This window comes from Corvus moneduloides, chromosome 23 (genome assembly GCF_009650955.1).
Source record: "Corvus moneduloides isolate bCorMon1 chromosome 23, bCorMon1.pri, whole genome shotgun sequence".
In the NCBI taxonomy this organism is placed as follows: domain Eukaryota; kingdom Metazoa; phylum Chordata; class Aves; order Passeriformes; family Corvidae; genus Corvus; species Corvus moneduloides.
In genome coordinates, this window is record NC_045498.1 from 2,658,183 (window position 1) to 2,780,358 (window position 122,176).

Genomic DNA, 122,176 nt, shown 5'->3' on the forward strand with positions numbered 1-122,176 from the left:
CACTAAGTCAGTAGGAGAGCAATGCTGATAGAGAATTCCTCTCTCCTGTGGAAGAAAATTAATGTCTATGTATAACAATTTTTTTTTTTTTAATGTGTAAATAAGACCTCGTGGAGTTCAGTGAGCACACACAACTTCTTGGGAGCTGGCTGCCTTTCTCAGCCATATTGTGCATAAATAATCGTGCATAATCATGCATAATCAGATGGTTAAAACAGACTCAAGGAACTCTGGGGAAAGCAACTGCCAAGCACTTTGAGGCTCTGCTACAAGTTACCTCAGCAGTTATAACAGAGGTTTTGTATTTTGATTATGTACCAATTTCTGAGCATTTTTGTATTTGATAGAGAGAAAGTAAAGAGAGGAGCCTCGAAAGAAGGAAGAATTGACTAGGCTTTTGGTCCTGATCCTTTGCAAGACTGAGAATAAAGCTTTAAAGCCAAAACACACCTTCTGTAGGGAAGCAGTGCCTGAAGAATTCTCCATATGTCAGTGTCTAAGTGTGAGGTTTGGAATGTGACAAAAACGTGGAATTCAGAGGAAAATGACTCATGTGGGGAAAAAAGTACTGTGAGTTTCCTTCTTTTTTGGAATGTCTGGTCTTTAATTAAGTTTTTGATGATAAAGTAAAAGTAAGGTGACATCAAATATCAAAAAGCAAAGAGAAATCCTGAACCAAAAGAAGGGACCTCACATGATGCATCTGTGTTCCTCAGCCAAAGTAAATTTCTGTGACAAGAAGCCAGTACATTTTGTTGCCTCAAAAAAGAGCTGGTTGGTTAATCATGAGGGTAAACTTCAGGGAAGGTCCTGCTGGATAAATAGAAATAGATATAAATTGGCAGCGGGCAAAATTAGACTGAAAACTAGGAAGGTCTTTTGTATTAGTGTTCTCACCACAGTTTAACAGTGAGCAAAAGCAGTTTTGAGGTATTCACTATAGTACTCAGGATGACATCAGCCTCCTCTTCCCTTCTCCAGTCTGGGCTTGGCAAGATCTACAAAGAGAAAAAGCAGTATCTCTGTTCATGTAAGCAATAGATCTGACTGTGGTGCATTCACAGGGAGCGATGCTGCTGATGAGGAAGGAGCTATTTTTACTTGAACATCATCAAGGTGCAGCCATTTTAATGTCATTTCCCATCTTCTGAGGAGGATTTATTCAGGTGATGGTTTTCATGCTGAATTCACTGGAATTGCTCAGTCCACTGTCCCTCCCATATGCTGGACAGTGAGACTGGGATACTTTCCAGCTCTTGGAAAAGCTACAACCAGGGCAGCAAAATAATTCTAGTCTCAGAGGTTTTGTCTCTACTTGTGCGGGTGGTGCTGGTTTTCAGTGTAACACAGCAGTCTTTTACCAGAACCAATTAGTTTGTGCCTATGCACAGTCCTACAGAAGCCTTCATTACTGACTGTCACCTCTCCTGCCAGCTCAAACAAGTAAAAACACTCCTCCAGCATTTCTGGAAAAGTTAATCATCATCCTACTTCCCTGGGGAGTCACAGTAGGGGAAGCAACATCACCCCAATGTATTTGATATTGAACTAGATCAGACCAGAGGAGGGCTCAGACCACAGATTGTGGGCTCACTTTGGGACAACTGGGATAGCAAATACCCTTAAGAAGGCAAGCATCAATTCTGTCTTTGATGGCCTTCCAGCTACACCAAGGAAGGAAACTGTTTCCCACACTGTGAAAATAATAAGTTTTCAGCCTTTCTTCTGCAGCAAGGGAATAAAAACCTGAGCCCTGTGAAATCAGACACCCAGGAGATGCACTTCACCACCTTAGAGCAATCAACAGTCTGGTCGATATGGCAAGGCATTCACTCAGGATTCTGAGGAATGAGGTTTGTACGTGCCTGTAACCCTTACTCCACCACTCCCCAGCCTGGGGACCCAAGGCTCAGCTGCATCGTAACTTTGGCTCAGGCTGCTGGGGAAATGTTTAAGCTGTGAGCAACAGCAGTGAGAAATTCTGAGAGTCAAACATGATAGGAAACAAAATTAGAGGTAGGACTGCTGAGATGGGCTCAATTGAAAAAGGAAAAATGAAATCAGCCTTGTGAAAGTTAAATAAGTGGATTAAAGGAAGAAATCTACTAAAAGCTGTGTATGAAATCCAGACCTTCACCCAGGACCCTGCCTCAGAGAGCACCAAGTGGATGCAAATGTGCCTGAGCTCCACTGATGTACAGCTTCAACATCTCCAATACAGGGATCTATAGACTGAACATCACCAACATACTGCGTAACTGTGCCAACCATGCCAATGCATCTATGGGGTTTTTTTCCCCTGGAGTTAGGCCAAAGAGTAGACTTGTTTCAAAGACTCCTTTATCTGTAGATCTGCCTGTCTTACTGGTGCACATCTGTACCAGCTCTGGGCCTGTGCACGAATTCTGTCTGTGCACCGGCCCCATCAAAAATGAAGATACTGTATCTCGAAAAAGAGTAGTTGCATTATTTTTCTAAGCAGGACATCCAACACAGGATATTAACTACAATACTGATTTTGACCTTATAAAGCATGAGAGAAATGAGCTATAGCTCTTATTAGAGAGTATCTGGAGGATCAAAGTCAGAGGGAGAAGAATTTTTTTTTTTTTTTTTAATATCTGAAGACCAGTCTGCACCCCAAATTTTTCTCTGATTTTCCCAGTCAGCCTAGGGAAAGCCACCAGACACTTCCTTTTTCTGCATGGAATGACTGTTTCTGAAAAAAAAAGACATCTGTGAAGCCCTGGCATGGGAGAACAACAACATTACAGCAACTTTACTAATTTTTTTCTGTTCTAGGAAGAATCTATTCCCTGCCTGTGGCACGCAAACTCCCTTCCCCTGACGAGGGACTGCAGGGTAGCAGCAGCTGTCTTGGGGTGGCCACAGACCCTAGACCAGCCTGCACTCTATTGCAAAGCTCTGCAAGGTTCCATGGAGTATCTCTACCCCAAGGGTAGAAATTTATTCCTCAGTTGGAGATATGAAAGAGCCAACGTCTTTCCTTTCACATTGTATCATATCAAATACATTCTCACCCACGAAACAACACCCACATTGTTTGGAGAGGCATCTTCAGACTTTCAGAGAAAACCTGTTGTAGCCACCCTTGTCTCAGTGGGAAATTCTGGAGGCTCAAAAGATTTACCATGTGTCCTCTCCCAGCCTGGAAGCGAAGTGATGCTGCAAGGAATTATTATTTCTTGTATAAGATTCACACCATGTGGCTGCAGTTTAAAAAGCTCCTATTTTCCTCTCAGTCTCAAGTGAGGCTTTAGCTTTGTGATTTACACCATACTCAACCTCTTCGGGTTCAAAACCGTGTTCTAAATCCTACATTGCAGTGGAGAATAGATAAAATGCTGCTGTTCTGGAAGCAGCCAACTATTTGAGTTGTTGAAGTTGGGACAAAACCCTCTAAGATATTTGGAAAGAACATGCCTTTTTTGAGACTGAGTTGAGGGCAGCTACAGCAGACTTGAGCTCAGGGTCAAAAACCATTTACTGAGACACTGGTGGAGAGGGCAGAGCCTGGCTATCAACAGTATTAAGTGTGCAAAAATAATGAGATTATCTGTATTTTGAAACTAATCTAATATGTACATTAGCTGCCAGAGGAAAATGGAGACAGCTGGCAACGGCTAATTTACAATCTATTTAAGGCCAAATTATGCTGCAAAGGGGCTGTGGCTTAAGCATTGCTGTTTCAAGACCTTGGAATCTGAATTACTTTTATGTTAAAGTTTTGTCTAGTGTGAACATAGTTACTGCTTCTCCGAAAAAAAGAAAAAAAGAACATTAATTTCTCATTAGTGACTAAAACTGTTAAAACCCACTACCTGCATAGCTTAAAAATGCTGGAATTAACACTGGGTCTTTTAGGTTTGGATGCAGGAGGCTGTGCTGCGAGGGGGTGCAAGCCCCAGGTCGGAGCAAAGCTGAAGCAGCAGTTGAGTCAAGCCCATCCAGGGGAGCTCTGAACCGTCCTCTATCCTTGGCCATCGGCGGGGCCTCTACCGCCACTCTGGTCATCACCGTTATCCTGAGAGTTGTTGATCCTCCAATCAAGTGGAACCACCCGAGGGTCTCCGACCCCGCAGTCTGCCATAGCCACGTTCCACGGCACCGGGGACAAGGCCGAGGCTGGCGCAGTGGGGTCCCGTGCAGGGAACTCCCCGGAGGGGGGTGCCACCCCTCCCCCCCACACATCGGGCAGCGCTGGCCCAGCGCCCACCCCCGAGCCGGGACTGTCCGCGCAGGCGGCCGCGGGGGGCTGCGGTCGGCGGCGCTGGCGGCGCGGGGACCCTTGTTGCCCTGACCCACGGGCGGGCAGAGCACCGAGCACCCCAACACCGAGCGAGCCGCTGCCGCTACACTGACGAACGGCTGGGCCCCCGCGACGCGGAGGAGCGGTGGAACGGAGCAGAGGAGCAGAGGAGCAGAGGAGCAGAGGAGCAGAGGAGCGGAGGGGAGGGGAGGGGAGGGGAGGGGAGGGGAGGGGAGCGGAGGAGCGGGACGCGGAGGAGCAGGACGCGCAGCGCGGGCGCGACGACCCCGGCCAGGGCCGCCGGTATTTAGGGCGGACGCTGCCGTAGCCGGGCGAGAGTGGGACGGCGGGGATAGCGGGTGAGTGCTGGCGGCCGGGGCGATGCCGGGGCGATGCCGACGGGGCGGGCTCCCGCTGGCGCTTGGCCGGGCCGGGCGTGGGGCGCCCGCGGGGTCCCCGGCTGAAGTTGGTTCTCGGGGACAGAGTGCTGGGGGCTTCGCCACGGCGGCCCCGGAGGAAGCCCAGGGACCCACCGGCGGAGGAGGGGGAACGGGAGGCGGGGGTTGGGAGCTGGAGGCCGGGGCCTGCGGGGGCATCGCCCCGGCATCACCCGGCATCGCCCCGGCTCTGCGGGCGCCGGTGGATGGGGCGGACAGAGCTCCCTCGGCGGCATCGCCCTGCGGAGCCGCGGAGAGCGGGGACCCCCGCAGCGCCGGACACGGGCGACACAGGATTACTGAATGGTTTGGGTGGGAAGGGACCTTTAGAGGTCACCTAGTCCATTCCCCCAGCCACGAGATGCATCTTCAACCAAATCAGGTTGGTCAGAGCCCCGTCCAACCTGACCTTGAATGTTTCGAGCCACAACCTCTCTGGGCAGTCTGTAATGACCCTTTATGCCGTGTATCTGGGAGGGAAGATCACAGGCGATTTAGAGCTTTAAATGCTTATTGCATGTCTCTTACCCCAGGTACAGGGTACTATCATGTAAATGAAGTGACCACTTTAGAAGTGTAATTTTATGTGGATTGCCCTGGCGAAAGCTTTTAGTTACTTTTAGTGTTGTCCCATTATTATCCCCCACTTTCCTGGTTTGTATTCCACGAGTGACACAGCTGCCTGGTTTTTTCTTCACTCCTGCTTCAGGTATGATGGTGGCCAAAGGTGACCTCCAATTAGGTGCTAGCGCAAAGACAGGAGTTGCCACTGTAATATTGTACCCTTGGAATCCTCACCTGTCCATGCGTATGTACCTGCTTGGATGCAAACCAGGCTTTTCAGGACAAAATGCCCTATTTTCTCACGTGGAGCCAGTGGACCACCTGTCACCTGTTGCATCAACGATGAATGTGAGCCACTTTTGGGATGAGCTTTGGTCCTGCAGCAAAGAGCAGGACCCAGCCAAGAACAAGGACTGCTAGCATTGCAGTCAGGTATTTCCAGTATACTGCAGGCAGCAAGGCATGAAACTTGAACATGGACTTCAAGGAGAATAATGCTTCCCCAGAGGGACGGTCCCTTTCCCAGTTGAGAGCCTGATGTAAACCCCAGAAAAAGAAACTTCCTTTGCAAAATTGAGTGGACAACTGACTTTAGAGAGGTGGGATTACTCTGCCAGTAATTGTAACTTCCTCCTTGCAGGGACTGCTGCCAATAGAGTGTTAAACAGATTATTCCAGAAAGCAATGGCTGGGATCTGTGAGGTTTCTCAAGGCAAATTTGCTTTTGCTTTTCATATTGTCTTTAAAGTTAAGGCAGCATCATAACAAAGGATTTAGGATATACATCATACATACTTCTCAAGTATTAAAATTAGCAAATATCAAACAATTTATTGTTTTCCATGTGCCTTGTAACATTTTCTGGTTTTCACATTTACCCCCAGATCTGGATGATCTCAGAGTAGCATTCTCACCAGTCATCACTCATTCATTTTCTTCTGATGTATCACACTTCTGATGGGCTGGGAATCAAGCACATGCAGTGCAAGCATGTGTAAGTAAATGGCAGAGAATAAGGAAATTTTTAAAAAAATCAAACTCGTGGTGTGAACACTGCTGGTTTGCAGCTTACTTAGAAATCTGGGAAATGTATTTCTTGAGTTGAGACATGTCAAAATGCAGGAAGATGTGAAGGGCCTGGCTACTTTTGGTGTCTTAACACAGAGTAAGCATGATGGTAGTGTCCTGTCCTCACCTAAATGCAGAACAAAACTTAGTGACAAGTAACACTCCCTTCTGGCATGTACACAGCAGGGCAGTGCAGTTGCAGCCATTTGCCTGGATAGAACTGTCCTACATAGAGCTCTGAAGAAAACCATCCAGATATCAAAAGTCAGCATGAAAATTGACTGGTTTTTCCTCTGTCTTTTGAGTAAAGATTCCTTTCTGTCTCATGGTGATGCACTCAGAGATACATGTAAAGGAAGACATCCCTTGGTGTGCACACAAGCCATAATCCACCCTCTGTGATCCCCAGAGGAGCAGTGCCGAACTCAGCCAAGATGTTCCTTCCTGCCTGCTCCCAGCCTGCCCATTACTGACCCTATATGAGCACAGAGGCATTGTGCAGAAGGAATTTAGGTATTTTACTGCCTCTGAGCTCCATGAAATTGGGATGGCTAGGGGAGTTTATTCTAAAACACAGAAAAAAATAACCAGCATCATGGCTGTAGAGACTGTGGTCAGAGCAACAACTGTTCAGCTTCTTTGCCGAGGCTGCTAGAGCTGAAGAGTCATATAGGGGAGTGCTACTTCATAGTGCCTTACAAACGTTCAGGGACTAAAGGAACAAGCATTGTATGTCAGGGAACCCTGTGTCTGCATCCTAGAAGGTGAAGCTGAAGGCAGAGGAGTATACCAAAGATCAGAGTGTAACAAGAGAGGAGGGTAGAGAACTGTTAGGGAGCAATGCTTACAAAGCCAGAGGCATGTGGAAAATGCTTGTGGGACTGATGCCCTAGTCTGTCAAGAGAACATTCTGGTGCAGTGATCTTACCTGCCACAGTCATGGCGAGTTCATTCCTTGTGTTCATGCTCTGACATGGTGGAGGCTGGGGCCTCTGGTGTCCCAATGACATCCACTGACAGTTGTTGTAAGCAACCGTGTCATTCCTCACCACTCTCTTCTTGAAAGCAGTAAAAATTCTCAGTGTTCCTCATCCCATGTGGAACACCACAGCATCACAATGCTGAGTCTTGAGCTAGTTTGAGACCTGAACTGTGATGTTCTGCAAAACTTTCACTGTCTTGGTTTTTTGTTCATTTTGAATTGGCTATATTTACACCATATTGCAGTCAAAAAGTTCTGGTTTTCACCATTTTACATGGGGTAGGCTTCTCTCATTCCCTTTACTTTCCTGGTGCTTCACTGGTTATAGGAAATCACACTCCAAAAAGATCATTTGACCTGTCCTTGTGACTTTCTGAGATGGAAATGTCACAGTGTCCCTAAGCAATACTTTTTTTCACTATTCTTACTATCTCCAAAATTTTCCTAATGGCTCAGTCTTTCTTGCTGTAGTTAAGTCCCTCTCCTTTCAGTGATATTAGTCACAGCCACAGGGAACAGACTATTCCTTCCTGTTCTGCAGGCTTTCATGCATAGAAAGACTGTTGAACATCTCCCTCAGCTGTGTTCTTTCAGCCCAGACATCCCTATTCCCATGCAGTTTATTCCCATACATTTTCTTTCCTGATGATTCGTGCTGCTTGCTTCTGATTTCTTTCTATGTGGTCTGTATCTTCTTGGGAACAGTGCCCAAAGCTGAATGCAAGGCTGCCATTTGGCTTTGTCCAAAATGAATAGAACAAGATCTATTCAAGGCCTTATTCCTAGTTACACACTTGCCAAGGTGTTTGCTATTTTGCCCTGGTACAATGTCACTGGTTCTGCTGACAGTGCACAGTGGTCTTACACTGTGCAGAGCTGTTGCTGAGGTGGTTACTCTCCATCACACAACAGGGGAACTGCTCATTTCTACCTGAAATACATACCTTGCACTTGTTCTTAAACTCAACTTTAACCTTAATCCTCTTCCCTAGTGTTCTGGGCTGGAACCCCAGCAGTGTCATTCCACTGGATGGAACACACCACCTACTTCATCACCCAAACCATTACTGAAAGTACCAACTACTGGGCCTCCTCGTTCCTATCACAGTAAAATTGCTAGTAGAATTGTAGAATTGCATGGTAGAATATGTTTCATCCTGCTTGTGTCTAGGTAAAATTCCTGTATGTTCCTTCACACACCACCTGCAGCTGGAAGCCATTCAGGCAGAAGTTGTTCCCAATTTTTTCCTGAATTGTCTTCAGGACAGAGGATAAGAGGATGCAGGATGCTTCTTCCAAGAAGTGTAAATCATGTTTCTGCAAAAGTTCATTTATTTACTGGGTGAGGAAGTGCTGCAGGAGAAGCCTTCTGAAGCTCTCTCATCCTCACTGCTGGCAATTTGGTACACTCTTAATTTAGTGTCTGTAGTTAGGCAGACCAATTATGATCTATGATCACAGCTTGTATTTTTAAGGCATACCTGTTTATGTAAGTGCAAGCATTAGCACGTCAACTAATGCCTTTCAAATCCCTCTGCATGCAACCCTGTAAGATCCTTTCTGGAAAAAATGTAATTCTTGACTTTGGGACTGGACAAAAAGGTCAGGCAAGGAATAATGGCCGAAGCATAAAAGTGAAACTTGGTGCATATGGATAGCCCTGAACAAACCTTAGTGGGCCACTGTGCTCATGGATAAAATCTCATGGGAGTGGCTGTGCATACTGAAACTGAATTCAGTAAAGCATCAATAGAAGAGCCACAGAGCACAGTGAAGTGTGGAACCAAGCAAGGATGATTTGGATGAGACTTTGCAAGAACTTTTTCTTCTTTGCAGGTATTTCTAGCATTTATCATTATAGATTCCAGCTGATTTTAAAAATTCCAAGGTTTTAGCACTAAGGACTCTGAATGCACTGTCCTTTTCCAGAGCACTCAGTATGAGCCTTATTCCCATTGCTCCATTGGATGAATGCTAACTTAAGAATAAAGGTATTAAAACATCATTAAACACTTGGAAAAGTCTCCAAGCCTGAAAACAGTCTAGGGGTTCTCTGTGGGAGTTTGTAACAGAGATTCTCCATTCTTTCTAGTACTTCAGGGCAGGTACTTGGGAGACCCCAGCTGATCTCCTGTCCCTGCTCAAGCTCTCCTGCTGTCCACCACTGCTTTCAGACTTCAGGCAAGGCTGATAGGCTCAAGTTAGGCTTTTACATGCTCGGGTCACTCCAGATGTCCTTTTCAGAAACTGGAAAGAAATGGGCACCACTAAACAGCTTCTAGAACAGAGGGGAAATGGAGTCTGAGATGAACAGCCACTCAGATGTGCCCGATCAAAGTTTCTATATCACTTAGCTCAGCCAGATCAGAGTCAGTGTCATTCTGCTTGTTCCCAGATCCCATCTTGCAGGCTCTTGGACACAGTTGGCGCTGCAATCTCGCACCCCACTGTATTTCTTTGGCCCTTAAAATTCCACTGAATAATAATGGGAGACAAAACATGAGAAGGAAAAAGTTAATTGGAGATTTTGCATGGTGGACGTCTGTCATCAGAGACTTTATGGCTGAGAGCTAAGTGCTCCAGCCCCTGCTCCCTCCAACGAACTTACTGGTAACATACTGTAGAGTCTGTTTTTGCAATGTAATATTTGCCAGAATCACTGCCCATTAAATCCCAGACTTTCTTTTTGATAAGTAATATTTAGTTATAAGGTGTAACAGCAATTGTAACCTGGTCATTAACAATGGGTTGGATCGTTAATACATGTTGGCAGTGTATAAATAAAGGTAAGAGAGGAAAAGTACCAATAATTTCTTAAAAGCTGAGCAAAAATAGAAGGTGGGGAGAAGAGAGCAAAGGCATTAAACATTGCTAATATTTGCTTGCCAATTACTACAATTGCTTATTTAAAATGAGAAATGTTTTGCATACAGTTTCTCATATACAATGTTGTTCTCTATATCAAATGAACAAAATAGGCATGCCTGATTTACTTGGAAATAGTCACAATGATCCTAGCAGACTAGACATCTAGCCATGCTGCATGAGCCGTGCTGAACACTTGCAGTGTCAGGTATACTTTTCCAGAAATATGAACTCTACCAGCTCCCCTCACTGGCAGTGAAGAGAGATGCTCAGCCCTAAAGGGCCCAGCTGCTGCCAGGCTTGACCAGAAATTCTGGTGCAAACAGAATTTACATAGACTATACCTTTGATTTTTCAGTGCAATACGCTATAGTGTTGCCTGGTTTTCTCCCAGGAGCTGCATTCTGTTTTGGTTATGATCTCTGGATGGGCAGATTCCTAGAGCTAATTCTAAATGTATTTCATGTGGTTTGAACAGGGCTTTTGTCTTCAAGTTGGACTCCATACCTACTCTATGATGCATGCTTGAGTCAATTGTCCTAAATATGCAAGAACTTATTCAAAACTTGCTCCCTCTTTTGAGTTCTGCTCTAAAATGGGCCTTCAGAGGGGTTCCTCTTGGCCAGAGTGCCACCTCCTGTCCTGCGGGGGGCCTTCTGGCCACCTGCTGTTGGATCTCACTGGAAGCAGCTTCAGCATGACAGAATAGACTTGGTCTATTCTGTGGATTCTACATTTAAATGAAAAGTGAGAATCAGGTACAAAATGAATTTTCAGTAGTTTGCTGAACTTTAGCTCTGTTCTCAGCCATCCCTTCACAATTCTCCAGCTTCAAGAGAAGAAAATTAATTCCCAAATTCCTCTAACTTCAGTGTGAACTTAAAGGAAATGTGCAACTTATTAAAGGACATTTTAAGTAATTTTCCATTTTATTTTCTGTTCTATTTAGTGAAAGAGTAAATTCTGTATTTTTATTTCAACATACCTATTTTTGTACATATTATTTATCCCGCTCCAGCCCAGCTCTGCAGGGGTGCATCGAAGCCTTCTCCTTGCAGTCCAGCATCCTTAGAAAGTGTGTCAGCTGCACCATGAAATTATGGTCTGCAGGAATTGCCCCACTCTCCAGTAATTGCTGTGCTCCAGAAGGGACAGAAATGTGTTGGGACTTTGTTTGCCCTTGGGACTGAGCACCTCTGGTAATCTGGGCAATCTCTGCAGCTCTGTGCCCAGAGCCCATATGATGACTTGATCCTAAGGAGCTCCTGGTGCCACCCAGCCTTCTCCTGCCTGTCAACGTACCTGCCTTGGCACACCTGGTGCTCAGTTTTTTCTCATAGAGACCCTCCCCTGCCACCTTGTCCTTGCTCACTAACTGCAGAGCTGGAACACAAAGCACTTTTTCCTAAGAAGTACCTGGTTTTAAGTGAGGACCCTGAACTGTGAAGCAGTGCCAGTGCTATCACCAACAGCTAAAGTGTGTTCTCTTCTCACATTGCACATGACTTTGCTTCACATTCCAGACCCTGAGCTAAGCTTTCTGCTAAGTTAAATAGCACTGCAATGTCTGGAATTGTCTCTCCATTGAAATGCTCTTTCCTGTGATGAAGTGCTGCTTGCTGTGGTTGTATCATCACTGTCACATATCTTCAGCCTAGGGTCACTCTATGCCTTGGTTTCTCATCCTCACTGCATGGATCTATATCTGCCCCATCTTCCCTTGACTGAGCAACTGGCACACGATTTGGTGCAGCAGTGTAGTAGGACAATCCACAGGGACAGTAGTCTGGATAAACTATTGGGGACAGTAGCATGGATAAACCAAGGACAGGTGTGCCCTCCTTTGCTCTGTGCTGTTCCTGACTGCTCTTTATCAAGTCTTGCCTGCAAGCGCCCAACACAACACTGTGGCTTGCTCCGGCTTGGCATTGTATGTCACTCCTGCTGTGCTGTGAAAACCTCCCTCTGGTTGGCTGTGACATCACCTTCAATTTATTTCAGGCACTTTGAAGTGAAAAAATACCCACAGTCCATGGCCAAGAGCACCCGGTGAAGCCCAAGGAAAGATGGACCAAGCACAGTGCTGATGCAGCCAAGGCACCTGAGAGGATTGCAGTCCTGTGAAGTGTGGGTGACAAACCTGCCATGCCCCGCCTGGCGGGGCCGGAGGGCTGTCGTGGGCCGATGCCTCCGAAGCTGCGCACACAGCTGCCTGCAGGCGGCACTGCTGCCACGTGCAGTGACCCAGCCGCGCGTGGCACACGCAGGAGGCAATTATGCTATTTTATCTCGAGGTGATAACATCACCGGTATTAAGGAAGCTTCCCTATCTGACCATCCAGGAGCCACTCTGGCAGTCACTCTTGCACCACTGGGTGCTTCGCAGCTACACCCCCACACTCACACAGTCAGACCTGATTTCCTCACCAGCTCAACACCAGGTTTCCCATGGCAGAGTCTCAAATGTCTTGAAGGAGCTATCATCTACAAGAGCTCATCCTGCAGCTGGCACTGCAGCTGAGCCCTGAGCTACTGGCATTAAGTGTATTCCTCAACAACCAGGTTCTGCCCAGTGCTCCTCATTCTCCAGAGACCATGTGCATCCTGCCCAGGCAACATGTCCCTTTGCTTTCAGAAAACATGCTGGATGGCCACTTCCTAGTCCTGGGCTCTGGTGCTTCAGGATATATCATGTCTGTGCATTTGTGTTCTGCTTTTCTTAATAGGCAGTTATGTGTATGACCTCGTACTTGACTTAATTTAATGACTGCTTGTCATTTAATGTTATTTTTCTTCAGTATCTGTAGTTTACACAAACTTAATTTCTTTTTCTTTTTAACAGGAAAACAATTTACCTCTATTCATCATTCTTTTGTTGAGTAAAAGGCAACTTCATTGAAATACTAAATGATTTGGAATATGTTAATTTTGTCCAGATGGTAACTCTTCCTGAGTACATGATAAATACCTGACTTGGAACATTTGTGTAAAACACTGGTTCTTTTCCTTTGGTGATCACATTAGAGGAAAATATCATTTATTTATAAAAATTAATTCAGTAACTCAATATATGTTTGGTTTCAGTACAACTTTCTCCCATTGTTGGGTTGCTTGTTTGCTGATATTTTGAAGATTTATAATTTATTTGAACTCCAGACTGCAAATACCATGTTTCACATCAGTTTATTTTTTCCCTACAGTGACTGCAAGCTGGTGGAAGCAATAGAACTACTAATAGGCTTGTTCATGTACAGGTGGGTGGGTGAGGTGCAGTTCATTTTAGTTCACATTGCTAGAATCGTTGTAACAGAGAGAAAAAGCTCATACAATATATGGGAAAGGCTTGATATCCCTTTTTTCAGTAACTGAAATCAAGGTTGGATCTGGCTTTGGTTTTTAGGTAATCCAGTCATTGTCTTTAATAGTGCTAATAAGTCTGTCTGGTGGTTTTGGTTTAGATTTTCTCCTGTGTGGGATGTGTGATCAGCCCAGCATTCAGGTAAGAGATTTCTTAGACTCTAAAAGTGAGAGCTCTGAAATGAGCTGTTACTGTGTCAGAGAGTTAAAGGGATGGTAAAGGTATGGAAAGAAAAAGATAAAGGAAATTCCTTACAGAGAAACGAGATTAACTTCAGCATCCCTATTCACTAAAGGGAAATTGGGGGATATTTACAAGTGGAACCTTTATTTCTGACCAAAGGGAACAACAAAAAAATTTTACTATCAGACAGTGCTCAGCTAGAGAGTTCGATGCAACTTGAAGCGCAATGGTAGCAGCAGCTGGGGTCAGCCTCTACTTCAACCCCCTTTGTACCTGCCAACTGCAAGACAACCACTACATTGCTACTTCCCAAAGAGATCTGGGCAATTGCTGAGCCATAACCTGACATCTGTACCTATAGCCAGTTGGCAGAAATTACAACTATGTATTACTGTACACATAGTAAATATGGTGATTTGGGTAACAGTCAAAGTTCAGACTTCAGTAAAGTAAGTTATGCTTCACCAATCTGTTAAGTTAATTAAGAAAAGCTGATGAGTATATGGAGTGAGTGAAGTCCAACTTATACAATTACTTAGACTCTCAAGAGACTTTGAGTGATTTGGACAGCCCACAAATAGTGTGGTGATGACATCTGATGATGAAACAAAGCTCTTTGGAGTATTAAAGACAAGGACTGACTGTGCAGAGTTGCAAAGAGCCTTAGTTAAAAAGTGGTAGAAGGAATACAATACTCACAACTGAGCAGACAGGGGAAAAAAGCTGATATTACCACTCCAGGTATTTGGAATTACATTAATTGGAACTCCTTTGTGGAAATGTAAGATCAGTGCTGTGCAATGATTCAAAAAGCAAAGTACTTCTCAGAAATCATTAGGAAATAAACTGGGAACAGAAAACACCATTATGCTGGAGTATAAATCTATGGTGTATCCATATCAACAACTGTTTGGGGTTCTGGTCTCTCTCTCCAAAAAAAGGTATCGGTGTTGGGAAAGCATCAGAAAAAGGCAAAAGGGTTGAGCTGAATGTATGGACCATTGCCAGAGAGTGGTGACTGGATTTGATGGACTTTGGTCACTATAAACAGTTTTATGTTAAAAAATTCTTATAAATTGAACCTTTGCTCAGTATCACAAAATGGCCATTAGGAAAGGATTTTCCCTTCCTGGAGAAAAAAAAAAAATCAAGAAACTAATAGTCTAGTGTGAAATACAGGACTTTTCTATGTCCCCTTATTGGAAAAGTACACCTCAAAAGACAAAGCATGTCTGAAAATGTGACTCACAGAAGGTGATTGTGTGTAAAAAAATCAAACACACCAAACTGAAAAGTGTTGATTTAGGAGCTTAAGAGAGGCTGTTTGACTTCAGAGTGCTAATGTTTCATGTAGAATATATGCTCCTCTTGCTCCACAGATTCCTAACCAAGTTACTCTCCATTCTGTGTTGGATGGCATGAGTTGGTACCAGCGATGACTGAGAGAGGCACTTCTCTTCAATGGTTGGGAGGAGGCTGGCCTGGTGATTATCTTCTTGGAGAAGTTCAGTGTTTCTCCTTGTAGCCCTCATAGCACACTTCAAAGCCATTCATGACCCACATTCAGGATCTCTTTCAAGAAGGGTTGGGCTGGCATAATGTAAGTGAGATTCTGGTACTCATGGGTGAAAGTGAGTGAACGGCCTGAAGGAAATCTGTCTTAGGATGTTTCCTTCAGGTTTGTGAAGACTTCAGGAAATCCAGTCCTGGTGAACCCAAGGAAAAACACGGAAAGCCTGTAGATTGCATACTGTGCTATAATGTGCACTAGTGCATTGGGGTCTGGTACCCAACACCTGACTTAAGCATTTGAAGACTAATTGTTGAAGGGAAAACCTGCATAGTCTGGAGAAATAAATGAAAATGGAGATCTGTACTTGAAGAAGTCTTTATTTGCAAATCTGGCAGAAATTATGTTTACAGAAGGAATCCAGAAGTACTGTTTTGTGTCTTAGGTACTCTACTAATAAAGTGTCCCTTGTAAATACCAAGAACATGACAGTCAGCAATTAGGGAGAAAAGGAAAATACTCTTGAGGGTAGCTTTATCCCAAGCAAAGGGGCATCAACTGCATGCCGAGATGTTTCTTTTCCATCTGTTATTCCAATTCCTTCAGTATTGATTTATTCAGCTTTGCAGAAGATTAGGTCAGGAAGGAGGTGTGAAAAAAAGATAATGAAGAGCGATTTAGTTTTCTTCAAGATGAAAAGCACCTAAATTCCCATCACTGTTTTCTGTTTTCATTGTACTGTTGTACTGTTTTCATTGCTGTACACCAGACTCATGTCTGGATGACATTTTGCTTTAACAATGATGTAATTGATGTGATGTGATGTGATGTGATGTGATGTGATGTGATGGAAAATCCTGCTTAGGAGACTACCTCATCTACTGTGTCAGCTGAAGTTTTCAACAAGTTCATATTTCTTCAGTGCTGGACCGAAGTATGAAAAATTCTATTTTATGAAGAAAAGTGAGCACCTTTCTTCATTGTTCCAGAAAGATTACACTGGAAAGTGAAATCAGAGCAGAGGATGACTCAGTACAACCATTCAGCACAGTTCTCTCTCCAGAGCTCAGCAAATAAATCATTGAATTTCACTGAAACACCTCTGTCTTGGGATGAAAGGACACTCTCAGGGCTGAAGATTTCACTGTCAATCCTTCTGTCTGTTATAACTTTGGCAACAATCCTTGCAAATGTTTTTGTTGTTATTACAATTTTTCTGACTAGAAAGCTCCACACACCTGCGAATTACCTCATTGGCTCTTTGGCAGTGACTGATCTTTTAGTGTCTGTCCTCGTAATGCCTGTCAGCATTGCTTACACAGTCACCCATACGTGGGCCTTTGGCCAATTGCTGTGTGATATCTGGTTGTCATCAGACATCACGTGCTGCACAGCCTCCATCCTACACCTCTGTGTTATTGCACTGGACAGATACTGGGCTATCACAGACGCTTTGGAATACACCAAACGCCGGACTGCTGGCCGAGCAGCCCTCATGATTGCCGTGGTCTGGATGATATCTATTAGTATCTCTGTGCCACCGTTTTTCTGGAGGCAGGTGAAAGCTCATGAAGAAATTGCGAAGTGTACTGTAAACACCGATCAAATTTCCTACACAATTTATTCTACTTGTGGAGCTTTCTACATCCCAACCGTGCTCCTCCTGATATTGTATGGTAGAATTTATGTAGCAGCTCGATCCAGGATTCTGAAGCCACCCTCATTATATGGGAAACGTTTTACTACTGCACACCTGATTACTGGTTCTGCAGGGTCTTCCCTCTGCTCCTTAATGCTAGCCTCCTGAAGGGCATTCCCATTCAGGTGGATCCCCAATATTTATCAGTCATTTTAAATAAAACTTGCAGATAGTGTTGCTGGAAAGGAAAGAATTCTTCTGCTGCAAGAGAAAGGAAAGCTACCAAAACTTTAGGCATTAGTCTGGGAGCTTTCATTTTCTGCTGGCTGCCTTTTTTTTGTTACATCCCTAGTCCTACCAATCTGCCAAGATGCCTGTTGGTTTTCATCCCATCTACTGGACTTTTTTACCTGGTTGGGTTACCTAAATTCCGTTAATCAATCCAGTCATTTTATACAGCTTTTAATGAAGAATTAAACAGGCTTTCCAAAAACTAATACTTTTCAAAAGTGTTTCATCTTGAGACTCTCCTCTTATGTAACTGACCCTTGTGCACTACTCACAGCCTACCTGAAACTTTCATGCTTTTATTCCTAAGGAAAGGAGTGGTAATTGTCATCTCTGCTGCTACCCTGTTCTGTGCATGTAACTGGGAATTTCTTGCCAATTTGATACTTTCTGTTTGGGACTGTACATGCCATAGCAGAACTTGTCCATGGTCTCTGCAGTGATCATGTCTGTATATAAGATCAACAACCCATGAAATAAGCTTTGCAGCAAGGGAAGGTGTGTGAACCAGGGAGCTGGTCTTGTGTGATGAGGTGACACATCATCCAGTTCTACCATGCTTTGTAGCCTAATGGGAGGAAATTGTGTGTGTATTTACAAGACCTTAGTATTTCTGCTGTATATTAACCATTTATGTAGGCTGAGAAAGTTTCTGGAGAGCAGGATCTGATACTTATATTTTCTATGGCATGTATCTTACCCATGTGAAGCTGATAAAACCTGTAACTTTTTCAGAAGATGTGTGACACAGCCTGACTATAATCAGCAGCACGGCAGAGAGGCATAGCACAGATACAAGTTATGTGGATATTTCACAAATGTTGCATTTGAAGCTATGCTTTTGGTGAACTGTAGAAAGAAGACAATTTATTTGAATTATTACACATTTTATCATGAATAGAAAAGCCAGTGCAGAAATACCACAAAATAAATAGTATGAAAATTATTGATCTTGTATTTCTGTCATTTAATTTTTTTGCATGCATAAACTGAAACAGGAGAATATAGTTAGTACCAGTGTGGAATGACTAGGACCTCATAAAATAGCCAGAAGGTTCACTCCTTGGTGACAAGATAGGGAAGTTAAAGAGGGGAGAATGAAGTGACACACCAAGGAAAACTTTCTTAGTAATTAAGGTTGTTGGGGTGGATGTGGCATCACTATCTCTGGAATTCTTTCAGTACCGGTCAAGCAAACTGCAGTCAAGGAATCATACTGTCAGGACCATCTGCTGGGGCTGCAGAGCAGGTCCGTTCTAACATGTGCTTCTCTGCTTCTGGGGTTATTTCCCTGATTTGGCAGGAGGTCTTGGATGAAGTCTCAGACTTGGTGTGCTGAAGACAGCACACCAAGTGGTGCAGCCCAAATTTCATACAACATTTTAGTCTCTGGGCATTTTATGTCAGAACTGTGATGTCTACTGAATATGAGCCATGCATTGCTTTGAAAGTTACCCCATCATCCTTCTGACCGCCCTTCCATCTCTCAGCCTGCTCCAGTTCATCTCCACCATCCACTGCTGTGGCCATCCCAACACACTCCACCACAGCGCATGTCCACCCCAGCTTTCAGCCTCTCCTTTGCATTTGTAGCACAGCTTTGCAGCTTCTCCCAGTTGCTGGTGCCTCTGCTGAGGATGGACCATAAGTGATGCCCCAGGACGTGCTGCAGAGTCAGACAGAGCAGTTGTGTGGTTATAGAACTGCAGTTCTCTCTCTCACTGAGGGCATTTAAGGCTGCCCTGTTTGGGACATGGCTCCTCTACCCTCCCAAAACTGCACTGATATAGCTCTGTCAAACTTAAGAGATTTTGATGGTACCACTGCATGGCCATGTCCACACAGTCTGCTTCCAAAGTATGTGCAGACTGCCCACTGGCAGTGGAGGTTCTAGCCCGTGCTCACTCCTGAGCTGTGCTGGTGCATTGCCTGGGGACACGTGAGCTGACACAGGCCACAGCCCACAGGGGAAAGCCTGAACCATTAACCAGTGTAGACAACTGAATTCTTACACCCAAGACCAGTCCCTGGTACTGTTCAGTTTGCTGTTATAGCAGTATACAGCTTGGAGCTCCAGACTCCATTCTGGGCTGCCTGCATTCAGGCCACTCACAGTTGCTAGCACTGTGGACAGGACAGTATTGCACTACTTTACTGTCCAGTCTTTCTCTGGAGGTAGCTGAAGTATGGTGGCATCACAAAAGGTTAGTATAACCACCTCTACTAGAAAATGGATATACGGGTCCCATATTGGGCCTGCAGCAGAGGATCTGTGTGACTACATGAATTTAGAGATACAACGCCAGGATCCTGCAGGATCTTGTCACTCGAAGAACCATTTGTGGAGATTGGAGAAAACTCTTCCAGAGTAACATAGGACATTGCATAATCTACAACACTGTTATCTTCTAAATGAGACAGACGAACAGCCAATTCTTCCTCAGAAGTCATAGTGTGTTATTTTAGAATAATCTTTTCTATCATGGTTGTTGGTGATACAGGTCTCCCTGGATAGTAGTGACCCATACCAGGTTTTGGTCAGCCATTGAGCTATGGCTTAAAGAGCAAATGTTTAAAGTTAGGCCTTATGCTCCTTGGTCCACATCACTTTGCATTGTCTACCAGCTGGTAGAATTTGGAGGAGCCTTTCTGTTTGACATTTACACAGCAAGACAAGACTGCTTTTAAAAGGATCCAGCAGTCTGCCAGCAGTGGCTGAACCCAAGAACAAAGAGCACCCTAGAAGGTTTCCTGGAGCTATATGTCATTAGATTTTGTATGAGAGTGCCCATATGACATGCCCTCACTCCCTCAGGAATCCTTTCCTGTCCTCCAGCAATTAAAGCTGGGAGACAGTCACCAGTCTGAAGAGTGCATAGTTTCAGAAGTCATGGGATTATCTCTTCAGACCTTTTTCTTTTGTTTTCTTTTGTTTTCTTCTTTTTTTTTTCACTAAAGGCAAAGGTTTGGATATCTCTGAAGTTTTCACTCCTTTCCCCTGATACCTTTTTAATGCTGTCCATCTTGCCTGCACCCTGTGCTTTCTGGACGCCTTTGTCTATGGTGCTCTTCTGGCCTGAGGGGCTCAGGGTACAGGGAGAGTGTCACACAGCTCTAACTGCACAAACATATCTGTTTCAAGGCTTGAAAACAAAAGAAAAAGACCAAATTAAGGCGAAAGGATGAAGGACAAACCAAGTAAATTACAGAAAAGATCACAGAACACAGAATGAAGGTCTTGGTTCCTCAGGGACTTGAATAAGAGAATTAAACATGGTTTCTCTGCCTCCCTTCCAGCAGCACCAGCATAGGGCTGGTGATTTCTGCTTTGTACCAGCTTCTGCTGCAAGCTACAATCTAGCCTTCCCACCATATGGCTTCATGCTGCCTGTGGCAGGGCTTGCCTTCAGCCAGGTCCCTTTTGAAGCACTGATTCTCTTCCTACCTCCTGTTTCACAACATCATGCTAGTAGTGAGCCCTTGGGTCACAGTGCTCCTGCAAAAACTTGGCAGCAAGGAACTGTCACTCGGTTGTCTAAATGATGCTGAATTTTGGCCCGCATTTCACTTAGGGAGCTTGTCCACAGTGTCGTTCAAGTGGCCTTATGCCTAGTTCTAACCTTGAAATCAGAGCTTGGAGCAGCTGATGCCACATCTCATTAGAAATACTGACACAGGCACTGAGAGCAAGTGTGTCAGTCCTTCCTCAGACTGGGGAACATGCAATACATAGAATCAGACTAATTCAGGTTGGAAGGGACCTTTCGACATCACTCATCCAAAATTCTACTCAAAGCAGGGCCATCAGAGATTTTCTCAGCCTTCCAAGAATAAGGTCGCAAAACCTTTCTGGGCAACCAGATCTAGTGCTTGACTGTCCTCATGGTGAAAAAGATTTTTCTTATATCTAGTCTGAGCAACTCTTTTTTTCAACTTATGTCTCCAACCAATAATTTCCTCCAGGCAAAACAGTCCCAACTTTCTCAGCCTGTCTTTGTAGGGGAAAGTGTTCCACTCATCAACTTTGTGGCCTGCTCTGGACTTGCTCCAACAGTTCCATTCCTTTTTATGTTAGGGATTCCAGAACTGTATGCAGCACTCTGGGTGGGGTCTCACAAGAGCAGAGTAGAAGGGGAGAGCTCCCTCCTTTGACCTGCTGGCCATGCCCCTTCTGATGCAGCCCATTGGTTTCTGGGCTGGGAGCACTCAGTGCCAGCTCATGGTGAGTTTTTCATCAACCACCACCTCCAAGTTTTTCTCTGTAGGGCTGCTCAATCACTTCTCCACCCAATCTGTAGGTGTGAGTGAGATTGCTGCAACCCAGGTGCAGGACCTTGTACTTTGCTTTGTTGAACTTCATGAGGTTTGCATTGACCCTACCTCTCCAGCCTGTCCAGGTCCCTCTGGATGGCATCCCTTCCCTCCGGTGTGTTGACTGCACAACACAGCTCTGTGTCATCAGCAGATTCACTGAGGGTGCCATTTGATCCAACTGTCCATGTTGCCAACAAAAATACTGAACAGTATCATCCCAGACCTCTGAGGGACCTCACTCGTCACTGGTCTCCACATGGACAATGGGCCAGGGACCAAAAGTCTTTACCTGTGGCCATCCAGCCAGTTCTTTATCCATGGTGGTCTACCCATCAAATCCATGTCTCTCCAGTTTGGAGACAAGAATGTCATGCAAGACAGTGCCAAATGCTTTGCCTAAGTCCAGTTAGATCATGTCAGTTGCTCTGCCCAGTGCTGTAGCCCCATGATAGAAGGTCACAATATTTGTCAGGCATGATTTCCCCTTTTTTAAGGCGTGTTGGCTGCGACCAATAACATCTTTGTTTTCCACGTGCTTTAGCATAGTTTCTAGCAGAATCTGCTCCATGATCTTGCCTGGCACAGATGTGAGACTGACACAGATGTGAGACTGACTGTTCTGTAGTTCCTGGAGTCTTTTGCTTTCCCCTTTTTAACAATGGGGTTTGTATTTCCCCTTTTCCAATCATCAGGGACTTCATTGGACTGCCATGAAACCTGAAACCTTTTCACCCACCATCCTTCTTGTAACTCCTAGATCATAAGCTGACTTTCCCCAGCTCTATGATGGTTCCTAGCTTGAAATTGTTCCCCTATTTTTTGTTGTAGTTTAGGAATGGTATTCTCCAGTTTAGTACTTCCGCTGAAACCACATGCCACTTCCCCTCCTTGCTTCCATTTGGAGGCACAAAAGGCAAAGATCACAGGTTGAAATAAGAACAATTTACTGCAAACAACAAAGAGATAAGAAAATGAACAAAAGCTTCTGACAATAAATAATACCAGACCATTCCATTCACTATGTTTACTCAACCAGAAGGAACCCCTTCTGCCTGGAAGAGAATCCCTTTCCCCCCACCCCCAGCAATGATGTGAGGTGGTGGTGAATAACATCTGGGCCCTAACCACACCCCTCCCAGCTACTGCAGAAAATGAATCCTGTCCTGGCCAAAACCAGGACATTATGCCCCCCTTGTTCTGTACTATCTACATCATGCTCAGATCTGACACCTTCTAACAATAGATAGATAGATAGATAGATAGATAGATACAAAACCACAGGTATCATTTCCATAGTCAATAGCATCCCTCCAAGGTGTCTGTTGAGTTCATTTAGTCTATGGCTGTGGGTTCTATCAGTCCTAGATGTCTTCCAGGGCAGGAGAGCTGGTGTGCTGTTAGCTGGTTGCTGCATCAGGAATTCATGACTGGTGTATCTGGAGCACTCCATACTCATTGTCCATGGTAGTTACAGCACACAGTGTCATTCAGCAACCAATATTATATAATTCAACATTACAGACTGTTCTCACCCAAAATTCAAATCTCCTCGAGACCCACATCGTGTTTCCCTGTCCCTCTGCATTACCCACCAAGTGCATTCAGGTCACTGAGCAAAAAACAGTCTCACAGATGGGTTTGCCTTTGCTTGATGCAGAACTAATGCAAACTGTCTTCCCTAACACATTTCTAATATGCATCACAGGGACTTTATCTCCTTCTACGCTGTGTAGAGGTTTTGTTTGGGCAAGGCCAGCTCGATTGGTAGAGCCTCTGGTGTTAACTAACCAGATGGCCTTCGCTAAATGTAGATCCCAATGTTTGCAGGTCCCACCACCCCCTTGCTTTCAGTGTGGTTTCTAACAGTCCACTGTACTGTTCAATTTTCCCAGAGACTGGTACCTGATAGGGAATGTGATACACCCACTCAATCCTGTGCTCTCCGACCCAGGTGTCTATGAGGCTGCTTTTGAAATGAGTCCCGTTGTCTGACTCAATTCTTTCTGGGGTGCCATGCCACCACAGGACTTGCTTTTCAAGGCCCAGGTTGGTGTTCTGGGCAGTGCCGTGAGGCACAGGGTGCTTCTCCAGCCGTCCAGGGGTTGTTCCTGCCATTGTCAGCACATAGCACTTGCCTTGGAGGCTCTGTGGGAGTGTGATGTAATCGATCTGCCAGGCCTCCCCAGATTGATATTTCGACCATTGACACCCAGACCACAGAGGCTTTACTCTTTGGGCCCTGCTTGATCACAGCACGTTTCACAGCTATAAATAACCTGGGAGATGGTGTCCGTGGTTAAGTCCACTCCTTGATCACGAGCCTACCTGTATGTTTCATCTCTTCCCTGATGATCTGAGGCATCTTGGGCCCACCAAGCCAGAAATGACTCACCCTTATGTTGCCAGTCCAGATCTACCTGAAAATTTTAATCTTGGCAGCCTGATACCCCTGTCCATTGTTGTGATGTTCTTCAGTAGCATGATTCTTGGGTACATGTGCATCCACATGACAGACTTTCACAGCCATCTTCCCTACCTAGACAGCAATGTCTTGCCACATGTTGGCAGCCCAGATGGGTTTCCCTCTGCACTGCCAATTGGTCTTTTTTCATTGTTCCACCCACCCCTGCAGAGCATTTGCCACCATCCATGAGTCAGTATAGAACGTAGAGCAATGGCCATTTCTCCCATTCAGCAATATCCAAAGCCAGCTAGACAGCTTTCAGCTCTGCAACCTGACTCAATCCACCTTGTCCCTCAACAGCTTTTCGCCACGTGGGACTCCATAGGGCAGCATTCCATTTTCAGTGTAGTCCTACATTAGGCAGGAACTGTCAGAAAAGAGGGTGCACTGCTTGTCATTTTCTGATAGCTGATTATATGGTGGGGCTCATCAGCATGTGTCAATTTTTTATCTTCCTCTGATGATGATAGTCCAAAAGGTTCACCTTTGGGCCAGTTTGTGATGACTTCCAAGATCCCTGGGCAATTCACCTGCTCAGTGTGAAACATAAAATTACAGATCATGGTCCTGGAAGGGCCTTTGAGAGGGCTAGTCCATTCCCATTGCTCTGCCTGTATCAACTATGCTTTTTTTCTCTTCCCGTATTTCCTACTCTTGAAGATTTCCAATGATAAACAGAATGCCAAAATGCAGCATAGGAAGATGATCCACCACTCTTCTTTGGCACTGTTTAGGTCAAGAGAAAACAAAGTAGGCTCTTTATTTGATTAGATTTTAGGTTAATTTTAAAAGGCATATGGTCTAATATTACACCATTCTTATTGTTAGTAAATATTTGATAGAGTGCCTCAGCAACTTATACTGGAAAAAGTAGTGATATGGAACTGGCAGATGAAAACACTTGCTAGGGATCATAAATTAAAGATAAATAACACCCACAGCCTCTGAGTTGAAAGGAGGAGTCACAGAGATCAATGTCCATATTTACTATGTTTTACAATGCTCTGTGAATTGCAGTCCAGAGCACACAAATGCATTTCACAGAAGGTATGTGAGGGCTGTGTGATTTCTCAGTGCCTCTCCAGTGAAGCTCTTGCAATATTGAGCACAAAGGTAAGTTAAAACATGTTATGTTTGTATAGAAGTACATATTGATATGTCCAAGAAGAGAGTTATTTCAATGATAGTGTGAAATTTATTGAAAACAGAAGAAATAGCTAAATATAAGTCAAAGCATATGTGTTCACTGCAGCACCCTGCAATTAAATTCCAGTGCAGATTATTCCTACAACCAGGGAAGAGGATGAGTGTCAGCAGTGAGGAGTCATCATGACTGAAGAGTGGCAGGACAATGAAAGTGGAACATGATCACTCCTCCCAGGGCAAACCTGAACCTTGCTATGTGAAAGAAAGATGGTCACTGAAAGCCTGTGGGTTGAAGCAATCCCACCATGCTCACCAATCTGAAAACAGTTCCTTGTGAGGAGAGTACTAAGGAACAAATGCTATATATGTAAGACTACTTAAGTATATGAAGCCCTACTGATGAACAGATCACATCTTTACAAACAAACGTGCCAAAAAGTCCTCTTACTGTTTTGTATATGTAATCAGTCTATGACATGATGGAAATGTTTTTGCAGAACACACTTTATAACACAGTGTCAGAATGCTTTCATTGACAATTTGATTTTTACCACCCTGATATTCTAATGCAAAAGGTATTTTGATACTGTGAAGATATGATGGTTTGTATTTTCCGGTCTATTCTGTAGCAGTTAATGATGGACAGACAATTTCAAATTTTGAACTACTATGGAAACTACTTCTCGGTACCCTGCTTTTCTTTTTTGGGTTTACAACTCCCTCTGCAGTAAACCTTGCAAGTCCTTGAACGAATGTCAAGAGAGACAGCTGTAGCAACGATTCCCATGCAATTTACATTATGACAATTTGGCTACAGGTGCTCAGCACCTCTTGTCACTCACAGGTGAGGAATTCCCAACAGCTTCAGCAAAATTCATCCAACTTTTCTGAATTCTTTTTCAGTACAGCCAAGATGATTCACTTGAAAACACCAATGACTACACACATATTCCATACACTTCTGGTCAGTAACACAGATTGTGCATTTAGATTTCATCACTAGTGAAACAGAAGGAAATGTGAAGTTAAGAGCCCTTTCTTCCAGATTTCCTCTACGTCATCTTTTTTGCACACACGCTACCTCCAGCAGTTGTGTTTCCAGCACCTGTTACTGAGGAGGAGGTCCTCTTCCCCAGACCTGACCTACAACATATTGCAATTGCTCTCCCCAGTTTGGTGTTTGGTTTGCAAACTTGCTGAGAGTGCAAGACAGCTCATTGTCCAGGTCATTAATAAAGACATTAATCACTATTGACCTATCAGCATGCATCCCTGATGGATGTCCCTAGGAACTAGTTGCCAGTTGGACTTCATATTGTTGATATGAGCCCTTCAGCCCAACCACCAAGCCACTTCTTCATTCCCTTCACACTCCACTTATCCAGTCCAAATCACAGTCTACTTGTAGTCCAATTTGCCTGTAAGTAGACTGTGGGGATCATGTCAAAAACCTTGATAAAGGCAATGCTATAAATCAATCAATACAATATCAGGTGCCTTCCTGTTGGCAACACATGCTGTTGTTTTTTTTGTAGAAAGTAACCAGGTTGGTCAGGTAAATCCCTGCTGGCTCTTCCCAGTCATTTCTTTGTCCTTCATGTGCTTGGAAATAGTTTCCAGGAGGATGTGCTATCCAGTCTTCCCAGTGACTTGAGTTGAGGCTGACCAACCAGCTGAGTATTGCCTGAATCCTCCTTCTTGCCATTCTTAATGACAGGTGTTTGTCTTTTTTCAATCACCAGGAATGTTTCCCAATCACCATCATCTTTCAAAGATGACGGAATCCAGTCTTGAAATTATATTGGCAAGCACCCTTGGCATCCTTAAATGCACCCCTTCTGGCCCCATGTGTAGACCTAATTCAGCTGACATTTTTAAGATGTCCACTCCAGGAAGAGGTGAAACATCCCCTCAAACCAACTGACTTTAATGACATTACTTTTATTACTTAGGTTGCAAGACTGAAATGAGACTTGTGTAGAAGAAACTGTAGTGGAGATGTCTGATACATTCAGACAAACCCTACTCAGAGTGTGTGTAAATCCTGTTTATTATTTCCAGCAACTGCCACTCCCCATCCTGGTGTTCTTCAGGTGTGTCAGATTCTGGCTCCTTATGAAGCTGGTGAAGATGACATGAAAACCCTTGGTTTGAGGAGATGGTGTTCTCACTGTACTGCCATAGTGATGCCTTTTCCTGGTCTTAAAATCAAGAGTCAAACACGGTTAGAAGGGGAAAAGGGATTTTACCTTCGTATTTATTTTAAGGAACCTTAGGTCCTGGCACTACTTCCAGGTTGAATGCACCGAAATGCACCCCACAATGCACCCCCAAAAGATCTTGTGTAACATTATAGGTCTTACTAAATAGCATATCTATCAAAGATTCCCCAAGGAGAGGCTCGAGTGAGCCCCCCTCCCCAAGGAGCCTTCCCCTGGATGGTTCTATCTGAGCTTACAGAATGTGTTCTGGAGAGGACCTTGGGGTCTGGGGCACACTATCTCTTACCTACAAAGCTTCTAAAATGTTTAGTCTCCTAGCTAAACAAACAAGTCCAAGAATGTAGGCAAAAAGCACTAAGAATACAGAGACTGTAAAAAGGTATAACAGGGGTATAAAAGAAAAGGCAAAAAATCTTCATGGCATCAATAGCATATGCTTTCTGACTGGGAGGAAGATGGCAGCAGTACAACCTAACCAGACATCAACCCATTTCTTATGTGGCTGTTTGCTTCTCAGTGCCTTTGTTACCATACCTTGACATGGCTGCAGGCTTCTGTGGGGGCTAATGGTAGCACCTTGTTGATTCTAGGAACAAGTAACAGTTATACACACAAAAGCCAAAACCCAACAAAACTTACATTGCCATGTAGACTGCTGATAATGATGTGAGACTAGCAAGCCATGCAGCACTTCTGTCCACACAAGCATGATTCTGTTTCTTTTTTCCTGCTTGCTATGTTTAATAATGTTCCTAAACTCTGTGTGGCATCTAGCACAACCAAGGCTCCAGCTCTGTCAGGAGATGTTAGAAATTAATTCAACAAATATCAGGATCTTATCATGACTCTGATCTTCTAAATACTTAAAACCTGAACACCTGGAATCAGTTAATAACAGGAGAATCTCCACTTCTACTTTGCAGAGAGAAGCAAGAATCACTGGCTTAGAAAACAGTGGGCTAATTCAACTCACTAGAGGCAGAGAAGTATTCACTCTGAGTTAGTTTTCTGACAGTTCGATAAACAGAACAAATCCCAGAACTGGTGCAGAAGAATCAGCACATGCACACAAGTAGTTTTAGGAGGGACACACAACTGCATGTAGCAGCAGCAACAAGATCAACTCAGACACCTCACTTAAATTCACCATACAAATGGAGGGAATACAGAATAGCAAGAACACCTGAAGAATCAGTTCGGGGACTTCATGAACTGGAAGATGACTCAGATAGACATTTTTAATAACCATTGAGAAATCTGCTCTCTGTGAATTTGACTAATCCCTTTTGAATCTCATGCCTCTGGTGTTCGTGGCATCCTAAGCCATCCACTTCTCATGTTATCAAGGTGTGCATAAGATGCATGAATTACATTTATTTGTTTAAAGCTACTACACCCATATGGATCCTCTGTTGTCAGACACACTGACAGTTTGTGTTGTTTCCCCATATTATTTGTGATTTTATTGCGTTTGTCATGTCCCCTTGCCCATCATCTCTGGTCACACCTGCCCACATTACTTACACCCTGCTCCCTTGGAACTAAACAGCCTTTCTATCATATACTGTAAGAAGAGGAGGACACAACTCTCTAGTCATAGTCTTCCAGGCAGGAGGAGATCACCACTTCCCTCCCAGCTTTAACCTATCCTGCTATCTATATCTGCCCACAAGCAGAGTGGTCTTCTCCAGCCCACTCTAGGCAATGGCACACCACCAGCAGTTTAACCTCCAGTGTGCCTCCTCCTCTACTCCCCTGTGCCTCTGCCTCCTCTTCCTGTTCCAGCCTCTTTGTAGTTTTCCCTCTTCCTGGTCCCTTTTACTGTTCAGGGTGAGTTGGGCTTCCCTACTTTGCTCCCATCTTTCCTGCCAGTTGGACATTTTTTGTCCAGCACCTTCCCAGCCCAGAAATGAGCCGGAGCTGCCTCCTCACATTGAAGCATCCCTCATTCCACTTGTCCCTTTCTGTAATTTTGTCTGCAGCTTCCATTGACTGCACTAAGTGCCCATCAATAAAAACATTAAAGAAAAAAAAATTGCTTTCTCTTAGAGCAGAGGTGCTTCCTTAGTTTTCTTTGAAATAATTTCCTTTCCCTGGACAGAAATTTCTAAGTCTCTAACCTCACATCACTAAGCTTTTTTCTTCGAAATACCAGCCTGGGCAGTAGCAGACCTCGTTGTCACAGCCGCTGTACCACCAGCAGCAGCCATGCTGCTTCCACATGACACAGAGCAGGCAGGGTGTCTCCCACTTGGATCCAGAGATCTGACATTTGTCATTCCCTGGGTTTCCATTCACTCTCTTCCTCACACTGCAGACCACACTTGGCAGCTGGTTCAGTTGCCACCTTGGTGAAGGGCTTCTTTCTCTCCCTTTATCAGCTCAGCTCAGTTTGTTTCCCCTCACTTCCCTCCATCACTCATGCTGGGTGGGTCAGGACTTTACCTCATGCCATGTGCTTTCCCTCCAGCAGCAGTCCGCTGTGCCAATGCTGCTGGCATCTGGTGGCACAGGAGGCTGAGGAGTGTCCCTCACAGTCCTTAGTAAGCATTTGCTCTTGTTTGCACTACTGCTTGATAAGGACTCACCAAAGCCTGAGGCCTGGTTGCAATGTTTATCTCTTGGAAGGATGGGTGCCGAGTTTCCAAAACCCAAAGCAGGGTGCCAGCACCACTGGTAGAAAACTTTTCCCCCAGATGTCCCCATAATGGCTGCTAAATGGCTCATTGGGTGCCAGGAAAGATCCTGCACAGCCTGCTGCAGCCAGCAGACCACAATGACCAGATAGTATGATTCACCAAATGGATTCATGTAGATGGTATGAAGGATACACCAAGGAGAGGCCCTGCCATGGGGATACACAGTTCCTCTTCTGTCTGTTCTCATCTCATCCTCTCCTGTTGCCCCCCAGAGCCCAAGTCCATCTCAGGGATGGACTTCCATCTTTGTAATGATAGCAGTTAAACTATGAATACTTTCAGCTGTTTTCACTGTGGAAACCAATGTGGACAGCAGCAAGGGAGATTATGCCTGAGGAAGGATTCCAAACACTTTTCTAACATGTCTTCAGGTTCTTCTTTAGTCAGAGGAGGCACCATTGTGATCCCTGGCAGCCACTGACAGAACTTTCTTCTCCCGTTTGTTTCATGCTTTTTTGAAACACTTGGGTACCTTTGATGCCAATATCATGCTGCAGCAATGAGTTTCACCATAAACCATATAAAAAAGTATCCAAGCGCAGCCCCATTCCTCTCCCAACTCAGCAAATCCAAGAAGCACATGGAAGACACTAGGCTCTAATGTACACAACTACTGGCAAGCTTGGAGCACTTGCTGAAATAAAAAACTACCTTTTTAAAATTCCATTTCACCTCCCAGTTATACCCAAACACACAATTGCTAGATGCGTATCAAGAGCTGGCTTTGTATTAGCAAACCTTCCTCATACCAGTTTGGAAATTTGAAGTAGCATCTCTAAAGTGGAGAACCAAAAACCACCGAATGCTGTTGCACTGCAGAGCAGCACATGGAGCATGTCTCTACTGCTTGCACTCTGGTGCACAGGTGGTGTCAGGAAAAGGCAAATGCTTTCCCCAGTGAGAACGACTACATAGCCCTTCTCAGTTTGCCTGCAAGCAAGGTATTGTTCATTCTGTATTTTCCTGTGAGCTTAGATTTTAGCTGCAGCCTAGAGAACTCACTCAGAAGTGTTGACATTTCATTGAGAACAAGTGTATTTCAGGCTGTGCTATGGAAACAGGATTAAAGAGTGATATATAAACTCAGTATCACAGCAAGGAAAATACTTTATCAAAAGTGTGACAAGCCAGACCACCTGACACTTGAAGCATCTTCCTTTGGCGTGGTCTGAAATAAAACAGTGTTGTAGAGACAACTTTGGCTAAGAACTAGCCAAAGGGGACAATAGGTTCCGAGCCTGTCACGTTTCGCTGCCTGGCCGGGAGGCTGGAATTGCTCACTGGCCTCTGACCATGTCTGCTGTGGACTCAGCTGGGCAAGGGCAGCGCGATGATGTACAGAGCACCGTGTCACTTGCCCGGTCAGCAGTCCCGGGGCTCTGCTTACCGCTCAGGTACACCGGGAGCGACTTTTCCGGGTTAGAGTTGAAGGGGGTGTCTCTTGTCTCTGATCCCATCTCGGCATCCCCAGGCTTCAGATACCAGAGGTGGAACCAACCACACCTAGATTGACCACCAAGTCCCAAACTCTCCAAGAGATGGCACTAAAGGGGGGATGCGACGGAAGAGGAAGACAAAACCTCGCTGTTCCACCTGGCGCGGGCCTCTGCCCTGTTTTTAAAGAGCCGGGACCGGCACTGCCCGCCCCGACACCAAAGCCCCGAGGCAACAGTAGCCCCGGGCCAGGGCTAGAGAAGGGGGGGGTGTGACGGGCTCTGGAGCACGAACCCACCGTCAAACCAGCCAGCGCCTGCGCTACGCAGCGTTCACGACACCCAACCCCGCCCAGTTCCTCCCTGGGGCCCTTCGGAAAATTTCCCCGCCCTGCCCCAAGCGCCTTCCGACCCCCCCAAAATGGCGGCCGGTCCCTCCCCGCCCTCTCCAGGGCCGTGAAATTGCACCGCGGCCGGGCCGGGCCGGGCCACCAGCTCCCGCCCCACTCCCGCTGACGTCAAGCACCGCCCGGTACCGCGTCCCTCCCCTCATTGTCAGCGCCCGCATCCGCCGCCCGAGTCCCGGAGCCCCTCGCGGGCTGCGGCTGCCCAAGCCCGGGCTGGGAGGGAGGGAAGCCTGGCCGCTCCTGCTGCCTAGGTAGGCAGAGGTGGGCGATGAAGGGGTGGAGGGCGGGGGGTGCCGCAGATCGGCGGGGCGGGGAGGAATTTGAGGCATCCGCTTTGTCTTTGACCACCGCCGCCTTCCTGTCCCTTCCCGTGCGGGCGAGCGGGTGCCTCAAGGCCGGGTTGCCCGCGGGTGGCGGCGGTGGCTGGGACCCCCTGTGGGCGACCTGGCCCTGAGGCGCCCGCCGGGGCCTCGGCTCCCGCTCGGAAATGGAGCCGCCGTCGGGCTCCTTCCGACGGGACCGGAACAGCCGCTTTCCTGAGCGGAGATCGGCTCCGTCCCCGCCCGGGAAGGGCACGGTCCCACCGGTCCTCGTTGTCGCGGGCTGCCCCTAAGGAAGGTCCTAAACCCATTGGCTGGGGCTTGGTGGAGTTGAGATTTTGGTGGTTTCCAGGCGCTTAAGGCATTTTCTGTGGATAACCATTTTTCTCCTTGCTGCAGCCACATGCTCCCTTTCCTGTTGCTTATTTTTCCTGAATTCCCCCTTCTTTGCCAGCCCGCCCACGTTTATCATATAATTAATAACGTTCTTTTATATATGTGCTTTTCTGATGCTCTGACTCTGTTAATCGCTTTAGTCTTCTTTGCTCCCCCATCGTGAGGGAATTTATTGATGGAGCATTGTGAAACTTTTCTTTTCCTCTTCCGAAAATTTCTGAAACTTACCCCATTTGGCTTTGTCAGGTGTCCCATGTGAAGCCATTGGCACCGTAGACCTTTGCTGGTTGTCCTTGGTGATTGCGCTTTCATTGCAAATCTGCATTTTCCCCCCTTCTAATGCTACATCTGAAGCCTTTAAACCAATTAAATACAAGTAAAAGTGACCATCCCAAATAATCAGCACATTTGAGTTAGGTGCAGTGGGATTAGATTTTAATTGGTCCGTAAATTCTGTTAAAATGTTCAGCTGCTTTGTGCGTTGGGATCGTTGCTTATCAAGTCTCTCGCCGAGAGCTGCTGGGGGTGGGTGAGCGCCACAGTGATGAGAGTGGGAAGGGGGATTTTCACAACCTGGAATAGTCTGTGGCATTCCGTGTTTAGGGGAAAAAAATGCAGTAACTTACCACATGCCTACAGCCTCTTGGCAGAAGTATGCATCTGCTGACCTGCAGGACATTGAGGGGGGGCGTTGTTCCCCAGTGTTACAGTCTGTGCGAGTACAGAACCAACAGCTCTGTGCTCTGGTCAGTTTGTGCAGCCAGTAGCCAGCTGGCATATTTCAGCAGGGACAGCGTGCTCTGTGGCTGGTTTGTATCTGCGGCACTTGCAGAAGTGTAATTCCTCCATTGTATTGGCTCTGCAGCAGTAAGGACTGCACAAAACGGTCGTCACTGCCTGCCAGGCTGACACCCCCACCCTGGGGCTCCAGGAGGCCCGAGGGAGTGATAGTGGCGCAGGGGCCTGGCGTGCAAGACCCCTCCTGGGCGTGGGGCCCCCTTGCCAGCATCGCGCTTGGACGCCTGGGGCTGCTCAGGGCAGCCAGCCCTCTGTAACGCTGGAAGGAGGAGGAGGACATGGAGAGCTGATTGCTGTGTTTCTTTTGGACATGTGTCTGAAAGTTCCTGTGGGAAGAAATGAATTGAGGCAAGGGAGTGTGGGACAAAAGCAGAATTTAAGCGAAGTCAGGTCCCCATTAACTAACCCCTGTGTCTCCTGGTCTGAGTAGTTCTTCAGCCTCAACTTCCTCATAATACTATGAAATGGTAAAGTTTCTGCACTCCTGGACAGGGCAATCTGACCGATGTTGACTTCTAGGAAGTAGAAATAAGTTACAACAGCATGGTCTTTTCACCAGCCTTCTGGCTTTCTCTGTGTTCTGAAAATTGCCCAACTGAGAATAAGTTACTGTTTTTCTTTATTTAATATGAGGCTAGGAATTGTAGGCAAAATAACTCGTGTTAAAAAAGAGAACTCTCAAATGTGGCTATTACAAGAAATGATAATATTTAAAAACCCGGTATGCCTTGCAGTCTAGACCACGTTATTTTGTATGTTCAAATGGGTTGGTGATTATATCTTCGAGCATGACCTTACCAGAGTATTGTTCCCAGACACTCTGAGGTTGTGCACGTCCTCCGTGAAACCTTTCCTTCCCCCTGTGGGCTGCAGCTGGTGAGGAACCAGAGGCCTCTTTCCTCATGGAAGTTTTTCAGGAACTATGGCTGGCATTACTGAGCCAAATGACAAAAAAGGACAATTTTGATGCAATTGTTACACTAAAATGAAGCATATAATCTCTTTAGAAGGTAGTTTTGATTGGAAGATTCCCATGAGGGTGATGATTCGTAGCAGTAATATGTTTTGCACTAATTAGTGGACAGCAGATCATGGGGGTCCTTAAAACGTGTTGGAATGGAGAACCTTTGTTGTGATGGTTATAGCATGGTTACTTATGTCTTCCTAAGTTGAAGGCCTGCTGTACACTTTTTGCCTTGGGTAATTGTTGTATTCACACATGTGAAGTAGAAAGCATGAATGTTTTCAAATACTTGGAGATAGCTGATGAGCAAGTGTTCTTTGCTAGCACTTCCTGCATTCCCAAAGCTGGTGGTTGGCTGTGTCCTTCCATACTTTTATTCTCTCTGCTTTCAGTGAGCTGAATCTTTGGAGGGCTTTAGTCCTTTAAAGTGATCTCCTCTTCCCTCCATAGCCACCAAAGGTGTGATTAATCTCCCTGTCCAAGCTCAGCTGTTTGCCAGGGTAACAGGGGCTGTCAGCCTTCTCCTGATGGCGACTGCAGCCACTCGCTGCATACATTGTGGACAGTCGCATCTCTCTGGATTTGAGGGTTTAGAGCTGGTGACAGAATCAGTTTGGTGGAAAACCCACAAACCATTTGCTCTTAACTGTCCAGATTTAGGAGCCTTCATAACCACCCTGACTGAGAAGGCATGCCAGGCATGCCATTCCTGTGAAGTCAGTGGGGTTTGGGTTGATTCAGCAGCCTGAAAACCAGTGCTTTTTGAAATGATCAAATATAAAGTGTGGCACTGGATGTTAGCCATCAGAATGTGGCAGTTTAGGCCTTAATGCTTTTGTGTCTCTGGTGGTGTCTTAGGTTTTGGCAGTGATGTTCCCTTGCTGAGGCCCTAATCTTGGCAGATAAGGGGTTGTAAGGATGCCTGAGCTCTGTGTTCTTTAACCCTCACCAGGGTGGAGTAAGATATGCAGGTGCAACACACAGCTTTACGTAAGTGTGACAGCAGCATGCACACGAGCATGAATGCTATGCACAGGCAGTTTCTGTTTCCTTTTCTGTAAAAGAAAGCTGATTGTGGTGCTTTCTTGCAGTAGTTGTGCAGTGAATGTAACATTTGTATTCCTATTTGAATTTCTCATAGAAACACAGTCCAGAAAGGTGAATGCACCCTGTGAGTGATGGACTGGAAGGAGAGGGAGTGTTTAGAAAAAAAATTAGTTTTAATGTTATACTTAGCACTCAGCCTACTCCGCAGCCTTGTGTGCAATGAGAAGCTCTTCCCATAGTAGAGCCCTTTAGGATCCACACCAGTAACCCCAGGAATAAAATGGATCGTTTCTTTGCTGAGGAACAAAGTTGCCAATACACAAGTATAAGAACACATAAGCTGGTAAGTTTGTTTCTTTGTGACAGTGGGCGGATGAGAGCAGCTGCATGCTCTTGTCACGTTGGAGGAGAGACAGGAATTTTCACATCCTCTCCAGTCACGGATCTGGGAAGTGCTACATCAGTGCAGGTGGGCACTGTGCCTGGAAGAGGTGGGTTTGCCTTTCCTCTTGTCCTTACTGCTTTCTCCTCCAAGTGCCTTTTCTAGCCCTACCCCAGCCGACAAAAACCCCATGCAGCCATGTTCAGGGAGTTGATCTGGGTGAAAATTAACCATCAGCATCTCCCTCACTCCCTTTAGCCCTGCCCGTTTCCTAGCCTGGCTGGAGGGCTGCTTTACTCTGGCCAAGGGAGGGGAGCACGAGGCTAGAAGGAGGCAGGCGTGATGCAGGGCCACCTGAAAATGACTATAAAACTTAAGTTTGAGGATCTGGTCCAAAGTCTGTGAGGTCACTTGTGCAGTGATAGCATCCTTTGAGCACACTTAGTATTGCTGCCTGTGTTGAGATCTCTGTCACCACCATGCTCCACCATCACAATGAGTTTGGACATGCTACCTTTGCAAAATTCCTGCTTGTGCAAAATGCTGCCCAGGTTTGGGCAGAGGAGTAGAGACATCATGTTTAGAGGACTTCGGTGGAAAATTTCCTACATTTATTAAGTCCCAATCTTTTTTGCCCTGTTTGTTAGAGCTTCATTGGATTGAGCAAACCTCAAATGTCTTCTTCGCAAAGTAACTTTAGAGTCCTATGATCTGGACTCTCAACAGCTGTATTGAACTTGGGCCAGCAAAGTGCACTGGTCTCACATGTGTAAATACTTTGTGTGAGCTGGAAACTTCTGTATGGCTGCTCCTTGGCCTGCTGCAGCATGATAGCTGTCATCCTGCCCTGCCCTGTCTGTCAGGGGACCAGCTGTCCACAACCCAGCCATGTCCACTATCTTCCCTTGGTGGCAGGCGCAAGGCAGACTGGCCTGGTTCCATGGGCAAGTCCCACTTCTGGCAGGTGGGCTCCTGGGTGCTCTAGGATGAAGTAGTGGGAGACATGCACTGTCAAGTGGGGATACTTCCTCATCACTCCTCCTTGCTGTCTGCCCTGGTTTGCGAGGAATGTGGTGGTTTTGCTGCTTCAAGTCACAAAGGGGAAAGTGTAGGATTTAATGATCTTTAATCAGTACAGGGTGGACAAGCCCCTGCATTGTAAACATTTATAATTCTGAATTTACTTAGCTAATTGGTTTTTAAGTCATAGTTTGACCTGCTGTACTGCCCAGGCCATAGTATCAAACCTTACTTAGTATTGAATTAACTCATTAACTCAGCCAGTTTTGAGGTTTGTGATTTCAACTTGCAAACTTGATGCCTGGAGGGGGGGGGAAGGGGGCATTGATCTAAGTAAGATTTTTTTGCCACAAAACCCCATGTTTCTTGCTTGGATTTGTGATTGTTTGGCTCAGAAGTAGTAGGACAGATTTCATTCAGACCCCTTGCGAATAGTGTTGTGGCTATCCTTGAGTGTGCACTGCATGCCTCTGAGAAAGCAGAGCAGCAGGAGATGAGAACCAAGGCTTTCTTTATCCTGGTAGGATTCAGCTTTGGTGGTTAATATTACAAAACCACTGGAACTTGGGGCTCATGTGTCAGGCTGCGAAGTAGGAGAGGAAAGCATCTGTGGCTGTAGGCAGCTGATGTCAGAGGGCTACCTGACCTGTGTCATGGCACAGCAGTCCTGTGGGGCAGCTGAGGAAGGTGCCTTCTGGTGACACACATCACCTCTGCTCCAGGACAGCAGCTCTCCCACTCTGGGAGCCAGTGGGCTCCCATTGACTGGTTCCCATCTCCTCTGAGGGTGCAGGAGCAGGTCACAGCAAGTATCCTGCACTGGAAGTGCAAGTGCTAAGGTAGGTAAAGGTGCTGTGGGAGCAAAAGAAGGGAGCATGTTGTTGTGTGACACAGTAGGGCCTGTTTTCCTACTTCTCATGTAAGTGTTGCAGTGTTCTAATTGACCTCTAAAAATGGTAGCTTCATCCTAAGCTGAAAATTTCTTTCTACATGACTGATCATGATGAGCATAAGCTCAAGCAACCCTTTAATTAGCTCAAGAATGTTTCTCTTTACCTTGAATGTTTACTTTTCACATTTTCCTCTGTTGCTGCATGCAATGCAGTGCTTGCAGAAAGGTAACTCTGGACTGTGCAGCAAAGACTCCTGACAGCATGGCTCTGCTGCCTGGTGTCATCAGCCCTGCCACCCGTACTGCATGCCGCACAGCTCTGTACAGATGGGAGTGACAGCTTTTGCTGCAATGCTGCACCCTCGGTATGTGTTGCAGCAAAATCTGTCAGACTTTTTCACATTGATTATCGAAATTGCTTTAATTTAAATTGCTTTTTTATGCATTATCTGGGTCTTAAGGTTCAGCACTGGCTTGTGTCTTTCCCACTGGATTGGTTTAAAAATCACAGGATATGTTTCCAAAGCTGAAAGGAGGCTGCAGAAGCTACAAGGTTGTGCTGATCATCTGATTCCACTGCAGCACTTTCAGCTGCTTGTGCCTTTGAGGTGCCTGTGCCTCACGTGGGAGTGCAGTGGGTTACTTTAAAGGGAAAATCTGATGAAACTTCTTCAAGAACTTGTTGTTACATGTGATATCTTAGTGGAATTTACCGGAATGGAAAGGAGAGTCCTGACCTAGGATCTGGAACAGAGCTGCAAAACCATTAATTTCTCAGGTAGTGTGAATCATTTGGAAATATGTCTGTTTTTGCTGGAAAACAATAATTCCTGGATGATAACAAATACCTGCTAGTACTGCTTTGTGGTGAGAATTTGAACTTGAAGCAATTGAGAATTCGTAATGAAGCCTCTCACTCTTTTGTCTGCATCCCATTCTGTATAGCTGCTCTTCAAGATTGTTTTTAATGTTGTTGAATGTGACTAATGTCTTTGTATAAAGGTATCCTGTGTTGATGTTTCTGTGTGAGTTTTGGCTGTTAGTATATTGTAAACTGCCTGCATATGCTCTAAAACTCTCTGGATGTTACCTTTTTGCATTGGGCAGAGCATAGGAACAAGAAGCACAGTTTGGAATAGGTCTTTTCCTTTTTTCTGTAATCACTGTCAGAGGTGCTGTGAAGGGGAGAGCGAGTATCAGCAGTGCTTTGGGAAAGCTGTGAAATTGTGTGTTTGAAGGTGACTGCAGAACAATGGTGCAGTGGAGCATTACCAGCTGTGGAGGTGGGGAACTCTTTTCCAGCAGTGATGGGAAGATGGGGAGGCTCCCTGAGGTGTAGACTCTGCAGAGTGTAGACCACATAGGCTGCTGGTAGCTGGTATGTAAGAGCTGGGCTGAGAGGCTGGCTTGAGGTGCAGGCAGAGTGAAACAGCAACTGCTGAGTGCAAGGAAACAGCTGTGCCCTGCTGACTGCCTTGATTGCCAGGTGGCACTCCTCGGGCCTGGGTCACCTGCCCCTCATTTCCCTCCTCGAGCAGCAGGAGTGGCAAGCCCCATTCTCTAGCTTGCTTTCTCTGGCTGTCTTACAACAAAAACATGATCCCAAATCCTTACACACAGATCAACTCCATTCACTTTCCTCTGCTCCCTACACTTTGAGCTGATTTGCAGAGCAGGGTGGGTTTTTTCTTTTTTCTCTTTTCTTTTTTTTTTTCCTTCCTTTTTTCTTTTTCAGTAATCTCTGCCTTGTGTGCCTCTAGTGACTGCTGTGACTGCAGGAGCATGTGGCTGAGAGTTCAGCACAGTCCTTGCTTTGGAGCGCAGCTGTGTGTGAGCTGGTGGGGCACAAAGATCATCTCGCCTCTGCAAAAGCAAGAATGGCAGCAGCAAGCTGGACAGGCTTAGCAAAGCATTGGCAGCATGGCAGTGACTGCATGTGAGGCAGATCAAGAGAAGGTTGTTCTCTTCTGTTCAGTACTGGTGAGATGGTGTCTGAAGCGTCGTGAGATTCAGGTGGATATTTCACTAGACCAGGTTGCCTAAAGCCCCATTCAACTTGACCTTGGTCACTTCCAGGGATGGGGCATCCACAGCTTCTTTGGGCAACTTGTGCCAGTGACTCACCACCTTCACAGGGAAGAATTTCTTCCTAATATCTAGTCTTAACCTACTCTCTTTTAGTTTGAAACCATTGCCCACATCCCATCACTACAGTGCTTGGTAAAAAGTCTCTCTGTGTCTTTCTTATAAACCCTCCTTATATATTGAAATTATTTATATTTAAATATTGAAATATATTTATATATTGAAAGGCCACTGTAAGGTCTCCCCAGACTGAAGAACCCCAACTCTCTCAGCTCTTCTTCACAGAAGTATTACAGCCCTTGGACCTTTTTTTGTGGCCTCTTGTGAACCTGCTGTAGTCTTTCTGAGGATGCCAGGACTCCAGATGCAGTGCTCCAGGTGGGGTCTCATGAGAACAGAGCAGGAGAAACACTTCCCTTGACCTGCTGGCCATAATTTTTTTGGTGCAGCCAAGGACACTGCTGGCTTTCTAGGCTGCAAGCACACATTGCTGGGTCCTGTCCAATTTTTTGTCCACCAGTACCCACAAGTCTATCTCTGCAGGGCTGCTCTCAATCCATTTATCTGCCAGTCTGGACTGATGCTGGGAATTGCCCTATTCCAGGTGCAGAAGTTGCAGCATGGTAAATTCTGACTGAACATAAAGGAAAATAATTTTCTTCTTGAGATTGTTCTGAGAGGAAACAGGGCCTGAGGGGTTGGGGGATTTCTGACGCTGGAGATTTTCACAACTTAATGCAGTCCTGAGCAACCTGCTCCAGTTTTGGATCCTAACCCCGTTTGAAATTGGAGCTGCACTGGGGTTAACTTCATCCCCTTACTGCCAAGTAAGATGAGAGAGAAAATGTGAATTTCCTACTCTTTCTCTCCTCTGTAGAAAGGAGGAGCATGGTGGGGGAAGCAGTGTGGTCCTGTCTCAGTACAGCCACGCCAGTCCTTCCTTCCTATGAAACATCCTTCCTTCCTTCAGTCCAGGGAGTACAAGGGGAAAAAGGACATGTAAATAACAATGCAAGTGAGCACAGTTAGACAGCCATGCCCTGGAAGAGTGCTGGAGGGGATACTCTGATGCCATTTTTGCCTTACGCTCTATTTCTCACTCTCCACTTCTTAAACATGCTGCAAGAAAATCATATCTTGCCCTCTTAGCTCTGATCTTCATTTAGGATAATATTCAGATAAATTAATGCTTGGCGGTAAGCCTGCAGGTTTCATCATTAGCATCTTGTGTAATGCTTGCAGGAATACATGTGTTCCAAGAGCAGTAGAATTTGTCTGTTGCCCATTAGTTGACAACCTTGGTTAACCAGTGGACTTAAAAGCAAATGCAGGCTGCCCTGTAGAACTGCCTCTTTCTTGTTAATACAAGGTATTTCAAGATGGTTAGTTTTTTAGCAGCATGAAGTGGAGGATTTGGAACAAAGCTTTCATGATTGTCGTGAGTTGAGTGGCGTCTTTAACCCTTTCATGCCCTATGGACAAGAGGCTGGTGGGAGATGGAAGAACTTTGAAGTTGGTGTTGTTATTCAGCCTTTTCTGTGGAAGAAGTATGGCTCAGGACCTTCCTGATGGAAATCCTGTCCCACACCTTTTATTCCAAAGAGCTTTTTAGCTGCCTCCTGAAGGAGGCAGCTGGATGCTGAGGATGATCTCTCTGAGAAGTTACGGCTGTTCTGCTGTTTCAGTGCCCCCCCCCCAGTCAAAGGAGGCACTTTATCCCCAAGCACTGAGGAGACACTTTTCCCCGAGCAAATGGGGAATTACTCTGGCCCATTTTTGGAAAGAAGGAGCAGAGGCCAGGTATCCCTCCACTATCTCTTTCTGCATCCCAACAGTGACTGCTGAATGTCCCAGCCAGTTACCAGATCTTGGACCTCTAGTTTATGGAGAATATCAGATGCCCTCGCAGCTCTTCTCAGAGCAGAGTCTGTAGCGCAGGGCATGCAGCTGGTCTCTGCCTGCTAGGGCAATGAGGTGCCCTCACCTTTATGTCCTGCTTGCCCTCGTCCTGGCACAATGCTGTATGTCTGTGTGTGAAATGCCTGTTGTCATTTTGAGAGGCTCAGCCTGCAAGTGAACATATTCCAGCCATAAATTCATTAAGGCTTCCAAGTGGGCAGTTTTCAGTGGCACAGCTGCCCAGTGTCATAACACCATCTTGGCAGCTTGTCTTGGAGTCTCCCCATTGTCCATGGCGTGTTAATTTTGAGGTTAAAGTCCCCACAGCTACAAGCATGCTCTCACAAAGGCAGCATGTTCCTTAAAAGATCCAGACTGTGATCTGTTGTAAATGTTATTTTATTTACTTCTTTGTTACCTGAGGGTATTTTCAGCAATAAACTGAACACAAAGACTACTGTTAGGATCTTCCAATCCACCCAGCTGTCCTCAGTGAGCAAATCACATTTAAGAGTGATTTATAAGTCATTTATAAGTTCCTGAATACCTCCTTTCATTTGCCTTCTCACTTCCCAGTGAACAAAAAAGCTGCAGGTTGGGAGCTCAGAGGGAAGAAAAAAAGCCAGTTGTTATAAGGGAGTCCAAGATCACAATTAGTATTTTTGGTACAGCCAGGGGACAGAGTTACCAACTGTTTGTATTGGGCCACCTTGAAGGATCTAGAGATTACTGATGGTGTGTTGGTTAGCCAGCCAGCTTTCACTTACCTGGGCAAGTGGTTGTGAGATGCTGTACTCGTGGTTCGCCTAGTTCACGTGATTTTGGGGAGAAATCACCCAGGCTTTGGCTGCACTGCCTGTGAGTCAGTGCCTGTGGTGCGTGGGTACCATGCTAATGGAAGGGCGTCCTGCTGAAGCATCATGCCTCGTCTTGCCGGCCTGCTGTCTTGGATGCTTGCTCAGTTCAGCTGTTGCTCCCACAGGGCAACCAAGTGGCTCTGGAAGAGACCCTTAGCTGGTGGTGGCACCTTGGTTTGGTAACAGCACCCAGTGTCTTGCTTCAGAGTGTGTAAATTTCATGAATTGCAGCCGAAAGGTTTGCCTCAAGCTGGAAGCATGCTGCTGGTGTAACCCAAGCCGCCAGCCTTTATGCCAGAGGCATTTGAAATGGCCGACAGATTCCTCCTGGGCTTTTCATGACAGTGATGTTAACCCTCCTGTTCCCCAGGCAGCTGAGCTGAGGTATGCTGCTAGTCTCTCCCACATCTCTAACAAATGCTTGTTCCAAAAGTTGCCGAGTGGCACAGCTGCAGTGAGCTCCAGCACACGCTTGAGCTGCTGCAGTGCTGCCCTGCCAACGTGCCTGCATGCCAGACACTGCAGCTCCCCTAACACACAGCCCTACCACCGGGAGTTTACAGTTCAAGTCTAAACCCTGGTTTGCTCCAAGAGCAGCAGCAGTGGCACCTGTAACCTGAATCAGATTCCTTGGCTTCCTCAGGGGCCCCTCCACAAGTCTAATTGCAGACTTTGTTCAGCTCTGTGCATTTAGGCTGCAAGCACAGGGCAGGCCAGACTGCAGAGCATGCCTGCAGAAGTACTTCCATCCATCTGTCCCAGGGTAGGGTCCTGAAAAAGTGCCAGCAATTTAATCTTCTGCATCTGCACTAAGCAGGGCAAGTGGTGGATTTGCATGGGGGAAGAAGCTGTGTCAGGTGTTAGCCAGGCAAGGGCAATCTTCTTGCAGATGAACCAAGGGGAGCAACAGCTTGCCCTGAAGAGGGATCCCCTCAGCAAGAGCAACTCTACAGAGACTTGGGGTAAAACTTCTACTGATTTGGGAGATTTGTGATTATCATGTTTCTTTCTAGTGGTAGGGCTGTTCTGTTCAATGGGTGGATAGCAATGCTAATGATTTATAAAGTGGACCTACAAGACAGAAGTTAAAACTGGGCTTATGCTTGAATATTGAATTTGTTATCAGAGTAATTAGTCCTAGATTTCTGCTTAGAATTTTTGAGTTAAAGGGCTGTTAGTAAAGATTAATGGAAAATTAAAATCTAGACACGAAATATGAATGATGATTTTTATTTCAAGTCACATTTTATTTCCTTGTGCTACCATGCCATCAATCTGAGGGTCTGTGCAGTACCTGCTGGACCTGCTCAGAACAAAATCCTGTGTGCACGGAGCAGAAGGAAGTGCAGGGCAAGGTGTGCAAAGAGGACAGGGCACCTTTCCTGAAATGGAGCTAAAGTTGACTGTGTAAGCTGTTCCCAAAAGATGTTCCCTAAGGAGTGGGGACAATCCTAATCCATGGGTCACTGTCATCAGTGCTGCTTTATGTTTGTACAGTTCTTTGCATGGCTTGGCCTGGATCTTCCCAGACATCTTCTGGGGATGGCTCAGAAGTTAAGCAAGGTCTGTCATGTTTGGAGGCAAACCAGGTTTAAAAGGGCAGGGGTTGTTCCATGCCAGATGGCCTTGGCACAGAGGACAGACCTAAACCAGGCTCATGTACTGATACACGTGTACCCTAATGTTCGTTTTGGTCACTGATGACAGTGCAATCTCCAAGGCGCCATTCATCCACCTGGCCTTAACAAACTGGGATCAGGTGATCTGACAGTGCTACCCTCTTACATTTTTGTCTGTGGGGGATGCCTGAACATTTTTATATTGAATACACAGCTCTAGCAGACTACATTTTGGGTACACAGGTACTATCCAAGGAGATGGACTTCAAGCAGAGAGCTAAGCTAGGTTCTTTCCTCAAACCATACAAAGGTAGGTCTGGGTAGGGTCTTGAGGTCAGGCAGCTGGATTTCCCAGCATAGGAGAGCTGGGAGAGATGCCAAGGGGCTGCCCTGCTCACCTTTTCAGCGTCCTGTGATGGTGTGGCACAGCAGCTCTGCTGAGCACTTGGTGCTGAGTTTGTGCTCCATGCTGCAGGTGGCTGAGCCCTGCCTACAAGTGGGCTGTGAGTGGGACTTGGGAGTGAGCCAGCGCAGGCAGCTTGTGAGGAGAGCTGTGCCTCTGAGTACCTGTGACACTGTAGTTGCATCTTCAGCGCAGCACAGAGCTGCCTGCTGATGATGACTGATTCTTGGATAGCATGTCGATGGCCCAGTGATCCCTTTGTGTGGTCATATACTTCAGAGTGCAAACCAATAGCCAAGACCTGAAGACACTATCATGGCAGCAAGATCATCAGGAAAACAGAAATTACTTTACCTGCTGTGTACAGCTCTTAATGTGTCCACAGCATAACTTGCCACCTTCACACAAGATAGTCTTGTACATAGGTAAGAGAAAACTCTTACCTCTGCTTTCTGCTGTCAGTCCTCCTGTTCTCTGTCAAAATCCTTAATAAAGTCTTCCTTATGTCTGCTGCTTCTTCAGCTATTGAGTGTGACTCCATTTAACAACAGTTAGTTACCAGTAGCCATGAATTTGAATGTTGCAGTTCTTTCTCCATTTTCACAAGCTTAAGTTCTTCATACTTCAGACTCTGCCTTTGTCTTTAGAGATGACAACCTCCTTAACCTGGGATCAGTCTCCTTTATCAGAGTTTAAGCTAGTTAGGATTATATGTTGCTCTTGATGATGAGCAGTCTTGTTCATTAAGGCTGGCACAAAACTCCCTGCTTAAAATAAGAAAAAAAAAGTTGAAAATTGGATTGTTAAATAATCTGTTGATAGCTCTGTCTTGGGTTGTGACAGGAGGTCAGAATATTCCTGCTGTGAAATTGTGTGTTGCTGCCTCCTTGCAGGGCCTCCACCTTCAGGCAAGTGTTGAGCCAAAGCACTTCTGAAACAGCAGATGCTGAACAACATGGAAGCAAGTATGAGCCGCCTGTGTCCAGCCCACAGCACATATTCAAACAGCCTAGCTGTGCACAGTCTTTTTGGGATTTAAAACACCGAGGACAGGAGTAGGTCACCTCAGTCACCTTGTGTGTTAGCTTCGGGATCAGAGGATTTAGCAGCAGACCTGGATGTTGGGTGTGCTTTGGCTTCACCTTGTAGCTCTGCTGCCTCCGGGAGTGTGCTGAGGGCTGATGTGGATGAGATGAACCCATTCTTTACTCACTGTTGCGCAATGTGGTATCCAAGGTTTTTACGTCTTGTTGAAGTCATAAAGCAAAGCACAGTTGCTGCTACCCCTGGCCTGTTATCCATGAGGAGCCACTGTATGTGGTGTCCATGGCTGCCATAATTCTTGTTTCACCTAACTCCTACAAATCTAGATGGGTTTGACTTTCCTACACAAGGCCATTTTGTTTGTCCTGGATCAGACCACAAGTGTATCTAGCCCAGTATTTTTCCAGTGGCCAAGAGCAAGGCCCTAAGGAAGAGAGCAGAAACAGGGAAAAATTGCGGTAAGTCTGTTTTGTTGTAAGTTTCTCTGTGCTGTCTCAGTCTCCATCCTGGTGTGGCACAGGGACTTACAGAGTTGGATATGGCTTCTGTACATTTACTAACCCTCCAAAAATGTCTGTTACTTTATATATTTGCCCCAAACCCATGGAAACTTCTAGTGTCCACAGTGTCCTGTGGCAGAGTCCAGCAGCTTATCTGCATGCCATGAGGAGCAGCATCTCTCCATGTTTGTTGTGACTGCACAGAGGGAACAATTGATCATATCCCTTTTCTCCAAACTAATAATAATTTTATAGTTCTGTCATATTCTTCCTGAGTAATTTAATTTTTCGTGTTTGTAAGGGTATTTCTCGTCAGAAATCATACTTAAGATCATCTTTGTTGCTTATCTGTTCTAGCTGGCAGCAGAGGCTGAGATGGGACTGGAATTGCAAACAGCCTTGGAGATGCTGGCATGCCATGGGTTGATACACTGGCAAATTAATGTTCTCTTCTTGTGTTGCACTTATTTACTAGTAACTCATAGTATTAGACCTGGTTTTTGACCACTGTGGAACAATGAGCTGATAGTTTCCTGAATGGTTGAGGTAAGCTGAAAGCTTGTTATTTTACTTGTAAAATTAAGATGGTTTTTTCCATGTCTGTAATTTAATGCTGATCTGATACTGAATGTCATCTGTCATTTCCCTGGTGAGACTTAGAAGGTCCTTCCATAGATTTTCAGAGCCTTTGCCTCTGTAACTCAGCTAAGAGTGTCCTCGACTGCTTTCACTAATGTGGTAGATTACCGTGTAGATGTAGGGAGGCAGCGAGGGCAGTTCCCGCATTGCCAGAGTCATGTGTGGGCATTAGCTCTTTCAAGAAGCTGTGAGTTCAAAGCTGAAGTGCAAATTCAAAAAGCTTTCTTCTAAAATGCTTATGTAGGTGGGAGCTAATAAGAGCTCTGACATTGTTTTCCTTAAGAAAGGCACCTAGCAGCTGTGGGCAATCAGACGTGTCACTGATGGAGAAAATGGTGCCTTCTTCTGCCTCTGCCTTCTGTGTTCCTGTGCTTCTCACTTTCACTCTTCTTCATACCTTGTACTACTTTGTGCTGGGACAAACATTTTTCTGTCCACTATTTCTTACCTTAATAAGGTTAGTTTTAACCTAGATAAATCCTGCATGAGTGCTTGGGATAGGGGTGTGTGAGTGTGCATAGCAAGAGGGAATATGCAGCTGGGAATTACATCTAGCTCAGCCAGCACATACTGCTCCAGAGCTGCAGTGTCAGGACAGTTTGGGACATCCTTGAACAAGTGGCAACAGACTCTTTAAATGACTGAAGCAGAGCAAAGCATGGGATTCCAGCTTGCAACACAAGCAAGGAAACTTGGGTTTTCATCAGAGCAGGGACCTCAGGAAAGAGAGCTTATAAACCTTATAACAGATGGGCAACAGAAGAAAGAGGACCTGTGAGAATCTTTGAACAAATATTATCAAAAGGTAGAGTATCAGTGATTGGGGCATGGACGCAGACCGGCAGGGAATCTGAATCGTTTCTTCAAAGGAATGAGCTGGTTTTATACACTTTTCTAAGGCGCAGTATTTCCTTACATGGTAATCCTCACTATGTGATCTATCCCATGTTGCCACATCAGCAACACACTTCCTTCTATGGGATGATCACTCGCTGTTCACCCCTCCTTCAGCTCCTGGCAGGCTCCTCTCCATAGGGGTCTGCCGTGTGACACCTCCTCCCCCCAGGGTCCGGTGGAGACAAGCTTCTCTGTGCTGCCATGTGCTCTTTTGTGCTGCCATGTGCTCTTTTGTGCTGCCATGTGCCTCTGCAGGCAGGTTTTACAGCTTGTAACTCAACTTTATTCCATCTCTTCCCACGGTAGACTAGGTCAAAAAACCTGAACAGTGCGAGCTTCCAGCTTCTTTCTAGAGTATTATCATATGGTCTCAGGGCCAGAGAGCCACTGCTCTGGCAACAGATTTATTTTGGTGGGATGTCCAAAACATGTTGAAAATAGACCATAGAAAAGAGCTGTGCAGCACTGCACCAGTCAGGGCTGCTGGGGAAGCCCAGTAGTGGTGGGTTGGGGTTCAGTGTGATGCCCTGTAGCTTTTTTAGGATGAATCAAATACACCGCTTTCGGAGTTGCTCCCTGACAGAAACGGGCAGCCTGGGCCTCTGCACTTTAGGGTGATTGGCAAAGCTGCTTTCTTCTGAAATGCAGTTAAACTGTGAGAACAGCAGCCTTGCTGGGCCAAGAGGAAATACAACTGGGGCATGGAGTACACGCGCTTACATTGGACACCGTAGCTAGGGCTGCATGGGCAGGGATGAAAGGTGCATCCCATTGTTTGCACTGTTGAATAGCACACTGGGAGGTGTTACGTGGTTGTTTTCTGCTTAAGATCCCCACGTGGGTTTGCCTTGCAGCCACATTGCTGCCTTGGCCTTAAGACACTGGTGCAGGTGTTCTGGGGCCTGTAGGCTTCCTTTTCCCAAAGCTCTGCTCTGTCTCAGCTTTTGAGATCTGCTGGAAGTTCTCTGAATTGCGTTTCTCTGCCCAGGCTGGGCAGGCACCCACACACAGGCTGGTTGCCGGCCTGTCCTTTCATTTCTGTCCAAGGCAGAAAATGGATGGATTGGGAACTGCAGCAGTCCAGGACAGGCAGTAGCTATGGCAACTCCCCAAGCTGTTCCTGTGATAGCTGTAAGGGAGCTGAAAAGCTTTCCTTTTAGCACTTACAAACTTCATAGAATTAATTCTTCCAGGGAGAAAGTCCAAGAGTAGCCAGTTGTCTGTGCTACAGAGTTCATGAGCTCATTTTTTTTGGGAAGACCTCTGGGGCAATCCCAGTTTTCTGCAGGGTTTGTAGGGGTCTGCATGGAAACCTCTGAGTGGCTGAGCCAGTCTTTTAGCCAGAAAAACTCACAGCAATCAAAGGAGCGTTCCTGCAAAGCTGATTTGGACGTCCTACTCTGTTAGGAGAGTGGAATGTGCCCTGTATCAGACAGGATGCAGAGAAACACACAATAGTCTGTAATTTTCATGCCAACAGGGATGTGTTTGTAGCCATGTGGCTCTTGGGTATAACATTAGGAAGAATGTGAAAGTTGGAGCTGCCTATGCCTAATGAGCAAAATGATTCAGAGATGGTTATGAGTACTTGAAATTAATAAGATTAAGTGTATTGTACCAGGCAGGCCTTTCCCAGCTCTGTAGATGTTGTTGGATGAAAAGCTGTGTGGGTTTATGCTTTTGGGTGTGTAGCCAATTTGCAGTGTGGTACTTGTCAGATATGCAGTGTTAGTCTTGGTTCACCTGGACAGGTATTTGTGACAGGACAATAAAAGGACCCAAGAAGATAATAAGAGCTCTGCTGGATGAGGGCAATGGCTGGAAATGGACTCCTAGAAAGGAGGAGAGGGGTAGGGAAGTGTGCAACCATGCTGATCAAAGGATTCTCCCAACCTCCAAGTTTTGTCTCAAGTGGCCTTGCTGAACTAGGAGTGGGTTCCTGTCCCTGTGTGAATGACCTTGAGGGATTTTTCTTCCACGAATGTATCTAATTGCTGCTTTATGAACCCGTGAGGACTTCTAGCTTTCATAACATTGTGCAGCAAGGAGTTCCCTAGTGTACCACTACATACAAGCAGAAGTAGGGCACTGAACAGAGTGAGCCCAACCAGAGACAAGCAGAAGGTAACAGGATGGGACAAGGGGGTGAAAACACCGTCAGGAACTCAGATTGATGTTACTGGCCCAGCCTTCAGCACAAGCGTGACAGAAGAGGGTGGAGGGAATAGTGTTGTGCTTGAAAGGTAAGATTTATGGTGGCCAGATGAAGAAGGTAGAAGAGCAAGTTCAGGAGTCAAGCTTATTAAAGTGATAGTGCGGAAGGTAAGTCTGAGAAGAGCTTTTACTATATGCTAAATATCTGGGAATAATGGCAGTTTGAGAAGCATAGAAGATGCAGTGATGCAGGAGAGAAGAAAAGGAACAGAGGAGAAGGCAGTGTAGGTCTGACTGAGGTGCCTGTCTCCTCAGCATCCTAGCTGTATCAATAGCCCAAACCAGATGTTGGAGAGGAACATGAAAATAATGAATATGAGTTTCCCTATTGTCTGCTTCCAGGGACTTCCTGAGTCATAGAACTTTGGGTTCTTTGCATTCAGTAATCTTTGAAATATTATTTCATTCATTTTTCTAACAATTTTCTGGATCTTGCTTGCTCTGAATCTTCCCTGTATCTTTTCAATTAGTCTGGGGCTTTCAGCTAGCCCGTGGGTGGCTCAGCTACCTTCACGATAGCACATATTATGGGGCTGAAGTGATGGTGACAGCCATGGCCCCTGAAGCCTTTTCAGTGCTGAGCTTGATGGAGATGGGAGGGAGGGATGGAGAGTGAAGGATGTTGGAGACCTCTGTGTGCAGTAATTGTTACAAAAGCACCACTGAGCTGGGGCTGCTTTTCCCATGCCATCTGCAGGATGCTGCCAAGTTTGTGACTCGCTGAAGAGATGCTTGCATAGTGTTTGTGAAATCAAATGTGACAGTAAAATCTGTTTCTGAGGACAGTACAAGTGGCAGCATGGGAAGAAATAAAACATCTTTCTCAGCTTTGATTCCAGTGTAGGATGGCACATAGGAGTAGCATGCTCAGGGGCTTTGAAAGTATCAATCAATTTCTGATCAAGAACTCCAGAGCATGGGTAACATCTTCCTTGCCATGGGACTCCCAGGGCAAGGATGCCACTAGCAGCCCTCTCTTTGGCACTTGTGCAGGTTAAGTAGGTTAACGTTCTGTATTGCTGAAAGGAAGATGCTGCACTTAGTCAGCAAATGTGCAGACCTGGTCTCAGTGAGCCCTTCCAGTGTGAGTCAAGCAGTGATTTCAAAAGGGGACCCAGAAGAGAGTGGCTTTGTAGAGGAAAGCAAAATCTCTGCAGTGCTGTGCACAGTAAAGCACAACTGCTCAAACCGCAGTGCTACTCAAAGCATCTGCTGTGAGCAACCGTGGGTGCCTTTATGTTCTGCTGCTTTTGCATTGTCCCTGCCAGCTCCATGTATAAAACTTGTTTCATATTGCAAGGAGAAGAGCAGTGCTGTGGAGTCCTCTGGGTGATCGGAGTGTTGAAGTAGGGTCAGTGTGACTCAGTGATGCACCAGATCCTCTCCTGCATCTGCAGAGCCTGCTGCAGTGTCTCACATTGCTGTGGATGCTATTTGGTGTCATAATTTGAGTTTCCTTGAAAGTTGTGGTCACTGTGGTTATTTTTGGCTGCTGTCTCATTATTTCACATGTCTGTCTCATACTGTATTAGTCAATAGTCAATCCACTTCCAGATTGCTGAGCATTTTTCTGACTTTTAGAATTTCCTCTCCCACTAGATGCAGACATTTCTGGGACAGTTCATCCTTCAAAATATGTGCATCCCCAAAAATCACTTGGCATTCTGCCTTTGTGTTCAGTGGGGCCAGGGAGCCCCCGTCCCAATCCCATGTAAGCAAATACATCATCTGCCTCTTCAGCTGTCCCAGGAGGTTGTTAGATGCCTGCAGGTGGCATGCAGGGTTGATGTCACATAGGGGACTTTGGCTCTTGTTTAGTCTATCTTGTTTTATATCCTTTTTCTTTTCTTGAGTATTTTTCTGCTGTTCTTGTGACTATGTGTCATTGTGTTAAGTCAAGAGCCAGGTGCTGGAAAGAGCTTGCAAAAGGCAAAATCACATTAAGAAAAACTTTCCTTCCTTCCCTCTTTAACTGACTGAAAGCTCTGGCCACAGTATTGCCATTTGCTGCAATTTGTGACACCCGTGTCCTTTTTCTATATAGATGGCAGAGAAATTTTACTTTACAAATGAAGAATGACATGCTGGACTCCTCCCAGACCATTTCACCCTGGCACAGGAAAGAAAAGTCCCACTGATGCTCTCACCACAATGAGCTGTGATACAAGCATGATTCATCAGCAGCGTTACTGTATGTGAGCATGACATGTTCACGCTCCTTTGCATATGTATGCAATGCCAGAAGCCTTTTAATTAAAACTGCAGGTGTATGTGCACATGGGGCAGAATCCAACCAATACGCCTAACCTATACTTCAGGTGGAAAAGTATGCCTTAGTTTCATCAGCTTCTTCTTGACCTGCTTGGCCATTGGGGACTGCTCAGAGGAATTTCCTTGCTACCGCAGGTTTTGCTGATGTACATCCACAGAGCTGTCCTCATGGCTGAAGTGACTGTCAGCCACCTAATGCAATTTGAATACATAGTCTAGAGACCTGCATTGCCTAAGGCTCCCTTTCCCTGGATGCGTCCAAACACTCCTAGCATTGTGTTCAGTGCAAAATACAGTTCCCATGGATATTCTGAGTAATAATTTAGCAGAAAATAGAACAGAGGGGATCTAAGTTCACCCCAGCATTTGAGGAAGTGGAGGGAGTAGTACCAGATATATGCTCCATCCATAAGAGCATGGACAACAGCCCTGCTCCAGTCCTCACCTGAAACTGGACCACCTGTCAGCTAAGGAATGCAAACCTCAGCCTATGTGGTTTCACAATGAAGAGGATCCCAAGGACTCGAACTCCAGTGAGGCAAATTGCTTTTCTATTCTCTGATTATAGGTGTGCTTGAATCTATTGCTTTTCTATTGCCTGTAATGAGTGCTACTCTCCAGAGTCTAAGTGAATCCCTGGTGACTTCGAGAGCAAACAAATAAATTAGTAAAAAGAGGCTGCAGACTAAGCCATTAATAATTCTCATTCGTCTTTAGGACTGAGTAAAGCCAAATGTATCATATGTGCTGTGATGATGGGTGCTGTGGCAGACCACCAGTGCCATCACTGGGAGCTCAGGCTCACGCAACCACAGTGAGGGATGTTGCATTATCAGTATAAAAGTGCAAGCAAAAAGATTAAAAAACCCAAAGATTAAATGCAAAATGTGCTTGTGAGAGGTATCAGTGTCTCCTAGTACTCAACAGACATTTAGGGCAGCTGGCTGCATTTTTATCTTGACATAACAGAGAGCACAGTAGGAGTCGGTTCCAACAGTTATTTTCCCTCATGAGTGTTTTGGGGACATCCTGAAACCAAGAGCTGTGGGTGCTTGTGGGACTCATCCCAACAACCAAATCAGAGCAAGGAAGATGATGTGTAGGGTAAGATGCTTCTGTGCATCTGGAGAGGCCTAAGGAACTCTGGCAGAGATGATGTGAGTAGGTCTCAGGTAGTAGTTATTTAATCACTGTTCCTGAAATAGATGATTCTTATCTCCCAATCCATAAAGTGTTTAGCTAACACTAACTGTTTCTAGCTGGAGGCTTTTTCCCTCTGTTCACAGCTGTGAACTGACTGTGTGTATTTTGTGCAGGCAAGATCAAGGGGAAGTTACATCCAATGGTGCTGCTAAAGAAACATTTTCGTAAAATTGTAGATAACGAGCAAAAGTGGGTGTGCAGAAAAAATTAAATTAAGAACATGAAGGGTAATTGAGAGTTAAGACTCTAGTAAATGTCTTGAACACTGAATTCTCACAGCTGTTTAACAGGATGCTGTAGCCAAAACCATGCAAAGTCAGAAGAGTCCTCAAAGGCAGTCTGTCTTAAACAGTGGGAGCAGGCAATTGATAATGCCAAATATAAATGTAGTTACGAGATACTCACACTTGTTGAGGAAGATCAGAAAACCCAATGACAAATCTGTGGGGAAAAGTAGAATCAGAATGAGTCATTTAAATAGTGAATCCTGGTAAATTCACTGTAGTGTTTGGTACTACATTACTGCTTTGAATTGGTTAAAATGTGTGAAATTGGGGTTTGACTCCATGTGCTCTAATAACGAACCTTTTAGATCAGACAAAATCTTTTTTCCCTGTAGGTAATTACTGGCCACATATTTTGCCTTGGTATTTTATTTGAGTAACAGGTAGTTGGAGACTCCTCCGGCTTCCTACATACCTCATTTGAAGAACATTCTTTCAAGAACTCAAATCCAAAGGGATGCTATTGTGCCTCTTGGCTTAATGCAGGACTGCCCTTGTTGTTGAGGTGAAATCAGGTCTTAAAGTTTTAAAGAGTAAAGAAGCACACCTGACTGCTTTTCTGAGCTTTTCCAAAACTTGCTTTCAGTTCATGTTCTTGATGCATGGCCCCTGGAGAAAGAGTGGCATTGTCCCTAAGGGAGACAACTGCCATCTAGATACCTGTGCCTGAGCCCATGCCTGGGCTCCCTTTGTTGCCACTGGGGGAGGAGTTCTCTTCCTGTGGAAAGGCCTGTTTCCCTGGCAAGGTCAGGTGAAGACAGCTGAGCATATTTTTCTCTTTGAATCTAGAAGACTCTAGAGCATTCTGTAGGTATCTCTATATTAAGCAAAGTGAGATGCATCAGTCTTGGGTATATAAATATACAGTCCAGTACCACATACAAAATAATGTTATCCCTACTGTTGTACTTAGTATTTCCTCTGGTACAGCTAAGAGGAGCTGCCCTTGAGCTGCAGGAGTGCATCAGCTGCTGCTATGATCATTGAGCCTTTTCAGTGTGTTCAGGAATACAGCCTGCCAGAGTCCTTCATCAGACTTTACTGGTGACTCAGATTACATTTGCCACTGCCACAGTTTACTTGTTATTTATGAAAATTATCATCCTTTTTTCTTCCTGTGGTTTTTCTTGTTTTGGTTTGGTTTGTTGGTTGGTTGCTTGGTTTTGGGTGGGTTTATTTTATTGTTGTTTGTGGGGTTTTAAGTGTCGTTTTTTGGTGGGTTTGGGGTTTTTGTTTGGTTTTTGTTTTGTTTTGGATTTTTTGTTGGCTTGGGTTTTTTTTTTTTTTTTTTTTTTTTTTTTCAAAAATTGTAGGGTAGACATAGGCTGAGAACTGCTCACTTTTCCAAAAGAGAGAGAAAGAGAGAAAAATATGAAGTCCATACATCTATATCAGATTGTTCAGTACATTTACAAGCTTTATCAGATTTATTTAAGAACTCCTGTTTAAATATCCACCAACAATATTAATTAGTGTTAGTAATTGTCCCAGTGTTTGAATCCTGTACTATTCCTTCTGATACTTTGGTATCATTGACAGACTGGAGAAGAAGAGTCATGAGCAGCCAGAGTAGTTTAGGTTGGAAGTCCCGTTGAGTTCTCTGGTCCAAGCCCTAACTCAAATCATGACCTCAAAGCAGTCACTACCTAAGATAATATTTTGTGTTGGCCAATTCCCCTCAATCTTACGAATGTGCACTTTATTTGTGATACTAATTTGATCTGGTTTTGTCTCTAAGCACTAGGGTTACTTCTGGCTATGCCAGGAAGTTAAAGGGCCTTCAGCTAGGAGGCTTGTTGTAGATTCTTTCTCATATTGTTTGTAGAAGATGTTGCTTTACATCTCCTTCTCCTTATTAAACTAGTTAGATTGAGCCTCTTTCCTCTCTGGCAGTAAATCATGTCAGTGAGGGAGGTGCTGGGAAGTTCCAGAGCCATCTCTGGTACAGCTTTGAATACCTCCATGGACAGAGGTCTCACAGCCTGTCTGGACTGTGTGGCAGTGTTAGACCAATGCCACATCCAACACCACACACCAGCCCTGTGCAGGTCTGCCTCCATCATGTTCTGGCTGTTGGGGAGGAGGTTGCTGTCACTTCCCAGCCAGTAGCTGGTGCTGGGTTAACCATGAACTCCCAGGTCAGATGCCTGGTAGGGACAGCGCTTTGTTTTCAGAGCACTGTGAAGCTGTTTGCTGTGGCCTTTCCTGTGCTGGTCAAGTGACATTTCTCATGGGGTTCTGCTGGGGTCTGAGCAGCCTTTCCTGCCTGCAGGCAGCTGCAGTGGCCTTGACTATGTGGACAGCATGAGGGAAGGTGGTCCAGGGGCCATGGTGGTAAGGGAGGGGACAGGCATGTGGCCAAGGCTGGGTGTACTACTGTGCACAGGATGCCAAGGTTCCTCTCCAGGTACTGTTTGCGGTGCTCCTTTCAGGGGCTGGAAGAGCCTGAGACCAATCACGCAGGATGGTGGTTCCCCCACAGTGCAGGAGGTCCTTCAGGAGATGGGTCACAGGGTGCCCAGTGTGCACCAGGAAGGGCCCCCATGGCATGCATGGCAGGTGCCTGTCCGCAGCCCAGGCTCCCCTGCCTGCCTGGAAATGGATCACCTCCAGCCCTCCTACGTAGCTCCCTTACTGGCCCTGTCTCCTCCCCACATCCTGCTCATCACTTCTTGGCACTGTGCAATAGGAAACTGCTGAGTGTTTCCTCTGCAGAGAGCTCCACAAAAATTCTGGAGGACAAGTCCTGTGCCAGAACAGACTGCCTGAGCAAGGATGCAGATCAAAGAGCTGCAGTCACCCTCCCTCCACTCAGGTTTGCAGTAGCCCTCACATGCTTTGGGCCGTGCCTCAGGCCCTGGACAGGAAGGCCCAGGACAGGACAGTGCTAATGCTGAGTGCCAGAGGGGGACTTCAGATCCTCCCAGCGGCCATTCTGGTCTGCCCAGGGGCTCCTTCCTGCTCCTCCCTCAAAGCACAGAGGGGCTGTTAAAAAATACCCTGTCAGCTCTGAACTGAGGTGGGAAGAGTTCACACTGAGTGTGTCAGAGTGCACTGATGTGTTCTAATCTCTGCTCATGCTCAGCAGCAGCAAGGAGAGGCGTAAGCAACTGCTGATCTCCTGGGTGGGTGAGTGGGTGGCAGCTGAGGGCAACAACAGCTTTTGAAATGGGAGGGAGAAACTTGAAACTCTGCTGGTAGAGTGTCCTTGGGATGTGACTACAGCCCGGGTAAAAATTTCTGCTGAGCAGCCTGAGATGCTGGAGAAATACTGGCAGTGTCAAATGGCAGCAGCTTCCAGTCCCCTCCATCTGCAAGCTAGCGTGGGAGGCTGGCCCCATCCTCAGTGGTTACCATATGGCTGGGGTTTGCCTTTTCCTAATTCTGTGTATGGTTCCTGAATCTTCATCACTAAGGTGTCTTCAGGAGATTGGTGCAGTGCTGGAAAGAGAGGTGTCTGCTGCGTAGGCATGTCCGTGTACAGGGACCTGAGTGCTGCATGAGAGTGACCCTCTACAGCCTGGGATCTCATACATGAGCAGCTGCACTGACTGTGGAGCACTGAGTGAGGATCCACTGGTGGTGCAGAAACCACCTGTGCAGACCACCAGACCACCTCCCTCCACCAGGAGGACGCTTCCTGCCCTCAGCTACAGGGACCAGGCTGCTTTTGGAAATCCTGTATAACCAAAGTAAATGGACTGTGGCTCTTCTCTGCAATTTCCTTTCACCTAATTTAGTACTCAGAAATGTGTTTAATTAAAAAGTTGTTTATATAAACATTTATAGTTTAACTTAAACAGTGAATATATTCTGAGCTCTTATATTGATTTTGAGCCTTCTTTCTTTCAGGGTGAGATTGCCTCCACTCAAAGCAACAATAACGTACCGGAAATACGCAAAGTATATACCATTCACCCAGACTAAGAAAAGCTTTTTTCTAAAAGGAATAAAATAACCATGGCAGAATGTACAGGTTACAAGGAAACCTCAAATCGGCACCTACGTTTCAAATTGCAGAGCCTTAGTCGCCGCCTTGATGAACTGGAGGAAGCAACTAAAAATCTGCAGAAGGCAGAGGATGAACTGCTTGACCTCCAGGACAAAGTTATCCAGGCAGAAGGCAGCAACTCCAGCATGCTGGCTGACATTGAAGCCCTGCGGAAAAGAGTGCTGAAGATTGAAGGCAAGGATGAAGAAATTAGGAAGGCTGAAGAGCTTTGCAGATTAATGAAAGAAAAACTTGAAGAGGAGGAGAGCCTCACTCGAGATCTGAAGTCAGAAATTGAACTCCTTCAGAGGAGAATGGCAGAGCTGGAGAAGCTGGAGGAGGCCTTCAGCAGGAGCAAGAATGACTGTACACAGCTGTGTCTTAGCCTCAATGAAGAAAAGAACTTGACCAAAAAGATATCTACAGAATTAGAAATACTTAGAGTGAAAGTGAAAGAACTGGAATCATCTGAGGACAGGCTGGATAAAAGTGAGCAGACCTTAACAGGTGAGTTAGAAAAGCTGAAATCCTTAGCCCTGAGCTTCATCACGGAAAGAAAACATTATAACGAAAGAGAAAAGCAAAATGAAAAAATAATCCAGGAGCTAACACAGAAACTAGAACAAAACAATAAACTAAATAGGGCAGATCAAACTAGAAATGCATCCAACTTGCTAGAAAGGTCATCCAACAATCTCCTGGACAGAAATGATATGAGAATTGAAGATGACTTGAATTCTGCACTGCCTTCTAAGGAGACCAGGAGGAAGGGAAGCGTGGATTACTTGAAACATGTAGAAAATGAATCCAGGAATAAATCAGAAAACCAAAAGAATAAAAACCAGGAAGACAACAAAGTGAAAGATCTCACCCAAGAAATTGAGAAACTTAAAACTCAGATCAAACATTTTGAGTCTTTAGAAGAAGAACTTAAAAAAGTGAGAGCCAAAAATAATGATCTGCAAGACAGTTACTTGAGTGAGCAGAATAAAAACAAACTCTTAACAGGTCAGCTAGAAGAAATAAAAATGCAAATAAAGAAACAGAAAGATCTGGAGAATGGAGAAGTTGAAAATGAAGATACAAGCTTTTCTAGCAGGGGAAAACATGACCGACCTAAATACAGAGGTGTCATGACTGATTTGACAGCTGCTAAGCACAAGCCAAGGGAGCTCTCACCGCAGCAACGCCGGGAAAGAGCACGGAACAGAGACTTCTCTGTCAGTAATGACAGCTACAGCCATGGTGGTAAGCAGGTACCCAGTCCAAACTTAATGAACAGAAAAGCAGGGAAAGCATCTGGTGCATCTGCGTTTTCAGACACTGCTGTCACAGATACAAGAAGACTGGAAGAGAAACCTTTAGTTTCCACTATTTCTTCTGGTCAGAAGGAAGGCTGCATCATGCAGAATGAGGGGAAGAGATCCAAAGAGCAGCCATCTGTCCTCAGCCGATATCCTCCTGCTGCACAAGAGCAGAGGTCTTGGAAAACGCCTTCCAAACCTGTTGGTGACACAGGCCTGAGATCCAAGGCTGAAAAGCCATCTCAGGTGCTCCGTGGCAACTGCCAAAATGGTGCTGACACACAGGATGAAAAGTCAAGCAAAGGAGAATCAATGGCTTCTTTGGCTGAGAAGCTGAAAACAAGTCAGGCTGAAGTTGCTGACTGCTTGGAGGACATGCAGCTTGCAAAGGGTAACCACACCTCTGCCAATGGCATGGCTTCAGCATACAGGTACCACATGTCCTCCAACGTGTCAGTCTCAGACTCGGCTGGCTCTAAAGTAGAAGCAGCGAGCACTTCTGCTGCATCACACAGACAGCCCTCAGAGGGGAGGGCTAAAAGGGCAGCAGTCTCCCAGGAAAAAGAAACTGCAGACACGTCACTTGAAAGTGTGAAGCTTTCAATGCTAACAAAGCGTTCCCATCACTCCAGGAGTCAGGAAGACATTCTGCAGATTCTCACAGGTCTTGATAAAGAAGACACAGAACAGTCTTCAAATTCAGCAACAGATCATGTAAAGATGGGTTTAAAAACTGACTCCAAAACCATCCAGAGTAACCAGGAAAAACTTAATTTAGATGAAGAATCAGGAAGAGGTAAAAAACCAACCACTCAGACAGATTCTGAGGCAAGAAAGAAAGTCAGTTCCAAGCAGTTCTCCAATTCTAGGGGAGTTTTTAGAGCATCACTTTTTGAAAATGACAAAAAAACTGTGAATGATGAAGACTCTACCCTGTGCATAAAACCATCAGATGCCAGCACTGGAGGATTGAAATCCAGAAGGTCGTTCAGCCCAAGAGAAGCTCTAAGATCAAAAGCCATCATTAAACCTGCAATTGTTGAGAAGGATATGAAGGCAGTCATGGGAGGGACTGTTTCAGAGGCAGAGTCAGAAAAACAGAAATCTGTTTTTAAAATGGTAACAAATAAAATGACAAGCAGTATCACAATCTTTCCTTCTGAGCCAACAGCTCCAAGGACAGCTGCAGATACAGCAGCAAAGGAAAGGCATGTTACCACCAGCAACATCCGAGTTGCTTCAAATGAGCCTTCACCATCAATAACAAACAATCTCCCTTCACCCTTTGAGATCTCAATTAATAAAAGTGCTCTGAAATTATCTGAGACAGATAGAAGTGGAGAGGCAGCACCGAGGAGTAAAGCCGAAACAGTGGTCTCCAGAAGCAGCATTATGCTAAAGACTTCTGAACTCGTGGAGAGGAACAGTGAGACACCTTTGGAGACAATCAGCTGGAAGGGCCATGGCTCATCAGATGCAGGTTCATCCGAAACAAAGCATGTCACTGTGAGAAGTTCCTGGAGAACAAGACAAGGACCACATTCCCTGGAGGACTCTCAAACCAAAGTGGAGAAAAGTGCAGCTTGCAGTGCCACAAACTTGTGTAGGTCCTCAGTGGACCTTTTGGAAGTGGAAGGGAATAGTTTGAAAACAGACTCCCTGGAGCAGACTTCATCAAGGACAAGTGCCACAGCTAATTCTTGGAGTGCCCCTGAACTGGGGTCCCGAAGGACCAAAAGTAACTTAAGTGCATCTGAACTGCTAACACGCAGGAACTATGCAAGTAATCCTACAGCAGCTGCTGCTTGGCAGCGGACCACACTACCTGTAAGTATCCTGTATTCAACACTCTTTCAGTTGATGAGGTTTTCTGAGTTGCCTGGTAGTTGTAGGATGCATGATTTGAAATTCTTACAGCTTATTTTCTAAGTGCTGTCTCTCCCAGCTCCTGCTATCTTCCTTCAGTGAATTCACAATTCACAGCACCCACAACCTTCTCATATGTGAATTACCAGATTTAGCCTTATTGAAATGAGATCCATCTGCTTGGGTCTTGTAAGGCCATATGAATAACTACATAGTAGCATCAGAGAAGACATAGTCATGGCTTAAGCAGGATGTGGTATGCTTTTCAGAGTGACTTTGTGTGGCACTTTAAATTTGGAGTAGCAATGAAAAAATTATGGAAATGAACAGATTTGCGTGGGGCTGTGCTGAGGCAGAATTGTAGCTCTAATGGCAGTTGTAGAGATAGATAGAGCTCTTTTTGGTAAGAGTTTCATGGTTTCCTCATGTGAAACTAGACTGGTCTGGAAATGCTTCCTGGGCATCTCCTAAACAGATGGATGGTGGCTGGTAACACAAGGCTGCTCCCTCCTTGCTCTGTGTCAATATTTCACCTGAAAAGGAGCAAGAGCCACAAGGACAGCTGTCCTCTTTTCCTGTTCCTTTGACTGGTACCAGTGAGGGGAGTCCCTCAAAGCAGTGACACATGCTGACAACTGGTCTGGTGAGATGTGCTTGCCACTGGAGCTGCAGGCTCTGGCAGATTTCAAGTGAACTCAGTGGCAGCACATACCCTTGTGGCCATTAAACCCCACACTGGTTCGTGCTGCAGCTCCTGCCTCTGCTATTAATTTAGCACTACTTCGAGCAGCTGCTGCTATTGTGAGTCTGCAGGAGGAACCAGGCTGGATAATCTGACAGGGCTGGTGGCAGAGGGGATAGGTTCATAACTGAATGTAATGGTTTGGCCCAAAATACTCATTACTGTTTATCTTCTGTGAGATAAGAATTAGGAGAAACGCAAAGCAGGGCACCAAACTTGAAAGGAATATAAAGAAGTTTATTAACAGACCTAAAAGAAGAAAAAAAAAATTATACCACCTTCAGAACTCTCCTCCTCCCCCCACCTTCCTCCCTTCTCCCACTGACAATGTGAAAAGACAACCCTTAAGATGTTCAGTCTGTTACCACTTCCATAATAACCTTTTTCAGTCCATTTAGAAAGAGAAGTCTCTTCTTGCTCGTGCTATGAAAACAGTATCACAACGAGACAGCCGCCCACTTCCAAATATTGTTCAGTCCATTTAGGAAGAGGAGTCTCTCTGCCCGCATGTGAGTCCCTTTCCCCCGACTTGCAGCTTTTCCCACAACTGCTTTCGAGGGTCCGCTCTTGAAGTTTTGTGGGGTACAATTTTAAGGTTGAGCCGTTCAGAAGCAAAAACAGAGGCCCTTCTCCTTCCCTGGGAGCAAAGGGTCTTCCTCATCTTCATTGTTAGGACTATCTCTGGGAGCATCTCTAGGAACTGAGGTTTTTCTCCTTTCCCGTTTGGAGCAAAAGTCCTCATCTGGTCCATCTCTCCCTTGTCCAAACTTCTCATGAAATTACAGCTGCGTCAGCATCTGCCTATCTCGGCGCAGGTGCTTTTGCTTACGAGTTGAACACTCCACCCCCCAGATCTTCATGAAATTACAACGGGATACTCTGATATGTCATAGCTTCACAACAGACTTTCAGCTTTAAGCATTTCCTCTCTCTCGCCTCAGGTTTTCAGCTCTTCACAGCACTAAAAGGGTTAATCTCACCTCGGCCTTGCAGCTGGAATGTCCCTTATCGCTGTTTGGTTACCTGACCTCTGCCGGAACAGAGGTGCGGGCTTTTGCTGAAATCTTGGACGCAGTGGAGAGGGGGTGGGTTCCTGAGCCGCTCTGGCCTGCCCACACGCCCTGCTGGGGGGGTCATCCTGGAGCCACGGCCCTGCCCGGCCTGGCCCAAGCAGGGCCTGGCCGGGCTCCGCTGGCCCCTGCATTGGGCCTGCAGCAACCTGTCCCAGCGCCGGAACAGAGAGAGAGCTTTGGGGGGAGGTTGTCTATTCTTAAGTGGTGGATCACAGAGGCGGGGTCCACAGCTTTAAGGTGGCCTTAGAGAATTGTCCATATTCAAACTGGCCAGCTGATAGGTTCTAGTCAGGTCCCAGAGGAAGCTGTAAGCACCCCTTAGCAAGGACATCCTTCTAGGGACTATGCTTGCTAACCTATGACACTGAATGACTTTGGCATTGACAAAGATGAACTGGTGGAGATAGGCAAAGAGTTCTACATTTTCAAATCTTCTCTTCCACTTCTCTGGCTATGAGAAGCACAGAAGAATTTGCACTTAACTTTGCAGAGAGTGTGTTGCCTGGTGTTAGAAAGTACAGGCTGGCCTTCCAGCTACATTTGGAAACTGAGGATACATTCCCTCCCTGGCCAGGGTGGGTCACAGGCAATCTGTACTGCTCATTCATGAATCCAAGCAGAGCTGATACGATTGAAGTTGTCCTTCTGCGTAACAGCAGTTTATGTGCTTGGGAAATGAGAGATCCATTCCTAGGGTGTCCTTTATCCCAGGAGTTTCAATTCACAGTACCCACAACCTTGACTCTCACAACTGAAGCAGTCTCTGCTTACAACTGAGTTCATGTGTGGTTGGTTGCAGAGCCTTAAACAGTGGGCACTCAAGGATTTCTTTTCAGTCTTCTTCCTGGCAGCCCACCCAGGGCTGAGTGTAGCTCTGTAGTGTGTTCTGCAGGTGCTTTCCAGGTTGCTGTCAGATCAAATTTGCCAGCTATGCAGTGTACCTTCACAGCAGCTGAAGTGTACCTGACTGAGCAACCTGAGCTCTGCGTGGTCAACCCAAGTATATCCAGGGTTAGCTGGCTTCCAGCCTTGCCTGTGTCAGGAGAGCATATGAACTAACCATATGGTTAGTTCACACAGAACTGAGTTCGGGATCTCTCTCTGCATCATACTTTGCAATAAAATCACTCTTGGCACCACTCAGGCACAAACCTGACTTCTTGGTCATAGGTTGTGTACTTTTAGTTTGTAAATGAGGAGTATGACGTTAACCTGAAAGACTGCAGATACACAGATGTACTAGATACAGCAAATTGTATGCAACTTAAATTGTTGTATATGCCCTTGGAAAAAAGCCCTTTGAAGGGTATCTTCAAGCTTATAATATGCCTCATATCGCAGCAGCTTGTTTCTGCTGGGATTTGTGTTTCAGTTAAAGATGTAGCTATTTTCTCTGGCAGAGCGCTGGGCACTGAGCTGTCCTGTGAAGGTATCACTGTCACCTCTTTCCAGCTCCACTATCCACAGTCTGACATTGCCTTAAGAATCTTATTTGGGAAACACAGGATCCATGCTGTTTTTGCCAAAATCCATCTTTCTCTCTTCCATTGCAACCTTTCCTTTGTGTATTGCTGATGCGGGCAAATGTGTCTAATGAAGCTACAGGAGGTATCGACTCTTTGTAATGCAGCTCTATGCTGCAGAAGCAGCAGCTCGTTGGAATGCTGCTTTGGGAGTCCCAGGGAGCAGGAGCTGCTGATGCATGAGTGGGTGTTGCAGCCTGGGGACCAGCTCCCTCTGCTGCTGGCAGTCAGCCTTCTCGTGCTCCCTAAAGACCTGAGGCAGTGCAAGACCTCGAGCAGTCATTCTATTAGGGTTCGTGTTCCGCATAGTGAAATCTGTATTTCTCTGGTGTGATGTTTGTTGAAAATTAGTGCAAATGTGCTGGCAGGCAGGGAGTAGATGAGCAGCAGCAATGTCAGATGAATGCATGGTTTTCTTATGCCTCTGACATTAATATGACTGGAGCTGGGCTGTCCACTGGGCTGTCCACTGCATAAATTTGGCAAAATCCTAAATGTTTGTCTTCAAGGGAAGCCATCATCCCTTCTTGTGATGGGCGCATTTGCTGGAGAAGTCTCCCAGGCAGTGTCCAGGGTTGTGCTGCCTCTTGCCTCTTTTCTCTCTTGCTTTGTGTGGTGCCTAAATTTGGGCATCTCTGGTGGGTTGATCCTCGCTGGATGCCAGGCTCCCACCAAAGCCCCTCTCTATCACTCCCCTCCATGAGTGGAGGGACTCAGAGGACAGGAGAGAGAAAATAGAATGAAAGGTATCATGAGTGGAGATAAAGGCAGGGAGAGATCACTCACACATTACTGTCACCAGCAAGATAGACTGGACTCGGTGAAATTAATGGAATTTATTACCAGTCAAAATCAGAGCAGGATAGGATAACAAAAAGTAAAACAAATCTTAACAAACACCTTCCCCCTACCCCTCCCTCCTTCCAGTCTCTACCTCTTCACCCCCAGCAGTGCAGGGAGACAGGAATGGAGGTTGTGGTCTGTTCATAACATGTAGTTTCTGCTGCTGCTCAGGGAGAGGAGTCCTTCCTCTGCTTCAGCAGGGGATCCCTCCCACAGGAGACAGTTCTCCATGAACTCCAGTGTGAGTCGTCCCTATGGGCTATGGTTCTTTGTGAACTGCTTTGACATGGGTCACTTTTCCATGGGGTGCAGTCCCTCAGGAACAGGCTGCTCCAGTGTGGGTCCCCCAAGGGGTCACAAATCCTTCCAGTAAACCTGCTCCAGTGTGGGCTCTCTCTTTCCATGGGCCTGCAGGTCCCTGCCAGGAGCCTGTTCCAGAATGGTCTTCCCACAGGGTCACAGCTTTCTTTGGGGATCCACTTGCATGTGGGGCTCCTCCACAGGCTGCAGGTGGGTTTCAGTACTCCTGTGGACCTCCACAGGCTGCAGGGCACAGCCTGCTTCACCATGATCTTTACCACAGGCTGCAGGGGAATCTCAGCTCTGGCTCCTGGAACTCTTGCCTCACCTTGATGTCTGCAGAGCTGTTCCTTTCATATATTCTCACTTCTCTCTTCCCTTGCCACAATTACTTCTGTGCAATAACTTTTTTCCTTCTTAGTATGTTATCACAGAGATGCTGCTACCTTATCTGATTGTGTCAGCCTTGGCCAGTGGCAGGTCCCTCTCAGAGCCGGCTGGCATTGGCTCTGAGGGATATGGAGGAAGTTTCTAGCAGCTTCTCACAGAAGGTAGCTTCCCCCACCCCCTACCAAAATCTTGCCATGCAAACCCAATTACAGTATCTATCACCATTTCACTCCCTCTGACTCCACACAGGCTTTTACTTAAGCAGTCAGCCACACGATATCAGTGGTTTCATCTTTCCTTGGACCTCAGTAATTTTGTCCAAGGGATCTGTTCTGTTTTGTGACTGTGCAGCCATAACTTGGGTTAAAATTACTGGATGGTTTTTGAGAAAAAATCTTTATGAAATAGCACATAAATAAGGCCATGCCAGAGCTGGCCTGATGGTTTAAGCCCCTCCCTCCTTGCTAATGGGATCAAGCCCGCACCTTACACTGCAAACCTGGGACTAGGACTCCAGTTCGTGACACCCCAGTGCTATTCCAGACCCTTCATAGACCCTGGATCCCAACCCTTTTTGTTTTCCTTCGTGCAGGATGAAAGCAAGGATTTTGTGTCCAGTTCCAGAAGGAAGCAGTACGGATCTTCTGAGTACCTCTTACAGGCTGACACTTCGGGGAGAAGGATAGCCACCAAGGTAGAGCTGCAGGACCCTGAATCCAACTTCCCTGCACCACCAGGTCTCCAGGGAGAGGAGCAGGTATGTGAGGGAAGGGTGTTACAAGGCAAGAAGCCAATATCTGAACTGACTTCCCAGTAACCTAACTTAGAGAAGTTGTCCAAAAAGTCTCCACTCTTGTAGGAGAAATCAAGTCTGAAGTTAGCACTTCCCAGGGGTGGGGTGGCTGCTGTATTTTCTGTTACAAACTTGTTTGCTTTATGGCTAAGAATATTCTCTGAGAACTAAGAGGCACTGCATCTAGTCATCCTCTGGTACATGAATGAATCAGGGATGGAAAAATAATTTGGAGAGACAAAAGCAGAGTCCCTGCTTCAGCTGGCAGCTGTACTACCAGAGTGTTTCTCTGCTGCTACACCCCTGCTGCTCTGCCCCTAAAACACATCTTTCTGGACACACTAAGGAGTGGAAAATGGCCTACATTATAGTCATTATGACTTACTGCTTGAAATATGAAAAAAAATGTGTATTTCAGCCTCTTCACAGGGGGTTTCCTTCTGACGGTATAGGGGTCTAGGCAGACTTCTCAGGTGTACAGTCATGCTTAAGTCTGTACAAAAGACTTTCTTTTTTTCCTGGAATTCTCTCTTGGCCTGTTCAGCTGCCCAAAGCAAAGTGCATCTTTACATTTGTGGATCATCCATAGCAGGAGATATCTAAGACCCCAAACCTGTCACCAGTGTATTTCACTGGACATTGCTGAATCTTGCTATGAGAACAGCAGGACTGCAGGGAGGCAGCTGAGTTGCCCTACAGAGTCATACCTTATGGTGAGTGGTACAAAATTAAGATCCCAGAGGGCCATGGTCCCAGTTGAGCTTTACAGACTGGTGTTTAAGGAAAGGTAGTGTTTGCAGCAGAGAGTAGTGAACTGACACTGTCCTTTTTGGTAGCTGAGGAAAGAGGCAACCCAGCAATACTCCGTGTGGTCATCAAAAGGTATAACCCACAATTACATTCATCTGACCAGGTGCAGACTCCTGTATCTGAGGCTGTGCTGTGCTTCCTTTGCACAGACTGGGTCAACAGCAAATAAAAACTTTGGTAAAGTCATCCCCGTAACATGCAGACCATCATTTGGGTCTTCTGTCTTGCCCAGACCTCCACCGACTGTAGCAGGAGCTTGAATGTGACACAAGGTGTGCTCCAGCTCCTCTGTTGTCAGGTGTTTCTCACTTCCAAGACTCAGATGCTGCGTGTGGAGATGGGTACATTACAACATGAAAAAAGCTTACAGCCTCAGCCTACATGAGGCAGGGGCCAGATCCCTTTGCTTTGGGCTTACTCCCAGCTGAGAGAGCCTCTGTCTTCCAAACTCATCCTGTCACTGCTCTCCCCCACCCCACGGGACTGTAATCCTGGTGGGATTTGGGATGGTTGCCAAGGGCAATTGCATTCCTTGTCTGCAGGGCAGAAATGCTCCAGGGACAGCTGCGGGGCATGGGCAGTCTGTGATCTTGCGGGTTGTCTCTTACAGGGTGCTTCCCGGGCCTGCCGGACATCTCGGAGATGAGCTGCATTCCCTTCTTCTCAGTGAACATGGTGAAGCAAGAGGCAGGATAGTACCAAGCTCACGGGCATCACACCTGTTTGTAACCTCTCCAGAGGCTTCAACTAGCCTGAAACCAGTTTTGTAATGCGATTTGAAAGGTACAGGAGCTTTACCAGTGAATTCTTTTTCATCATTGCTGAAGAGGCAGCTGCAGAGACTTTGCTCAGGGGACTCCCACTTGTCATCTCTGTACCTGCAATCTTAATCTTCCCTGTAGGATGATAGGTCTGTCTCCATATGGAAACTCTGACTACCTAGTCTCTCTGAACAATGGTACTCCTTGGACAAGAGAGAGCTTCTTGTTATTCACTTGCATTCACACAAGATCCCAGCAGTGTCCCTGTGACTGCATCCACCAGCCCATGACAGCTGTCCACCACAATTGAAAGCTTTCAATTCATATGGAGAGCTTGCATTCTCCTAATACACCCTTGTTGGCTGGGGTAGTGGTCACCTCAGTACCTGTGTTTCCAGCACCCTTTGTCTCTAGGCAAGCGGAGACTGTTCCCCACTAGTTACTTTACACATTGAGAGGGAAGGAGAGCAGAAAATGTTGTTTAGAAGGAGTTGGTTCCCTATCACTGTCAGTCTCTGCAACAAGCTTTGCATGATCTATTCATCACCAGTTGAGATCACCAAGAAGTCATCCACTGAGCCAAACCAACACAGCAGCAACACCTCCTGCTGCCTGGGACCAGGGTGTCATTTACCCAAAGCTTTATGTGTGTCACACTCTGAAGACAACAATTCTGTGGCTTGTGCAAGGCAGTTGAGCCCTAAGAGAAAAAGAAACAAGTGCTTTTCCTCATAGACAAGCAGAATGTCCTTGTTCCTTCCCAAAACAGGGTGGAGACAGATGCACTGGACCCTAAGCTGATCTACAGTAGCCTTGATCTGTGCTTCATCCCCCATCTGCCATGTCTGGAACCCAGGTATGGTCAGAGACTGCTTCAAACACAGAGGTGTTTGTCCCCATCAGTGTTGTCGGGCAGACATGGTCCCCACAGCTCCAGGAGGTGCTCAGGTGCTGGAGCAGCATCTGTCCTGAGCAAGGCGATTGCACAGACAGGGCTTGGACAGTCTTTCCTTTCCATCTCATGCCCCAGCTGCTGGGCTGGCCCCTACACAAACACCACTGACTCCCCCCAGTGTTTCCTGCTGCCTGTCCCTCTCTGCAGTGGGACAAAGATAATGCTCTAGACAGAAAAGGTCCCTGATCTGTTTCAGAGGTGCTGTGGGAAGAGCTGCACTCCAATAGCTTTCATGTCTGAGTTGCACCCCACACTTGTTCCCATATCCCACCTCCAGAGGAGCAGCTACCACAGCCATCTGACTGCCTGTACTTCACCTTCCTGTGCCGTAGCTCCTCCCTGGTCTGGGAAATATACCCCTCAATTCTGAGAAGAAAATGAATTTAAAAAAAAATAGAGCTGGTTGCAAAATACCTGTGAAAACATTTATATAAAAGGGATATGTTTCAGTGACATGATTATTTTTTTTATAAAAATTGTTTGGAGGAAGGGAAAAATTATTTTTGAAAAAAAGTGTTTCTTTTTGAAATTTTAAAGATGTTTGCCCAAGTGTATATTTTTAGCCCTTCATTTTATTCTTTTACATGTCATGACATATGTGTCAACTTGCATAACAAGATAAAAAGATAATGCTTTTAAATTAGTACTGAGTGGAAGCTCTAATAATCTTTAAATTATATTAGAATAAATTGTATCAGCTGCTCTCTCTTACCATTGACATAGCAGTGCTAGTAGAATGAGATAATGGGGAAAAAATTTTAAACTCAAACTCCAAATGAAAAATGAAAGAAAGTGAAATTCCAAAGCTAAATTCAGTCTTCTGAACTGCCTCCCCCTGCCCCATGTTTATCAGGAAGGATTGGAAATCCTTGTGGATTGCGCAGTCTGAAACTACAGTGGATGTAACAGTCCTGTGCAATGGCTGTATCCTTCCTGAGCATCGTGCTCTGCTCAGCACTCACTGTATGTCAGGTTCACCGCCACCACGCAAAACCAGATGGATTGCCTGAGCAGCAGCAACGTCCCTTGCCCCCGTGTGCCCTGCTCCCTGCCCACAGCAGATCTGGCCCCATAGCCTTCCCAGCAGTGCCCAGCTCAGCACTGCTCTGTGGGGCTGCTGACCCTGCCCACCACATGGTGCTGCCTCTGCCCCCCTTCTTTTTGTGTGCCCTTCCAAACTTAATCTGCTGCCTCAGATTTAAGGCCCAAATGCCTTACGCAGTACCTGCTTGCTTAACCGGGGAGCAGCTGGGAGGCATCTTGGCATGTACCTGCCTCTTCACATGTCACAGGGATTCCCTGTGCACATTCTCAAACCTGCTGCTAAGCAGCTCTCCAGCTGTATAACCTGTACCAGTCGCAGTTGCTGTGGGAGGACCACTGCTGGGCATTGCTGTTCCACCTCCAGAAACCCAGCATGTTGTGGGGCTCCCCCTGCCCTAGGTCACTGCTGCCCAGGACTTGCAGCTTGTACAAACTGCTGGACAGCACATACATACCGAGGAGGACAAGGATCACTTCAGGCACTGACTGAATGTCTTTCCTCACAGTCCCAGCCCCATCCTGCTGCAGGACATGGGCCCACATACCACAGGACGTCCCTACACATCCACCAGCTTTCTCCTTCTCACGTTGTTGGCATGGATGTGGCTTAGCATGGTGCTCCCAAAGAACCTTCTAAGGGAAGTGGTTTCAGTCCTGGCAAGGAAATCTCTGCCATCCTTGTGATTCAACATTTGGGGTGAACGCAGGCTTCCCTGTGCCTACCCACAAAACACTGGCTTACCCCATCAGCTTTTCAATCCCACTGCTCACCCCAAAAACACAGCCTCATGTCTGAAGTGCAAGGGAAGAACCACCAGCAGCAATAGCTGTTGGGTTTTCTCCTTCTGTCAGTCGGGACCAGGATTTGCCTGAGCAACCGGAGGGCTTTACCCTGCTGCTCAGCTGGCTTAGCTCCAGCTATTGCCCCAGCAACACAGCGCTGCTGGCACTGTCTGCTGTCTTCAGGTGCTTCTCACAGATGATGTCTCTCCTTTCTCCAGCTGCCTCAGTTATTTGTTCAATATTTTACAGTAGAACTCCTGCTCTAGACTCAGTTTCACTGCTTGTAAATACTGGACACAGATGTCACTTGGTAACTGCACACTGGTTGTTTTTACTGTAGCTGAGACTAAATCTGAGAAAGAAAACCTTACCTAGATGGAAAGGGGCCATGCCCTCTAGTCAATGAGTGCAATAGGAGCTGATTGTATTATTAACCTTATAGCAATGACTTCAGGAAACACAATGTGTTTACTCAAATTGCACAATTTTTGGAACAGCTGTAAAATAGAGTATATGTGTAAATATTGCCATCACTGAAGAAGTATTTGTAATTTTAGCATATAAATATAACAGGCTTCTCAGTAGGCTTGATGATGCATAAGGCCATGCATCGAGCCCTTGGGTAATTCCAAAGTTGTAAATGTATTTGCTGTACAGAGGAAGTGTGTCAGTGTATGCTGGTCCCAAGGAACCCCAGCTGCTGGTCCCTTTTGGAGAGCCAGTGCTTTCCCCAGATGGGCTGGCTCCAGTCTGAGGGGCCAGCAGCTCGCTGCTTCATGGAATGGCTTCCTTCATGTCTGGAAACACTTCTGCAGCCTGCAGAGCTGCCTCTCCAGCTCCTCGGGAGGTGTGAGGGTAACAGCTTGGGCACGCGCCCAGTGGTGCTCTGCAGTGTAGCCCCGTGGCCCTCCTGCGGACAGGACCTCCAGCAAGGGAAAAGGGCAGGAAGCACAGGGCAGAGCAATGTGCCTTGGTGCTTCAAGAGACACTTGACACAAGCAATTTCCTAGCTACAGATGGAAGCAATAGTCACATTGGTGTCATCTCTAACATAGTAGACCTCATCTCTGCCACCCTTGCACACTGTTGAAGCAATCAGGCGCTGCTCTAGGCCAGCCTCCCGCAGGCTGTGCTGCGTGCAACAGAACACGAAGCCATTGTTCGCAGATGCCTCCAATGATCAGAACCCAAGGCCCAAAGGATCATCCTCCTGGGCTGCCCTACGTGCAGTGCTGGCTCCTGCTTTGGGGAAGCAGCATTCCAGGCTGCATGGAATGTATTTTTAAGAGAATAAATCTATTTTTTTGTATTTGTGAACATATATTTGGGTGGGGCAGCTTAGTTAGAAGACAAATAATGCAAGAAATCTTTTCATAATCACAGGTTCATCCAAGTTAAGCAGATTTTCCAGGGTTGCAGTATTGCCTTTTTCCCTAAAATAAACTTTGTGTCCAATAGAGCTATCAGCAGTATTCCACCCTCTTAAAACTTGCCCTGTCTCAGCATGCTGAGTAGAGGAAAGCCAGCGCTTTCCTTCCAAGGCTGCCCATGCAGTGGATACAGATGGTGCTCACCTCCTTCCAGTGACACAGTGCTCTTAGTCTGCATGCCAAATGTAAACACACACTTACCTGCATGTCTCTCCTGACTCAAACATTGTCAGTGCTACACTATATAACCAATAAACACTCTTTTTTTACATGGGTGTGATGTGGTGTTTACAGCTGAGCCCTGTTTACAGCAGCGCCCAATTGCTTGGGAGTGCTGCTGCCCCTGGGAGAGGCACTGAGGCAGCAGTGTGTGCGTGTGTGTGTGTCTGTGTGTGTGTGTCTGTGTGTGTTTGCGTGTGCGTGTGCCTGCACGCTGCAGGATGGATTCAGTGCTGGAGCTGAGCACCTTGCACTTTGTTGAGTTCTGCCTTTGTTGAGACAGATCTCACACACCCATTCCAGGCTGCTTTTTAGGCAGGGATTGTGCATACACAGCACATCAAGTTGTACACAGCCACTCTCCACTGAGGCTAGCTGAGCTGGACATGGCATTGCTGAGAATGGGGGGAGGAAGGGCATTACTACAGAGTGAAACAAGTCACCACTTGGTTAGAGTTCTTTCACTCTGCAGTATTTATGTAATGGAACCAGGATACATTGGTCACCTCCCGGACAATGCTGGAGGATACAGAGGCAGTAAAAGTGACAAAGTCTCCTTCATGGTTTCCAGCTGTTTGCAATATGCAGGTAGTTAACACAGATACAATTAGCAGCTGTCACATACAGGATGAGCCTCTGTGACTATAATTTGAAATACATTGATTTTCAAGGGGTGCACCACATTTTATAGAAAAAATTCTTTGCCTTGTATCTGGTTTATTCTGGTTGCAAAACTGGACATGTTTTCAGAAGCTTTATAAAATGCATTATTATTATGGATGGACAGTTTAGGAGTCATCTGTAGCTGTCACTTGAGCTGCTGCTCCCTGGGTAGAGCTCATTAATGCAAGGTGAAGTCCTACAGAGACACCATCTGTTAAATATTTGTCTAAGAAAATTAAATTTGGCTTAGCTGAGCCCTTTCTGTCCCAGCTCACACAGGCAGCTACTGAACATCATTAAAGAGGTAGTTGTTTACCTGTAGCTACAACACTGCTGTGGCTGGCCTGCTAAGAGCAGCAGAGATCTGTAAATGTGTCAGTGGTGTTATTCTCCAAAGCTGCCACATCTGCTTTAAGTCTATTCCATGCAAACAGCTCTAGCCCATACCAGAGGGTTTCTTTGCATTGTGATTCAAGACCAGGCTCACCACTGCTACATGGGGACAATGTAGGATGTGTATTGGACCAGTGGTCACCCACCATGGCATTGCTGCTTAATAGCCAGAAAACTTCACTTTTTCCAAAACCTTTTTTTTTACTCTGATCTTTTTGATCAGTCACATATGCTTGCTTCAGTGGGTTTAGGTAGTCCTCCTGTTGCCTACAGATATACCCCCACTACTCCAGCTGCAAACCTCTTTGCTTCAGTCGCACCTGTGAGAAGGCTGCTGCTGTAAATCATCTTTATTGATGAGATGTTGAGCCAGACCTTGTGTGTTGCCCATGCCCAGCTCGTCAGTGCCTCCTGCCCTGGGTTCCTGATTAGCTGCTCACAGAAGGTCAAGCAGTGTTGCACATTTACGTCCAGAATCACATGCAGAGCTGCAGAGGCAGCTGGCAGCTCCCATTCACTCTGATTCCTGACCTTGTAAATAGCTGCTCAACACCATTTACCACCACCCCAATCTGAACATGCCTAATCTTCAGAGCCCTGTAGAGAGGCGGGGAATGCCCAGCAGCTCTGGAGCCAGTCCCACCGACCTCTGGATGCTTTTAGTGTGCAGCATTGCTTCTCACTGGCACAGGGCAGACTGCCTGCCTGTATCCAGTCCCTCGTGTTCCCAGCAGCCTTCCTTGTGTCAGCTTCCTGGTGTTCTTATCATTGTTATCGTCAGTAACATGCTTTTCAATCCAAGGGTCTGAAACCCAGACTCACTTCCCTTGCTTTCAGCAGTTGCATAGATGAACATACACAATTGTTTTCAAGTTCTTGTAGCAGAGGCTTACAAAATTGCGACAAATAATAAATCCAAATTATTCCCAGTCCAAATATTGATTCCAACCACCATCCTATGTGTTCTGAAGCTTCCTGCTACCTCCTCTGCTGGTTTCTTGGAATGCATTCCCACCACTTGTGGGACATGGACCCTTTCTCAAAGACGGGCCATAGAGAGGGCAAAGACAAATTACAGGCTAATCCCAAAACAGGTGGATATAATCGAGAATACAGGTGTCTGTCAGGGCAGGCCTATGCTATGTGAAGGGTTCTAGGAGCAGTGGATGTTTGCCATGAGCATGGACAAAGAGAGTCACCAGTTCTGGTGCAGGTTAAGGCAGAAGGTCACAGCCAGACAGCATTACCACACCAGGAGCCAGCTCTGTGCTGATTTTCTTTCCGGGCAGAAAGATAAAACCATAACAAAGGCATTTTACTTATGTTGCTACATCTGATGGCAGGTCTAAAGCAGGGATTTCCAGGCTGGGCATGTCCTATCATTCCTCTCATCCCAGCTAGCATTGTGGGTTCTCCTGGCCCCTGTTAAGTTTTAAGGACAAGCATTGGCATTCCAGTTACGTGTCCTGGGATGATTGTTTCCGTCTCCTTTGGGGTGTTTAACACACCACGAGGCCTTCAGTGGTTTCATGTACTGCAACAAGTGGTCAGCAGTATACCACCAGGCACTACACACAGAGTTCACCTCAGGATACTGGAACACGGTTCAGTACCTTCCAACTTGAGCCCATCTCTGTCAGCAGATAGAAAGATGGAATAGCATCCTGTATCCCACACTGAGCTGCTGTTTACCACACCTGGTGACCAGCTACAGCTAATATGGGCATAGTCCTTCCCCAGCTCCTTCAACTGCCCAACTACAGCTGTTATATTGTTTCTAAGTTCAAGAGCTAATAACACATTAACATCTTGTACAAAAATAAGTGAGAGGTCCTCTGCTGATTTAGGGGTAGGTGAACCCCTTCTTTTAGGGTAAGGTTAAATTCATCATTTGGGCAAATCATTTGGGCTACTATTCTCTTTGCTACCACATTGTCATTAGGTCCTGGCTGTTGATGGCAGCCAGTACTGTCACCAGCAAGAGCATTAGGGCAACCCACAGCTCCCTGTCCTGTAAGAAAACAAAACCAGGCCTCAAACCTTCGAAACTGGGTTCAGAGTTAATCCATCAGGCATTAATGGGGTGGCTCTTCCCACTACCCTCTAGGGCTTGCCAGGACTCAAAAGCCTCTGGGGTTTGCAGGATCACAGACACAAAGACAGTAGACGGTGATTTCAACAGGATGGGTTGTCCCACGTGTGTTACCAATGGGAACTGACCCCTTTGATTATCAGGTATGGAGGTGTCACCTGTCAGCAGCCCAGTAGGACAAAACTCTGCTGGGGAAATTATGAGAACCCAAAGATTTCAGTTATTGGCAATGATGTCTGGATGTCAGAAATACAAATCCCAACTGTGACACAGGACATCAGCATGACCTTTGACTAGGCCATTGTCTCACTCTGCTGTACTGCTGCTTGCCTGCTAGCCTGTCAAATTCTAGTAAACTCCCCATATGAGAGCTCTGTGCCACCTTCACAACCATGAGTCTCTTTTCCCCAGGCAGCCAGAGCTGAGTTCAGGTGAACAGACATTTTTTGGCTACACCCATTATCTCCACTATATTTAAAGCTTTTCTTTGACAGTGTAATTCCTAATTCTCCACCTGTTTTTTATTTGGGCCCCTGTATCAATTCGAAATTCTAAGCATATTCACAGGGATGCTTGTGACATTCCTTATCAGCAGACTATTGGCAAAAATTCACAAAATAGATCAGGCAGCCTGAACCTCAGACTTCAGCTTCCCTTTCTTTTAACTCCTTCAGGTCCTGTCACAAAGATGCAAAAGGGTTAACGGCACATGGCTGGAGGAAGTGTCAACCCTGTCCTTCTGGCCCCTCATTGTTCCTTCTAACAGCTCTGCCCCTTGCCTGTAGGGTGTGTAAATTCAGTCAGGTGCTCCCAGTGCTTGGGCCTTTCCTGAGGGAGGGATCGTTCCTCCCCTGGGTGGGCTTCATCAGCTCTGACTCATCGAGGTGAGGCTGTTAGGAGCTGGGGACTTGCTCAGGGAGAGGTTTCCCACTGGCCTGTTGGGACCTCCTATTCTGCCAGCCCCACTGCCCATACCAGCCCTCTGACCTGTGGGTAACTGGGCTGTGCATCATCTGCCCAAGTCAGGGAAAGTGTGGGTGGAGGCCAAGTGGTTTGCTGATCATACTGCATGGCCCTGAATCCTTTCCCATGTCCAGTAGCCCTCTAACAAGAGATTTAAGGTGGTTGGGGTCCACTGGTATGGCTGTGGCACTCTTTTGTCCCCCTGCTGCCAGCTCCAGTACAGCTCTCACTTTAACAGTAACAGGCTCTCCTCTTTCCTTGCAGTCCTCATCCCCAGCCCAGTATGTTACTCACATTATTCACTGGTCACTCTCTGGTCTGTCACTCAAAAACATTTCTGGACATTTCTGCAAAATCCACTCACTTCATCACTTAACATCTGATCTTACCCCCAGCAGCCTCCAAACTCTCCGAAGAAACATTCCATTTGTTTCCCCATGTCTGTATGGGCATTTAGCCCACTGCTGACCAAATCCTGGTCCCACCCCTGGGGCTGCACAGATGGATGGGTGCCATAGGGATCCATGGACCATCCCATCTTAAGGGGTTGCACATCCCTTTCCTCCAGTTTAATCTCCTTCCAAACTATTTTTCAGGATCTGCCCAGGTGTTCCCATTCCACTCCTTGGGCTCTGCACCTGTGATTAATTTCATGATTTGGACAAAGCTGTGTTTTGTTGCTGGTGCCAGCACAATTTCCATCTTTTGTTCTAACAGATGTCTGCTCTCTTTCTCTTTTCAGTTCTCATTTAACACCTCTATCTCCAGCTGCTTCTTCAAGCTCCCCTGTGCCTGCATGATGCATGCCCGGGGATGCACATACAGCTCCTCTGCTTCTCCTATCTCCTTTGTTTCCTCGACATTATCTATTCTATATGATGCTGTGGGGGTCAAAACCCTTCTCCTTCAGCCTTTCCATTTCCAGAAGAAGAGAGGCCCAGCACTGCCTCTATAACAATTTGCAGCTGGCAAATTGGCAGGACGTCAATAAAGATCTGTACAGGCTTACAAAATTGAGACAAATGATATAGTCAAACAAGACTTACTTTATAAACCAGTTAAACTAAATAAACCAATTAAAGCTCTGCCAACATTTGAATACAGATTCATTATGTCCAGTGGAATTCATATGATCCGAGTTAAGAATGCTGAAGATATTACAAGGGTAACCCAGAACATGCTTTCACTCTTCCAAGCAGGCTACTGTCCTCGAGGGGCTCCTCTGGGCTGCATCCCAACCCCTGCGAAGTCCCCCAGCTGCTTTGCTATTGCTCTGAGAGCTGACTCAACTGGCAGGGCTTCACCTATAGCCCAGTCTGATCTGTGGTCAGATCTGATCATCTTAACCCTCCCAGACCGGGGTCAGACTTTCTGCCCCGCACCACAACTGCCACACACGTGTGATAGGAGTCAGCTGGCACAGGGACTGTAAGCACCACACACCTGAAGCCAGCCACAACACAGCTGGTCAGTGGCAGGCATTGCTGAGAGAACTCAGTTCCTGCCGGACCAGCTGCACACTGCGCTCAACTTGAACCGGAATTCTGTGTAGTGTCAGCAGGTTATGAAAACAAGGCTTAAGGATATGCAAACTCTTCAGTCCCCAAAGACTGTTCCACACTGTGCAAAGCTCACAGATGGCACCAAGTCAGGCACAGCAGCCACAGCTATTTCCCCTCCAAAACACCAAATAAAGCAGTTGTGTTCTTAGCAGGTGGTAGCCTTGACTCCACAGGGAAGGGAAGGCCTGTTCCTTCTCAGCCCGCTACAGATTCAATCCAGCATCTGACAGGCCTCAGAAGCCTGGGTGAAGTGAGGGGGAAGGGTGGAGGACACTGACCTGCTGAAACAGTCAAGGCACAAGCAGGAACACAGCCTGGGCAGGAGGAAACAAATGAAAATATCAGAGGCTGAGGCTTTGCCATTACAGAGCTCAGCTGGGAGAATCACCTAACCTGGTCCAAGGCCTCTCTCGACTCACCTGCATGACCTCAGTTCCCAGCCACTCTTACGCCAAGAAGCATCAGGTAGATCTTGCCGACAGACCATGGCCTCCCTATAACATGGAAACAAAGGCAAACACATCCCTCCAGCCCAAGGACCTCCCAATGGGCCAGACAAATACCTTCCATTGTCCTTAGCAATGCTTGTGTACTCAGGCACATGGGACTACCCTTCCCTTCTTTAAAAGCCCACCCCGGCAGCATGAGCCCTTTACTTCGGCAGCTGCTGTCAGAGAACATGCCCAACACGAACCCTTACTGATCCTGACTGGGGCCCAGCACTTCTCTCACCTTGGGCAATGCCTCTGCATACCTGGGGCTAATCACCGCCATCATGGTGCTGGGGAGAATAAACCAATATCCCTCTGACAAGGACAGACACAGGGTAAATCTTGGCATGTTGGCCTGTATCAAGAACAGTGTACCCAGCAGGGCCAGGGAAGGGACTCTGCCCCTGCACTCGGCCTTGGTGAGGCCACACCATGAGTACTGTGATCAGTTCTGGGCCCCTCACTTCCAAAAGGACATTTAGGTGCTGGAGCGTGAGCGGAGAAGGACAACAAGGCTTGTGAAGGCTCTAGAAAAACATGTCTTATGAAGAACTGGATTTGTTTAGCCTAGAGGAGGCTCAGGGGGATGACATCGCTCTCTACAACTCCCCAAGAGGTTGTAGTGAGGTGGGTGCTGGTCTCATCTGCTGTGCCTGCAGTGAGAGGACAGGAGGAAATGGCCTTAAGCTGAGACAGTGGAGATTCAGATGAAGTATTAGAAAAAATGTTCTCACTGTCAGGCACTGGAAAGGGCTGCCCAAGGAGGTGGTGGAAGCACCACCCCTGGAGGTGTTCAAGAGGCATCGGGATCTGGCGCTGAGTGATGTTTTAGTGACTATGGGGTTACAGTGGCAGTGCTGGGTGGACAGTAGGGCTGGATGATGTTCCAGGTCTCTTCCAACTTTAATGTTTCTATGAGTCTAAGCAATGAGATAAAACAAGGTAAGCTGAACATGACTCTTGGAAGGAGGTGAGGCTCAGACAAGACCACCCCTTACTGTTTCCTTCATGACATCTGCACTAGCTCCATGTTCTCAGGAGTTTTTCCAAGTGCTATCAGGCCTACCAAGACCTTACCAACTGCAGCCATTCCCATCCCAGACCAGATTCCAGGACGTCCTTTCAGGAGCAGCCTGGCTATCCTGCCTCTTCAAATGGTCTGGCTACCTCCATAACTGGTGAGCTGCCAATAAATGGAGTTTCGTTTTCCTCAAAAGCTGCAGCATCTCAGCTGCTTCCAACAACAGGTAGTCTGCACACTTCAGCCATGAGGACCTGCAGGTCACACCCACCTGAATACCCTGAAACCCAAGTAAGCGATGTTCTAAATCCTTACCACCTCAACAGCCATGTTCCTTCCTGTGCTGACCCAAAACAAGCACAGGGTACTGCAGAGATAGGGAGATTGCGGCCCCTCTGGGCAGAGGGGCACACAGGAAACATCAGAGGGGGTGTGCAGTGCAAGGCTTAATGAAGGCAAATGGAGCACATGGAGTACTGCATCCATACTCAACTGCATCCTGCACCACTGACAGCTATAGAAAATGCTGGCTTCTGTTGTTGAGCACAGATTCAGGAGTTAGATACAGCCAGTGTAGCTGCAGTGATACCTGCTCAAACTTACCTCAGACCATGCAGAAGTGGCCTGACACTTGTCTGGAAAAGATGACTTTGGCTACATTAAAGTGAGGACTATTTTATTTTCCAGTGGGACTGAAGTGCTTTTAAGAGTTTGACACTTTGCTAGAGCACGCAGGATTTCATGACAGAGACAGCACCATCAGGAATTCTGCTAACCACTCCACAGATATGGAGACTCACATTGCACAGCACCCCACTTCTCAGATCCTCTTCCCATCTTAGTCAGAGAAGCCAAGAGCAGCTCAGTTGTTGCTGGATTTTAAAGGTCTGACGCATCTCTCATCCTGGAACAGGATTTCTCTGGAGAGCTGTGCTGATGGGCTTTTACGCGAACATAAGGCAAGGACTCTTGACTTTCAAATTACTCTCTATCTACTCTGTCACCCCTAGACACTCCTCCTCCATGCCCTACTGGACTTTCAAGTCCTGCCCCCCTTCAGTGGCATTTCTCTGACCAACCATCACAAAACTTTCTTGTCCCTGGAAGGCACAAAGATGAGTGGAGTTCTCATCAAGGGCTCAAGTAGCAACATTTGCAAAGTTAAGAGACCTGGGGAACATAACACTGATTCAAACGGATTTGGGATAAAGGGTCTCCCCATGGCACCAAATCCAACTACTTCCAATGGGTTTAGTCCTTGACACCTCCAATCTATCTCATTCCCAGCCCAATATCCCTGCCACATCAGAACCTCCCCTTTCTCATAGCTTGTTAAAAGGACTGGCTATCGAAATACCCCCTCACAGACCTCAACATCTAAGGAGAAAACAACCAGAAGACAACAGACATGGTCAGGAGGATGAATGGTCTCCAGCTGCGAAGAAGGATACACAAGAAAACAGTAGAAGGAACAATGACAGAGGATGGAGAGTCTGGCCAAAGGCAACAAAGCCAGAAACAAGCCAGGTCTGCAGTCGTGCTCGAGTGTGTGTATTTTCTTCAGGAAGAAGCAAGGGCAATGTAATTGGAGAGGGACAGGCATGGAACAAGAGGAGGCACCAGTCCTCTGGTGAAGGTGCAAAGAACAGAAGGTGCGAAGACAGAAGGAAGTTGGGACAGACTGCACATATGAAGACATGGGGTCAGAGAGTGAGAACAGAAGCAGCGAAAAGCAATAAAGTCCGTGTGAACAGAGACCATGGATAGGTGAGACAGGCATAAACTGCAGAAACAGGATGAGAAAAGTTCAAAGAAGTAAGTCTAATGCTAATAGGGAAAGGAAGAGAGGGAGAAAATAACTAAATGCTTACATAAAACTGCTCTGTGCAATGAAAGGCAGGCTCTATGTGCTGAATTATAAGGTGACTAGGTGGAAAAGCAGCCAAACCAAAGTTATTTTCAGAAGCATAATGGCAGCTGCAACATCATTTCATCAGCCTGGCAGAAACAAAGCCAAGAGGTAAAGAGTACACTCCTACACTGAGCAAAGAAATAGGTCCTTCAGCTAACTTACTGTCTAGGCAACTCTGTTTCTATATAAACAAGTACTAATATTTTTTCTTTTGTTGAAAGTATTTAATAAAACAGTATGCTTAGCATACTCAGTAATACCAGGTTACTCTCTACAGCAGGATGCAGATGATGTAGCAGCCAATGGACCATTTGGGAGAGGTGTGATTTGCTGTTACTGGTAGGCAAACAGTTGCCCCAAATTCTGCCAGACAGGACTAGAATTGATCAAAAATATTACTCTTCAAAACAAAACCATAAAAAAACCCCCACAAAGTTTACATACATTCTACACTAAGCTACTATTCGTAGCAACCAACTTCTAGAGGTCCTTGTGCAATTACCAAATTGTAAATATGCACATAGGTAGAAAACCCCCCCAAACCCCCTAAAAAACCTTCCAGCTATTTTGACTTTCAAGAAGTATCTGCAGAGTCAAAGTCCCTGACCAGCTTTGCAGTAAAGGATTCTGTTTACACTGTCCCTTCAAATAGCTCTAAGATTTTGTAAAAGGCTGCCAAGCCAAAGGTTTGGCAAGCTTCTGTAAGGCCATTCTCAGACAAGCATTGTACAGTAACTCAGGGCCCTCTCAGCAGACACTGCTACAAACTACTTGAGTATCTCCATCCCAGGGTCCACAACAGCAGCACTGTGGGCTTCACACTCCTCTTCTGATGCCTCCTGCTTCCCTCACATGCTGGCAGCCTGCTGGGGGGGCACGCCTGGTGTGGGCTGCCGTGGCAGTGTGTACATGGCGCCCAGGAACTGGTCTGCGATGCGGCCGGCTTCCCTCAGGCCGCTCAGCAATGCGCCGTGGACAGTCGCAGGGTAGTTGCGAATGGTGTGTTCACCCGCAAAGAACAGGCGAGGAATGGGCTGGGGAGCAAAGAACACTGTCAGGGTTTGCTCATGTTTTTTCAGATTCTGCAGCAAATGATACTTTAAGAATATTAAAAGTCCTCTAAGCACACCACAATCTCCATCATCATAAAGGTGGTGCACATTAAGAAAGTCCATATTGAACTTATTTTAACCTGTGTACAAATTACCAATAAAATAAAGCTCTATTCAATAAGCAATGTTTGCAGAGCCAGAGAAGCAGAAGAGGGTTATGTCCCAGCTGTATCGAAACAGCATTTATAAGCTGTAACCGTAACTCTACAGACAAACTGTCAAACGTGTCAAACACTGTCAACGTGTTTAGGAAGAATAATTTCTGATCCTGGAACACAAACTCTAGCATAGTAAACAAACAGAAAGTTCAACAATTCACTTAAATCAGCAGACTCTCTTTAAACTGAGACCTAAAACAACTACCCACACAATCATAAAAAGTGGGAGAAAAACAAATGTTCATGTATTACATTCTGCAGGGAATAATTTTATTCATAACTGTGTGTACTAATGACTTGTATCATTAGAACAAGAACTCAAATAAAGCCAAAGCCACACAGCCTTTACTGGCAGTGCTTTCAAGAGTGGCTGCTGCTCTCAAACTTAATTCCCTCAACATGATCTGGAGATGACTCTTACCTTCATTGTGTTGGCCCCCCATTTGGGAAGAGACCTTTTGAGTCCTGTTCTTCTCATTCTGGCCTTTACCCTCTTTCAAATCACTACAACTCACTTACATATGGCGATGGACAACAAAAACATGGAGTATGAAACACAGGTATAACATTAAATACTCTGTTCAGACATAACCAAACTGGCTTTCTGAATAAAAACGCTCTTTTTTTAGCAAACAAATGACACCAAACCTCTGATGACAGAACTCATGGATGAAAAAATAATTCTTTTACAGGTTTTAATCATTCATCATAAGATGCCAGTGTCTAAACTTCTGTTTAGATATGTATGCAAATTACTCAGAAAAATCATTCTGTTTTGAGGTTTTTCTAAAAATAACTGGGGCATTTCTCACCTGCGGAGCACCTGGAATGGCTGGCCCTGGAGTAATCGGCTGAGCCATCAAATCATAGTCATTTCCAGAGGATCCAGCTGCTACATAGGAGTACGATCCCCGGGCCCACGGGTCAGCACGCCAGCGGGACACCACAGTCTCTTTAGGCTGAGACAAGACAGGAGCTTCAGTTGTTGAAACAGTGCAAATTCTACAGTTTATGACAAATACAAACAATGCAAATAGCAACGATATAAGGAAGAAGTGTTAATGATGGAACTCCACATTCATATTCTATGATAACACATACTAAGGTAAATCTTTGATGGCAATTCCTTAAGTCTTTCCAATATATTACTAGACCGTCCTGCATGTAGATCCTCAACTGGAACTCAGACTTTGTATAGCTGCATACGCCCGCTGTGTGTGTACTGTTTCCTCTGTTTCTTCTCCCATTATCAACATGACGACAATGCACTCTTCCTACTCCTTCAGCCCGAGCTGCTGCCTGTACTGACCTGGGGCACAGCGCTGCTGCCAAATATGCCTTTGAGAATGGCAAGGCACCGACCAACAATGACATCATCACTGATATTCTCCATGATCCCTGCTGCTTCTCCTGCTACCAAGGCCAACAAAATTGGTGCTGTGGGGGGGCGGCGGGTAGGAGAGAGAAAAAACAATTGAATTATTGAAATTGAACATTTTGGTAACACAAGTTGGACTTGGATAGACACGGCTGTGCAGTTAAGCCATGAGGTTAGATACTACACAAATCCAACAAAAGTAGTCCTAAATTTTCCACCATCATGTCCATATAACAAAAAGAAAATGAATTTATATATGCCATGGTACTATTAAGAATTATAAAGAGAACTGATGTATTAAAAAGTAAATAAAAACATCAGGAAGTACAGCATGCAGAAGAGACAGAAGATTTTTTCAGTGAAGACATTGCTTATTTGACATAGGAGCATCCACCGGGATTTAAGAGCCAACCATGCTACATTTCAGGGAATTCAGTACCTTCCAAACCATCTAATTTAGGTATGATTAACATTAGCAGAGCAGTTAAGTTACCAGTATAAGTACTTCCTTCATGCAAATATCTAGACTTCTCCATTGCCAATGCACATTCACATTAAATAACCTCAATGGAGTGAAAACGATGAACAGTAGAACAATTTCCAGAAAAACAGCAATTCTGAGAAGAATTCAGAAGTAAAATGGACAGATATCAAGTAACTCAGCTGTCATGAGACAGCCATTGCTAAGAGCATTAATATAATTTACCATACACACAAAACAGATGTTGTTTTCCCTCTAGCCAGCTGTGGTAAGAGTAAGCTCTCATTTCTGGCAGTCACAAAGACAAGGAAAATTTAGGTAAGTATTGCAGAACTACCAAAATAACCCAAGGGCAAGAAACAGACAAGTGACTCAGACCTCAGCACAGTTAATGAAAACTCTTACAGTTGATCTTTCTCCTGCTGGAGATATTTAAGAACTCTTAAATTTATCAAAGAAAATACTACAGCTACAAACCAATGTCAAGCATGTTGAAATAGAAAATAAAAGTCCCTGCTAAAAATCTGGCTTAAACTTTTGTACAAATTTCCAAAGTGATTAGTGAATTTGTTCTATCCTGGTATGCATGGAAATCATGTGTACATGGATGGTGTACATTCCTATAAGGTCCTTAAAGACAATGGGGTGAAGTTCAGCTTCAAATATTCAGGCTGGAAGACCCAATAAAATAGTCTGGTTAAAAACAACAGCCTTTAAAATTCTGAAGAAGCTAGATTAGTAAGAGTTGTTACTACACACATAATTACACTACTCAAGACATAATTAAGACACAAATATGCAGGATTAAAGGCATTTTATTAGAGAAAAAGATACAGGATGGCTCCTGTAGTTTAACTCCATTTTCTAAAAGATTAAGGCCAGTCTTTCAAACAATTGAAGGAACAAACAAAAAACTGATTTCCTATCATCCATAGACATTGGGAAATTCTTTTGTCATTTCAGCATCAATTTTTTCCTCATTTGCTATCCTTGATACAATAAGATCCCTGAACTTCCCAGCAACTGTTCAGTAAATGTATTTTTTCTTGATGGAACAACTGCACAATCAAAATGCAGCTTCCAGTGAATTTCTTAGTGAAAACATGTATTCAGACAACCCCAAAAATATTTTTATGGAAATCCAGCCTTTTTTGTTAGCATTTATCTAGACCTGAAAATGTTATCGAGTCACCTGGATTAGTTCATGATGGTAACAAAAAGGCAGGAGCCTGGAGCAGAAAAGTGACTATTTTGCTACGCAAATACCCAAGTGCTGCTGAGAAAAGCTTCTTGTACAATAAGCATGTGCCACTGCTCCCCAAAAAATTCTCTCCTTGAGGCAGTGATGTTTACTAAGCCTTGATACCAAACAGCAAGCAGAGAACATGGTTTAGCCGGAGATCAGTAACCACAGAGATATGACGAAAATGAGGTCCTTTCTCTATCTCATCTCTAGGAAAAACAGAGTAGTCAGGCAAGAAAACAGACTGAAATGACACTGAACTTCCAGAAAACACTGAGCATTTCTGCCAGGCATTCCTCCACCCTGAGGACAGAGTTTCTCCACCTTCATGGGTACGACAACAATCCAACAGTGTGGTGGAGCAAGAGGCACCAGCAGCACTGGGGCAGCTGCTCCAGTCCAGGCTCAGTGTTCCTGAGCCAACAGGTCTTAACAGCAATCATTATTACTCTTGGGCTAGACTGAAACCACTGAGAGGACTCCCGTCTGAGCTATAACAGGTCATCCAGTATGGACACATGCAGTCTCTTCACCTGATCCATTCCTCCCCATATCTTTAAACACTTCTCAGAGGTCAACTGGTCTCTGCCAGCCCAAGAACTTTTACAGAACTCCCATAGAGTTCACGCAGACATACCTCTGGTTCTTTTGTTTCTGTATTAATAACTTCTTCAACCTATTCAGTTTACAAAGTCTCTCCCAAAATACTATGGCTACAGAAATAGACTATGACAGCAATAAACAGCAGCTACACAAGTTCAGTCAGGTCTACACCCAACTATCCATGAGAAATGGTAATTGTTGTTTTCGATTTCAGCCATCTGACTTGTGCTTCAACATAAGGTTTTACTGCATTTCTGCTTCATTTCTACCTGCTCTGCCTCTTTTCATGACAAGGAAGGCTTAGAATTTAGCATGTGAAGCTGATTTGTACATGACATGATCTTTCCATCTAAACCAAAACCACGACACTACTTGTTAACTATATAATAGAGCCATCATAAAGCCACAAAAGCCACATGAACAGCCTTGCTATCCAAGGCTCATTACTTGTATTTCTCCAGTAAAATCTTACCAAACATTTTAATAATTCAATAGCCTAGAAAGGCACTTCCCTTGGACAGCAATTTTTTCCATTTAACAGAGAAACCTGGCCTGCTTATGACAGAATGGAAGAAAGCCCACTGGCCATCTGCAAAACAAGTAACTCATTTAATAATGCTCCTTATATATACACTTTTTTGTCTGGTAAATGGCAGTAACAAAACCAGTATACTTACTGCAGAGATCTCCTGACAATCTATTGTGGCAGCACCAGCTACAGATAAACCAAAACTCCTAATGGCGAAGTCCTGCTGTAGAAACATGCAGTGCAGTACCTTTTGGCTTAAGCGTTTTCCGAAAAGGAGTTCTATAATTGCCTGTCAGTCTGAGACCCAGTCTACAGCCACAGCCACTTTACTGCTTAAAACAAGAACCAAGGCCATTCATTCAATGAACTGGAAACCCCACAACTTGCTTTTCCTCTAGGGCACAATGCAGCTTAAACGTGGATGGGCCTACAGCTCATCAAGCTGGAACAGCACTGCTCAGCAAGAGGAACAAAGGAATCACAAAGCCTCCCGTCTGCTCCACTGAAACCCTGGTGTTGAATACTCTAAAGGCTGCACTGTACTCCCCAAGAAATCACAGACTATGTCAAGTTGGAAGGGAGTCCCAAGGATCATCGAGTCCAACTCCTGGCCCTGCACAGGACCATCCCCAAGAGTCACACCACATGGCTGAGAGCATTATCCCAATTCTTCTTGAACTATGCCAGGCTTAGTGCTGTAACCACTGCCCTTGGGAGCACGTTCCAGTGCCCAACCACCCTCTGGGGGAAAACCTTTTTCTATTATCTAATCTAAACCTCCCCTGATACAACTTCATTCCCTTAGGTCCTGTCACTGGTCACCACAGAGGAGAGATCAGTGTGCCCCTCCTCTTCCCCTCCTGAGGAAATTTTAAGTGTGAGGAGTCTCCTGTCTCCTCCAGGCTGAACAGACCACGTGGCCTCCACTGCTCCTCATACAGCTTCCCCTCAAGGCCCGTTGCCATCTTTGTTGCCTTCCTTTGGACACTCTCTGGTAGTTTAATGTCTTTCTTATATGGTGATGACCAAAACTGCCAATACTTTTCAAGCTGAGGCCACAGTGCAGAGCAGAGCAGGACAATCCCCTTCCTGGCCCTGCCAACAATGCTGTGCCTAATGGCCCTCAGGTCGCTTTCTGTGGCACTGCTTTGCAGCATCTCATTCCCCACTCTGTCCGTACACCCAGAGTTGAGCCATCCCAGGTGCAGAATTGGGCACCTTCCCTTGTTCTGCACTCAGCCGCTTAAGAAAATACACAAGTGAATAGCACCTCTTACATCTGAAAAAATTACATTTCACACTTTGGTGTGAAATCCAGGGTAGCAAAGTCACAAGAAAGGAGTTGAGGTCACAGATGAAAGGAGCTCATCTACGAGTTACCAAATCATCCCAGACTAGACAGACAGCCCCAAGAGGTCTGGCTTCAAACTGTCGGTTCATCTCGGAAAACAACCAGGAAGCTGAGGTTTTGAAAACTAAGACTAAATTGGGTGCCAGACCCATTGGCACAAGAGCTTAGTGAGAGCAGAAGAGCTCAAACAATGTTCCAAGTGGCCAGAGAGAAACTCAATTTCACATACACTTATGAACTAAGAAATGGCTTTTAGTTCAGAAATGCTGCAAAGACGAATCTCCCTTTTCTTGGAGAACTCAATGCATCCTCCTGACAAAGTAGACAGTAGATAATTAAGACAACACTGAAAGTTAAGTACTTTCAGAATATCAGCGCAACTAAACAGATGTTTAATGGAAGCAACCAGGATAACATGGAGAGGTCACAGGACAACTCCACCAAGGTGCAAGAAAATAAGTAGCTACAAAAGTGCAAGTGTTACAGTAGCTAAGTAGTAACGCAATCAACAGGCACAGCCTGGAATCCAGCACTCACACTTACCTATGTGCTGCCCTAACCTACTACAGAACTGTCTGCAGTCAGTGCTGTTCTCTGCTTCCATTTGTCTTCCTAAAAATACTATCTTCTTATCATATCCATATGTGAACACTAACAGCATTAATTTTTTTTTTTTTCCTAGATCTGAAACTACACAAATAAGACACTGGCAAAAGCAGACATGCACCACAGCTACCTTTGTACAGGTTCCAAAAGAGGAAAAGTTCTCCTCTGCTTGCAGTAGTGCTCCCAACATGGCCAAACAAATTGACACTTGGATCCCAGAAGACACGATCAAAACACAACACAACCTAGAAAGAAAGAGTATCAACACTTAGGAAGAGCACAGGGAAGAAATAAAAATAAAGACAATTACACTCATTGATGTTTATCACTGGACAGAACATGAAAGGGAAATGTGGTGAATATATAGTGCATATACATAATACATAGAGGTGTATGACTACAGCTGCCTTCCCACAGGTTAGTGTGCTCTCAGAGTTTACCAATTTTCTGGTTAACAAGTTCCATCAGACCTACTTCTGCAATTTAATTCTTTTAAACCTGTGAGGGAAATCAACAAGAGGCCTTTACACTTCCTCAGACAATTTTCATCATCAAACCCTAGCAAAACAGCTGTGGAAAAGGCATTCTTCCTCTCCTCCACCAGACATATTTCACCCACATTTCAGATTCTATCTATGACAACTTCTGGCCTACTGCAGTTTCCCCAGTGACATTGTACCTTGTTCAGGTTGCCAAATCCCATACGCTGCACTGCAGAAGTTTTCCACTCAGGAAGAGGTGGCACAAACTGAACTGCTGGAGGCTGCTGTTTCAGCACTCCCAAGGGCAGAGTGCACAGTACAGCATCACACTTATAAATGAAGGTCTGGCTGGTAGATCGGGTATTTACAGCTATTACTTCACAGCCTGGAAAGGGGAGAGAAAAACAGTTTAACAGAGCAGGAGGCAAGAGCATTGGATTAAAAATTAAAGAAATGACTATAACCACATTAGAAAATACTTTGTTTACGGAGACAGCTTTACACTAACAATAACAACTTGTAGGCAAGTTGTTACTGGCCATTTAGCTCTATTCCAGAAAACACAATTAAGGTAGCATCTGAAAATGGCCTTACTAGGATGAGCCTAAAGGTTCATCCAGGTCAGTATTTAAATATATCCATAAATAAACAACAAGTAGAGAGTGAGCCTCTCATTACATTGCTCTCCCAGCTGACAGTTTCCCAAGCCCAGTGTTTTGAAGAACAACAAAAAGATATATTCCTTCCATTACATTCATTTATACTTCTAATACCAGGTCCTGTGGCACCAAGCCTTAAGCAGTTCCAGATCTCTTACTCCAAATGCTTCAATCAATGAAGTAAATAAGTAAAGAGAATAACGTGATCAGTAAATACAACTGAAAAAGATTGTGTCAAATGAGTCACAGAAATTATCAAAAAAATATTCAAGATTAATAAATCTCTAACAACTACTTACACAATCCCAGTAAGAAACATGGCTGTTTATTTAACCCCAAACACATAATGGGAGGGGTTTTACAATATCCTCACACCTGCTTTCAGAAGCACTGAAGTCTATTTTCTATGCTCATACTCCCTCAAAGCAGTTTCCTGGAGGGTTCATGTACCTGATGCTGTATAGCGAACCTGTCGAACCGCTGTGTTTAACTTAATATCCAACCCTTCTGCTAAGGCTACCGGCACACAGGAATATCCATTCCTCACAGTCAAGTGACTGCCTGTGAATTCAAAGTCATCATCCTAAAATGAAGAGGCACAAAAAGCATGCATTCATAATGAAGTCCCCATAGTCAATAGAAAATAATCAACAACTCTACACAATGGCAGAAAATATTTTTAAAAAATTTTTTTTAGAGAGTCAAATAAATGTGAAATTTCTTCTGATTTTTAGTCAAGTAATAAGTATGGAAACTTTCAGCAGACAGTGCCGATAGAGATTGCTTTGGCACTAACAAAAAACTGTCTGGAATTTCATTATTGAATAATAATCACATAAGAATTCAGTACCTGCACAAAAGCAGACACACGTAACAGTTAGAAACTCTTAACACTGACGAACTTTAATGAGAATGAATTAAACATGGTTCAAGTTTTTAGTGGATTGCTGAGTAATGACTACCTACCTGGTCCCAGTGCTTCAGTGAAAGCGTAGAAAGGGGTGTAGCATTAGCAAATTCTAGGTTTGCAAAATGCCAGTCGAGTATTTGCCTGTCTCTTGATGACAAATAAACATCACTAGAAAAAACAAATGTAACACAAAGATATTTAGTTTGTTAGAACAAGATATTGTGAACGCATTGCTTCTGAAAATTTCTTCCCAAGTGATTTTTGAGTCTCTCCTTAGTGCAGAAATAAAAGCATTAAAAAACAACACAAACAGATTCTGTTTCCAACATCTGGACGTCTCTCATGAAAACTGAGTATCAAAACCCGGCAAATTCAGATTTTTAAAGCAGAGTTCAGGGAAGCTAAAAACTTCAGAAATAAAAAAAGGTTACATAAATAGTGGTTAAAGTAGCACGCATAAGGACAACAACAAAAACCTAGTAAAATTGCACAGAATAATAATATTCTGCCAATAAAAGTAGAATTGTATGCTATCATTACTGACAGGTATTTAAGACCTTAAATGCCTTTTGAGATCAGGCACTGATTACTGCCAGGATTTCTACAGAATCACCCTAGCTCAGAACCACCTTTTCTGTTTGAGTCATTTCTAAAAATGAGCAAGGTGAGTTCTAAAGCTGAGGGAGCTCAAACTCCGTGCTTGTACCTTTCTAACCCCTTGAGTTCCCATAATAAAAGCATACCATAGCAATTTTGAAACTCGGGAAAAGTAGTAAAATAACTGCTTTACTAAGTATTTCTCTTTTTAGTTTGTATCTTTACCTTGGTGGATTGGCTTCAAGTTCTTGTAATTTCTCTTCCAGCTTTCCTTGTGTTTCTGCCAATTCATCATACTCCTATTAAGATTAAAAGCTAATATTAACACCAGTTTACATGTAAAAGGACTTTGAAGACATCATGCAGCATCAGACTGGGCCTAGTCTCAAGAGAAATCACTAGAAAATTCATGGATTTAGTGGAAGCTAAATCGAGTTTGTTATTTTTTTCAACATTTAATCCAGCATATTTTGCTCTTCTGCTCTGTGTATATACAGAGCTCTATGTCACACTGCAGAAAAGATTAGTTTGGTGATATTTCAGGAATTTAGACACTTGGAACTGAAGAACATAAGGGTCCATTACACTCCTGATATTTTAAGGGTTCCTATGGTACTGAGAGCTTCATATTCCACAAACTATTTATTCTATTCTTTTCTCTCTTTAAAGTTTATAGCTAATATTGAACATGGAAATTTCCAAAGCAGAATAAATCATACATAAAAAGCAAAGACATGATCTAATTCAAGCTTCTTCCTGATTTTAAAAAATATAAGTAAAACTAGGTATAAAGGCAACAGCCATTCTTCCCTCAAGGCACAATAATTTGGAGTGTCCAATAAAAGCAACAGGAGCACAAAGCTGTTCACTGGCTACAAAATAGAAGAGCCGCTACTTTTGTATACATACATACACACACACACACACACACAGAGCTTCCAAATAAAGGTATACATCCTCTGTTGAGCAAGTAGCTGAAAAATGATTCTTGGTTCTACCTGACCTGGGTTAGCATCCAGGTCCGTCACCATCATAGATACAACAGTTTTTACGGTTTCCTTTTTAAGGCACATCTCTACATTAAGATATTCCCAGAGAAGGGAAGTAACTCTGCTTGTCAAGACAGAGCTCTATACATGATAATCTTTGGATACAAAGAAGTCTTTATTCAAGAAACCACCTTTATTTATCTTAGAGAAAAGGTATCTCTCTTCAAATGCAGATTTTATTTCTAGACTCTTGTGAAATTCAGCTGTATTAAAGACCAAATCTGACATAAAAATTCATCTTCAAAACATTACATGCTGTCTGACATGAGCCAGCAGACTTACGTAAAACTGAGCTTAGTACTCCCTAGCTAAAAGTTCTCAAAGGACCTATGAGTGTTACAACCCACAGTTACTGTCAATCACATTCTCTTGAAAGCACTGGATCACAGCGAGAGATGTGGAAAACATTTACATTGGCTAATTTTATCTGGCTGCTGAAGTCCTGAGAAAACAGACTAACATACTATATGTATGTCATCCTTTACCTTGCAAAGTGCAGTCAGATCTCTGTGCTTGCTTTTCACAAGGAACTCTGCTGTAATATCCCGAGGTGGCTTCACTTCTGATGCTTCCTTATACTGCTGATGAAGTTCTTTAATCTTCTCCTTTAAATTCACCATCTTTTAAGATAGAGCAGGAAAAAGAAGAAAGAAAGAAGAAAAAAAATGAGGAAAAGTAGATTTCAACAAGTTACTGTGTAAACTGGATATTCACCTGAAACTATGCCATTATACTAAAGAGATTTCCTGGTTTTGGCAGGTATCACTTATATGCAATTCTACCTCCAAGAAACCAGAGTAAATACCACCAATCCTCAAACAACAAAAACTGTTGGCTGAAACCCAACATCACTGATTTCTTACTATGTTCCAAATAATTTGAGAGCTGTTCACAAATGTTTTTAATTTGAGAAACTTCCATAGAAAAGTAAAGATGTCGTTTACCATGAGCAAAAATAATGGAAGTAGGCCTAATCCACTGTTTCTGTACTACAAATCAGATGTGAAGACAGTAAACATTTTTAAATAGCTCCCCAAAAGCCTCAGCCAATATCAGCATCTCTAAGGGAACCAATGAAACATCACTGTTAATCATCATGTCTGTCCTCTTCTTTTCCTGTATTATGTTTTAGGGTTTTCTGCCTAATCAATTTTTCTCCTCCTCAAGCAGGAGACACCTTTGTCCTAACAGGGTTTCTAAGTAGGTCTTAAGCAAAGAGCTATTTTAAGAACAGCATTAATAGCAACTTTCTGATATTTTTCTTTGGACATTTTTGTGCATTTTGCCACTTTCTGAGGAACACAATGCTCATCATCTTGTTCTAAATGTCACCATCTGACCTTGTTAAGAAGGTCTTTCAATTCCTCCTGTGTTTTCACAATTTTTTTCCAGTGCTCAATCTGCTCATCCTTCACATGCTTCTCCTGCAATCTGGAAAAGGTGAGAAGTGAGAGTCAGCTCAACATAAAATCCTTGTGTTGATGTCATGAAGATTTTTTGCCTTTTCTTTTATACCCATGTTATACCTTTTTGCAACTTCTGTATTCTTAGTGCTTTTGCCTACATTCTTGGACTTGTCTGTCAAGCTAAGAGACTAAACATTTTAGAAGCTTCGTAGCCAGGGATCAGTGTGTCCCAGACCCCACGGTCCTCTCCAGAACACATTCTGTAAACCAAGATAGAACCATCCAGGGGAAGGTTCCTTGGGGAGGGGGGCTCACTTGAGCCTCTCATTGGGGAATCTTTGATAGATCTGCTAATTAGTAAAACCTATAATGTTATACCCGATCTTTTGGGGCACTCTCAGTGGGGTGCATTTCGATGCATATGACCTGGACGTGTGCACCTAAGGATCCTTAAAATAAATACCAAGGTAAAATCCCTTTTCCCCTTCTAACTGTGCATGACTCTTGATTTTAAGACCAGGAAAAGGCATCAGTGTTAATGAGAAAACTTATTATCACAATCTAGTTAATGGAATGCAGTAAAATCACATCATGGGATATTTTAGTAAATTCTTGTATGGCAATTAGAAAATGAATGCAAGTTTCTGTACATAAGGGATATGTGACCAGATAAAATATGAGTCTGAAGTTACCTGCTGCTATTAAAGGCCATTACAATTGCCATTAGCTTTCAAGTAGCGTTAGTGCGCTATATGCACACCAATCGCACTGAGTCACTGTAGCAATGATTTCCAGGAAACTTTCAAGAAGAGAGGTTTGCTACTTTTAACTATCTGTGAGATCAAGCAGCTGTTTTAAGAGAGTAAGCAGCTGCTTACCTATAGGAACACCACAATTGTTTCAGGTATCTTTTGGAAATTCATCCACAAAATGGGAAGGTCTGCCAAAAAGAGAGAAGTCACTTACTGTATGACAACCTCCAGAGCCTGACCTAGGGAGACAGGCTTATTATTGAGAACATTAAAATCCAGCTGATGACTGAGATAGGATGTGGCTTCCAGCAAACGATTAAATTCTTGCTCCACCATTTCATCTTTCTCTTTGGGAACCTAGGAGACAAAAGAACAAACATTGTTCTTAACCTATTCATAAATAATACAGTTGCTGAGAATAGCCCTTGCAAAAAAAATTTTAATACCTTTAGCTCTCTCAAATGGTCAGACGCCAAGGTCTGTACAACACAATGTCACACTTTGCCAGGATGGGCACAAGAAGAGCTGTCAAACCACGATCACAGACTCCTCTTGCAAGAGAAAACCAAACTGCTTTATGGGCTCATAAGATTTCCGTACCGAAAAGGAAGGTGTGTTCATCAAAGCTAGAGAAGCTTGCCAAAAGCCTCTGACAGAAGGATGCTCTACACAATCACAAGGCTTTAGAAGGCTTGGCATAGTTCAGCGAAGTAGACAGGCAGTAATTTATCTTCTGGAATGATCACTGTGACTAAGAACTAACAATCCAGCTTTTCTAGGATGAAGGCAGAAACACTGCAGGACATGTACGGAATGGTAGTATTTTACTGTACTGATGATACTCAGTTAAATAGTGATTATCATCTCACTAAATAATTAAATAGTGAGTGCTGCCAGTATGAAAATACCTGCTACATGATGAGAGCTCAAGTGCTGGAATGAGCAAACCTTACATCTGTTAAGCCACGCATGGGTTAAACAAAGAAGAGAGAGAAACACTGATGCGTGTAAGGGAAAAAATCATCATGAGGAAAAGAAAAAACTATTTGCTTCAGAAAGACAGGGAAAGCTCTTGGATGGCTACTAAACAGAACGAAAATAACTTGAGAGGTGTTGTTAACAGTGCTAAGCCTATCCCTATGACTTGATCAGATGGCTCTTTTCCAATTATTATTCGACCCTAACTCAAAGGATACCCCGTGTTAAGTGGCAAGTATCTCATCGTCTAATTACAACTCCTCTTTGACTTTGCAGCTGGCCACTCATTCTTGTGCCAGTGGTTACCTTCAAACTCTGTAGGTCTTTCTTCTCTGGCATTTTCCCAGACTGAAACACTGAAGTTCACAATTAACAGCTGTATTTCATCTCTGGGTACATACCATAAGTGTTATAAGCCAACTTGTCTACCAGCCTGTACTAAGATGTTGATTCTCCCACTATTTTTGCAGTGAAATGTCTTAGAAGCCCTGTACTGTTCTGCAGGCAGCATCTCACTGGAGACTTAAGGCACCATGAAATCAATCTCCCTATTTCTGATGCATCTCTGACAGAATTTTAAGAATGAAGGTAACTCCCCCACCCCCTGGCAGCCAAAGACTAGTGACTCACCAACTCTGCAATCCATGCAAGGTTCTCCTATTTTCTTAATTATTCGTTCAATTCTCTTATCATTCAAAGTTATGAGGTCTCAAAAATGAATGATCTCTTTTTTGACACAACTATATTGTGTATTAAGTCCACCACTTATTTCTCAAAATCATGTGGTTTTAAAACATTATTAAAGTTTTGCAATACTGTAAGTTCAGAGGTTGGAATATTGTATGCAACAGCACTATAAAAGACACAGATTATAAGATGACTGGAGTACATATCTAAAGATTATGAGGGTATTTCAAGCTATCCCTACACTTATCTTCAGTCTTGTCCAATCTACAATTTCAAGATATAGATGCATGTTTACATTTCTGCTCATTTGTGAAAAATTGAGTATCTGCCCCAATGCAATCATATTGATCACTCTGATTTAATACTGCTCCCCTTCAAGATTAAAGCTGAAACTTCCTCTTCAGCCAGATCTGTACTTAAGACGCCGCTCCTCTCTGGTAGTTGCTGCCAGTCAATATTTGATAACAATTATGTAACTCCATAGCTATGTAACAATATAACTTGAACCTGTTGTGTCCAAAAACATGTGGGTGTGATTCTAGGTAGAACACGTATTTCACAATTATGAGACTATTTTCCTATGTGTACCAGCAGAAACCTTCAACAAGGCTACTGAGCATAGCAGAGGCATAAGGGAAGCTTCAAATGGCAGTTCCTAAATGTAAACTCTTTTGTCGCATACCCATGATACACCCACTGCTGACTTAACTTTGGCATTCTAGTACCACATCTGAACACCAGGACCTACTTTAACAGCATGGGTCCACACTACTGTGACCTTTTGGTTTTTTTAATTATGAAAACAGAAGAGCTGGAAATTAAAAGGCCTGATCCAAATGACTTTGTTTCTAGTACACTTTCATACAGTCTATCCATGGCTAAGTGATTCTGCCTCTGAAGAGAAGACCCTGGTGATGGACAGAGTGATGCTGCAGCTTCTGGCTTAAGTCAAAGCCCTGTCTGTGTGGGCCATGATCTGGTATACGTCCCCAGTAGTGGTCTCTGTGGGAAACAGGACTTGCTACTACTAAGCACTGCCTTAAGACTAAACAGAGATGCTCCACAGAGTCCACACAGGGTAGGCTCCACAGAATGATTAGATTTCAAAGTTCTTCTCTAGATGAAGGAAGTGTAGGATAGCTCCCCTGACTAAAATTAGATCTCCTGTTTCAAGAAACCAATGGCAATCACTTTTATCATTTAAGCAGTGTCTTCCAAGCTCCAGTGTAAGCATCTATGATTGCACCACAATCCATCTGTGGTAAGTGAAGTAGCACTGCCCAAGCATGCAGAGGTGGCATTAGGCAAACCAGAAGTCAGCCAAGGCTGAAACTGAGACGCTGCACGTGAAAGGCTGAGAAATGGCCCTCTCTCCATGTGCAGTGGTGGCTGAAGACCAAGGATAAGGCAGCCTACAGACTGCTGCTGAACCTAATGGTAATGGATAGAGAAAAGGTTAAAGCACAAAATTCATTTTTGCCCCAGTCTTTATGGGCAACATTTGCTCTCAGGCCTCCCCAATCTCTTCTCCTCAGTATATTCTCAACAAGTTGGGGGAATGTGCTAACAAAAACCTGATAAAATTCAAAGGCTAAACTTTGAAACTGCAATGGAATAGCCCCATGCATCAGGACAGACTGAGGACTGACTCCTGGGTATCAGGATGAAAAGGATCTAAGGATTCTGGTGGAAAAGAAATTGAAGATGGTATTACAAATGCACGCTTCCCTGCAATGTGAAGTTAGAATGAAGAAAAGGAAGAGAAATAACATTTTTATATTCACATTGCACAACTCTTCAAAGCTGGTATCTGTGTCTCATGCAGAAGCTTTGGCAGATGTACAGGCAGCAGAGCTTCCCAAAAACTACTCAGAACTTCTAAATTTTTGAAGGAAACCAACTCAACACAAATGAAGGATCTGAAATTTGCAATCATTAACTGTCTGTCCTAGATGCAGGGAATTTGATTCCATCTTCACTTCTTCATTGAGAAGGCTTTCTTTATTAGGTAACACCATGGCAAAGACTACAATAATAACCACAGCTGTCGTAATTGAATGTACTGAACTGCTCATTCTGAGTTCATCATACAGTTGTGAGTAGCAAGAAGAGATTTATACCCTCACTGCAAAGCTCAACAATGAGGACGGACACTCAGCACAGAACTTGTACTTTGCCCTTCAGTAAAATGCAGAGTGGAGCAAAAGACAGACTGGCAGTAACAGTTAACTAAGGAAAAGACACTTGTGTAGATGTGAAAAGTTGTCAAGATAGCAGCCAAGATATGAAGGACATCCAATTGTCACTTGCTCCTAGACTTCTAGATGCATTCCCTGCTTCAGGTGTCTGAATTATTACCTCGTGTATATTCTTTTCCAAGGGATCTTTGATACTTCCTAGCATGGCTGGGAAATTTGTTAATTTAAAAGCTACAACTTGCCTCCTGTCAAGGACCATGAATTTTGTCAAAACAAAGTGGGAAGGTTTTGAGGAGCTCCCAGATGGGAGAGGAGAAACATAGCAGTGCAGAGGCTAACACATTACATGCAGGACTGGCTTCACAACATGGGAGCAGACTGTCTACTGTAGAATTGTCTACAATGCCTTGGTAATTTTTCCTGAGTTTATTACAGCATCCTATTGACTCATGCGCTAAGAGGAGCTGCAGCTGCCAGGTTACAAACAAGTTTGAGCCAAGGATCACTATTCCAGGCCTCTAGCAAGAAGCCCAGTATCCTCACCTATCTTCTTTCAAAAGTTACTCTTTGTACCACCGTTTAAGATCGATCAGGTAGGACTTTTAGTCAATACATGTGTGAGATTCAGTGTTAAACTAGGATCTATCACTTCTATCTCTAATAGCACTCGACACTAGAGCAGAGAGAAACAAAGCCAATTAGGTTTGTGAATTGCAGCTCTAGATTATTATTGCGGAGCTGTTGTATGCATTCAACCAGTTAGCATTGGTTAGTCAATCCTTTAAAAAACAGCAGCAAAGTACAGCAGCCAGAATGATTTGTTTTGGGGAAAAGGAGTACCAGCAAGAACAGAAGCTAGAGTGCCAGCACAGCAGATAATTGTTTCAAAGAGCAAGACAGATGACCGTCTAAGGAAAAGCAGTAATGACTTTGGGAAAAACAAACAGGAACTTGGTTTCCACAAACCTCTGAAATGCAGAGGTAAAAACTCACATGGAAAGAGCAGGTTTTAGAGGAATATGTGCAGGTATGCTACAATATTACTAAAATGCCTAAAAAGGGACAGACACTTTCCTTCTTCCCTCTCTCTGAAAGCCATCTCATGCTAGACCAATAGGCTGGCAACAAACATACTTGAGATATCACTTCTTTTTTAGAAGGATCATGGAAACAGTATCAGACTTACAGCTTGTCCATTCGCTTCATAAAGTGGACATTTTTGTTTGATCTTTGCCAATTCCATATTAACTTGTTTGCTGACCACAGCCATGGGATTTCCTCCTGGAAAAGATTTTATATAGTTAACAGAGACTCCTGTAAAATTTGTCTGCAATTAAACAAAAAAACTCCACATTTAAAGCAATTTCAGAGACTAAAACACCAACTTCAGTGAATGCATTCCAGTGACCTAGTGTAACACTGCCAAAGGTCTGCACCTCACAGTGATTCCTGCAATGAGGACATGGAAAAAAAAATCTGCCCATCAAAACTTCAAGGACAGGACGATTATAGGGTGATTATACAAGCAGAGCCCTAGAGTGGCAGCAATCTTACTATGATTGAGAGTTTATAGCTGTAAACACATCTGCAAGCAGAGTGTTTAAAAAGTCATGGAAAGCTCTCAAAGCTGCACAGTAACAGGAGCTATAGTCCAAGCATAGTGACATGGAAATGAAACCAAAATAATTCAGTTCCTAAAAACTTAGTGGAACTCCAACAAGTGACACTAGTGAATACAAGTTGTGAAGATGAACCCCAGACACCAACTGTACCTGGAAGCTGTGTAACTAAAATTAGAAAACAATTGAGGAGACTCCATGTAGAACAACAAGAAAGGCAGAAAGCACCAACTTTAAGCATCCCAAATCCCTAAATATCAAACTGAGGACAGCACAGGAAAGGAAAAGAACAGACACAAGTGGGAAATGGTATAGAGCAAAGGCAATACAGGCTTACTCCACAAAATTAACTTTGGGAAAAGTTTTTCAGGACTAGCTTCCCAATGTTCTCTGATTCTGCAACTCAAGCAAATGCAGTGTGTTTGTTCAAAATAGAGGGGGAAGTTCAGCCACCTTCCTGTCTTTAGAGAGGTGACTGAAAAAGCAGAACAGAGTTTTGAAGTAGGTCTAAATAAGTTCATGTTTCTAGTTCAACAACCTACTAAAAATTATAGTTCACGGTTTAGTATTAAAACCAGAAAAGATCCCATTACTTCAGTCTTTTGCCTTCTCAAACCCACAAGATCAACTCCTTCAGTATCCTTCCCTCTTCTCTTCCAGATTCATAAATACGAAAGATGCCTTTCAAACCATCTCCATCCCTACACAAATCTTTCTTTCTTTCTTCACAGCATATGCTGCCTCATTCAAGACAAAGGGTAGATTGTTTTGGAAAGGAAACACCTATCACGAACAAGTGATCATTCATGGCTGAGGTTTGAGACCATCTTAGGAACCTGAATGTCCACAAATCCATGAGACCTGATGAGACTCATCTGCAGGTCCTGAGGGAGCTGGCAGTGGGCACACTGGGGAAAAGGGATGCCATCCAGAGGGACCTGGACAGGCTGGAGAGGTGGCCGATGCAAACCTCATGAAGTTCAACAAAGCAAAGTACAAGGTCCTGCACCTGGGTTGCAGCAATCTCACTCACACCTATAGATTGGGTGGAGAAGTGATTGAGCAGCCCTACAGAGAAAAACTTGGGGGTGGTGGTTGATGAAAAACTCACCATGAGCTGGCACTGAGTGCTCCCAGCCCAGAAACCAATGGGCTGCATCAGAAGGGGCATGGCCAGCAGGTCAAAGGAGGGAGCTCTCCCCCTCTACTCTGGTCCCGTGGGACCCCACCCAGAGTGCTGCACACAGTTCTGGCATCTCCAACATAAAAAGGAAATGGAACTGTTGGAGCAAGTCCAGAGGAGGCCAAAAAGTTGATAAGAGGAGTGGAACACTTTCCCCTACAAAGACAGGCTGAGAAAGCTGGGACTGTTCTGCCTGGAGAAGAGAAGGTTATGTGGAGACCTCAAAGCAACTTTCCAGTATCTGAAGGGGTCCTACAGGGAAGCCAGAGAGGGACTCCTTGTCAGAAACAGTATTGATAGGACAAGGAGTCCCTTCCAACCCTTAAGATTCTATGATTCTATAATTAAACATAAAAATATGATAGTCTTTCACTAGTCATTGTTCTTCCATGACTCTGCAAATTCAGTTGTCTGGAACCAGTTTCTGTATGCAATTTAATAAGACTAATCACGAGACAGACACAAAATTAAGGCAGCCAGTAAAAAAAGGGATTTATTATAGGTTTTACAATATTTCATCATTTCACTACATTGCTGAAGGATATTCCACACTCAACACCTGCCCATCTTCTTAGCAGAGTAACCACGTCAGTAACTGATGCCATCCCATGAAACAGTAATAAATAGGAAGAAATTTGGCTTGTTTGCCATTATTTTTACAACTATTTTTGAAATCACTTGGAGAAAGTACTTTTGAGATTTAAACTCTGAAGAAGGTCCTTCTCTTTAGAATGGCTCTTTCTTTAGAATGGCATTTCCCCTCCTCCCTTGTTTTCCCCTGTAAATTGAAAGAACACATTCTGTCTCTTTAGGGTCTCTCCCATCATATAGCTTTGCTATTTATGAAAACTACTAACTGCCAAAAAGGTTGAATGAGAACACACACTTTTTAAGAGTTAAAAATACCCAATTGTTTTGGCCATGAAAGGAAATTGCATTAAGGTTTCACAGTTAGAGCATTATGCCCCTCAATTTTCCTCCCCGGTCCTTTTGATTTTGAAAAACTCACCAAGTCCTGTTACCACCATTGCTCCTAGATCTGCAACGTAGTTCCCTTTGCGAAAGGTAGCAACTCTTCCTCCTACTCGGTCCTTTTAAAAGCACAAAATATTAACCTCCAGTTACATTCAGTAAGACATCTCACTGAAATATAATCACTGAAACTTCTACAAAACACGGTGCAAGTATTCTCTTAAATGAAGGTTCAATAAACCGAACATACACTTTGCCAAAAACCTCTGCAAATGAACTCAATCACACTTAATTTGCCTAAGTTAAGGAATAAAATGTTTAAGTTGCATTTTAAAAAGGAGAAGAAAAAAGGAAAGAAATAGAAAAAAAGATGCCTAATCTGATTTGGGCAGATTAAAGTATTTCTACAGTAGGATCCACTGTGATTCCGAAGCCAATCCCTTCATTGTCCATGGACAAATTTAATTATGTATTAGATTTCCTCCTCCCCCTGAGGCCTAAAGATTTTTAGCTTTTTATATATTTTTCATATATTTTAACTTTAGTTATAACTTCAAGTACTTTTCCTGCCCTCTCCCACAGTTTAACAAACTCTTAATAATACATTCTTGAAATTCTGTTTAGTCTTCCCTTTAGTCTAGCAAGAACACTTTGTTTTGCACCATATATCACAGACACAATAAAGTGCAGGGCTAAAAGATCAGGAGGAAGGGCTTCAACAGGGCAGAGCCCGGGGGAAAATTACCTAACCAACTACTCTTCTAGATTTGCTAGGTATACTAATTTGCTAGGTATACTAATCAACTAACCTTATAAAATTGTGGAAATACTGTACCATGTGTGCATATTGTGCACCTTGAAGGCCTTTCAGTTAAAGATTTGATTTTATGTTATCATTTTAACACTCTTTGGAAAAGTTTTGTGTTTTATTCCAGGCAACACCTCTGCCTCCTACCACTAAAGCCAACAGCTATATAGGAAATAATTCAGCTGTGCTATCAAGAAGATAACCATGAATCAGCAGTCCATTTTAGAAGCACAAAAAAAACTTTTCATTATTGTCAGAGATTACTAAAGATGACAATTACTTCCCTACCACTGCAAACTTCATAAAAAAAAAAAAAGTCACCTTTCCCTATTCTCATCCAATTAGCAGGACAGTATCAGAGAAAAATACTGGTTACAATTAGGCAAAGATCCCAGCCAGCGATCAATTCACATAAAAATGCAAAGTTTGATTTTTAATAATTAGGCCAGCAGTTCAGAAGCATGTAAACTAATAGTCTGAAAGCTACAGAAAATCAGTGGAAACAAAGAAACAACTATCACCTGAATTACACAATAATGCAAAAAAACACCAAGCAGCCTTAAAACCAAAAAAATACAGCCTACTCAAGAGAAGCCTAGAGAATAATTGCTGAAAAATATTGTGCATTATTTTAAAATAGCCTCTTGCCAGCTCTACATACTAGTTATAATCATGATGCACAGAACAAAAGCCAGGTTACAGCTAATTAATTCCAGCTTCAAAAATACCCTAACCAACCCCAAAACCCAACCAAGCAAACAATAAGAAAACCCAATATATTCAGGTGAGCAAGAGTCTCCTAAACCATTAGACTGTTGCACTGCTGCAGTGGTGTGGAACCTGGGAAACAGCAGCAAGAGCAGTAGCAAAATTAAGAGCCTGAAACGCTATTCTAACAAAAAAATTAAAGCAGATTATCTTAAACTGTGCTAGAAAAGTGTCAGAAGCAAACATACAAACAAAACAAAGCCAGGAAGTAAAACATAAGATAAGGTCCAATTGGTCAATGAATTTAAAATAATATGTATCAAGCTATTCTCAACTGAGTAGATTATATGAAAAAAACTTCAATTAAAAAAAAAAGGAGAGATTCCGCTTTGGGTTGAATATGAAGAATACCTTATTCCTGAACAAACAAGCAGCTAGTTCACATACCACAAAATGTAGCACTAATTTTGAAGTCTCTGTTCAGCACACAGTAATAAAGAATTAATCCAGGCTTAAAATCCCACCTGATGTTGTGCGGCAGCTCCAAGCCATGATTATATTTAACAAGCAAGTTCTCAAAAAATGGACTTGCATTCTGCTTTCTGGTGAAACCAATTTCTAACCATGAAAGAAGGTCATTCTAAGCAGTTCCTGGTGTAAGTACACAACACTAGCCCCTGACTATCCAGCCCACCCCTGAGAAAGCATCAGCCAGCTCCCAGCAAGAACAGATCCACTCAGTTCCTTGTGAGACAGGTTCAGTATCAGCAATCCATCCTGACTGCCGGGAACACCACAAACGCTTACCCACCCTGAGCATGCTGCTGGGACACAGCCCTGTTCTAGTACTGAATAGGGTTACTGGTTAAGGTGCCGTATAGAAGTAAAATAGCACATAAATTCTTACTCTGGCTTCCAGAACTGTGACATCCATTCCAAAACTCTGCAACTGGCGAGCTGCTGCCAACCCAGAGACTCCAGAACCAATAATGATCACCTTTCCTGTCTTCTTGGCTAAGGAAAGAGGAAAATCACCTACAGTGGTCCTTTATATGTGCAGTACTAAATTGCAGTCACGTTAAAGTTGGGTTTAAGAGATACCAAGAACAAAAAGCAGCTTCCTTTTCGTGAGTAGTTCTGACAGAACAAACTCTTTAACAAAAAGAAAACTGAAGTAATTCTGAAAGTAACGCTTGATAATTTTTCTTAATAAGACACGTACAAGGAAAATACACTAGCAGTACATCTGGAACAAGGAAGAAAACAGGAGAAAAAATGCTTCCAGACAACTGTCTGAAGAAGAAAGCCATTTATATTAATTACTGTGGACAAAGTATCATAGTTTTATTTTTTTCATCCCAGCAGACTAAAATGTAGAAAGGGTAGAGAAGTTCACTTGCAAAACTCAAGAAACACATAAGCATGTAACAGATCTAAGAACAATATTGTGTTTCTGACTTTTGTTATCAAATGAGGAACCAAGATAACTCATTAAAAAGCGACAGTCTACATTTAGAATTATCTACAGAAGATTTGCCAACGTTTTTCCTCTCAAAGCGATTTATGTAAATACATGGCTTCTCTATGCCAAAATAAAACACATTAACATCAATAGCCAGATAGCTTTCCAGCCTTCTTCCATTTTCTTAGCACTGCAATTCTAAAAAAGAGCACTCAAAAGCTGTCCTAAGAAATCACGGAACAGTAAAACAAAACTTCAATTAGAAACAATGTCCAAGTTCCTTACTTGGAAGGGGCTTCACTCTTTTGTAGATCCCAAAGTTGATCAGCCCATGACGCTCCAGGTAGCTGTGAACCCTATGAACGAGCACTGTGTCACCTGAAAGAATGTGTAAAGTTTCAAAATTATTCTGCATGCTCAGCAGCATATATGTACTGAGGACATATTCACAGCAGCAATCCAGTCAAGTCCCACTAAACACATCCCTTCCTACAGCTCTGCAGCCCTCCTCATCTTCCTGAGGATGCCTGAGGCTAATTTTCTGAAAAACACCCATGCTGTACTGCAGTTTTGAATCCTGCCTGAAAAGCTGTACAGGACATTACATGCTTATTAATCTAGTGCAGAAGAACACCTTTCCTGAAACTGACTGCAAAATCCCAAGATTGTGACACAGAACTGTGATGTGATTTGCCAGCATTATGCCAATTCTTACTGTAGCACTGAATTCTCATTTTTCTTTTTAAAAGCACAATAATTCACTATTTTGCAATCCCTGACAGTGTATTTGCATTCATTTCACCACTATTTTCATCTTCAACTTTTTTTTTTATGGCTCCCTTCCACCTTTTTCCAGGTTATTAGGATCTTGTTTGAGAAGTGTGGAATGGTCTCCATTTGCAAGCAGTAACTCCTCACTCTTTTACTGCCTTCTTGCATCACATCCAGTTGAAGTCTTATGCAACTTCTTAATGCCTCCCAAAAAACATATGATTAATAATGTTTCACAGCTAAAAACCACCAAGAAGCTGTAGCAAACCTTAAAAGCTGCACATGAATTAACCCTACTGTAACAATCCATCTTTTCAGCTGCTTTTATGAATCCTGCTAGTGGTATCTCTTTACCAGACAAATGAACTCTAACAAATCTGAACCATAAATATAATGCAACACCCCAGTCTGTACACGACCACTCATGGAGCTCCACTAACAAAGGACTCATCTGAAGCAGCTTCTCCCCAATCAAGAGTGAAGGAAAAAAGCAATGATACATACAGTACAGTTTTGGCAATGAAAACCTTGACTTACTATTATAAGGTGCTTCTAATTGTTGGATAGTTGCTTCAAACGTCAGCTGAATCTTTGGGTTATCCAACCAGAGCTGCAGCTGTATTTAAACAAACAATACAACACATCATATTAAGCAATACAAAAGAGGTGTTTTCCAGGTGTGTGTTTGCTACCAAATACTGTCAGGAGATGAAATCCCCTAATTAATTAAACTTTGGCAGGACTACCCTAGCCACACTGAACGTTGCCTTCTGGTGTTCCTTAAGGTGTAATACAATCTGTTTGAAATTCTCACACCATTTCAAATAAGTGGAAATGCACCAAGGTAGCACAAAGATGCATGAATCTGGCAACATCAGCCAGCATCGTCTTTTTGTCATCATATTTCATGTTTCCATAAAAGCTACAGCAGTATTTTGTCATGTTACAAGGGTTATTATCTCCAACATTTAATGATCCAATCCATCTTCACCAATATAAGACACTACCATGGACTACACTGGCCACATATACACAAAAAAGCATATTTACAGGACAGTTACAGTTCAAAAATCAAGCAGGAAGAACTGTCTGTGATATGTTAGTAGGCCAATTCATACTAGAAAAGAACTGTTTTACCAACAGAAGTCCTACTTTGTAGCACAGAGGCAGGAGTTAATAAATAATTTTACTGTTCCATGCCTAGATCTAGGTCATACATAGCATCTCCACACCATTTTACATTCCATAATTAGACATCTATTTGGGTATCTGTCTAGAGTTGCACTACTGAGCTTCACAGTTCCTCACAGATAGCAAATTAAAGGGGAAATCCTACAACTATAATGAATAGGAATGATTAACAAAAAAATTCCTTATAATTTGGGAGGCTATTTGAGGAAAAATGGCTAATTAAGAGGCTGCACACTGCAGTTTGCAGTTCTGCTGAGCACTGGGTTGATATCAGCTGTTCCATAGTCTCTGCTATCCTCGCTGGAAGAGATCCTCTCACAAGCCTTCCTCAAACAGGATTCCTGCTCAGGAACTTGGAGAAGTTCCTCTGTAGTGAATAAGGCCCACAGACCAGCAGTGCTGCTTTTCCCTGCAAATATCTCTCTCCAGTAATTTCTTAGTTCCAGTGGAAGGCTTTTCTGCTTCTAACACATTTGTAAAAGGATTACTCACTATTCATTTTGTGCAAATTGTTTTCCAAACTTTTTGGCATGATCTGGCCTGTTTTTACACATCTCATGACTTCCCAAAAGTTGGAACTTGAGTCAAGAGGAAAATTTTACAGGAGTAGCAGAAGTCACGCTCTTAGCATTAAGATAAATTTTTAATAACTTCTTTTAAGTTATTAAGCACTGGGTGTTACCATGGTCAATACCCTGCAATGTTTTGTGATCATCTTTAGTCTGAGAAGAGATGGAGTGGTACCTAAGGTGTTTTGTCCCTTAACTATGGTAACACAGCAATTTTCAAAATATTTCTTGCTTTCCTACTGTTAATTTTTCTAACATGACTTCAGTATTCCAAAATACTCTTTTCAAAATACAGGAGAAAGTCTTGATCCCTGAATATTGTAAATACACTAGAGATTCTTTATGCTGCTCACAGCACTGCTTTGATCGAGAACTGGATAGCACATTTCTTAACAACTTAAGAGCATGACAGGATGCCAGAAATGAAACCTCATTTTCTCAAAAACAAAAATTCCACCAATTGCTAGACATGGTAACTGCCAAAAAGTCTCAGCAAGGTATACAAATTCCCTACCCTTTTTTCACCAATACTTTTACAACAAACTTACAGTGCGGTTCCTGATGTACAAAAACACCTTCTGAGTCTGCTGTGGCCCACTGATTATATCAGGGAAGCAGGCAGCTTCTTGAGATGTCATACGGTCATGTGGAAGTCTACTCTGGAAAGCTGCACCCTCCACACCTACAATAAAAAGACAAGTAGTCTACAGGCACTGCAAAGGAACACTACCCTTCCTAGCAAGTTCATTCAGCCATGAGACGATATGGTGGCCAATTTCATGTGATGCTTTTATTTAGTCCTTTTATTTACTTCTGCAAGACATACAGGTTTCCAAGTCAACAGTTCTTTGAATTACAGGTATCATCTAGAGATAATGAAAAAGCTACACTACAGGGGAGATAAACAAAAACCCCCAAAAAACAAAGCCTGAAAAATAAGTGGGGCAGGGGCACATATCAATATATTATATATAACATATATATATATACACACACACACACACACATATATAGTGTCAATAAAACGTAAGTATTTTAGATGTTGTCCTTAATTTGTGGGGTTTCCAGTTTATAACAGAATCGGAAAAACGTTTCAGAACCTGTTCAAAGCCATAATATCTGTAATATATAAGCACAGCGTCTACCATCCCCTCTCACCTGCTTCTCAAAGTTTAATTTGCATAGACCTTCTCCAGCTAGAGGAACCCACCTTAAACTCTCATTTTGCATATTTGATATATTTACAGCAGGCAGTGCAATGAAATACAATCACACTTATGCATTTCTTGTGCTCCCTTCCCAAGTGCTGCCTCCAAACAACAGATTTCTTACTTTTCTTTTTAAATGCTCCATATGTAAAAGACTGATGCTGAACCCATACAGGAGAGGTTTTCTCTATGGAAAGCCTTCATTCATACAGGAACTTGCATTTCTACCAATTCACACACTGGCAGTGATGTAACTACATTTCTGTACCCTGCTTTCCTCAGTCTCTGTACTATAGATAAAGTGACAAACTAAGACACAGCTGCATCAAGTGCTACAGTACAAGTAGAGTGCAGAAAGCAAATCCTGCAGGCATAGTGAGCAAAACAAAGTACTGAGATGTGAAATACAGCAAGAACAATATAAATCTCCCATGTCCTACAAGTGACTTCAAACAGGACAGAGGACAAGGCATTCAATCTAGAAAGATAGAAGCCAATACATCCCATGGGCAAAAAACCCCACAAGTAACACAGTGAGATTAAGATCATTTGCTGAAACTGGAATTGTTCAAAAGATTACAATAAATAGCAAAGTAAATATAAGCTTGCAGTGTGTTACACTAACCAAGACAACCGTTTAAGAGTTTGAAGTTCATGTACAGCAGTACATGTCACTGTACCAGACAGAGGAATTCCCTGCTTTTAATTCTGGTGCCACCACACACCCCTTTAACTTCCAAGCATTTTTACTTCCCAAAGGTGCTGAAAAAAATCTAGGAAGGAAATGGTTGTGAAACTAACAAAAAAAAACCCAAACCAAAACAAAACCCTCCAAATCAAACCAACCAAAAAAACCCCACACAAAACCCCCAATCAACCAAAAAACCCAGAACGACAAAAGAAGAAAACCTAACCTCAAACAAACAACAAAAAAACAACCAACCAAAAAAAACCCACAACCAAAATTCATTCACAAGTAAGGATCAAAATATCTGTGATGACTCAAGGTAAAGAAAACTGTCTGTAATCATTTACACAATTTTTACAACATGAATAAATCAGTAACAGAAGCTACAGAGCATTGCAAGCAAAATAAAATTAACCATAGGAGAAGTTGACACACCCACAATGTTTCCTGCACTAATAATTCAGTTGTGGAATAGAAACCCACAGCTCTACTACAACTTTAGTTTCTCCAGCAATAACCATCCCCCAAGCCTTCTGCTGTCCCTCCATCTAACACTGGCCCAAGTGTGCCAACATCTGTGTAGGAATGCATATGCTCAGCTAGGAATTCTGTAAAACTGGCCATGGAAATCAAACCAGTTACCAGTTCTCTGATACTTTACTAATGCTTACGATCTTAATTAAGGTTCTAGATCCTCAAGTGCTAGCAAAAAGCTCAGCAGCACAATTTTCAGAGAATAGCCAGATAAAGACCTGAAACGCTGAACCTGACTCCCTCTTACAGGTTTGTGCTAAAAGAATTGTGCTCCTCCAGGTACCTGCTAAAAAGCCATGTAGTCATCAAATACCAGCAAACTCTCAGATGTGTGGATTTAAGGCAACTCAGCAGTTTATCGAAAAGCTTTGGGATTTATTTCTTCAAACTGAGCAGCCAGAGGACATGGTGCTGCTAACGGTTTTGGAAAGAACTCCCAAGGTGGGTTGAGTTGTGGGGGCTTTTAAGGCCATATATCTTTTGTGGCAATACCCAAACTTTAAAACTAGAATGACAGAATAGCTCCAGATGAGCACAGGTATTCAGGAGGAAAGAAAAAAGCTAATAAAACAACCCACAAGAGCATCCAATACAAGAATTTAGAAAAAGCATAGTTATTAATAGCAAAGATACCATTTTTATTTGACCAACCACTGGAAGATCTTATAAGAACTAGATGTCCTTGCACTTCTGCAACAACACAGCTCAAATGCAAATGGATTTGGATTTCAGGCTGACTAAATCCCATTTCACACCCTTACTGCTTGTATTTCATGAAAGCCACAGATTACAGGGATTATCAGTTCAAAACTACATGGTTCTCCTTGGGGCAGGCAACTGAAGGAATGGTTCTGCCTAGACTGGATTATCAGCTCCTCTTCACACACATTTGTGCACACACACTTGCCCATTTCCTGACATTCACCATTAGCAACTAATTGGCTGAAGTTTTGATTATATCCTTCCCCACAGAAGAAATCCTGAGGGATGCTGCTCATTTAAAGACTTACTAAAACATCTGCAGATGAACACACTGAAAGGTTTCTGGCTGTTGAACTGGACAGTTGTTAGAGAATACTGTCAGCATATAATACAAAATGCAAAATATGCAGAATTTCCAATCAGCCAATGCCTGCCTAAAAATGAAATAGGCAATGCATCCTTAAGCCCATCAACCATGATAGACAGCAGTTCCATGCAAGTGGTAACATCCAAAACAGTATTCAGCTCCCTTACTTACAACAGCAAAGGATGCGCTCTTAGATGAGTATCTTGAAGTTTTATTTGCTTCAAAAAGAGCAACTTGGAGGTACAGAATAGGTTCTGGAGCCTTTGACTCTTTTGTTGAAAACCCTAATCCTGAAGTGAGAGCAAAAGCAGCAGAGTTGGAGGAAGATTTTAAGTAGTACTCCAAGTACTTAAGAGTAAAGACATCAATCCTGTGAACGAAGCAGTGAGTACTGCCAGCAGCAGTACCAAGGCCAAATGGCGAATGCAATTCACAATCCAGTCCACTGAGCAACAGACTGTGAATCTGCCCAGCAGACAATCTCCTGGGCTAAGTGCTGGCACACAGGTCAAACACAAAGCTTTTCAAAAGACAGAAATGAGCAAAAAGGTACTCCATGCTATGTTTCTTCAGCAGATTATAAAAAAGGGTATACTGTTCTAAAGCCCAGGGCTCAGTGTGTCAATCTAGGTGATACAAACTGGCTAGGTAAGAAACAGCTTTTTGTAAATTTAGACTCCTCTGAACATGGAGAGGAGTGGAGGGATGAGAGATCGGCCTGAGGCATTTCAACACAGATTAGCTAGTGCCCTTTTCCGCAGTTGTTACAGACCTCAACTGAAATCTGAATAACCCACACTTTTTAAACAGGTGGGTACACAACTCCTGCATCTCTTGCTAAATTCGGGACAACCACACCCATGCGCACTTGCAAGCATCAATCCCTAACTTGGCGGCTCTTGCTACTCAGTGGCAAGCATCAAACGCCACCCTCACCTGATGCTTGGCCGTCTCCATACCCTCCAGAACTGTCGTCTTGAAGTCCTCCTGCTTGCCCTGTGGAAGGAAAGAGGAGAACTCAGGGACCTTACTCCATAAGTTAAACCATACTGGACATAAAGGCCGGGCAGTTGGCGTTTTAGATATTAAATTTCACCAACTAACTAAACCCATTTGCTGAGAATCCCATCTTCTGGAACCTAGGTTCAGGGCACCAAAAAAATACGTTCTAAAGTGTTATCCATGTTACTGGAACGCTTTACATCAGATTTTATGGGAAATAAAGAAGTACACCATATGTAGCATTCCTGGTGGCTAAATACTTATGATCTGGTGGATGGATACCATCAGATTCTATGGATCTCAAACCCTAAGAATTTGATAACCTTGCCTTTGGTGCTCCCAAGTCTCCCCATATCCCAAGGGGACAGTTTAAAGCATTTTGAAAAGCCTCTCATGTTCAAAATAGGAGCGCCTTTTTTTTTTTTTTTTGCCATAAACCCTTCCTTTAAGCTTGATGCTAGAACATTTCTTGAAAGGCTCAGACCACTTACTTTGGCTTCAGTACCCTTGATGCGCCATCAGTGTTCTAACACACTTAAGATTGCCTTTGAAGCCAAATACACGTCATATCATTGATCAGCGATGTGATCAATACCCAGCACTGAAAGACATCAGTCTTTCAACATTCCCAGTGATGGAAATACGAGGAAAGGCTAAGTATTCATCCAAAAGTTCTGAAGAAGTCTCAGAATTACCTTAGCCTGCATGTAAGTCCTAAACAGGACTGCAATACAAGCAGCAACAGAGCACATTGAGAAGAGAGATGAGTACAGCTGCAGTGTCTGCGGAAACAATGCCATTACACACCTCACACACTGCTCACTTCACAGGAGACACTAGCTCTGAGTTGAGCTCATGAGCAATATTCTTCCACAATCAGAGGTTTGCCTGAAGTCCTGTCACCTGCAGAGCTCAGGAAGCCATGGCACACTTCAGAGATGGCCCAGTGCTGTTCAGCTGGCTCCTGCTGTACCAAGGCTCCTTCAAACCGCACACTTCAACAGTCAGCAAGTCCAAACCAACATGCACTGAAACACACTGCAATAGTCACTGGAATGGAACAGCCACTTCCTAGAACACAACTGTTCAGGTGTAATCTCCAAACAGGTAAGAGCAAGGTCTAACCTGAGGCTAAACACACAATTGTTAATACTCTTTAGAGTCTGGGTGGACAGTTTTGCCAGACTGTAATTTAAGGCTCTTAGGGGATACACTAACTGAGAAGAATTTCATCTGAACTACAGATTTAACCCCTAAAGCAAGACATAGAAAGTTAAACAAATGTTTCCATACTATGCTAAATTGGATTAATCTAGAATGTCAAAACACTAAACATCTACAGATAAAACAAAATAGGAACTGAAACAAGACAGACATTTTCACTCAGTACAGCAGAGGAGCAATAGTTAGTACTTGTACAAAATCAGTCTGCCAGCAGAGAAGTGAAAAACTCACAGAGAGACTGTGACAAATAATTGTATTTTGACAGCCCTCACAAGACCCAAATTATGATTCTGTGAATAAACACATCTGAAGCAGCAAGATAAAATTCTTTAATTGATCTACATTGCAAGTACCTTATATTGCTGGGATCGTTTCAAGACCTGCTTCCATTCTGGGAGAGACTAACACCACTGAAACATAAATATTTACACTCAAGCATAGGCCATTAATTTGCAATAAAAGTTTCACCAGTGTCTTCCTCAAGTTAAGAAATTAAGAAGATTCTGACATCAGTCTGTGGTATTCATAATCCCTGAATTAACACTGACAATGAGCAGAGGGGGAAAAATTGCTCTCAGATTACTTACAGAAAGAAATCTGTATCTTCCTCTTCTCATCACTATTACTGATTGCTTGGACACAATTCTAAATGCTGCTCAGTCTGAGCAGAGAAGTGTGTAAACAAGGCCTGCTAGTGAAGATTGCCTCTCCTTCCCTGAAAGGAAGGTTCTAGTTTTAAAGGAACTAGCAGCAAGCAAACCGCTGATCCATGTTAACATCAAACTATTGCAGCTCAACAGAACATGTGCGAGGTGCAGAATCTGCTCAAAGTCTTAACACAACAGAACAACAGACCATGAGCTGAAGAGCAATCAGGAAGAAGGTCCACAAAGGAATCTACTTCATATAATTATCCACTGTCTCAGAATTAAGAATAGCAGTGCACAAGTATCACAGAGTACTGAACTTATTTAGGAAAACAGACAAGTCAGATAAAATAAAGAGACAAAGCACCACTCGGTTTGACTATTCCCTTTATGTTAATCTTGATCATATTCAGTTCATTGGAAAACTGCACCTAAAAATATAGGATTACCATGAAGTAAGAATACTGACAATACTAAAAGCCCAGGAGCTAGTAAAGAAAATCTTCTGTAGTTCTAAACATGAAAATCTAATTTGGTGAGGAAAAACAAAACAAAGATCCTTAGAGGAAAAAAAACCACAAAAGAAGCAAGCTCTTTGATTCCAAAAGGGATACTGGCAAACAAGAACACAAATGTCATCACTCAGCACCGAAAGGGAGTTTGGAAGCTTTTTGCTATTAGACAGTATTCCTCAACTAAAAAGAGAAGAGATACTCTAAGGAAATTATCTTAACCATTAAATACTGTCACACCTTTTAAAGCTGCTCTGCAATAGCATGCAGTATATCTTGTAAATCCAGACTGTAATAGCCAAAACACTTGGAATTCCCCACAGCTGAACACATTAATGGAACCTACTCAGAGAAGACCACCATTTTGCTGTCACCTGAAGTGTGACACTTAATAATCCCCTTCACTGTAAGCTTTCTGTGGGGACAGGCTAATGAAATACCAGACACTGGCACCAGGACATTTTTAAGTTGCACAATCAGGCTTTTCAATTTAAAAGCTGTAATGCGGCAGCTTTATGCCTCTACTGCAGTACCTCAATTTTTACAGGCTTAAAACACAGAAAGGAATTTTTTAAGGTCTGCAATGAGAATAAATCAACAGAAATACACAAGCTAACTAAAATTTTCCTAGATTTTCAGTATGCAATCCTACTCTAGTATTACTGTCCAATTTAGTAATTCTTATTGAACACTTCAATTTTTCCTTCAAAGTGACAGAGAGAGAAAAAACCTCAATTATAAACACTACTTTTATATACAGCAGACTCCATGCCGCCTCCTCCTAAAGGGTAGCTGAATTAGAAGTTTCAATGCACTTTTAACAGCCAGCATAAGATGACCTGATGTTCTTGATGCCTATATTAATAAAGACAAAAATAGAGAGATCCACAAACATATATAGTCTCAGAAACCTTTCAAATTACAGCAAGATTAGCTATGGAATAACAACTTGAAATTTGTCTTCTTTCTACTTTACTGCTTCACGCATATCACAGAATTTCTAGGAATAGAGAAATTATACGATGACCCAAAATCTACTCATTTCTAGGCAGCTAGATACAGCCTGTTTGAAAATTGATTGTATTTAGATTGCTAAAAGATAGTGCTCGCAAAATAACTCTTTAACAGGCTGTTGCGTGTATAGAATAGCATGACTCATCACTGCTGATGTTCCATGTTTCCTCCTTCATGGGATAAAACCTGTTCCACTGTACTTCACTGATTATGCCTCCAGCTGATTTCAATAATCATTCTTAGAGGCACAAAATGGAATCTGAGAGAAATAAAAAATGCATTAATATTAGGTCTCAAGGATTAAACACAATGTGTAAGCTAAATTAAATAGTAAGCTTAAAATATCTGCTTAATTACACCTATTAAAATTCCATTTTTGCTACATCAGCTACAACTGGGGTGGCAGGATTTTTATCACTGCAAGTATTTCAGTCAAGCATATGAGCTATAGTATTCCTCTATCAAGGCAGGAGCCAACAGCTGTGACAAGGAGAGGTTACAATGGCAAATCCTAAGAGATAAAACACACCCATAGCTTTTAATACCTTTTCTGCAACTGAAGGTAGGTATCCCCAAGTTAACATCAGTGCTATGCCTACATTCTCAAACCTGCCAGCCAGAAATAAAACTAAGATAACTGAAGACTAAGTGACTCACATAAGTGATGAACCTGCAAAGATTCAACTACTAGATTTCAGCTCGTCTAAAACCAACTAGTAGACACGTTATCTCATTAAATCTCTTGACTCCGAACTTTGCAAAAGCATGACCTTCTATACAGCTGAGTGATACCCCACCAACAGATCTCACTAATGGTGGTAATTGTAAACACAATGGAGGTAAAGAATAGGGTACTGCTACTACTACATATTTCAAAAGCTGCCTCCTGAACAAGACTAACCAAAAAACTTCTCAATGTAAAGTGAAGCTCTGTCAAAGGTAATAAGGAAAGCACTAAAATTTAAGCAAACCATATCCAACCAGAATTTAAGATTAGAGTCATAGTTTAAAGCCACAGGAATCACAGTAGATTAATCTGTTCTTCTGCATAACAAACCCCCCATAAACCCAACCTCTTCTTTCTCCAAGGAATAAGTGAATGTTCGTACACAAGCAGGTGTGGCAGCAGAGAGCCAGAGAGGCTATTCTGGTCAATAAGCTTCCAAAGACAAGTCAATAAGGATCATGAGAATATAGCACAAGAGGTTTGGCTTCATTTGGAATTAGATTAATGCATATTCCTATCTTTACCGGGCTGTTCTGTGTTTCCCCCCCACCTTCCACACACAGGGCCACCAAATAAAACACTGTGGAACAATTATTCAAAATCAGATTGAAACCAGACATGGGATTCATGATGCCACACCCGGCCCTACCTAATTTCTGTTAACAAACCAGGTAAATAGTGTCAGAGGAGAAGGTCTCTCTTCACTCACCAGACGGTTCCTCTGGCTCACTTTCATTCTCTTCTTCTGCAGGAGCCGGTGGAGGTGGTGGGGGTAGTTTTTTCTCTTTCTCAGCTTTAGCATTTCTCTCTTCTTCAGAGTAATACTCATCTTCTGACAGGTTTGCAAGACTCTCATCCATCTCTCTATACTCCACCTGTAAAAAGCACAACAGAACATAAACACACTGAAAATGTCTGTAAGTCATGCTACTAACATTAATGTTGCAAGTAACAAAATTGCTTACAGTTTAAAGAAAAGGCTTGAGTTACCTTATGCTGAGTCTTACCACAGATACCATGTTATAAAATGCAACAAAGCTTAACAAGTTCCAAATGCTTTTGCCTCAACCTAAAAAAAAAAAAAATCTTCAGCACCCTATAGTAGGAACTTTCTACTCACATCAAGCCCAGTTTATGTGTATTTGTTATATTATCATTTAACCTCTCCGGTTTTCTTCCCTTCCTTCCCTGCCAAACTCAGGGATAACCAGCAGCCTGTATGTCCACTCCATATGTTCAAACTTGAATTTCATCAGCTAAGCACAGATAACCAGAAGTATACACAAGATTTCCTGTGGAAATCCCACCTGTGTCCTGTATGGTCTCCTGCTTACTGGGAATCTTGTGCTGGTACAGAGGCTCACGGCTGCTTCCTCTCCAGAATGGTCAACACAAGAAACATCCCTTTCCCTCATCCTCCCCCAATCTTTATTGCCATATATGTTTTGTTCTGTTCTCCAGTAAAAATAAATAAAATTACCAGCCAAACCCACACCCGACTCCAATTTAAAGGAACATGGAAACCCCAAGAACTAGCCTGGAAGGGCTGCATCTCATACTGCTTAGCCAATCAAGCTTTAATCCAAAGTAAGAAAGCTTTGTACACTGGTGTTGAATTTCCCCACTGATTGGAAAGGAAAAAAGCACTTCTCAATATGCAGCCATGGGAAAAATAAAAAGAAAGCAGCTAGTGACCCTCCCACATCCGACAGGTCAGCTTCCCCCAGGAAATGACAAAAACAGCTCTGGATTTCTCACCAAAAGAACAAAAAATCTTTCACAGTCGAAGTTCAGTCACTAAGAAGGGGCAATAATGGGCACAATTCAAAGTAGCTTTGGGAAGCCTGCGTACAGGAAACCCTGGATTCTTCAAGACATTAACATACTCCATGATCTGCTATCTTTTAAATATTTACATTCCACAATGTCCAGCATATTCAGTTTTTCACACTGTTGCACCTCCAGGACCTTCTGTGAACTCCCACTCTGAAGCAAGTTAACAGTGACCACTCAGCACATCCATAGATTACCACAGGTATTTGAAGCCACACACACACTACTTCTGTCCAAAGGCCCTCTGAAGTCTCCCATTCCCTTTGAGCTGCCACAATTTTCAAAGAACAATCAAGTCCAATAAAAAACCCTAAGCTTTTCCCTAGATTTATTTTCAACCTAGATACCCTCCCAAACTAAGTTCACACCACACAAATTCATGGGAAGGTCTCATGCTGGCCTGAATGCTCAAGGGGACAGATGGTGCACAAGAGACGAATGCCGTTTGCAGATAGATACTGTCAGTGCAAAGAAACATCACCAACACACAATCCACATAGAGCACTAATTCCTACTTGTTAACAGGCCACTATAAAGCAGGAATGCTGCCTCTGAAGATTACAGAATGGTCTGGACTAGAAGGGACATTCAAACCCATCTCACTCCACCCACCCTGCTATGGGCAGGGACACCTTTCACTAGACCAGGTTGCTCCAAGCCCTGTCCAACGTGTCCATGAACACTTCCAGGGATGAGGCAGTCACAGCTTCTCTGAGCAACATGTCCAAGGGCCTCAACACCCTCATTGTAAAAAATGCCTTATGTCCAGTCTGCATCTACCTTATTTTGATTTACAAGATGCACCACTGACCTACCCAACAGGTCCTGCGTGCGAAGGACCAGTCCAGTTATCACATCATACAACAGCTCTGAAGAGCCACATTCAATGCTACAAGACAGAACAGTTCCAAAAAGTAATTTTAGCTTCCATGTCAAACACCCCAACCCCGGGCACAGCCAAGGTCTTCAATATCTTCTGAAACAAGATTCCAAGAAAAAGTTTCACGTAAAAAGGGTAATATTCTCATATATTCAGAACAACAGATAAAAATTACATACTACAGACCCAAACTGTTGGAGACCCTTTACAGCCTTCATATTTCATTGCTAAATCTCACCCTTACACAGCCTTGACTTAGCTCTCCAGTGCCAATGGAGGGAAGGTGAGGAACGCTGGACTGGGTGTGGCCATCACCTTCACAGTCGTGCAAAACCCGCATCATCCCATGTACATGAGCCTCGAGAGGCTGCATCCTTATATCATAGTAACAGACGAATTTGCTGATAAAATGTAAGCTCATGAGCGCTCCAATACACTGCCATGGATTTGGAGTGTTTTTACTGCTCGGTAACGGGTCAGGAACCGCGAAATTCCTGAACAGCTGCAAACACCTCTCCTTTATGACAGGACACGAGTCCTCCCCAGAGCCCGCGAAGGTGAGCTAGGACAACAGGGAATCTTGATCTTAACCTTAAGACAATGTGGCTTCCTGGGCGCCCGCGTGTTCGTCCTTTGCACTCACGACACCGCAGCCCCCGCTCCCAGGCATACTCCCCGCCCCCTTCGGCACGGCCCGATCCCATGCTGAGCCCCAAGCCCCGGCAGGGCCGGGGCCCGGGACGCCCTGAGGAAGAGCTGGCCCGAACAGGGCCGGGGCCTGCCGATTCGAGCACGTCGCGCACGAGGCGCCAGCGGGGCCCGCAACCAGACCGTCCCACACCTACTTTGGCTCGCTTGCGGCGGCTGGTCCTGCGGCCCTCGGGGGTCTCGGCGATGCCGGTGGTTTCGGCGCCGGGCGCAGGGGTGGCCCCGGCAGCCGACGGCTCGGACACACCGCCCGGAGGCGAGGCCCGCGGCGGCTCCTTCTTGCGGGGCGTGCGCTCCGAAGCCCCGCCGCTATCCGAAGAGGAGCCCAGGGCCCCGGCGGCGGCGGGCGGAGGCACCGGCGCCTCTGGCCCAGCCTCGCCGCCCGCCGCCGCCTCCGCGCCCTTCTTGCCGCCCGCCAGCATCGCCCCGGCCGCACAAAGGAACCGCCCGGGGGGCTGCGGCCCCAGCTCTGACGTCACATCCGTGCCGCCGCGCGCGCGCACCGAGGCGCTCGTGCCGGCTCTGCCGGGCAGCCCCGGAGGCAGCAGGGGGCGCTGCACGGCGGCGGGCGGGTCCTGAGCGCGCAGCGCCGCCTGGAGCTCGTGGATCGTCCTTGTGCCCGCGCCCGACCCGCGGAGCCGCCACCGGTTCCGACCCCGCGGCCCTCGCTCGCCTCCATCGGACCCTGAGCGAGCACATGCCTCGCACATCGCTCGCGGCCATCACAAGCGGACCCCGCACACACAGCTTTCCTACTGATCCCCAGCCTGCACACCTGACCCACGTACACAGCAGCAGGACCTGCTGGAAACTGAGAGCAGTAAGGAGCCCTGTGGCCATAACAGTCCTGCGTGAACAAATGGAGGCCCTTGAAACGCGTTGAAAGGGAGACGTTTATGCCTATTTCATCACAGAATGGTTTGGATTGGAAAGGACCTTAAAGCTCATCTTAAAGCATGGGCAAGGACACCTTCCACTATCCCAGGTTGCTCCAAGCCTGTCCAACCTGGCCTTGGACACTTTCAGGGATGGGCAGTCACAGCTTCTCTGGGGCAACCTGTGCCCGTTGTTCCTCAGTAAAGAATTTCTTTATAATATCTGATCTAAATCTACCTTCCGTCAGCTTAAAGCCATCCCTCCCTGTCCTGTCATTCCAGGCTCTTGTCAAAAGTCCCTCTCAGCTCTCTTGGAGCCCCTTTAGGCTCCAAGAGAGCTGTCCTGTCATTCCAGGCTCTTGTCAAAAGTCCCTCTCAGCTCTCTTGGAGCCCCTTTAGGCCCTGGAAAGGGCTCTAAGGTCTCCCTGGAGCCTTCCCTTCTTCAGGTGAACACACCCAGCTCTCCAGGCCTGTCTCCAGAGCAGAGGGGCTCCAGCACTTGGAATATCTCTGTGGCCTCCTTTAGACTCATTCCAACAGGCCTATGTCGCTGTTATATTGGGGATGCCAGAGCTGGATGCAGCTCTGCAGATGGGGTCTCATCCTAGTGGAGCAAAGGGATAGAATCCCCTCCCTTGTCCTGCCCATGCTGCTGGGGATCAGCCCAGGGCCCTTGGGTCTCTGGGCTGCCAGCACACATTACCAACACACATCAAGCTTCATTTTCACAAACGATTCAATTTTAGTCCTTCTGTCACCTTTCAAGGTCTGGGACTTTTCCTCAGCATGTCTTCTTCCCAGGTTTCTACTTAGACCAGCAGAAAAAGCTGGTAAGGTAGGAAATAGGAAGTTGAAGCTCCAGCCTTTGGATAGGACACAAATGATCAATGCCCAGCAGTCCCACAGATGCCTGGGAGGAGCATACTGCCAGAGATGTTCTGCTCTGGGTTCCCTTGTCTTGAGTATCTGAAGAGTATTTGCTAAAGGTAATAGAAAATTATATGCACACTTGCTAATTTTCTTGCCTCTCTCCTTAAAACTGGTCATTAGCAGACCTACTTCGGCTTGAAGCTGGTACTGGCTTATCACATGGCTGTATAGACACTGTAAGAGTATTTAGGTACCTGGGAAGGCAGAAGTTGCGCAGGAAGACTTAGGGGTAATTTTGATCGTTCTTAGGGAGACAGGAAGCAACTACAGGATGTAGAAGGTCTGCAAGATGTAGCTGATGCACTCCAGATGGCCAGTAGTAATGTGGGCAGGTAAAAGGTCAGCAGCACGCTCTG

General features: G+C 44.5%; 3 protein-coding genes across 8 annotated transcripts; 2 read left to right on the forward strand and 1 right to left on the reverse strand.

Annotated features, from left to right (window-relative positions):
• The first annotated feature begins 4,506 nt into the window (after positions 1–4,506).
• Positions 4,507–18,110, forward strand: HTR1D (5-hydroxytryptamine receptor 1D). The gene is given in 7 exon segments (XM_032132496.1): positions 4,507–4,629; positions 5,417–5,870; positions 11,205–17,037; positions 17,039–17,135; positions 17,137–17,208; positions 17,210–17,308; positions 17,310–18,110. Coding segments are annotated over 5 exon segments (1,077 nt in total). The 5' UTR covers positions 4,507–4,629; positions 5,417–5,870; positions 11,205–16,261; the 3' UTR covers positions 17,343–18,110.
• Positions 18,111–31,887: 13,777 nt separating this feature from the next.
• Positions 31,888–72,471, forward strand: LUZP1 (leucine zipper protein 1). Of its 4 annotated transcripts, none has more exons than XM_032132709.1 (5): positions 31,888–32,100; positions 46,433–46,621; positions 57,436–60,705; positions 66,208–66,372; positions 67,829–72,471. In XM_032132709.1, the coding sequence occupies exons 3-5, from the start codon at positions 57,544–57,546 to the stop codon at positions 67,862–67,864; spliced, it is 3,363 nt and encodes a 1,120-aa protein (XP_031988600.1). In that variant the 5' UTR covers positions 31,888–32,100; positions 46,433–46,621; positions 57,436–57,543; the 3' UTR covers positions 67,865–72,471. The 4 variants fall into 4 exon arrangements, with proteins under 4 accessions (XP_031988600.1, XP_031988598.1, XP_031988599.1 ...); XM_032132708.1 differs by lacking the exon at positions 31,888–32,100 and adding an exon at positions 38,237–38,446; XM_032132707.1 differs by lacking the exon at positions 46,433–46,621.
• A 3,529-nt stretch (positions 72,472–76,000) lies between these two features.
• KDM1A (lysine demethylase 1A) lies at positions 76,001–120,740 on the reverse strand. Of its 3 annotated transcripts, XR_004244319.1 has the most exons (21): positions 120,153–120,740; positions 117,304–117,469; positions 112,405–112,464; positions 108,518–108,651; positions 106,747–106,825; positions 105,724–105,816; positions 104,884–104,990; positions 102,498–102,579; positions 99,873–99,967; positions 95,038–95,180; positions 94,006–94,096; positions 93,151–93,285; positions 91,842–91,915; positions 91,076–91,187; positions 90,560–90,692; positions 89,648–89,835; positions 89,099–89,213; positions 84,087–84,214; positions 83,590–83,736; positions 78,503–82,541; positions 76,001–78,397 (listed from the first exon to the last, which is right to left on the reverse strand). XR_004244319.1 is itself a non-coding variant. In XM_032132711.1 (20 exons), the coding sequence occupies exons 1-20, from the start codon at positions 120,723–120,725 to the stop codon at positions 82,356–82,358; spliced, it is 2,841 nt and encodes a 946-aa protein (XP_031988602.1). In that variant the 5' UTR covers positions 120,726–120,740; the 3' UTR covers positions 76,001–82,355. The 3 variants fall into 3 exon arrangements, 2 of the variants coding, with proteins under 2 accessions (XP_031988602.1, XP_031988603.1); XM_032132711.1 differs by having other exon boundaries at positions 76,001–82,541; XM_032132712.1 differs by lacking the exon at positions 112,405–112,464 and having other exon boundaries at positions 76,001–82,541.
• Between the last annotated feature and the right edge of the window lie 1,436 nt (positions 120,741–122,176).

Excerpts from the sequence above, each read along its gene's own strand:
- KDM1A (XM_032132711.1), bottom strand. The coding sequence starts at position 120,725 with ATGTGCGAGGCATGTGCTCGCTCAGGGTCCGATGGAGGCGAGCGAGGG. Across the intron at positions 99,968-102,497 it reads AATGGTGGTAACAGGACTTG|GAGGAAATCCCATGGCTGTG; the intron begins GTGAGTTTTTCA and ends AATCTTTTCCAG. Across the intron at positions 95,181-99,872 it reads ATGAAGCGAATGGACAAGCT|GTTCCCAAAGAGAAAGATGA; the intron begins GTAAGTCTGATA and ends TTTGTCTCCTAG.
- LUZP1 (XM_032132709.1), top strand. The coding sequence starts at position 57,544 with ATGGCAGAATGTACAGGTTACAAGGAAACCTCAAATCGGCACCTACGT. Across the intron at positions 60,706-66,207 it reads GGCAGCGGACCACACTACCT|GATGAAAGCAAGGATTTTGT; the intron begins GTAAGTATCCTG and ends TCCTTCGTGCAG. Across the intron at positions 66,373-67,828 it reads GTCTCCAGGGAGAGGAGCAG|GGTGCTTCCCGGGCCTGCCG; the intron begins GTATGTGAGGGA and ends TGTCTCTTACAG.